The sequence below is a fragment of the Diceros bicornis genome, chromosome 25 (assembly GCF_020826845.1).
Source record: "Diceros bicornis minor isolate mBicDic1 chromosome 25, mDicBic1.mat.cur, whole genome shotgun sequence".
Lineage (NCBI taxonomy): Eukaryota > Metazoa > Chordata > Mammalia > Perissodactyla > Rhinocerotidae > Diceros > Diceros bicornis.
In genome coordinates, this window is record NC_080764.1 from 19,459,745 (window position 1) to 19,603,923 (window position 144,179).

The 144,179-nt window shown below is 40.8% G+C and overlaps 2 protein-coding genes across 8 annotated transcripts; both read right to left on the reverse strand.

Annotated features, from left to right (window-relative positions):
• Positions 1-9,912: 9,912 nt before the first annotated feature.
• TXNRD1 (thioredoxin reductase 1) lies at positions 9,913-74,021 on the reverse strand. 7 transcript variants are annotated; one of them, XM_058568529.1, is made up of 16 exons: positions 73,937-74,021; positions 72,401-72,510; positions 53,661-53,998; positions 52,072-52,194; positions 49,764-49,836; positions 47,860-47,979; positions 40,054-40,196; positions 39,267-39,382; positions 37,631-37,856; positions 34,861-34,953; positions 33,931-34,007; positions 32,522-32,678; positions 26,144-26,251; positions 23,824-23,919; positions 20,676-20,810; positions 9,913-11,875 (listed from the first exon to the last, which is right to left on the reverse strand). In XM_058568529.1, exons 3-16 carry the CDS (start codon positions 53,964-53,966, stop codon positions 11,813-11,815), a joined length of 1,836 nt encoding a protein of 611 aa, XP_058424512.1. In that variant the 5' UTR covers positions 53,967-53,998; positions 72,401-72,510; positions 73,937-74,021; the 3' UTR covers positions 9,913-11,812. The 7 variants fall into 7 exon arrangements, with proteins under 7 accessions (XP_058424512.1, XP_058424515.1, XP_058424513.1 ...); XM_058568532.1 differs by lacking the exon at positions 53,661-53,998 and adding an exon at positions 69,834-69,954; XM_058568530.1 differs by lacking the exon at positions 73,937-74,021 and adding an exon at positions 73,726-73,869.
• Positions 55,310-62,312, reverse strand: EID3 (EP300 interacting inhibitor of differentiation 3). The gene has a single exon (XM_058568536.1). It carries the CDS (start codon positions 62,216-62,218, stop codon positions 61,106-61,108), a length of 1,113 nt encoding a protein of 370 aa, XP_058424519.1. The 5' UTR covers positions 62,219-62,312; the 3' UTR covers positions 55,310-61,105.
• Positions 74,022-144,179: the final 70,158 nt, after the last annotated feature.

Genomic DNA, 144,179 nt, shown 5'->3' on the forward strand with positions numbered 1-144,179 from the left:
GAAAGCTGGCATCCACGCGGTGCCCTTTTTCTCCCACTTCCCTTTATTTCCATTGGCTTCCCGCTCTCTCTCCGTCTGCGGCCGCTCGGATGCGCCGAGTGTTCTCTTCTGTTGGTGGAGGTTCTGGTGAAAGGTGTGCCCCGGCCGGGTACTCGGGCACCTTTAATGTACACAGGCAGTTGTAGGGCTCGTTCTCTTCTTTCTTTCTTTTTCTCTCACATCTCCCACGTCACTGTACATCCCAGAATACCGCTGCGTCGCCCTGCGTCCCCCACAGCCTGCTCATCCATCCCTCAGCGAGAGACATCAGGATTCAGTCCAACTTCCCAACACCGCAAATGCCACTGCGACAGGCATCTTCATGCACGCTGCCTTGCGGACACGTGTGAGAACGTCCCCGCGGTTGATGCCAGGAGCAGGACTCCTGGGTCATGGGGAACACGGTGCTCGATCTGTCTGAACACAGGGAAGCAAACGGTCTATCCTCGCACCAGCAGAGACTGGACGTCCCCTCATTGGCATTAATCAGCTTTCTGATGTCTGCAGATCGGATGAGTATAAAGTGATCTCTCATTATTCTAGTTTGATTTCTTTAGTTACTCGTGAGTTTGTGCATCTCTCCTATCTTGTTAGACTTTGGGGGTTCCTCTTGCAGGAATAACCAGTTCAGTGTCTTTCACCCATTTTCTTTTGGGGTTCCTGTCTTCTTCTTGATTGGCGAGAATTCCTTATTGTCACTTGGATCTAAGTCTGTTGTCAGTTTTAGACACTGAAACTGTCTTCTCCCAATTTTGTTGTCTCTCTGTTAACTTTTTTCCACGGTGGTCTTCGTGAAACAGGACTTTGCATGCAGTTGGCCCATTCGATGATTTTTCCTTATGGTTTGTGCTTGGAGGCCAGGTTTTAAGAAGTCCTTGCTCACTTGTAGGTCACAGAGATATTTTCCTATATTTACCATATAAACTTTATGGTTGTACCACATACATTTAGGTCTTTAACCTGTTTTAAGTCTACATTTGATATATGGTGCTAGACGAGGATCCAGTTTTATAGTTATACATATAACGATCGAGTTTTCACAGCATGGTCTGCTAAGCTGTTTGTCCTTCCCTCTTGATTTGCAAGCCCTGTAACTTTTTAGCTCTGTGGCCTTATTCATACAAGCGCAGAGTTTGTGTTCCAAGAAAAGTCACCGATTATGGCCGGTAGGCAGAAGTGGCAGCCTGCTGTTCACAGAGATGGACACTAGGGGGCACACCTTCTCTTTGTGGACTTACAAGCAGTGTGAGCTTGGGCGAATGACTGGATGACTCCAAACCTCATTTTTCTCACCTGAAAAATGGATCCAAGAGTTCTGAGGGTTCTTGCAAAGATTAATTGAACCATTGTGTGTAAAGTGCCTTGAATATGCAGTTCTTTCTTTCTCCTTGCCCATGGCTCCCATCAATTATGCCTCTTCTCTTTACATTTCCTCTCAGGACCATTTTAAGGCCTTTATCCCTCCACACACTTGTATTTGCAGAGTTGACCCACATCATTTCAGACATAATGAAATGTACCCCCTTCCCACGTTAAACATAATGTTTACAAATATATGGGAATGGGATCCAATTGCATCCGATTGGTTGAGATAATATGATGTACGCATTTAAAGATTTGTCCATTGCAATTTTTCTCTCTTGGCTGTTTTCCTTCATATTTTGATGCATTTTTTTAAAGGTCTGAAATGTTTTTATAAACACTAGCTCTTCTGCGCATGGCATTTAATGGATAAAGGAGCCCAGCCTTCTCTACCTCAGCATCAGTGCTCCTGTGGTCCCTGTTAGCCCTTCCGTGTAGATATTGACTCAGAGCCCAGCGCCTCCCCTCCTCCTGAGCCCGATCCAGCCTTCCCATCTTCCCACTGGGGGACCCTGCTGACTCCCAGTCTGGACCTCCACTTGAGGACTCAAGGAAATCCTTTCTAGCGCAGGAGCCAAGAACGCAGGCCCTGAGCCAGGCCCCTGGGTTCAAATTCATGTTCTGCCATTTACTAGCTGTGACCTTGGGCAAGTTCGTTAACCTCTCTGTGCCCATTTCCTAATTTGTAAAATGGGACATTAATGGTACCTACCTCGGAAGGGCTGTTGTGAGGATTATATAAAAGGAGTCATATACGCAAAGTGCTGGACGAGGAAGCGCTACCTTCGAGCTTGCTAATATTCAAGTTCTGTTCAGAGAAGTAGTCTTCTCCACAGGATGTACTCTAGTGTTTCCCAAATGCACTTGCTCATAAAAACCACCTGGGGCACTTGATAAAAATACAGATCCCCAGGTCAGTCCCTTGAGGAATCTGGTTCTGTTAGTCTCGGGGAGGAGGGGGGGCCCTGGGGTCTGTGTTTTAATGAGTCCTGAAACCTAGATTCAGTCTCAACTCTGTAGTCTGGGAATCATATAGTGTTAGGTAAATTGCAGAATCTCTCTGTTGTGAGAATTCAAATAATATATATAACACCTTGCATGATGCCCGGGGCACAGCTTACTTTTCCTGTCTGTTATCTGAGTCACTCTGGTATAAAAACTTTGGACTGATTTTATTGTTCTTTTTCCAGTTTCTTGAACTGAATATTTCATTTTTTAAAATTCGTTTTTATGAATTAATTTTTCGTTTAAAAGGCTCTAAATTTTTCTTTGAATACAACTCGACACCTCATAGATATTCTCTTTTGTGTTATTTTCAGTTATTATAGTTTTAATTACCTCTTTGATCCAGGACTTTTTAAAAGACTGTTTCTCAGTTTTCAGATGGGTAAGTTTTCCGGGCTATATTTTTGTTTCTGATTTACTACAAACAGATATTGTAGTTGTGATAGTACACCTCTGTAAAATGTATTAATGTTTCTTTTGTGGTTTCCAGAAATGTTCCATGGATATAAGAGAAAAATGTGTATTTTCTATTTGTAGAGAGACAGACTTATACAAGCTTGTTGATTTTGTCATTTAAATACTCTGCATCCTCACTTGCTATTTGGGTCTTTTTCAGTGTTTTCTAAACTGGAGTCATTAAAAATCTCAGCTTTGTGATTTTTCCCCCTCATCCATGTATCAAGTACACTGCTATATTTTTTTTTATAATTTTATTTATTTATTTATTTTTCCACCAAAGCCCCAGTAGATAGTTGTAGGTCATAGCTGCACATCCTTCTAGTTGCTGTATGTGGGACGTGGCCTCAGCATGGCCAGAGAAGCGGTGCATCTGTGCACGCCCGGGATCCGAACCCTGGCCACCAGCAGCAGAGCGCACGCACTCAACCGCTAAGGCACGGGGCTGGCCCTACACTGCTATTGAGTACATTTATTCTAAAAGGAAACCAACGTCATTTGGCCTTTCAGCTCAACGTGAATATGGGTCTAGCACAGGGCATTGTAGGCCCTGAAATACGTGAGAATGAACATGTTATGGGCTGAATTGGGTCCCCCCAAAATTCATATGTTGAATCCCTAACCTCAGAATGTGACTGTATTTGGAGATGGGGCCTCTAAAGAGGGGATGAAGGTTAAATGAGGGCGTATGGGTGGGGCCCTGATCCAACAGAACTTGTGTCCTTATAAGAAGAGGGAAAGGCACAGAGGGAAGGCCATGTGAGGACAAGCAGGCAGCCATCTGCAAAGCAGGGAGAGAGGCCTCAGAAGAAACTGAACTTGCCAATTCCTCGATCTCAGACTTCCAGCCTCCAGAACTGTGAGGAAATACATTTTTGTTGCTGTTTTGTTATGGCAAACTAACACACAATGAATGAGTGAGTAGTTCCCTTCCCAGGGGAGACCCGGCCTGGAGACAAGGAGGGCTCCCTGTGACCCAACCTCCACTCAGCCTGCCCCGTGGGGATACAGGGTCCCACTCAGGACTCACATGCAAGAAGATTTGCCTGGAAGCTCCCGGAGCTCAGACCTCACTCTCTGCTGAGGGATACACGGGTCAGGCCCCCTTGGGCAGCAGTGGTAATCCTTGCCCCAGGCCCTGCTGGAAAGACAAGCCTTCCACCTGTTTCTAGATCCTGTTTCTAGACCCGCAGCCCCTAAATCACTTGCCATTCCCTCCAGGCCAACAAATGAGCGCATTTCAGGCGTGTTTTGCTGAACTGCCTGGCTGGAATTGGGGCCTGTGCTAAGGCTGCCATCTGCCCATATCCTCTTGGCCCTCAGAGTCTTTTCTGGAAGACTAGTCTTTCCCTTGTTTTCCAACAACCCACCTCTCAGAACAACTCCAAGTACATAAGAGGAACTTTACGTATAATTGCAGAATGAATGAGCACACTATCCAGCCCCACCAATTTTATCGCTGTTCTCTCCCTAATATTCATCACCTCATCTTTACCCTGGCAACTGCTCCTTTTCAGGTTTCCTTTATCTCTTGCTCTGACTTGCAACTGCCTACAAATTCATTTCTCCAACGCTCCTTTGCCAAATAGTGTAATAATACCAGTCAATTTTACCATATTCTTGCTCTAAGTGCTTTACGTGTACCAACTCAACCCTCACAGCCCCCCAGGACGGTACAATTAATATTCCCATTTTACAGATGAGGAAACTGAGGTAGAGTGAGGTTTAGCACGGGTAACTTGGCAAGAGGTGGCAGAGCTGCGATTCAAACCTGTGTTGCCTCAGTCTGGGGTGGGGTAGTATGTTCATCCACCCGAAGCCCAGCTGCCCATCAGCTGTGCGGGGCCGGGATCCGGGTGAGGGGAGTGAGGAACCAAGGGTGCGGAATTTAATTCCCAGAGTTGTGCAAGGGCCGATCCTGCTCTTACATGACCTGAGTGTGCATGCCTGACTCGGCTCACCCCGGTCCCGGCCCTGCAGTTGTATACCCTCCCCACGGCCCCAGAATGACGTGCAAAAGTGTTGGCCTGCCATTTGGGCCCTTCCACAGCTGCTTAGAGCTGACCTCTCCACCTTTCCATCTTTCTCTCATTTTCTGTTTCCATGTCTTGTCTGGTTGTCTACCTGAATGTCCTTTCTCCACCCCATGTTTACGGATCTAAAACCTGCCCTCCTTCATCACAGAAAGGATCGCCAGGAGATCCTCTCGCCCTGCTCTGTTCCCTTGGGGGCAGCTGCTGATTTCTAGAAGAGCTTTTCTCATTACCATCTGCACTCATGCCCTGGGGCCTCAGCATTATCAGGACTTTAAATATCCTTGCTAGGTTGATGCTCTGACGTTTAATTCTCTATCCTGAACTTTCTGGAACTCCAGACTCACGTGTCCAACTGCCTACTCACCATCTCTACTCAGATATCTAATAGGCATCTCACACGCAGCACCCAAGCTCGAGCTTCTGATATTCCCCTGGAAACTGCTCCTCCTCCCCTACTTTTCCCATCTCAGTGAAACGGCACCTCCAGCCTCAATCCTTCCAGCTGTTGATGCCCAAAAGGTTGGTGTCATCCTTGACTTCTCTCTCTCTCTCCCACCTGGCATCCAATCACACTATATCCTATTGGTTCTACTCTCAAATTACATCATCACATCTACTGCTACTACCTGGGACTATGACAGCCTCTTCCCGTCCATGGATTACTGCAGTAACCTCCCCTGTGGGCTCCCACCTGCCACCCTGCTCAAGCCTCAGGCTGCCTGCAGCCCAGCCAGCAGAGTGCTCCCGACAATCTGTCAGTGGGGTCACACCCTCCTCTGCTCAGAGCCCTCCAGTGGCTCCCAACGGTGCCGGATCCTATTATAACCAAGGTCCTGCATGATCTTGGCACCTATCACCATCTAACACTCTATATAATGTACTTACTCATGTTATTTTTGCCTGTTTCCCTCAGCTATAACAGAATCCCCTTGAGGACAAGGATTTTCAATGTTTTGTTCACTGCTGAACTCTCTTGCCTACGACAGGAGCTGGGACGTAGTAGTTGTTGAAGAAATGAAAGAGTAACTTTGTACACTCACCACCACCCCCGTTCATACACACCTTCAGAGTGAGGTGTGTATTTGTAGTAGTCAGTGTTCTAGAGAAACAGAACCAATCGGATATATATATGTATATATATATATAGGAAGAGATTTATTATAAGGAATTGGCTCATGCAATTATGGAGACTAAGTGCCATGCTCTGCCATCTGCAAAGTCGAGACTCAGGAAAGCTGGGAAAGGAATTCAGTCCAAGTCCAAATGCCTGAGAATCAGGAGTGCTGAGGGCAGAAGATTGATGTCCCAGCTCAATCAATCAGAGAGAAAAAGCCAAATTCTTTGTTCCTCCACCTTTTATTCTATTCAGGCCCTCAGTGGATTGGGGAGGGCAAACCACATTACTGAGTCCACTGATTCAAATGCTACTTTCATTCAGAAACACCGTCACAAACACACGCAGAAACAATGTTCAGCTAAATATCTGGGCATCTCCTGATCCAGTCAAGTTGACACATAAATTAACCATCAGAGTGTTTATTCACTTTGACTCCATTGTGCCTTGGATGTAGGGAGCATCCATAGTTTTGTTTCTTGACTCTTCACTCATTTAACAAACACTCTACCAGGGTGTTGGCTGTTGCAATTTTTAGGCAGGCTCTACCTCATTCTCCTGATATACAAGAAGGTATCCCCATCACACACTCGGGGAAGCCAATATCGAAAGCTCCCGGTGCCTCACTTCAGGTCGGTCAGCAAGCATTTCCTGCATCCCTATTGTGTGCCCACCACGGGGCCAAGGACCTATTGGCTTGTTCAGAGTCAACACATGCTTTCATGCCCTTCAATTTCACTGCAGTCAAGGGTGTGCTTACATGGCTGGGTGCTTTTAAGCATGTGGGAGGATCTACAAAGGAGATGGTGGCAGCAACAAAGCAGCATCATGTTGTGGAGAAGCACACAACTGGAAGCCAGGACTGGCTTCTGGTTCCAGCTCTTAGCTGTTTAACCTTGACCTTGATGTTGGTCAGGCGGCTTCACCTGTCCAGCCCTCAGGTTCTGCATCTGTAAATGGACTTGGAGGAGCTGACCTCCCTTTCCCATCTCAAAGACTACAACACAGTGCCTGAGAGGTGGCGCTGTAGTAAGGGTGTTCAGTGGTGGGATCGCGCTCAGAGACGGCCAGGGCATCCAGAAACACCCCAGTCCTGCTCTGCTCAGCTCCTCGTGACGCTCAGGCGTGCCCAGAGGACAACGCATGGTATCAGTGTTATAGTGCGTTAGCAGGAAAGGTTGTGCAGTAAAACTTTGCTTCCTTGCAGTGGAATTTCAAATGTAAAAACTTTTCTTTTAAAAAAAGCTTTTCTTTTTCAAGTAAAATCTTATGAAATAAAAGTCAAGTGTTCTGATTTAAAGCAGGTTTAAGGGAAGAGGACCAGGCCTGCTCATTCTGCGACCACCCTTTCCAGTTCCCACATATTCATTATCGACTGCTGTGTCACAAATTACCCACAGCTTAGTGCGTGTTTAGCCCAATCCTAGATCTCATATCAAGGACGGAACCACGGTGGGTGACGTCAGGAAAGGCCTTCTGCTGTACTCTCATCACTAGAGTCTGGTCTCCTAGCTCCGTGGATGAAACCTTGACAGACATGCTCCTGCTCCCCAGCAATCTGCTAATACTCCAAGCTGCCCCTCCCGCCCTTTTAAAGCTGTTTGACTGAACTACTGAGTAGATGCAAAGGAACATTTGTAAAAAATATATAAATATGATACTACAAATGCACAAGTCCACCACTCAGGTTAAAATAGAAACCTTTAGGTCCTGGGGGTCCCTTTCTGACTCCATCCTCCGTTCTATCCTCTCACGTGTAACAACCAGCTTCAATTCTATAGTCTTCATTTTGAATTTTCATTCTGTTTTCCCTTATGGTTCTATCCCAAGTATATCTCTAAACACATACATATATTGCTTAGTTTTGCATGTTTATGTACGTAATCACACTGTACCTATTCCTTTGAGACTTTTTCACTCAACACTGTTTCTTAGATCAACTCAGCATGTTATATATATTTTGCTGCTATAGTCTTCTGTTACATGGATACACCACAATTCATGTGCCCATTCTTGTCCTGATGGATATTTGGGTCATCTCCAGGTTTTGTCTTTTGCATTACTACCAGAGCCATGGACAGTCCTGTACGTGTCTTTTGGGGCACAGATGTACATCTGTGCTAGGTATATATCTAGGCATGGAATAGCTAGGTCATAGCACATGTTTAACTTCACTGGGTGATGTCAAACTGTTTTCCAAAGTGATCGTACCAATTTACACTCCTGGCTGCAATAAGGAAGCGCTCCATTTGCTCCACATCTTCACCAACATTTGATACAGTCAGGCTCTTCATATTTGCAATATAGTGGGTATGAAATAGTACCTCATAGCAGTTTAGTTTGCATTTCTCATTGATGAGGTTCACCATTTTTATGTTTATGCCCTTTCCACTTTCATCAACATTTGAATCAAGGGTTCCTGACATAAAAGGAAGAGATGAACAGGCTCCCTAAGTGGCCATCTCCGATAGGTCCTGATCTAAGTGGTGAGGCTCTACCTGCCAACCCTACGACATGAATCCTTAAATGCCTCTGTATGTAGTTGTCCGCCTTGTGATAGAAGCTGTGGGGCAGACCCAGGTGAAGAACTGGAGACAGACACATATACCAGTCTCCATGCAGAGTAGCTCAAAGTGCTCTAGAGAACATACAGACTACCACGGAGTACAGGTAGAGAGAATCCTGGCTAGAGGCAATCTAGAGCAGGGAGGTTAGGAATAGCGTGTATTTGGGGCTGACAGCAGGTGTGGCCAGAAAGAGTAAATGAAAGCAGAGGTCAGAGGTGCAGGTGACAGGCCCAGTGGCTAGCAGGAGACTATGGGTCTATTTATAGGCCTTTGGAAGACCCCGAGGGCTTGGGGCAAGGGAAGTTTGACCAATAAAATCCTGGCTATAGTGTGGAAATGAATTCACAGTGCTAAAACATCTCAGATAGGTATTTATTAATTGTTCCAACAACAGTGCTGGATGGCATGTGAAAAATGATGAGTCCCAGGAATGGACTCAACAGCCCTGAAAGCTCCCATTTGCCAGCGCCAAATGGGAGACAGTATGGCAAGGCAGCTAGGGACCTGGGCCTTTGAAGTCACAGACCTAAGCTCTGGGTTCAAAAACTTGCTACATCTCTAACTAGCTGTGCAGCCCTGAGCAAGGATGCCTACTGCAGCCTGTTTCTCCATCTATGGGCACAGAAGCAGTTCCTGACAGGGCTGTCGTAAGAATGAAGGCAGTCAGTGTGCGTCAAGCCAGTGGCTGGAACATGCTGTGGTAAACCCCCATGTGGCTATTACTGTTAGCACTCTGCAATTACTCAGGATGGAATGGAAAGGTACTTTGGAAAGGTTTTTGGTAAGGATTAACAAAAAATAGGAGTTTCTGCTTAACAACTGATGCCTAAGGAAATTAAGTGCACGTGAGTGAACAATATGAGCATGACAATCAACGTTAACGTAAATGCTTATTGAACACCTACTGTGTGGCCTGATACGGCCAGGGGCTGGGAATGGCGATGACCAGTCTGTCCATACCCAAAGACCACTCGGTCCAGAGAGGATGGAAGGATTGCACACCTCACAGCGCTGCATGGGGAAATAACAGATACATGCAGCCACGGATGTACAAAGTGCCAGGACACAGAGTGAGCCTGAGTGGAGTGGGGTGTTTTGTCACTTTAAAGACCAAGACTGACAAGTCAAATCAGGAGAAGCTGAAAAATGGAATTTAAAAAGCCAACACCACTAAAACGTAAACCTCAGCAGATCCTGAGCAGGCCGGAGAGCACAGCATCACTCGAGCTCACTCAGCAGCTAGTTCTCATAATTATCAACACGGAACCTGAAGTCTGTGTGGCACTCACACAAAGAATCCCAAGAACATCATTCAGTAAGAAGGCACACACGGTGGATGTTAATACCTTTTAATGTTTCACGTTGGTTTTTTTTTTCAGAGGATTATAACAAAAAACATAAAATTTAGTATAAGTTTCAATGCACTGGGCAATTACAGAATCTAAACAAGACAAGTCTATGAAGTAAAATCCTTCTTGTGGGGGCAGAACATTCCATTCCACGAAGAGAGAATCACAACATGATTAGGCACGATCATCTCATACTGCCTATTGTTCTAATTTCAGAGATTGGCAGACTTGGAGAAAAAACAAATTAAAAAAATAAATAAAACTGAACACAGTCAATTGCCTCAACTCTCCTCTCCTTTCTCCTTTTCCCCTTTTCTTCACATAACCAGAAGGGAGGAGGCCGTGAGGGAGAGCCCTGTGGCTCAGGGTTAGGAGCTCTGCTGACTAAATGCCAGGCAGACGTGTGAGTTCCCTGAGGAGACCAAGAAATGTACTCTGAATCCACCATGCGGTGTTGTAGCTGAGAGATACAGCGGAGGGCGGGGAGGGTAAAGCAGCCAGAGAGCTAACTGCTGGTGGGAGGCCCCACGTCCACAGCACGTGTTTCAAATCCAGCTTCTATAGCGAGAAGACTGCCTAACTATAATCCTTAGTCAGTATATTTATAGAGAAATACATAACTGTGGAGTTAATACCTCTTTGTAATAATACAAGCTGGAATGCTAACGGAGTGTAAACACTTCTGCCAAAATTCCACCAGGTACAGTCATTCATTCAACAGAAAAAGTCAAAACCATTTGGTTTTTAAAAGAAAATCCTTCACATCCACCTGTGTTCAAAAATAATAACTTATGATATTAACAGCTTCCTTAAAAACATTACTACAAAAGAATTATTAAATCATAAGTGTGGAAAGACCTATTTTCCTATGAATGTAGATCTTAGGAAGCGATAGATACCTAATACACACAAAAAATAAAGCCGTGCTATCTTGTGTTTTTAGCTTAAAGCTAAAGCTATCAAAAAAAAAAGTTTTAAACAAGTGTTTTCCATTACAAAAGATCTCAGCTTACTTAGACCAGCACACAGTGAACTAGATAAAGACATTTACTATTTTTTCCCATATAAGGTGTACATCTGCCTCCATGACGAATAATGGTGGAAACCGTCCTATACTGCCAGGTTCCCTGCACTGGCGTATTACTTCAAACAGGCTGGCCAAGCGGCCATTTCCTTTCCTAAACAGAACTAAAAATCATCAGTGATGTAGCACATGGGGGCAAATTTGGCTAGAGTCACTCATAAATTTACTTGTTTTGGACACAGAACTCACTAGGTGAAACAGTGCTGAACAGCAGGTCAGTCAAGTAGAACAGCACATTTGAGTCCTAGGACAGTTCTCCTTCGGGGGACAAGTGTATGTGGCCTCCAAGTGAGCCAAATCATGCCTTCCGAGCAACTAGGCACCTTATTTGCATACTCTAACCATGACTTGCTTCTGGACAAAAATTGACTGCTAACATTTTTCATCACTAGTATCATTAACACCTTAGAGAAATAAGAAAAAAATACTCAACTTTAGAAAGCTTGACAATGAGAAGAAGACGACCCACAAAGGAAGGGTCATGCTAAAACTGCTTCGACAGTTGTTCCATCACTGCCCACCGCATGGGCTTTGAGGCCAGTGACGTCATGGACGCATCCCTTCGATGCACCGCCGAGTACCAGTTTAGAGTCAGTCCTGGTGACCCCAGTGTGATGCTGCCTGCCTTGCATTCACCACCTCCTACCCATGAGATCCAAGGGGGCCTTGGGTGGGGTAAGCACAGCACACGCAGGTGCCAAAGCCCAAGAAGCTTCCTGAAAACTTCGCCTTGGATTTAGGCAAGGAAACGCATCAGTGGTTTGGAGTCCTGGCGACAGCATCCACACTGGGGCTTAACCTCAGCAGCCAGCCTGGAGGATGTCTCCTCCAGAGCGCTTGGTCACCGACAGCGTCGTGAATATCTGCGGGGAGGAGAAAGCAACAGAATTTTAGACACCTGAGCGAATGAGTTAACAGGGAGCAGTTCAGATAACACCATACGTACTAAGAATGACTTAGGTGACTACTTACAAAGAATAAAACAGAGATGTAATATGACCAAGGATATCCTCAATTTCTCCAGAGGATAAAAGGGGAAAAACATTTTAAAACCAAGGTGAAAGAGAAGAAAATTTAGGTTATATCTAGTCAAGAACTTTTTTAGCATGAGGGTGATTAAAACAATTAAGTCAGTTACCCCGCTTGTCAATTCTCTAAAAGAAATGCATCATGAAATATTTTGGATATGTACAAAGGTATAAAGTACACTATTTCAAATGCCCCTGGCCCGCCCCACTCAGGGAGCTTTACGAGGATGGTTAGAGCCCAATGTGTGCCCCTCCCTGACCACCTTCTCCCTCCCTGCCCCTAACTGGTGCTTACCATCCCTATGTATTTCTTCCTGCATTTCTTTTGTAGGTTTTCAGAAACTTTACAAGTAAATGGCAAAATGGTGTATGTACTCTTCTGCTACTTGCTTTCTTGGCTCAATATTGTATTTCTGTAATTCACTCATATGGATACAAATAGCTCTAATTCTTCCATTTTTCCACTTAAGAGTATTCAATTACTATAGCATACTATACCATATAGAGTATATATACTACATACTATAGTACTTAATTACTCAAATAGTGAATATATTACAAATTACATATCCAGGCTCCTTTTGCTGGCCATCCAAGCTATTGCCAATATGTTATTTGCAACAAGCTCTGTGACATGCCAATGTCTCCTTGCACCCAGAGCTAGAGGTACAATTGCTGGGTTGAAGAGTCGGCTGGATTTCCAAGGTGCCTGACCAACTGACACTCTCACTTGCAGTGACTGAGGAGGCCTCCTTGTTTCACATCCTTGCGAACATTTACTGCTTGTGGACTTAGAGCCCTAACATCTTTAGGGAGCTTTGACTTGCTACCACTCAAGACTGCCTATGCAAAAATCAATGGTTCTCAAACTTGTAAGCCTGTTCACTGATTAAAATAACCGGAAACCACACTGATTCTGATTTGGCAGATCTAGAGTAGGGCCGAGGAATCTCAATTTTAGCAGGAGTCCCAAGTGATTCTAATGCAGGCTGTCTAAAGACCACCACATATTAGAATTTCTTATGCAAAGCAACACCAGAGTGGGCAACGCACTGTGAACTCTTGGCAAAATCCAAAGCCTAGAAGCCCACTGCGTGGGAAACTAACTGCCAGTTACTTTAACTCTGTAGTTTCACCAAACAGAGTGCCTGCAGCTCTCCTGCAGTCCACCAGTAACTCTCTCATCCAGAGGGCACCCTGTGCTGCTCACTTTACACCGCCCCTCTGCAGCGTTCCTTGTTGTTAATCTCACCTACCTATTAACAATTCTTTCCTCTTCTTGTTTCCATGAGAGTGCTCCTTCCTGTCTCCTTCTTTTGTGGCTATTCCTCAGCCATGGCAAAGAGGGGTACTCAAACGTCCCCCAGCCCTCGGGGTGGCCAGAGCTCCAGGGCTGGCTGTAGATGCAGCCGCCTGATCCATTTACTCCAATGTGCTGCACAAGTATTGCCATTGTCCATGTGGGGACAACATGAACAAGGCCACAAAGCACTCCCCCAGGTTCCACCCTCAGCTCTCTCCCCTCTAGACACTCTCCTGTCATAGTGTCTCATTCAGCCAACTACTCCCGTTTAGGCAGATGAATTCGCAATCTCTCCAGCCATTGTGTCTCCTGAGCTACACACCAGTGAGACCTAACACACACCTCTTCCTGGATGACACTTCAAACTTAACATGTCCAGGACTGAAGCCTTATCTCCCCTTCATCCGGTTCCTCTCAGTGAATGGCATCGCCACTACTTGGTTGTCCAGGCCACACATTTGGGATTAATCCTTAATTCTTCTATCTCCATTACTGCTGATATATAATCAGCTACTAAGTCTTATATATTTTGCTTCTTTTCTGTCAAATCTGATCTCTCTTCGTGTTAACACTGACACCAGGTTCAGGTCTTTCTAATTCTGATTGAACTACTGTGAAATTTTTGTCAGCTTCCAAAACATACAGTGCCTTCACCTCCCTGTGATGACTTTTCGTGTGGACTACACATTATACATTCCCGCCCTACTGGATGCAGACGTGGGGGCCAGGGCTTGCTCTGGCCAAGGACATGTGCGTGGAAGTGGGACACATCACTGCTGAACAGAAGCCTCAGGCACCAAGGTGTGCCTTCCTACAATCTCCTTCCCTCTGCCATTTAGCCAGCAACGCCCGGGGGAGAGGCTGCCCCATCAGCCCGATCCTGGAGTGAAGATGGCATGGAAGCTGAGCTGCAGCTGACCCATGACGACCACAGAGCACCAGCAAGGAACCTTCATAGGCAAGAGACCAAAAATAGCCCCCACTGGCCATTTACATCGCTCAGGCTTGCAAACATAAAAGGGCTTTGTACTCAATCAACGAAATTTAGAAACACATTTGGTTACTGAGTACAACTAAGACTTCAATCCAAACCCCTTCTGGTCACACTAATAAGCTGGTGGGTAACTGGTAAGACTCTGCAGAGCCCATCTGCCCCATGCTACCCAGGCCAACGTTCTCAAGCATGGAGCATCGTACTGAGACCAGAGGCCACAACTTATTTGGGAGAGTCCCCGGTGGAAGCAGGACTCAGAGAGTGCCTGTAACTTTGTTGGCACACCTGGACAAACTTTTTGGTCAGCTGCCCCTTTGATTCCTGAGAAATAACTAGTTTCCTAGTTTTCAACACAAAGAGGAAAGAGCACAAGAAATCAAGTCCATTTTGACTTATGCAGGTCAAAGGAACAGGAATAGCATCAAAACTACTTTTGAATAAAAGGGGAAGATACTTTTGTGTAAAGAAGGTACATTACTGTGAAAAGCCCTGAGTCTATTTTATTTTATTTATTATTTATTTTTTTTCCCCCCCAAAGCCCCAGTAGATAGTTGTATGTCATAGCTGCACATCCTTCTAGTTGCTGTATGTGACTGTGGCCTCAGCATGGCCGGAGAAGCAGTGCGTTGGTGCGTGCCCGGGATCCGAACCTGGGCCACCAGTAGCAGAGCGTGTGCACCCAACCACTAAGCCACGGGGCCGGCCCGCCCTGAGTCTATTTCAGCCTTAAAGCAGCGACAAAGCCATTTTACTTCCCATATGCTAACATATCATAAGCACCTCAAGAAATTCAGACCCAATAATAATGGCCAGTATCCTAAGACACTAAAAATACGAGGCCAGAAGAAAATATGAACAATTCACATAAAAAATAATAATAATAATTATGAGACAAGAGGTTCATCTTTGTTAGCAAAGATATGCAAAAATCCTTGAAATAGTTATCCCTTTTATACTTTACTATAGAAAAAATATATTTACACCGAATTCGCAACATTTTCATTAGCACTCTTAAATTCCATGCTGATGACACTGTAAACTAGTACAACTCTTTTGAAAAGCAATAAAATTCCTTTGTTTAAAAAAATGTCTGACTGATGAGGACAGAAGAACAATATGCAATAATGAAAATAGCTGTGTTAGGATGATGATGATACGGGCAATTTAAAATACCATCAAACATGTTCTTTTCAATTTTTATAAAGGAAGAAAAATAAGGAGGCAGGGAATACATTAAAACAAATTTCAGGCTTGTGAATTTGCAAGCTTAAGTTTTATTTCTCAGGAATTAATTTAGAAACAGAACTTGTGGGAGATTTAGATAGAAAACTAAACCCATCAAAAAAGGAAGCAGATACAAAAAGGAGCTCTTACCTATTTTTCTTATACTGATAACATGCTTATGTTAAAGAGATGGGGAAGCCAAATTGCCATGATTAGTCTAAATGAAAAAACTGATGGGGTCAATTTTTACAAGATTTTATTTGCATATAGCTGCTTTAGAATTGTCACAAAAACATGTTTCTAAAACATGAGCATGGCAGCGACAATCTTCCTCAAGCAAAAAAAGGAAGATTGGCAAGAGATGTTAGCTCAGGGCCAATCTTCCTCACCAAAAAAAAAAAAAAAAGTGAGCATGGAGGCTGCCCCTTCATGCTTTTCTATCCTAACACAAAGAACACTCACAAAAGGTCAAATGCAGCTGTAGGCATTCAGCTCACATTCACATCTGCCCCAACTCTGCCCAGCCTCATGAGACCCCTCACTCTAGACTGATTATGTTCACTACGAAAACAAAACTTTTTTTTTTTTTTAAGAGTAACCTGAAAATAAAACTTTTGATGTTCGGCACTAAAATTCATTTTAAGACATTGCACAGGGGTCTTTCCTAACGTTCCTTCCTCTTGAGCTATTATTCTTCCCCTTCAAATAAACTTGATTAGTTGAAATTACTACTCCAAATGATGTGTAATCAGTGTCCGCTTCAATTACTGCTGCTCAGATGTCCAGCATAAATTATCATGGACTACACTGAATAATGCCAACGCATAACTGATGCTTCAGGCGTTAGGACTCCCTCTCCTCCTGACACCAAGGGGCTTTCAGTCAAAACAAGAGTAGCCTCTTAGAGTAATTCCTCAATGAAGGACTCATCAACTTTTCTAAGTAATTATTCCTCAGAGCCAAAGGTCGCTCAATTGCCCAGGTTATTTTATCAAAATGGCACAGAGGACTTCATTCAATGGTTCATTCTGCAAACCACCCACAGCTGGCTTGGGAGCTGTGGCTAGTTCTGAACACTTTAAAACAGTGCTCAGGACCAGTTTTTAAATTATCACGTCTAATCCATCCAATGGACTGACATTTGTGAAATTCAATAAAAACGTATTAGGAAAATGAAATTTTAAAAGGCATGTAAAATTAAAAGCCAATTTTTTATTATATCAGATACTGTCAAATAGCTCTTAAAGTTTCTAAACCTTTCTTCTTCATGTCCATCCCTATCTCACATGGACTAGTAACATTCTGAGGACCGAATTTTGAGCGGCACCCCTCTACAGCAAATGACTGGACACGAAAAGACAGTGGGTTCAATAGTAAATTCAAGTTGGAACCCAGCATTTAGCACAAACAGTCCCTAAAAATCCCCTACTGATCAAATGTCACTTTCTCTTGATCAAGAAGCTTTAAAAAATATTTCCATAGTCAGGGGTCAGAAGCCTTTGGTTTTTTAAAATCTAGTTTCTAAACAAATATTTCATACCCAAAGGTAAAAAAAATTACCACAGGAGCTTTTTCAAAATATACATTCCTTCCCACCACCCACCCACCTTAAAAATACTGTAATGATGACCTTTAGTCAAGCCACATCTTCTATAATGAAATACCCTGGGAAAAACCAGCCAACAGATGCAGTTAAATGAGTATCTACCAAACGCCACGAACTCTCCTAAACACTTGGCACACAGCACTGCTCACCAGCTCTCTGAGTTACATGTTACCTCTATTTCATTTAATGTGTAAACTAAGCTTCTGCAAAGCTGGGTGATGTGGCCAGGTTCAACGAGAATTTGCTCAGTGAGATTACAACCCAGAGCTGGGTCTCCACTAGGCTCATATTGCCACCAAGAATCATTTCCATTTTTTAAATTCTATGTCAAATATCATGGGAAGATGTGTGCAAGTGGAGTATCATCTGTACAACGTGGGACCTCAGGAGCCAGACTGCATGGGTTTGAATCCCAGTCCTGCCACTTCTAAGCTGAGTAACTCTGGGCAAGTTACTCAACCTTTCTGTCCTCAGTTTCCTCAGCTGTCAAATGGAGACACTACTGCCACCTACCCCGTGGAGTTCTTGTAAGGACTCAACTCGTGGACAGCAGAGTGCCTGACCCACACAGTAAGCCCTCAGAAGTATCAGCATCACGGCCAGTTGTTCCCTCAGACCTGCTCTCTGTTACTGCTTCCCACTGCAGACCACAAACATGAGCCATCCTCAGTTCTTCCCTCTTCCCATTTCCAATCATGTGGCAAGCACGATCAACTCCATCTCCTATTTCTCTCCCAAACTTATCAACGTCTCTTGACATCCGCTGCCACCACCCCAGTTCAGGCCACTGCCACCTCCTCTCTCGCCTCTAGAGCTGCTTCCTCTGGTCCATCCTCCACAGCGCAGCCAGAGCGATTTCTCTCAACAATGTATCTGATCACATTATCCCCTGCTTTAAGCCTCTTTCAGCTGAATCCCAGTGCCCCCAGGATCAAGTCAAAACACCCCGCCTTGGTTTACAAGGCCATGATCTTCCCACCTACTTCTCCAGCATAATTTTTTTCTTACCTCTCTTTAAGCTCTTCAAGCTACAACAGCACTGAGTTCCCTCTGTGAGCCCTGCTCTCTCCCACAGTAGCCTTTCATTTGGTGTTCCCTCCGACGGGCTCACACCAACACATCTTGTTTTAGGCAGGAACTCCCTCCTCCACCGTCCTACCGCAATATCACTACTCCAGACACCACTTGATATTTACCCTGATCCTAAGCCTCCTCACACGGAACTATAATTGGCGCTTCACTCATCTGTCTCCTCACTCTTAATCACATCTGAAATCCCTGCTGTATCCCCAGGTGCCCAGTGCAGTGCTATCCACATAGCTGTACGACAAACGTGTTCAGAGTGAGAGAACACCCAATTTCTCATCTTAATCAGCCATCAGCTTGGGAAAAAAAATCTCTAAACCTTATCAAAGCAGTGGAACATTCAGCTTCTGAGTTTCAAAGTCATAAGAGAACCCACAGATGGAGAAGCACAGCAGCAAACGCTTGAAAAGGGTTCCCGAATGTGCCAGGCATCCAAGGAGAGGCCGCCTTTGGCTGACCTCCCCACAGGCAGAGGCTTCATGAAGACATCCTGCCTCCTCACCACAGCTCTCTGTCCAGCTGGCAGTCATCCTGTCAGATGCTGCCATACTAGCCACTGCTGGATCATAACACAACACAACACAACACAACCAGGTGGGGTGAGAGGAGTCAAGCACCCGTCAGTCTTTTAATCAGCCCACTGAGAGCTGAATTCAGATAAAACAAATTCGACACTCGCATATACAAGTTGGGAAGTTATCTTCTCATCCACGTCGGAGATGGTTGTTGTAGTTTTTAATTTTAAATACACTTACTATTGTGGGTTGAATTAAGCCCCCCTAGAAAGATATGTTCAAGTCCTAACCTCCAGTACCTGTGAATGTGACTTTATTTGGAAACAGGGTCTTTACAGATGTAATTAAGATAAGATGAGGTCATACTGGATTACGTGGCCCTAATCCAACGATGGATGTTCTTACAATAAGGGGGAAATTTGGACACAGACACATAGGAGACAAGGCCACGTGAAGACAGAGTCAGAAATTGCATCAACAAGCCAACAAGCCAAGGAACACCAAGGACTGCCAGCAACCACCAAAAGCTAGAAGAGGCAAGGAAGGATTCCTCTCTAGAACCCTCGAAGGGAGTATGGTCCTGCTGACACCTTGATTTCAGACTTCTAGCCTCGAGAACTAAGAAAGAACAAATTTCCATTGTTTTAAGCCACCCAGTTTGTGGTACTTTTTTACAGGAACCCTAGAAACTAATACAGTCACTAAAAGTGTTTTTTAAAAAAAATGAAGTTAACTGGATCCTGGCCTAAGCAGATAGTCTTAGTCACTACACTGAATAAAAGATATATCACACATTTTTAAAGAGCTTTGCGACTCCTTTCAATATTTATGTTTTATGTTATATTTTTATGTTCAACATATATATGCTTATATATGAAGCTTAGTTTTATTTCACAAAAACAGTAGTTTTCTATGAATAATGCCCTAGTCACTAAACATGTTAATACTTTATGCTTCCACCCCAGCCAAGTGCATATTAATACAGAGAAGAAGACTATCTCTAATCATAAAAAAGGCAAAACAAAAGAAAGCTAGAACATTTTTCCAGGTCTTAAAGCTGACATTTCATATACTCAGCAAAGAATTCAGTTGTGCAAGGGTAATCAAGAACAGAGACCAACCAGTTAACAAGATGCTGAATGAAATCTGGCATGAACGTGCACACGCGCATGCATGTGTGTGTGTGTGGGCACAATGTACACCCTGGAAACCACTGACTATGGTGGCGAGGTAATAGCTGCCATTTTCAACTCCCTACTTAAGCTGATACCTCCTCCCAGCCTTCACCAAGTTCTCCAACCTAGACACATTTTTGGTTTACAATCCCTATTTAGTAGTAAGCATCACCATATTCAACTCTTGGAAGATCACTGACAAGTGTGAAGAAACACTGACACCTAGAGGCCCAGAAGTGGTCAATTTCCAGTTCCACTGTCATTTGCTTCATCTTTTAAAAGCATCACTTTCAATCTCATTCTTTGATACCAAAAGCTAAAGAGGTAGACAATATCATTTAGCCCTGAGGTGGCCCCAGGAAAACTAGGATTGATGCTCTTTCTGGGTATGAATGGCATTATTAACTGATTGCCATGAAAATAATTTAGGAGAGATAAATAAAAGATTTAAGGCACATCTCTATAAATCACTCTCATCATTTTTACCATTTAACAGCATGACAGTACTATCCAGTTCACACCAGGAACAAAAAATATTTGAAAGAGGAAAAACTGTCTCTAGAGACAAAGCCTTCTTCTGAGGTCCTCTCCATCATTAATAAGCTGCAAGGAGGTACAGACGTAGCTTGAGTACAGCAGAAAGCACACAAGCCTCAGAGCCCTGGATCTGCTACTCGTAAGCGAGGTGACGTGCACCTCTGAACAAGAGCTGTGGAAGCGCAGGTGGCCCACCTCTGCACAGACGGGGTGGATGCCGATGGTGCTGTCCAGCTGCTTTTTGGTCAGTCCACACTTGATCGCAGCTGCAAAGCCCTGTGTAACTTCTCCAGCATTTGGACCCAGTACGTGAAAGCCTACAACACGCTCCTAAAACAGAAAATAAAATAATATGATTATGCTGATTTTTTTCCTTAAGAGCCTAGAATATTTCCCCAGTCTCTTCTAAAACCCCATTAAGAAATGGCCAAAGACTTATATTAATGCTTGCCAAGCTGCGAGGCTGAAGGAACTCAGTACAGAGTGGGTGGTCAGAGCCAGCAAGGAGGAAGGGGTAAGAGCGGCCACGAGTGATGACGAGGAAGAACAGTAACAGCAAAGATGTCTGCAACTCCTGAAGCACCAAAACGTTCTAGGAAGTGTTTTCAAAGGACAAGTGTGTCCTCATCTCCTCTATTTGGTTCTCAAAGCTACAGATAAACTATCTGTGACAGCTGTAACATTTAACAGCAGTCATTCAAACTAAAAAATCATTTTAACTAAGGTTTTGGAGATAGACAGCACAATTAGATTTGAGACCATTCCAATCTAAAAACAGTTTTGTAAGCAAAAGAAAAATGTTTGAGAACTCTGAAATACCTGTGTGGGAATTATTTTGGATAAATTCTAAACCCCGAACTCAGGCTACCTCTCTGCCAAGACGCATTCTACTGCTCAGACTTTCAGAGCCAACTCCAACTGAGCTAGAATATCCAGTCCAATCTCCTCATAACAGATGAGGCAACTCAGGCTGTGGGGTGCAGAGCCTTATCTAAGGTTCAACTGCTCCCTGGAAAACAATCAGGAAGGTCATTCTGCTGCCAAAGTACTGTAATATTCCATGTGGGAATCTGTTTACTCATCCTGACAATCAGCGGTTTACTGTATGGATAAAAAAAGCACAAAATATACCAGCATTTAAAATATACTAGATCTACATGTAATAATATGGATAGGATCTCAAAAGAACGAGAGTAAAAAGATAAGCTGCAGGCTTCTATTCACTGAGGACAGCACTCTTAATTAAACCACACTGTATAATGTCTATGGACACACTATAGGTGGCAAACATACAACAACATTAACAGGTGAGACACTCCAACTTCAGGCCAGTGTCGCCTCTGGGGTCAGGAAGGAGTGAGGGGTATAGGATCAGGAAGGAATATAAAAGACTACACAGGCACAGGGTAATGGTTAATAGCACGGAATCTACATGGCCTGGGACTGAATTCCAGCTCAGCCATTAACTAGGTAAATGACCTGGGCACAATCACTTAATGACCATGTGCTTCAGTTTCCTCATCTATAAAATGGGATAGTGATAGCACACACCTCCAGGGCTGTATGAGGATTAAAGAGGTTAATACAAGTGGACCTCTAAGTGGTGCCCAGCACAGAGTAAGTGCTCATAAATACAGGCTGTTATAAACTGCCTCTGTGACGCTTTCTCACAAGAGAAAAGCTCTGAAGCAAATATAGCAAAATGTTAACATTCATTGACTCTGCATGGTGGGCACTTCCCATATCTTTCTGTAAATTTTAAATATTTCATCTAAAAAAAGAATAGCGTACAGAAGGAATAAAAGCTTAGCAGATAATAAATATTATAATTATTATTTAAAACCAAGGATATTTAGACACTTAGTGAAGTGACTGACTCAAGATGAATAAAAGCATGTCCCAAGAATGGTCAAGTTGTAGAAACATGTTTTGGTACAAGACTGCTTATGACAAGAGCAGTGACTAGTATTCATCTTTCCTAATACCATCTTTATCTATGAAAATAGTTGAAAACAATTTCACTCTACTTATGGCCTCAACTATTTTAATTAAAACAGGTTTATTAGTAGTGAAAATTATCTTTCAGATTATGTAACAAATGCCATTTGAAAAAAATGACAGCAGTAGGGAAAAAAAGGACAAAAGAACTATATACAGTTAAAACAGATTTGCTTGGTATGAAGGAAACTGTTGAGGTTTCACTGATTGCTACGTGCAACCGCAGTCTCTCTCGCTAGAGGCAGATAACAGATTGCCGATGAGAACATCTGACATTTTCTCCTTTTGTCTACAGTAGCATGACATCTAATGTACACATACAAATAAACTTATGATAAAACTTATGTCCAAAAAGAAAAATACTCTACATAAAATTGTTCTTTATGTCAACTGTGTATAGCTCGTTATGGGTTATCCTAGCATATTGATTTATTAAATGCATCTTTGATGACTTTTTGGAGAAGATCCAGGTTTTCCTAGAACTCTGGGAAAAAGATTCTGCAAAAAGCAATCTCCAACTGTGCTACTGTCTAGAGCAGTAGTTTCTAAACAGGATAAACGGCTTAATTATATTCAAATCCCAAGACATGAAAATTATGTTTTTATTAGCCTTTTAATGTATGGATTCTTCAGCATCATTTGTGTTTTTTACGGAGGACCTTTTTTTTTAAGGTAAGATCCCAGCTGAGTTAAAAACTCCAGTGCTCTTAAGAGTCAATCCGCAACACTTAAAGAGAATGTGTACAGACATACATGTGTCCTGGGTTACAATATAAAGTGGGGGGCAGCAGACAGAAAAGTTTGAAAACCAATGATTTATTCAATCATTTTACAGGCATGGAAACAAACTATGAGGTCAAGGAGTTTGCCCATAGGCCTTCAGTTACCAGTTGTTACATGTAGCAGCAGGCAATAAAATCTTAAATCAGAACCCAATTAAGAGCTCTTCCTGTTACAGCTTTCTCATTTGTGCCAGCTGCTTAGGATGCAAACTCGTGCTATTCCTGTTCTTCTTTGTTCTGTCATTATGTTTATACAGTCAATGATTTCATTGCTCCCCTTTCACAAACACAAACATAAACAATTCTCAAGTCATCCCTCTGGTTCCTTCATTCAGCAAGGTTTGACTGACTGCCTACTATCTGTAGGGCTCTGTGCCAGGGAAGCTGAGAGGAGATCAAGCAGTGGAGCCATGGTACTTGCTCTAGGATAATGTCCCTGCAACTACGGAGACCTATAGGTAGAATACTAAAGGAATGCAATGTGTATCATGTGGTCAAAACAGAGCTACATATTAAAAACAACATGAAATTAGTAGAAAAGATTAAATAAGAATTGCACTTACATTGTCTTTGATATTACAGACTATTTTTGCGTAACATTTGTTGTTATCTCTTGATGGAACTGTCCATTCCAACGGCCAAAAGTAACTATGGTAAACCTAAGAAGGCATAAGCACAATTTAGACCCATTATCTTAAGACGAATGTTTGTCAAACACTAGGTGTGGTGCAAAGACAGTGAAAGCTCTTTAATAAATAGACTTTCGTTAAACAGTGAAATTCATGGAATAAACAGGAATGTGGTCAGAAGGCAAATGACTTTAAATTTCTTGTTGTCAGGCCCTTTCACTCTAAGCTCATCCCTTATTAAACTCAACCTCAAAGGAGTAAAGCTTAAGTAACAACAACAAAGAGCAAGCAAATCAGATAAAGAAGCCATATAATTACTTGCTGCTTTACATTAAAAAACAAAAAGCCCCCAAAAAACCTCAACACTATTTTGTTACCTTATAGAAATGACAACTTGGGGCAAGAAACAAGTTAAGATGCCAGGAACAATTATAGCAATTATCTAGTTCTCTTGCTTAACGCTTCCAAAGACATTTCCTCCTTTGGCATTATTCACCAAAGCACTGAAGGAGAGGAGGAGGGAGGGAGGGAAGACGGACAGATGGAGGACACACAGACATCCTCATTGACATTTCATAAACTTAACTCCTGGATGACTAAAGGGATTTTTTTGTCCTCCAACTGCTAGCCTCAATTCAAAACATATATGGTTGGCTATCTTTTAAAAACATACTAATTATGTAGACATTATAATAAATGTTTTTATGTTGTAATATGATTTTTTTTAAATGTGGATTACAAAATTGAATGTATAGTATCACAGTATCACAACAATTACACACGGAAAAGATGATTAAAGAAAGTACCCCAAATTGCTAATAACGGCTGTTACAGACATAAGTCTGAGTAATTGTTTCCTATTTCCCCTACATTTTTCAAAATTTCTTCAATTCAGGTGAACTACTTTTATAATGAGAAATGCAAATTCTAATAAAACAAAAGCCAAAGATTATTTGTCAAGAAATATGGAATATTAGTAAGAATCTTAAAATTTAAATATCTTTTGATAGGAATCTATCCTTAGAAAATAAACAGAAAAACAGACAATGAATTGTGAAGATGTTCATCATTCTATTTATAAGTGAAAAACTGTCAACAATCTAAGAATGGCTCAATAAATTATTGCATAGCATCCCTAAAAAGAAATATTACACAAATCATGTTTTAAAACGGTGTTTTTAGGGGGAAATGCTCGTTACTTAACATTAATTGTAAAGTAGGACAGAAATCTGTACATAACTTAATCATCCTTAAAATTAAGACACATGTACCTACACAAAAGGAGACCAGAATATGCCAAAATATTAATAGTGGTTATCTCTTCATGAATTAAAATTTCCTTTTTTGTATTTTCCTAATTTTTCAAACTTTTTACAAGGACGTTATTTTTATAATCAGAAAAAAATGTTAATACTATATTATTACTAGACCAAGATATTACATGCTACTACTAATGCATTACAATAAAGAAAAAAATTGTTAAGAGATATAAAATAGACTTCTGTATCATAAAATTTACTGATTTACAAATCTGGTCTTTTAAAAGGACTCTTTTCTCAAATGATTTAAAACGGCAGCCCCTTTGTGTAGCATTATTTGTGTATATAAAAATAGCATATTTCACATGCATTTTCCTTGACTATATGATACAAGGCAAGTGGCAGTTAGTATAAATTAGAGAGTAATGGTAGGAAAAAAACCCAATACTAATAGAACCGTATAAACATAGCTAATTTTTAGTTATCTTCTTTTCCTATATTTTTCATATTTCCAACAATACTGTTTTAATAATAAAAAAAAGCCAGTAAAAGCAGTTTTAAAAAGTAGAACTAAGTATTACTGGGTCAACTGATGAAACTGAAAAACAGAAGGTAGATGAGATAAAAGTATTACATCAATATTAATTAATTTAAGAAATTAATTAATTTCTTAAAAGTGATAACTACACTGTGGCTATATAAGGAAATGTCTTTGTTCATAGGAAATACACACTGAAGTATTTAGGGGTAAAGAGACATTCTACTTACTTCTCAAATGGTTCAGGAAAAAAAACATACATACAAATACACAGAGATACAGAGAATATGAAAAGTATAAAACAAATAGGCAAAATGTTAATAACATGTTAATCTGAATAATGGGTATACGGAAGTTCTTTGTACTATTTTTCAACTTTTCTAAACGGCTGAAATTACTTTAAATTTTGAAAAAAAAGTAGCGGTAACTTAACATAGGAGTAAAGAATAGAACTTACCTCAATATTTTCTTCCCCAAATTTCTCCACAGCTTTCTCTTCAGAAAGACCACAAGCACCATATTCCAAAGGAGTAAAGACAGTTGTTGGAACATTTTCATAGTCACACTGTTTCAAAATGGAGGAAAAGAGTTATGACAGAATTTGTAAGTCAAAAAAGGGTATACTTCAAAAAGGTTCAAAATTAGGAGAGGAAAATAGACTAATAAATTTCTACCAAATGTATGGGAAGCCTCAATCCCAGATATAAACCTACACTGAGAACCATTAACTGATGTCAAGTAGAAGTTTGAAGTCTGGCAAGACTGGTCATGAATAACTGATTCACGTGGCTTCTCCATCCATCTACCAACAAAGACACACTTTTTCTCTCTTTAATAAAGCAACCAAAAACAATACTAGTGTACCCAATGCTGATAGTCTCATATTATCAGTGACAGAAATTAAGTGACTTCTTTGGAAAACCAATTAGGTAATACATATTAAGAGCCATAAAAACATTTTATACCTTTCGGCCCAATAATCTCACTTTTAGAAACCTATAATAATAATTTAATATATAGAAAAAGCTACATGAATTAATTGAGCATTGCTGCAGTACTCATCAATAGGGGCAACATCAGAGTGGCTTTAAAAGGCAAATAAGGAAGGGGTTCTATAGTACATACTCTCAATGTAATATTACGCAGCCATTAAAATAGTAATAAAGACCATAGACACAAAAAAGCTAATGATTAGGACAGTATTCCCAGAGCGTATTTTATGATGTTAATAGGTGTAGATGACAAAAAGGTTCTGAAGTCAGACAAGTTTGTAAAAGGCTGCATTAAGCAAATAAACAGGTTTCTCTAGTATCAGATTTCTCAGAACCTTTAACGTGCTGATGTGACTTGTGAAAAACGTATTAAGGGTAAAATGTGTTCGTAAATGCTATTTAGTAAAAACCTACTAGTTACATTTGTACGCAGAGGAGAGCCTAAGTAACATTCTGCATTTAAAATATGAGAAATTCAATTCTCACTCTCTAAAACGAGAGAAATCTTTAAAATGTGCCTCCCTCTAGAAACAATAAATATAGTCCTTTTTGTCTAAGAAGAACACAAACCCTTGAAATTCTGATTCAAAGGTAAAGGCAGACATTCACTGACAGCCATAACGGTGTTATCAGGGACCAGATTTACCTTCCTGCTTTGAACTACTAGAAGCTCAGACAAATAGGAAGCAGCACTTTGTAGTCACTGAATAACGGGCAGTGCAGGACTGTTACCCCCGAGAGAAGGACAACATGGGAGGGGAGCCCAGTGACTGCCCAGTGACAGCCCAGAGCAGTTTCTAGGATGCAGTGCAAGCAGAGGGAACTCAAGCAGAGTGCAGCCATCTTGCTGAGTTATGGAGACAGAGATCACAGTTCGGGGTAGCAAGGCGGGTCGAAGCTGCACGGCAGAACACCATCATGGGAGAAGCTGCACACAGAGAACTCCTGAGATCTGCAGAGAGGTCCTCCTGAGATGTGGGCCGAGTACTGATCTGTAAATGTGTCAGAGGGAAGTACTCAAAGGTGAGGAAAGAACCATTGGAAAGCAATAGGCCCCCAAATGACCAGAGCTCTTCCAGGACCAGAAATAGTTCCCGTCCCCACAGCCAGAGTAGAAAGAATTCAGAATGCAAGAGGAATGGGGTAGAGTCCTCTGAAGAGCATCGATTTAATAGTGGAACTAAATCAGTTCTAGATGAAAGGTTGCTGTTGACGGACCCTAAAAAGCTTAAAAGCAAGTTAAAAAAGGATAAAACTAATCCCATGTAACTTGACGGGCTGCCAGAACAAAGTCCAACACTGTATAAAGGAATTCAACAAAACCCAGTACCCAACAACATAATATGTATAAGGTCCACATCCATCCAAAAGTAACAAGTCATGCAAAGGAGCGAGAACATGTGAACCAAAACCAAGAGAAAACTCAATCAACAGAAACATACACTGAAAATGAGATGACAGAATTAGCAGAGGACATTAACAGAACTATTATAAACAGGTTCTGAATATTCAGAAGACAGAGGAAAACAAGAACTTGCTGAGGAGATAAGAAAAAAAATTGTAGAAATGAAAAGAACTATCTGAAGTGCAAACTACACAGACTGGGATTAACAACCCAAGACAGTGCAGATGAAAATATCAGTGAACCTGAAGATACAGCAATAGGCTAAGAAAATGAAGCACAGAAACAGGGGTGGAAAACATGAACACAGCATCAGAGACCACAAAATAATATCCAGGGATCCAACATTCGTTATTTGGAGGCTGAAGGAAAAAAAGGAGAGGAAAGACAGAAAAAATAAGTGAACAGCTGATCCAAATTTGACAAAAACCATAAACTGACACATCCAAGAATCTTTTTTCTTTTTTTGGTGAAGAGATCAGCCCTGTCCTAACATCTGCCAATCCTCCTCTTTTTTTGCTGAGGAAGACTGGCCCTGGGCTAACATCCATGCCCATCTTCCTCCACTTCATATGGGATGCCGCCACAGCATGCCTTGCCAAGCAGTGCATCGGTGCGCGCCCAGGATCCGAACCGGGGAACCCCGGGCCACGGCAGTGGAGCCCGCGCACTTAACCGCTTGCGCCACTGGGCCAGCCCCAAATCCAAGAATCTTGACAAACCACAAGCGTAATAATTATAAAGAAAAGCAAACAAAGGCATACAATAATCAAACTGCTAAAAAACAGTGATAAAAAAAAATCTTAAGAGGAACAAAGATAAAAACGATAGCCTACTTCTCAGAATCTACGCAAGCAGAAGACAACGGGCAAATCATTAAAACATTTAAAGAAACACTGTTAATCTAGAACTCTATAGTCAACAAAAATACTTTCCAAAAAATGAATTTTTTTTTAAAAAGCAAAATAAACTTTTTTTTAAAAAGAAAAACAAAAGCCAAGAAATTCACCACGAGCAGGAACGCACTAAATAACTGTTAAATGAAGTTCTTCAGGCAGAAAATGGTATATCAGATGGAAATCTGGATCCACATAAAAGATATGTTTCTCCTAGGTCCCAGAATTCAGTTTCTAATTGGCTTAAATGGACTGTCACGGCCTAGCTTGAAAATGTAATCATTGTTTTTGTTTTTTAAATTTTTTTATTGATGTCTTACTAGTGTACAACGTTGTGAAATTTTGGTTGTACATTATTGTCTGTCAATCACCATATACATGTCTCCCTTCACCCCCTGTGCCCAACCCCCACCTCCATTTGTAATCATTGTTTTTAATATTTTTATTTGGAAAAAAACACTTCGTAGTTTTCACAACAATCAACTTAATGAAGTTTTAGAATATAACCCGTTCTGAAGTTGAAGATACATGTACTGTGGTTTCTGCAGTTTCCACAGAAAATATTTTATATTTACTATAAAAAAGAGTTAACTTATAAAATACCACTTGAAGTAAAAATAAAGATGCTAATGTTTACTATATGTAAAAGATGCTAATGTTTACTATATGTAAAAATAAAAGTATTTCAGGTGTTTGAGAGCAATTCTAAAAAGATCCAAGAAATGACAACTGGTCATTCTGCTGAAGTGTCCATCATTCTGTGCTTTAAAGTTGGTATTTGTGTCTTATCATTTGGCTTTTTAAAGAGTTTAATGGAATGTCCATCATCTATAGCTGACTCAGTTTTATGGTCTATTCTCCATCAGTTGTTTGTTTTTCTTTTAATTTTTAATTTTTTTGGTGAGGAGGATTAGCCCTGAGCTAACATCTGTTGCCAACCTTCCTCTTTTTACTTGAGGAAGATTAACCCTGTGCTAACACCCGTGCCCATCTTCCTCTACTTTATAGGTGGGACGCCATCACAGCATGGCTTGATAAGTGGTGCATAGGTCCACACCGGGGACCCAAACCCGTGAACCCCAGACCGCTGAAGCAGAGCGTGCGAACCCAACCACTACGCCACCAGGCCGGCCCCGCTCTATCAGTTTTTGAAATGATAAAAACATTTTTTTTCATTCCTTCATGTTCCCTAAATAATGGAATATTTCGTTTATTTAGTGCCAAATATTTACAGCAGCTTTGAAAACGACTTTAATCATTAAGTGTTAAAAAGGTTCATTTAAAATTTTCCAATATATGTTCCACTTTATTTCATTCAGAAAAATTTAAATTATAGAGATATTTGCAAATTGGTGGAGTCCAAGTCCTGAGATGTCTTTTGTATCCTCGTTGCCTATTCTTTTATAATCTATACTTCCCAAATCTTCCTTCTCTCTTAGGCAATAACTCATCATGGTTAAGACAGCAGTACCTACAATCAGATCTGGACTTGACTGACGCTTGGCTGCCTACTAGCATTGTGACCTTAGACCGTTATCTAATTCTCCTGTAATACGTCGTCAGTCTTCACGGCTGTCGTCAGACTGAATGAGATAATGTGTATAAAGCACTTAGCACAGTGCCAGGCACGTTGGAAGCACTCAAAGGTAGCTGTTCTTTGTCTCCTTTCCTCCAAAACTCTTGTGAAGCAATAAAGAATATATGATATCAATTTTGGAGGAAGGCACAAACGTCCATGATTCACTTTGGGTTCTAAAAATCCCATAATAGATTTAATTCAGCCAGGTGTTTACATTAAGCTGAATTTTTCAATAGAGAGCTGCTCCTTTAAAAGGGAGGAAGGTGGGTGTGGATCCTCTACCTTCTCAGATATGTGGGAATGTTCTCATTAAAGCATGCTGGGCAAAATGAAAGAGATTATGCTGTTGCTTAAAAACTAACTTGAGTAACTCATTAATCTAGATATCTATTAGTATTTCAGCTTTATTTACATATTGAAGGACAGACCGAAATTTCAAACTCAGGGAACTGACCAGCTCCTGTTTACTTCCCTGTTCAGTAAAGTACTTGTCATATTAGTTAGACTAAAAATAAGGGGGAAAAAAACCAAAAAAGAGTCCTTTAATTTCAATTTACATTAAATTCAGATGCTGATAAAACCTTAAGGCACTTTAAGAATTATCTCTACCTGACAGATGCTAGAATACAGTTCTATCCCCACATATGGAAGGATATGTCCAAAGTGGGTGGCAAGAGTCATTAAATTTTTTTTTAGGAATTTTGTGCTACAATGATTTCAAATTTATTTAGGAGCAAATTTTTGCATGTTTGACCTTCGGTTATTGGTGGTATATAAATATATCTCTCTCCATTTTAGGAAACCACAAAGATCTAAGGTCAAGAACAAATTAAATGCATCTCAAGCTGTATTTCTAAATACTCTTTCTTGATTTACCAGATACTCAACAACTGCAACAGTGAATACAAGACATAACTCACTCAAAGAGGTGGTTAAGTTTATTCCAAATAGTTAAATGAACCAAGTGCTATTCCCTGGATGATCAGAAAATCTGGGATTCAAAACCCTTTTTACTCTCAATCCTGTTAATTTCCGAATATAAGATTTTATTATGCTACAATCCAAACTAACCCCAGGTACATTCAAAATGCTTGTCACAAATTTCAGAAGCAGCGTTCTTAGAGGTTACCATTACTACAAACAACCTCAATCAACCCATGATGATTTACGCACAAAGAAAATGGGTAGTGACTAAATTCTTTACAATCAATGTTTCCAGAATCCTTTTAAAAAAATAATTAAGGGCAGAATGTTGATAATGGGGAAGGGTATGCATGTGTGGGGGCAGGGGGCATATGGGAAATCTCTGTACCTTACTCTCAGTTTTGCTGTGAACCTAAAATTGCTCTAAAAAAAAAAAAAACAGTCTTAAAAAAATAATTAGAGCATATTTATTCTTTTCTCGCCATCTGGTCCCAGGAAATACCTCAGAATTTCAATGTCCTACACTGACTTTTAAAAACCACTTTAAAACATTAATGTAACACATTCAACATTCCAAGAGCAGCAAACATATTTTTAGAAAGGACAAGGGAACAAAGTCTGAATATTGGTTTAAGCAGCTCTGCACAGTGACATTATTACCTAGATTCCCCAAATCCTTTTATAGCTTAGATAGGTGCACAAAAAGATTTAGAAAATTATACTTACATTGGTAATAATGAAATTAATGTAAAATGCAACTATTATGAGTATATGGAACATAACAGTGCCGCAACTCGATTAACCAAGCTCATTTTATTCATAGTGTGATTCCAAGAGTGACACTTTTCATAATAAAGTCACAAAGGTACAGCAGTCTTAGCAATGTCTCATTTGGAATACAGTTAATACAGCACATCTAGGATGCCATCATCAAAATAACTACATTATTCAAGACCTGGAAAACTTCACAACCACCCCTAAATAGAGAACTGGGAATATGATTAAAAGCAGTATCTCAGTGGGTGAGGGACGCAACACTCACCTTGACAGTGGAGCCAGCATAAAGCCTCTGAGCCAGCAATCTTCCTGCCTGGATGGCTACGGGGGTGAGCTCCAGCTTTCCCTCCAATATGTCACCAATGGCATAGATGTAAGGCACGTTGGTCTGCTCTTCATCTGTGACAGGTATTTTTCCAGTCCTATAAATTCATTCAGTTAAAATCAGCATCAATTACCACTATTAATTAAGTAGAACAAAATCTCCTTTCTCCCAAAGAAGCCCAAAATTGTGACTCCAGCTGAGGGCAAGGTTCTAATGCATTACCAAAAAAAAAAAAAGTTCAGAGGAACCAGAAGCCTAGAGACAATTCTGGCTATTTCAAAAAATCAGAGGACTAAGAAAACTATAAGAAACCCTAGAATGGGAGAACTAGAACACAGTGGTTGAGAATGTGGATTCTAAATTGTAATAACCAGGTCTGTAGCTATCACCTCTACAATCTTGGGAGAGCTATCTAACATCTCTAAGCCTCATTTTCCCACCTATCCAGGGGAATAATGATAACAGGAATAATAGTAAAAAGAAAAAGAATACCATCATCCACCCTAAGGGGTTGTAAGGACTGAATGAGAATGTATATAAAACATCTAGCACAACAGTCCACGGCTCACAGTAAGCACAGAATAAATGTTAGCTGTTAACATTATACAAAACCTAAACCTTGGACCCAACTGGAAATAGGCTAGCAGGTTATTACTATGATGGAACATCTGATCTGCTAAATCTTATTAGTGACCTCCTCAACTCCCTTGTCTCTCCACCCCAACGGGAAAAAAAAAATAGAGCAAAAATCCTCACACTAAGATTAGGAAATCTCTTCTCCTGAATAAATGTTACTCCTGGAAGGAAACAAACAAACCCTGTATTTTCAGTTTCCAAGTAGGTAACCACACACAGCACTTGTTTTCACTTGGATGTAAGAAAGGTGATACTGGGAAGCACCCCATGCCACTCCCATAAGCAGGTACCACAGTCTCAGTTATCTGGTGCCCTGGTTCAGTCTAAAGGATTTTACCTTAAAAAAAAATCAGTTTTCATACTTGTAGCTGTCACTAAAAATGAAGTGACCACTTTGGTGATCCTAAAACTTGGTAACTTTAAACATAGTTCAAATCTACATATTTAAGGAAGCTCAAAGCACGCATTTGTACACATACACGTTAAAGAAATAAAAAACAAGTCAGTATCTCTCTCATTTAGATTTTGAAAAGGAAAAACAAACAAATAGGAAATTTCAGTGAAGGGCACTGAAAGAAGTTTTCTAAGCTAAAAAAGGGAACGTCCCAACTATGGTAAAAATTAACTTTAAAAATCTGAAACTCCAGTATTAATCACTATTATAAATAACTGAAATAGTATTCAATAGGACATAATAAAGATTTTTTTCTTACTTTTCATTTATCTTTACCCCCACGGTTTCTAAGCCAATTTTTCTTGTGCAAGCATCTCTTCCTATTGCCAGCAACACCTGAAAAATTATTAATATACAGTGATTGTTAACAAGAAGGCTTTGCATGAGTTATTTAATCATATTTTTCTCTGCTTATTAAGATAATCTGATTCATTTTCCAGATCTGGAAAGAAAGATTTTATTAAGAAAATAATGCAAGAGTTTAAACAAATTAAAATGTTTTAAATAAAATCCTTTCAACATGATATAGCAAAAATTCTTGTTTCTTGTTAAGCAAAAAGGAGTTGACAATTCCTTAAATAAATCTAGCCAAGATTAGAGACAAAGGCACCATAGCTTATGACTGAATTAAAGTATTTTTTTAAAGGGGTGGGCTGGGGAGATAAAAGGAAACAACACAGGACAGAGAAATTCTAGCTCATTTAAAAATGCTGGGACCGGCCCCGTAGCATATGGTTGGGTGCGCGCGCTCTGCTGCTGGCGGCCCAGGTTCAGATCCCGGGCGCACACCAATGCACCACTTGTCAGGCCATGCTGTGGTGGCCTCCCACACAAAGTGGAGGAAGATAAGCACAGATGTTAGCTCAGGGCCAGTCTTCCTCAGCGAAAAAAAAAGAGGAGGATTGGCACGGATATTAGCTCAAGGCTGATCTTCCTCACACACACAAAAAAAATGCTGATGCCTTTTTATAGCCATTTGGAAAAAAATATTTTAAGTTACAGTGAGAAAAATTTGAAACCATCTCTATACCCAAACCAATTATAATATCACAAGTAATAAGGATGTCTTAGAATAGGAATAGAACCATGGGTTTTGGAAATAGCAATCAGCCATTGAAGTACCCAGCAAATACCCAATAAGCACATTATTTGCTTTCTAATGAAGTACTGACCTAGGTCCAGTCCTTACCGTGTTAAACTCTCCTTCGATGGTTTCATCACCCATGGTGGACTGAGCTACCACTCTGAGTCGACCTGGTGTCCCTGCTTCAATTTGTTCAACCTATAAGAGTGATCAAGTCTTACTCCACAAGAAGACATGTATCCAAGTGAATAATTGTGTCCTCCTCTTCTATCTCTTTAACCCAAAGTTAAAACATAAAATCTAGCTTGAAAGTTCTTTTATGCCAACTCCCTCACCTTAGCATCATTAGGATGGTATGTGATTCTTTTATTTCTCCTCTTCTTTCTCACTGCTTAATGATTACTAGGGGAGCTTTCTTTTAAACTGCTCTCAAAAGAATAAAATTCAGAGGGAAAAGTAGGAAAGGAAAAAGCCAGAGACAGCACCCTACAATCCCTAAAATTAAACCAATGACCTATTGCTTTTCCCAGGCTCCTATCTTATAACTCACCCAGAACCATTAATGCCCTGGAGAGCCACTGCTGCTCAAATTCAGGATTCTCTTTTGACTAGACGTTCAGCTTTGTCAGCAAGAATGGACACGGTAGCAGGCCAATCATCATACAGATAACAGCTAGAAAGCCCTAAAAATCATAGTGGGCAAGGAGGTATGTGTGTTTATCATAACTAGGGGTTGTCTTCACTTGTTAAGGATACAGGGAGGAATGAGCAAGCCCGGGTACTTGTGCTATGGCAAATGAGGAACGTACTAACCCACTACACACAGATGTCAGTGATAACCTACAGACTCCATAACAGTGACTTAGAAACTCTGTCACCTGCAGGCTTCTACAAGTATGTAATTAACCTTTGATGTCTCTGAATAACAGCCAAATTATGGGTTTCTATAAAACATTTAATGGGAGAAACCCATAAAGTCACCGCAATTTCTACTCTATCTTTGAAATACAACCACTCTGTATGGGAAAACAGTCATTTTATTTTCAACATCAACAAACAGTAAAGATTTCCTTCTCAAATTTCATTCTTTCTTATATAGGTAAGCCCCTTTGAACACATCGGAAATGTCTTGCCTGTTTAATTTAAATTAAAATGTTCAAATCTCTGGAGAAGAGCTGAATTGGTCCATGGCTTAGATTTGCTTAAAAATGATAAGGGCCTCATCCCACCTCTAATTCCTTCCTGCCTTACTCATTTTTGTGTTCTAGTCAGACCTTTTCTGTACCTAGAACATTCTCTGCATTTAGAACAATTTTATTCCCCATAGCCTCTTTGCACATATTATGTTCTTTGTCCAAAATGTGCTCTCTCCCTCCTCTCTGCAGAAGGTTTCTTCCACTCAGTCACTTTATAATACAGCTAGCATTCTCTACCTGCCTAGGGAGATCAGAGACACCCTGGTAACCCAAGCAAAAGGTTATGTGCACAGACACAGGTTTATTTCACTAGGGATAGTCCACCAGGATCTCAAAGGGCCCACGACTCCCCAAATGTTAAGATACTATAAAGGAAGATGTAACTTTTCTATCAGTATAGCATATATATACAGCCGTTGTTTTTTAATCATAGTCCTAGTGCAAATATAGCACATATACCTCTACTCCCCAAAACACAGCTAATTTATCTATCTATTTATTTAAGGTAAATAATGTAATGATGATGGGGGGCCAGCCCAGTGACCTAATGGTTAAGTTTGGCGTGCTCTGCTTCAGCGGCCCAGGTTCAGTTCCCAGGCATGAACCTACACCACTCGTCAGCTATGCTATGGCGGCAACCCACAGGCAAAACAGAGGAAGACTGGCCACAGATGTCAGCTCAGGGCGAATCTTTCTCAAGCAAATAAATAAATAAATAAATAATGTGATGATGTAACACTCACATTTCTTTAAACACAATAACTTCCAGGAAATTTGCCACTTAATCTTCACAACAATCTTATGAGATAGATTCGTTTTAGACTTACCCTGTGCCAGGTACTGTTCTAATAATTTTCTAACTAAATATAAGCTAATTTGATCCTCATAAGAACTCTGAGATAGGTGCTATTTATCATCCTCATTTTACAGAAGAAGCTGAGGCTCAGAACACGTAAATCATTCTCCCAAAGTCACACAGCAAGAAACTGGCAGAACAGTCTTTGAATTCAGGTCATTCTGATCCCAACACTCATAACTCATGACTATCAGCACTAAGAGATTCATGGTCCCACAATAACCCATTGAGCAATCAAAAAAATGACAGCTAAAATTCCTTAACTTTAACAAAATAGTCCCACTCTGACCTGCTCTAAAAGAAACTACTAGTCTGCTAAGATGCAAAGTGATTGATCTTGTCACTCTTATGTTTCAAAATGGTTGTGGTAGCGTCAACAAGACCCAAATATGACTTGGCATATTATTCAGCCTTTTCAAAAGAAGATTAAATTAAAAAAAGGACAGTCCACATACCAAAATTAGATAATCATTTCTAGGGAAGCCAGAATAAAATAGTGCATCTGTTGACTATACTGTATACCAAGGAGAAATATTGTATGAAAAAAAAAAAAAACAGCCTAGTCTTGAACTCTCATTTAAATCACTGATCTGTATGAAGAAACAAAGTTTAACAGACCAAAGATAGTAAAATAAAGGAATGCATAAAAGGAAGCATTAAACAGAAGAGAAACAAAGGTAAGAAAGTGGAGAAGGGAAGGAAGAAATTATTAATCTACAAATAAGAACAAAGCTACTCAGGTGGTGGGCATGAAGAAGTTTATATAACACAGTTGAGGAATTACAGCACTCCTAATGGTTTACCTACAGGCAACCCCACTTACTTTTATTGGTACAAACTGTTTTATAAACTTGATACCATGTTCTTCCATATGTTCACCAATTTTGTTGGCCATGTCCTGGTCAAATCCTCTAAGGAGAATGGACCGTACCATAACAGTGACATCTAAACCAATGCCAGCAAGAAATCCAGCACATTCCAAAGCAACATAGGATGCTCCGACCACCAGGGTCTTACCCGGGCAATAAGGTAAGGAGAAAAGATCATCACTGAAAAGAAATGTAAAAAAAAAAAAAAGAAAGAAAGAAGAGAAAAATGTTTATATGTGAATAATGACCAAATCAAAGTAAATATTTTTACCTTTTTAAAAACAAGACATTTTTAAGATCAAAAACATTCAATTCGCTACACACATAACATTTGAGAAGTTTTTATAAGGTCTTAGACACTCTCCCTTTCTTGTCACTCAGTTGCTTTGGGAGTAGCTCAAGCTACCGTGGCTTAGCATAGCAAACCATATAACTTCTGACATTAGTCCAACTCATGGTCAAACAAAATGACTTTGTACTGTTCAGAGTAATTCTCCATTTATGTGTTTAAAATCACACATTTGCAAACCTAAACCCCCACCCTCATCCCACCACTCAAGCTCTCTCCAAGGTGGAAAAGCTGCATAACTTCTCATCTGGAACACCAATTATCAAGAGTGGGGAGAAAGGTGGGGAAAAACTTTCAACATATTGTCTTTGTAACATAAAAGCCAACTATAAAAAATAAAATCTGACAAAATCTTCCAGTCAAGTGAGGATATACAAGACATAAGAGAGATCATAAAAGCATTGTTGGGGAATGAGTTTTTTTAAATCTGAGAAGAGAGCCTAATCAAGACAACAATGATAACAGTTGCCACCTGAGCTGCCCCAGATGAGGCACAAAAGATAAAATCATATTACAAGGAAAAAAAAAAAAAAGGAGCCTAAAAATGAGTAATTTATAATACAATCAGAAACTCTTGGGTCAAAAGCATCCAAGAAGACATATTTATCAACAATCTGTCTTAATGACTTCATAATTTAAAACTCAACAACGTCACCAGTATTATCACTTGATGGGCAAAAATAAATCACACAGCAAAACCTTCCTGACTGACTCACTTATTTCAGAAAGTCTCTCTGTACTGACACCGTGACCATTTGAACAGCAATGAGTAGGGACTAGGTTCTGATAAACCTAAATGGCTTGCCATCCTTTAATTCTTTTAGCATCCACATTTGAAGTGTTAGAGGGTAAGAGATAACCCTAGTTTTGCAAAAAGAATACATACATATGTATCACTTATTTTACAAAATGTTTGTAAATATCCATCTGGTTTTATATAGTATATATTTATAATATATACTCACACATATATAAATTTCAAATATAAATATTATAAGCATATATCTATATGTTAGCAGTGGTATTAACTCTGGGTGATAAGATGACCAATGTTCATAGTTTTGACTTTTTTAAGTGTTCTCTTGGGTAAACTAATTTTTCCTTTCTCTTTTTTCCCAATCCCCCATCTCTTTGGGCAAAAATCTCTGAATTCCAGGAAACAGATTAAATGGTTTTGAAGAAAAAAGCAAATGCGTAAATCCACAATGGGTTTTTCTTTTCTCCTGCTACTGTTTCCTTACCTGCTGATGCAGTATTCTTTGTCACCAGGGATATCTAAATAACGTGGTCTTTCACCAGTGGCAATGAGAAATCTCTCTGCTGTATAAATGTTTTCTTTGCCTCTGTTATTTGTTGTCTACACAGGAAACAATATATCAATTTTTAATAAGTTATTATCCCTTTAGAATCATACACTTTATAATTGAAAAGGCCATTCACCACATTGTCCAATTTGATCCTCATAAAACTTGGTAATGCAGTTAAGAAAGAGATATTAAGGTTCTGTGCAGTGAAGGGGCTTGCTGAAGGTCATAATGCTAGGAAGTGGGCAGAGCCAAGACTCAAATCTGGGTCACCTGGCCCTGAATCCAATATTCTTACCCTTTACCACACACACCACAAGAGAAAGCCCCATAACAAGAGGTGACTGACGGGGCTGACCCCGTGGCATAGTGGTTAAGTGCACGCGCTCTGCTGCTGGCGGCCTGGGTTCGGATCCCAGGCGCGCACCGACGCACCACTTGTCAGGCCATGCTGTGGTGGCGTCCCATATAAAGAGGAAGATAGGCCCAGGGCCAGTGTTCCCCAGCAAAAAGAGGAGGATTGGCATGGATGTTAGCTCAGGGCTGATTTTCCTCACAAAAAAAAAAAAAGAGGTGACTGCAAAATCACCAAACTGGACAGTCTGGGTCACAGTGGCTATTAACTTTCATTAGGACAATCGCTTTCTCGTTTCCTCCCCTTACCCCAACCAAAGCTTAAAAAAACAAAATTTTAAAAAAGCCACTCAGGCTATCACACAATTACCTTAACCCTATGAGGACCAACAAACTGCCCATATGCGTTCTCATAGGTGACTTTCTTCTCCCGCAGAGCTACGCGGTAACCCCAGTTCAGAGAGCCAATGTGATTCTGCACAGCTTCTGTCATTTTTTCCCAGTCATGTTTAACTGCACAAGAAAATAAGACAAACGTTTAGCTTTTCAACAGCCTGGCAAAGATCATTTCTCAGGAACTATTCAAATAGAATACAAAGAGCAGAGCTTTTAGTCTAAAAGGGCAAGTCCTCCATTTCAAGCATACAAGCAACCTTTTCATCTTCATTCTTTCCCTTTTAGAAAACTGCCATACAATTAAATAATGCAAGGCTTCCTGGCAATTCTTAAGACTAAAATAACCATACACAAACTTTTTTCTTTATCTAGAAATGAATGGGAATTTTACTTTGGATTGTAAATATTGATGGCTGGGGTAATGGGGTGTGGTAAGGCCTAGGCTTCTGTATTTGTAACAATCTCCAAAGGAGTCTGATGCAGCCAGCCTCAGAGTTAATAAACTGGTAACAGTGTCTACACCAGGGGCTGTGGGCAAACTAAGGCCCCATGAGCCAAATCCAGACCATAACCTTTTTTGAAAATAAAGTTTTATTGAAATATAGCCATGATCATTTATTTACATATTGTCTAGGGCTGCTTTTCTGCTACAATGGCAGAGTTGAGTAGTTGTGACAGAGACCATACGGCCCACAAGGCTTAAAATATTATCTGGCCCTTTACAGAAAAAGTTCGTGGAACCCCTTGGGTCTAGTCAAAGAATATTAAGAGTCTCTTTGCCCCTCAAACCCCCATCTCACCAAAGAGAGGAAGATTTTTAAATTTTATCATAAAATTAATCCTTTGAGTCAAGGCACTAATATAATATTAAATTTCAATGGATAAAAATCAATCCTTTGTCATTCATTAATTAATACTTTACCAATGACTAGGAAAAAAATAGGATATAGGTTAAATATACTCCGGTGGTAGGAAGAAAGTAGGTTCTGGGGAAGCTGTGGTTTGGAAGGAAGGAGAAGAGAATAGATTCAACATATATCGAAAGCCTCTGTTGGGGAAATGAGGAATTTGAGTCTTAGATTCAGGGTTAAGTAGCTTGGCCACACAGGAAGTGGTGAAACCAAGTCTATAAGAACCAATGGCCTGCCTCTAGAAGCAGGAATTTTGAAGCACAAAAATTGGTTTGTGGCCTCCTAGAGAACAGATTATAGATATTCAACTCATAGAATAATAAAATGTTAGAACTGGAGCAAACCTTGAGAGATCAGTTCAATTACAAAAAAAGTAATTTTTTTGGAGACCACTGGGGTTGTGATGCCAAGAGGACTAGGGGCTGGGGCGTGGAAGACACTGCAGGGAGCCTCGACCAGCCTATCTGTCTGGCCTCCACCTACCACCACTATAAAAAGAAGAGGCAGGACTCACTTGCTCCACCAGGAATGGAATAGAACAGTGTAACTCACCTCCATGTGCCAATCATCCAGCTGCAACAATTACCAATTTACCAATCTCATTTCATATACCTCTCTTTTTTTTACCAGAATATTTTAAGCAAATTCCAGATACTATTTTATTGGTGTTGGTTTTGGTTGTCAAGTGACTTAGAGATACCCAAGGGCCAATGACGCTAAATATGTCCCTTTCAACTAGGAGCTGCCCAGCCCAACGTGCCAATAACACCCTCATGGAGAAACAATGAACTAGATCAAAGAGAGGATTCACTTCAGAAATTTTACAGTTGTAGAACTACTAAGTGGATCAGACTCTGCTAATCCCACAGGAGATACCATATTCTAAAAGAAGACATAGTTGGGATTAAATAATAGCACCAATAACTTTAATTATTTCCATGATGGAAATTCAAATCTAACGAGTAGACCTAATCCAACTTAATTCTGTTAAAGCCTTCCTTTGTGGCTGTCAGGCCCCACCTGATTTTCAAACTTCTCAACCCCTCTTTCTCTACCAAAGTCCCTTCATCCTCTGGTATAGCAAGCAGCCACCCCACTCCCAGTCTCTAATGTGATTATGCTCAGGCAGAAGGAATTTAAAAGTTCTGGCCCACCAATTTGAGATTCAGCATTCAAAGCACTCTAGCTGCTCCTAAGGTCCTGATCTTGCAATCCATTCTGAGAACTGAGTTTTTGTCTCGTAAAATCCAAATTCCTATTTTATATTCTACTGGTGATAACTGGACCCTTGTTGGACTGAGGGTGGTAACATGCCTGGAACCCCAGTTCTCTAGGGCTGCCCTGCCTTCTGATAATGCCCCAAATCCACCAGCTCCCTTTATTCCCAAACACCATCTGGATACTACATCCCCCTCAGTTCACCTGATAGCATAGCCCTAGCATTCCTTCTAGGCCTCCTGATCCCACTGGCTTGGTCAACAAGCTGTAATCCAATGCTAAGCCTCTGGAGTATGGATTACAGTTGGCCAGGCAGGATTTGTATTTCACCTGGATGTACCCTTATGCCCACCACAGCAGCTGGATCTTCAGTCAACTCTCTGTTGCTCCTGATCTGCCCCATCCCACTACTGAAAGCCAAGCCACATCTTTAAATTCAACAACAGTAACTGGACTAATAAAACTACCTAGCGTCTTTAACATGTCCAGCGCACCTTCTCATTTGAACCTTAAAGCATCTGAAAAAGGGCAGGAATTACTCCCATTACATACACAGGGAAACAAAGGCTGGACTGACCTGCCCAAGGTCACACACTAACTCAGTGGCAGTCACAGACACATTGTATGTGAAACGTCAGGTATGTGGTGGGAGAATACATCCAGAAACGCTGCAAGCCCCCAATTGTGAACCAATGATCTTGCTTTCTTTGAAATGACAATGGGATCCTAAAACTTCTCAAATATTTTTTAAAGGCAGATTTAATTCTTGAGCATAGGAGAACTCAGATAAATCTGAAAAATATAAAGCCAATTAATCTTGCAGAAAGGACCAATTCATCCAGTTTAAATGACCAAGCTCAAGTAATTTTTTTTTAAGGGCTGAGACTTCCTTTGACCATTCTCAGTCTGGAGCTTTGGGAAGAGGGCAGAGCACAGGCTGAGTCCCGGAGGTGTCACTCCCCCAGTCACCAGAGAGATTCAGCTGCTCTCCAGGGGCCCAGGGCCCTTTCCTCCTTCTCCACGCTCAGAACTATTTGCAGTATCAGAGAAGACAGTCTTCCCAGAACACTGGAGCACTGTTGTTTGGTCAAGGACATGAGATTAGATGTGTTTCTATTTGAAAAATGCAAAATAAGCCTTCTGTTGGGGATGTGGATCAGCAGCTTCTAGCGGTTTCTCATTTGAAAAATACACCTCCAAGTTTCTTTCTTTCTCTAAGAGCTAACGACATAAAATAAGGTTTGTCTAAATCCACTGTATTCTTCACCATGATCATTTTAGCACAAAAAGGAGGGAGGTAATTACTGCTCCCTCAGTGGTGGATCCCGAGGCAAGGCAGGCCACTCCCAACAAGCCCAGCTCTGGTTCTCACAGCCAGGCCACAGCTTGCTTCAGAAGGCCCAAGGCTTAATGAGAAAAGCTGAAGACAACAATATACAAACCACTAGGCTTCCATTTAGGAAGAGTGAAAGGATTTAAATAGAGAGCACAGCTCTTCATCAAAGACTTCAGGATTGCTGCTGCTGACAAATACAAGAGGTGGAAGGTATAAAAATAGAAAATTATGTATTTTTACCTTAAAATCTAGAAAAGGGGAAGAAACACAAAAGAGGTAAAATTCTTAAATTAGTTGGATAAACAACTTCTGTAAGGATAGATAAGTAAGACAATTTTGATCTGCTCCAAGTTTTAAAACCCCATGAAATTCAGAGAGTGTTTGCCGGTTTTAATGTAAAGATCCAGACTTTGCTAGCAGTGACTCTTTATTACCTCAGTGGTTGTACATTTATTAAATCTTTATTATATAACTTAGAAATAAAGTCAACATAAATAAGCATAGCCAGTGCTTATTATTGTTACAAGACAGCTACAGAGACAATCTTTTGCTGGAAAGAAGATTTGTCAATTCACCATGTTATATTTCACCACCCACCTGATGACTGCATTTATTAGAATTATACTTAGTTGACCCTAATAAAATTCACATTCGGCAGAGATCTGTACTTATCTCTTATCTTTTTAAGATTCTAAAGACCACTATATACATTTCCTACATTTCTAACCAAATCAAGCAATTCTGTTCCTAACTTCATTTTTCACAAGAGTTGATAGTTTAAAACTAAGATCAACTAGTACCACACACCAATCTGAGTACTGGACCCTATATGAATGAATAAAAATTTTATGACTCTGAGTCACAGCTCCCCAACACTGTTATTTACCTAAATTTAAGGGCCAGTGGCACTCACTACGAAGAAGACAGTATATGGAAATTATAAAGTTGAATATATCAAAATTTGTTTGAAACAACCTTAATTTTCCCAACAAATTCTAGACTTTTTCAGATTAATATTCTTGTTACACATCCTCTCTTTAAGAGGAAGGTAACTTGGCTCAAATATACAATGTTCTATAACATCCATAAATGTTGTCCTACAACCCATTAAACAAAGAACCAAGAAAGGTGAGCAGAGTCTACTCCAATTTATTGAAACTCTGAACGGAAAAATTAAAAGAAGCGAGTCCAGGGACCGGCCCCATGGTGTAGAAGTTAGGTGCGCACGCTCCGCTGCTGGCGGCACAGGTTTGGATCCCGGGCGCGCACCGACGCACCGCCTGTCAAGCCACGCTGTGGCGGCGTCCCATATAAAGTGGAGGAAGATGGGCACAGATGCTAGCCCAGGGCCAGTGTTCCTTAGCAAAAAAGAGGAGGATGTTAGCTCAAGGCTGATCTTCCTCACAAAAAAATAAAATAAAATAAAAGAAGCGAGTCCAGGAGGAAGGGACAGAAACTAACACTTGTTAAGTGGCAGGTATTTTAATCACACTATTGTATTTAATCCTCATCACACAGGTAGCAAAGTCAGAATTTGTGCCCAGGTCTATCTACTATAATAACCGACACTTTAATGGGTCAGGAAGGCTGGGGTGAAGGAAGGATCTTAACTCTAGGTACCCTAGCATAAGAAGTCCCACTGAGAACAGTGGTCAAAAACACATGTGGAATGATTGGGGGGTGGGGAATGTAACACATCTTACAGGAGTGATTAGAAAATAAGGTGGGTGGTTCTTCCCCCCAAGGGTTTTCCTCCCAAGAGTACAGAAGAAAAACTAGAGTGTGGCCTAAAGACTATATACATAACTTGCCCTTTTTTGGCAGAGTGTGGTAAGAAAAGGTGCACACATAGCCATGTCGAAAGCCCTCCACGAGCCTGGCTCTAGAACGGCTCCTGAAGCTCTGGTCCTACAAAGGAGTTGCCACTTAAGCCATGATGGCTTAAAGAAGACCGCTTGTGGTGTAAATCCCATGTGGTTTGAAGTCACAAAGACCTCAGTCTAAATCCTTGTGCCACCAATTTCTTAGCTATGACAGGAGCAAACTACTTCCCCTCCTAGAGCTTGTTTCCTTGCTGCCAAATGGGAACAACAGGATCTCCCTCCAGGGATGGGAGGCTTAAATATGTACTGGATTAGAGATGGAATAGAGAATAAAAGGTAGTATGAAATGATCCAATTTTAACCACCAATCCTGACCCGCAGAACCTCAATGAAACCATAGAAGGCTGGTGGGAGGCTGAGATGGGTAAGGGGGAGAGATGGTAGCTTCTTCAGCTTTGGTCTTTACCTTCTCTCTCCATTTGCTTCCCACTTCTATCCCAAGAACGATGACAGCAAGTATCTACAAGCATCTATTCCAACTTGCCCTCAGCCAAATTGTGCAGCTAGCTGAGCTGATCTGTTTTCCTCCCACTACCCCTCTCCCAAACCACCCAGGGTGTTCAGCCCACAGCAACACTCCTCACATCTACTCCTCATATATGTTCCCCACACACCTCAGGCTCTAGCCACACCAGGATATTTGCTATTCTTTAAATATAGTACCTTGTTCATTCTCTTCTCACTGCCTGAATGAAGCGACCTTCCCCTTCTCTGCTGATTGTCAAGGATATAACGTCTGAGAAATCATCTCCAGTCACCTCTTGAATCACATTTACCAATTCCACCTCTGGGGTCCCAGGGTACTTGGTTTGTACATCAATGATAACAGAATCTGTGTACCTACAGGATTTGTGTTATTTATCTCTATTTCCAAAGCACAGACTGAAGTGCCATCAGTGGGTACTCAATAGTAATGTTACATAACTTCCTCAGTAGGATTTCTGAAATATCTACTATGAAGTTTAATAAATTAACTGAAGGGAGACCCTGCTATTAACTAGGTGCATTAACAGTAGGCTTCCAAGAAGGGAAAGAGCACATTAATGGCAGACTTAGTTGGTAGGCATTCAGACACGGGAGTAAATAATAACTTGGAGGTGGGTAGAGGTGGGAATAGAGGTGGACTACTGGTAGATTACACGTTATATTCATGTTCCATAGGTCAAAGAGTCTGCTCAACTGCCCTTTTTATTGGGCAAGAGAAAAGGACATGGGGCACGACATCCCAGAATCAAACCATCAAGCTCGCAGTACTGGCCTCAGGCCTCCAAAGGTCACGGACAGAAAGCAGCCTTCTAAGGGTCTGAGCAAAGAGATGAGACCCCAGCATAAGAAAACTTTTAACGTAACTGATTTTCTAAGATTCTAGACTTGGGGAAAAAAAGTACTGTTGATTTTAAATGGGAAGTAAAAGCATCAACAAAGGAAGCATGACCAGTTTGAGCAGGAGCAAAAGTTTTCAAAGCATGTATTTATGCCTTTTTTTTTCTTTGTGAGGAAGATCAGCCCTGAGCTAACATCCAATGCCAACCCTCCTCTTTTCGCTGAGGAAGATTTGCCCTGAGCCAACATCTGTGCCCGTCTTCCTCCACCTTATATGGGACGCCGCCACAGCATGGCCTGACAAGTGGTGTGTCGGTGCGCGCCCGGGATCTGAACCTGCGAACCCCAGGCCGCCAAAGCAGAGTGCGCGTACCTAACCACTTGCGCCAACAGGCAGCCCCTATGCCTTCTTTAAAAATATTTAATAAACTATTAATTAAAAGTCAGAAAAGGCCACAAAATAATTTACCCTAGCTATGGCTGGAAGATTTCTCTCAAATGTCCCATAGCCTATAGATCTCAAAACTTAAATCGGAGAGGGGTTGGAGTTTCACTCTTCAAGGACATGACCTAGGTCATTCATTAGCCATGAAGCTGTGCCAGGCCTCATTTAATTCTTCCGCCTGATAATGCAATCTACTTTCTAAAGTCAACAGATTTCTCTTCAACTTATCTAGGGTTTCTAGGGTACGCTAAATATTTTTAGTCCAAAAAAACTAACCATACCCTTCTCAACAAACAAACAATTCTCCCACCCCTAAAATATCAGCTCATGAAATAGACTTCTTTGGAGAAAGAAAAATGCAACAGCGTCAAAGAAGAGCAAATATAATCTGTACTCCCTTATGAAACTATATAATTATGAGAATTTATTTGAAAGAATTCTAGTCTTCTATTATAGAAAGATATTCCAAGCACAATATCAGTTCTTACCATAACAGCTGTGTAGCTACCTGACACAGGATAACCCCAGTGATTTTATCTATAAAAAATGTAAACCATAACAACTTTCAGGTTATGTGGTAGTCTGGTGCATTGTAAGAGCACAGCTCAAATCCCTAAAAGCACGAAGGGAAGAGTGGTCCCTCCCCACCACTCCCCCGTCATACCCGTCTCCTCGACGTTCCATCCGTAGTTTCGAGAGTCTCGTAGGGCTTGTCCTAACAAAGCCGCTTGGTGCATCAGTTTTTTAGGTATGCAACCCACATTCACACATGTTCCTCCGAGACCTGCAACAACATTGAGACATGAGTTTATAGCCTGCTTCACAACCCTTCAAAGAAAAAGTTCGATTATTACTATTCTATGAAACATCATAATTTAGTTAATGTAGCCAATGTTGTTTATACAAGTTTATTCCTAAGTCTCACGACATTTCTAAGTAATGAGAGCCTTATATATCAAACACAGTACTATCACCCTAAAACAAAACAAAAATGAGCATATTTCCATATACTTCAAAGATTCAAAATTAATTGACTGCTGATAAAGATGCCAGAAATTGCCCTTTTACTTTGTGCACAACCCTAAACTTGCCACCCAATCTGTGACTACAACTGATAAGTGGTTGTGAAGCTGGGTGTGGGTGGACTGTAGCTGTAGTGGGTCTGTGACTACATATAAAATTTGAGATATATGAGCATTTTTTTAAGGAGGTGGTCTACAGCTTTCGTTGATTCTCACAAAGGAATTCAGGACCAAAACAAAAAAAAAGGTGTAGCATCCCTGAGCTTGAAGAACATGGTGATAGCTTGTCTGTTAGAACAAAATGTAGGCAGGTAAGGAAGCGGTCAACACGACATGAGTGAGAGGGCACGATGGCAGTGGACTCACAGCTCAGGCAACAGAAGCTCTCTGAGAATGCTACCAGAGTGTCACTATGGAGTGTAAGCTCCACAGGCCAGAGAGGCCATGCCCAGCACAAGGCCAGTACCTAACACAAACTGACACCTAATAAACATAGGCCGAATGGATGAACTAGAAATTGTGACACGGTCTTATCCAGACTTACTGCTTCTTGCCTCCTTTTAATTTGAGCAGCTGAGTCATCTTGATAAAACTTACATATCCCATTACTTCCCTCCTCAAAGGCTTCCTTATGCTTTAATTAGGTCCAAATGCCTCATCTTGGCCTACAAGGACCTGTATAGTCTGACACCTGCCTTTCTCTCCAATCTTACTTCCAGCTCCCACCACCCATGCCACAACCATGGAGGACTCTTACCTACCTTTGTATGTGCTATTCTGTGGGAAAGACAGAGAAAAGTTGCCTACAAATTTCTTGCTCAGCTTTTGGCACACTTGGCTTATTCTTATTCTTTTGGCCTTATCTAAATGCCACCTCTTCAGAAGCTTTCCTTGATAATCTTCTCAAAGTTAAACTCCTTCCTTCATCCAGTTCCTCTCTATTCCACCACATAATTTTTTCAGTGCCACTTATCATAATTCATAAAGTTCTTGCTTATCTTTTGCCTCCCCACTAGAATATAAACTCCACAAGAGCAAGAAGTTCATGTCTACCATGTTCACTGCTATATCCCCACGGCCCTGGTTCATAATAAGTGCTCAATAAATACTGTTGAATAAATGAATAATGAACATATAATTCACCAAGACTGAGAAGAAGCAAGGGCTATCTGTTAAGATTCCTTATAAGAATCCTATCTGATTCCAGTTATTGCTGAATGTAGGAGATGGATTTAAAACAGAAATCCACAGATCAAGAGTTTAATCGTTCAGTTATTAAGCCCCTAGGTCTATTAGGTTACTCAAATATTTAGCTTTAAATCATTGTAACAGCTGTGGATAAGGTTTTGTATTATCTTGACTCTGTGCCAAAGAACCTAAATTTTCAACATTTAACTGGAGTCCATTTTAATCTAGCACAAGTGAAAGAGGTACATGTTTTTGTTTTGTTTTGCTTTTAATTTTTAAATTAGGTTTTATGAGCCATTTAATGCCAGAGAAAAACCTGCTCCTACAAATCCACTTCTAAAGTATTTTAAAAACTTACCCCATCTAGTTCCAAGAGGGGTTGGAGTGACAAAATCCAGGACCATCACCTTCTTGTTATATTTGGCTGCCTCCTGGAAAATAAAATTATTAAAATGAGTTGGAAAGGTTAACATGATAGACTGGAAATGAGTTATTAAAAACCCCTGCTATTTTTATTAAGCTATAACGCCTAAAGCATAATCAGTTATTAAGATCTGGGAATTTCATATACCAAGATGATTAGTGCAACTCCAAGATAAAAATTAAGCGATACTCAGATAGTCATAGGGTAGTTTTAAAGAATAGGCAGATTACAGCTGTAAAATTGTCAAGAGTCAGCTGGAAACCTTAGAAATCCTCTTACATAATTCCACTCAAACAGTAACAAATTAAGCAATAATCTGAGAAACATGTGGCCACTTCTAAGCAAGTGGTAAGCAGGCAGTAAAACAGATTTACTGAATAGTCTACAACGCTTCATTCAACCTGTATCCCTTAAGATAATAAAAGATTATCTAATTTAGTTTCTAGGCAGAATACTGGAAACATTTTTCTTCTGAAGTTGTCAGATTTCCTAAAATTTTCATGTGAGGAGCCCATGAAAAAGCTGATGTATCTATAACGTTTCAAAAATCTATTTTAAGGGAGTGATGACTACAGTCAAAAGTTCATTTTGCAGGGCCGGCCCGGTGGCGTAGTGTGTGCGCTCTGCTGAGGTGGCCCAGGGTTCAGATCCCGGGCACACACCGACGCACTGCTTGTCAAGCCATGCTGTGGCAGCGTCCCAGATAAAGTGGAGGAAGATGGGCACAGATGTTAGCTCTGGGCCGGTCTTCCTCAGCAAAAAGAGGAGGATTGGCGACAGATGTTAGCTCAGGTCTAATCTTCCTCACACACACACACAAAAGTTCATTTTGCAGAGTATCCTTTATCTTTCTGAGAGAATAAGTTTTGTGTATTGGCAACTAGACCTCCAAAGGTTATTTGAAGGGACTGAATCTGTGTGTCCTTCAATACCACCATCACTAGAGCAAAATACATCCGGTATTACTCCCAAATCATTTATAGCAAAGCACTGCTTGATGCCAGACATTGGCCTTCTCCTAATTTGAGCAGCTTCATTTGAATCTACCTTTACTGATTCACCACAAGCTACACCTGAGGGGGTTATAACCACCTCATCTTTTAAAAGCACCTGTTGGGGAAGGATGACAGGCCCAAGGGCCCCTCACACATGGAAAATGTGTCTCACAATTCAGGGCCAGGAGCCTCACTCCTAACCTCCCTTATCTATACATCCTCTACCCCATCAGCCCCAGGCCACAGAGTTAGTGGTTATCCTCTTAGCTCACTTCATATACACAGGAGGCAAACTTTTTTTTTTTTTAATTTTCATTTATTTATTTTTTTCCCCCAAAGCCCCAGTAGTTAGTAGTATGTCATAGCCGCACATCCTTCTAGTTGCTGTATGTGGGACACGGCCTCAGCATGGCCGGAGAAGCAGTGTGTTGGTGCGCGCCCCGTATCCAAACCCAGGCCACTAGCAGCGGAGCGCGCGCACCTAACCGCTAAGCCACGGGGCCAGCCCAGGAGGCAAACATTTTTAATAATTAAGTTTAAGAAATCCAACTACTCAAGGCCGGCCCGGTGGCGCAAGTGGTTAAGTGCGCGCGCTCCACTGCAGCGGCCCGGGGTTCGCAGGTTCGGATCCCAGGGTTCGCAGGTTCGGATCCCAGGCGCGCACCAACGCATCGCTTGTTAAGCACATGCTGTGGCGGCGTCCCATATAAAGTAGAGGAAGATGGCCACGGTTGTTAGCTCAGGGCCCATCTTCCTCAAGGAAAAAAGGGAAGGATTGGCATCAGATGTTAGCTCAGGGCTAGTCCTTCTCACAAAAAAAAAAAAAAAGAAAAGAAATCCAACTGCTCTTCTTCGGTGGGGGAGGAGGGGTTGTGAATAGGGAAATTGTTAAAAGGAAAAAAACCTAATATCATTATTTATAAGGAATATGAAATATATTTAATTTCAAACTATTTCCATACAATTTCCATTTCCAACCCATTTTCTTATTAACTTTGAAAAATCAACCAAACTTAAAATGAAAATGAGTCCCAAAATACTGGGGCCAGTACTTTTATATAAAGAACATATAATTCAACTTGGAAAAATGATTTATAAAGCAGTCCCTTAACATGTCCTGCCCAAGGTAAGGTGCAAAATGTCACAAGAGTGGCTCAAACAAATTCCACAGTGCACCAGGAGAACTCTGTCAGGGACGTAACTATTCTACCCATAACCCAACCCAGACAACACACAACGAGCCTTGCCTTAGCAGCTGCCAGTCCTCCTGAGCCCCCTCCAATGATGATGAGGTCATAGTCATAGGACTCGGGAAGATCCTCAGAGCCATTCATTTTCAGGAGCTTTTGAAGTGTGCCCTCCTGATAAGCCTAAAGAAGAAAAACAATAGAAGGGAAAATAATTTAACTCAAAAGCAGCAATGTCTGCCAAGTTTTAAGGGAAAATCTTTCTTTAAAGAAAAGCAAAGGGAATTTTCAAAGGAAAAATATTGTTTGGTTCATATTATGGCATACAAATGGAAATGTTCAACCTTCCTTCAAGTGATGATCAGTAACTTGCTATGTTAGGACTGTCCTAATGGTCTTTTCACATCACGGATAGCTACTTTGAAGTGCTCCTGTATTAATTCTACATAAGTAAGGTCCTGACGGCCCAAGAAAATCAACTTAGGCCTAAATTAAGTTTGATCATCAGTCCTTTTTTCCTAAAATCGTTAAACTGGGTTTTAAAAGCATTTGTACTGTATGCTTTTAATAGAACCATCAATACAATTTGGCAATCATCTTTACTTTCTAGTCAAAGGTAGAATAATGAGGGGGTTAAGGTCTCAGACTAAGATAGGGGCCTGGTAAATAGCAATTGAAACAGATTAGCCAAATATTTAAGACTTTTCTACATTGTTTAGGTAAGGCATAAAATCTAGAAATTCAGAACAAAATCATTAATTGACATTTACCTGCATGAAAAGTTAAATACGAAAGTCTCTGCTTTTGCAAGGCATTGTAAATAAGCAAAAAAAAGGGGGGGGAGGGGGCCCTAAATAAATAAATAAGCACAACTCCGTAAAGCTCACTTCTTTAATCTACCCATGCGCAAGCCTCCTATATTTAGTATTTAGTTTCCATGTACTTGGCACATAACAAGCTGTTAATAGAAATGTCAGACTTTTAATTAAAACAAAATAATTTCGGCATAGTGGTTGAGTTCGTGCGCTCTACTTCAGTGGCCCAGGGTTCAGATCCCAGGCATGGACCTACGTACTGCTTATCAAGCCATGCTGTGGCATCCCACATATAAAGTAGAGGAAGATGGGCACGAATGTCAGCCCAGGGCCAATCTTCCTCAGCAAAAAGAGGAGGATTGGCAACAGATTTAGCTCAGGGCTGATCTTCCTCACCAAAAAATAACTAAATAAATAATTTCATTCCACTAGTTTTTATACACATTAGTTACATTTCATATCAGCTTGGAACACTGTTTTGGTGATATATTTAATATTACCTTTTACTAAAGCAAAAATCTGTGCTAACATGAAATAATGATTGGAAAAGTTGTTAACAAGCACAAAAAAAATGTTTTTTTAGGGCCGGCCCCATGGCCTAGTGGTTAAGTTCAGTGTGCTCTGCTTCAGTGGCCCAGTTCAGTTCCTGGGCACAGACATACACCACTTGTTGGCAGCCATGCTGTGGCAGCGTCCCACATACAAAATAGACCAAGAATGGCACAGATGTTAGCTCAGGGCAAATCTTCCTCAGGAAAAAGCAAAAAAAAAAAAAAAATGTTTTTTTAAAAATCAAGTTTTAAACTTAATAATCCAAAAAGCCCCCAAACTTACCAGCCCAGATTGCACATTTTTCTCTTGCCTATCATCAGATGTAGGGGGCGAAAGGCAGTGCTTAGGGTCAGTAGAATAGGACACTTGGGATGAGGAAGGGGGTGCAGTGGAGGAAGGTGGAGGAGGTGGCTCGGCACTGTGGCTGCCCCTTGGCAGCATGGCAGGTACACAGGATGGCTCAGGGACTACAGGGAGAACACCTGGAAACCAGCAACAATGGGGACAAGGCTGCACCACTCTGATCGTCTGCACAAAAGGTCTAACGTGAGAGGCTGGTAAACACAGCCAGTATTCATCAACTGGCATTACGGCAGAGGCTCCTCCTTCAATATAAGGCACTGTGGGGGAAAAACAATTTGGTAATAGCCGTTCAGAGCAAATGATTAATATAAGCTTCAGATAACAAGCATTACTCTCTAGTGGGTCTCACAGAGCATAAGGCTGACTTGCTGGTTTCAAAGAATTAACTAACAAATGCACTTAGATGTTCTTCTGGAAAAATAACCATTTTTAATCTCAGCCTCGTTTTATCTGCACGTACTTAACACAGGTGGAGGCAGAACACAATTGTTGACTGCCTAAATAAAAACCACCCGTTCTTATAATCCCCTCCCCCAACATATCTGAAAGGAAGAGAAAGAAAATACATTGTCATGCTGAAAAGCCACATACTCCCTCCATCCTGTTCTTTATCAGACCTGGGTTCTTATGGTTGAAGCTTCAAGTCAAATTATATCAACCAATGCACAGATTTTACAAAGAAAGCTCTGAGAAAGCCTGAACATTTTTAACCCTGTAAAGTAACATCAGTAAGACACAGGCAATTAAGGCATTCAGCTGACCCCAAAACTAAACATGATGTTTTTAAATTTTAATCCAATTTAAAACTGAAATTGCTAGGGACTGGCCCCCTGGCTTAGCGGTTAAGTGTGTGTGCTCCACTACTGGCGGCCCGGGGTTCGGATCCCGGGCACGCTCTGACGTACCGCCTGTCTGGCCATGCTGACGCAGCGTCCCACATATAGCAACTAGAAGGATGTGTAACTATGTCATACAACTATCCACTGGGCCTTTGGGAAGAAAAAGGGAAAAAAAAAGGAGGAGGATTGGCGATAGATGTTAGCTCAGGGTCCGGTCTTCCTCAGCAAAGAGAGGAGGAATGGCGTGGATGTGAGCTCAGGGCTGATCTTCCTCACACACAAAAGAACAAAAAACTGAAATTGCTGTCATTCAGCTCCAGGTAAGTGGTTTCCCACCCGAAATATAAATAAGATAGACAGTAGAAGACAGCTTCCCCAGACAGTCTAAGGAAGGAGCACACAGACGAGGCAAAAAGAGACAGGAGAAAAATGCCCCCTATTCTCCCCCAATTACAATTGTTAGAAATGGTGGCCGCTGACCATAGCAGCTGATACGGAACAGGAGTTCTCAAACTTTTTAGTCTCAGGATCCCTTCACAACCTTAAATTATTTAGGATCCCAAAGAGCTTTAGTTAATGTGGGGTTTATTTATTAATATTTAGCATACTAGAAATTAAAACTGAGAAGATATTTTAAATACTAAAATATTCTAAACTATTAAAATATTAAATATCTTAAACATTATTGTTAAACATAATTTATTAAAAGTATTTTTTTAATTAGTGAGAAGAGTGGCCTTGTTTTATATCTTTGTAATTCTCTTTAATGTCTGTCTTAATAAAAAACAACTCATTATCTTTTCTGTGTTCAGTCTGCTGCAACACTGCCTATCATGTAGCCTGTGGAAAACTCCATGGTAGGCTTGCAAAAGAATTAAGAGTAAAAAAAGGCAAACAGCATTTTAGTACTATGAAGACAATTTTGACCTCAAGGACTTCCCTGAAGGGGCCTCAGGGGCCCCCGGAGGAATCCAGACCACACTGTGGGAACCACTGCTACAGGACATAGTGTAAATATACAACACCTCACCTGCAGGTGTTTGCCGGGTTCACATACAGGATGTTCTTCCATTTCTCCCATCTGCCTCTCACAGCAATGCTTTTCCCCCACCCCTCCTCAGGTAAAACACTGCTCCAGACTCCCCCCAAAAAGGCAGAATACTGAAAACAATTCAAGTGTGCTAGGTTTCTTTAAAATTAGAATAAGTAATTTTCATTTCCCCCCCAAACATGATTCATATCCTTTAGGCACAGATTTGTACTGTTTTTGTTTGTTTTTTGGTTTTTTTTTTTTACCATCATATGTGAGCTCTGGTGTTGAAGTGACCTAGGTTAAAATACTTGCTCTACCACTCTTGAGGCTAGGTGACTTGGGCTAATCACCTAATCCTTAGGAGTCTCTGTTCTGTCATTTTGTAAAATGAAGTTAACATACCCCTATACCTCACCAAACTGCTGAGTTTAAGTGAGATAATGCATATCAGCACAGTGGCTGGTAGGAAAAATCCTTTTAAGTTACTAGTTCTCCCCTTCCTAAAGAAGAGAACTGGCCTGGGGCTGAGTCAAAAGCTCCGGAGTGTTTTACAGATGCTCCCTGCACTTCCCTGCACCGCCCCCCACATGAAATGCCCTCTTCCTGTCACACATCCTGATCCAGCACATAGACAGACTGCACAATGTTAGATTATTTGTATTCAACGTACACAAACACATTACCCTCCTAAAGCATTCCTTTAGGGGTTGGGGGATTCCTTTACCAACATTCTAAGACTCCAACATAACACCCATTCCTTCCATGAAGTCTCGCTGAAGTCTCCAAAGAGCACTGTCTTTTTTTAATTGCAACTCCATTAACACATGTTGTCAGGGCACTTAGCACAGGCTGTTCCACCCCAGTCCTTTGTGCCCTTCAATATTTAGCAGGAAGTCTTTACTTGACAGTGCCCTCAAGTTGGGTCCTCCTCTGAGATCCCACTGGCATCATCACACAATCCCACCAACTATGCAAGGACAGGCATCTTCAGGCATCTTGTCTTTCATCTTTGCATCACCAGTGCCAACTTTGTGATATATATGTGTGATTTTCAAAAATATTTCCAGAATAAAAGACTTAGGTGCTAGTTCCTACTCTGGTATGAATATCAAGAGGCTGGGTTTCAGTTTTCTCATCCATAAAAATAAAAGTTGTGGTAAAACACCGGAAAAGTACAAGGCATATAGCATAGTGGGTTAGGAGCTTAGATATAGACCAAATCTGAACCTGACTTTACCACTTACGTCTGATCTTGGGCAAGTTCCTTCAATTCTCCTGCCTGGGTACCCTGTCTACAGTGATTATCTCACCCACACCAGGAGCCAACTTCCTTTGATATCTGACTGCTATGTTGCCGACATGCTGCAGCATCCACTGGGGTTGTACCTCAAGCCTCTTTGTGCTTTGGAGGATTATGTGGCAGGAAAGAAATAACACTAAATGATGGCTTAAATGCTACAGACTGTCTAGGAGAGAATGGGCCCTGAGCCTAAGACAGAAGTTGGCAAACTACAGCCTGCAGGGCAAATCCAGTAGGCCAGTTTTTTGGTTTTTTTTTTAACAGCCCCTAAGGATGATTCTTAACATTTTTAATAAGGGGGAAAAAATCAAGAGTAATACTTCATGATACATGAAAATTATATGAAATTCAAATTTCAGTACCCATAAATAAAGTTTTATTGGAAAACAGCACACTCATTTGTTTCCATATTGTCTATAATATCTGCTGTTTTCCCAACAATAGCATAGTTGATTAATTTCAACAGAGATCATATGGCTCACAAAGCTTAAAATATTTACTATCTGGCTTTTTGCAGAAAAAAATTTGCCAATTCCTGGCCTAGGGAAATTCTGAGTCAATGTTGTTGGCAGGTGCTAGGTGGAAAGTACCAAACAATAATACTCAAGTGAGCTCAAATCAAATAATTAAAAGTTCAAGGAAGTAGAGGTTCTTGCTACACTATCCTCCTCCAAGTAGAACCAGGGAAGTTGATTCTCCATGACCAATTAATTATCTAGATCTTCAGCTATTATGCACCTAAAATATCTAGAGCCAAGGTAATACTTAACATTTACTCTTATCAACTACTCTGGCAAATTACTTATGACAAACAGATTCCATTTCAAATGCCTCCCCCCCGGGGGCCTTCCCTTATCACTTTGAGGTAGCATCTCAACCATTATCCAAGCAGTTTTTCTACAGAGCAATCATCATTAATAGGAATATTGTTGACTCCCCCTCTGATAGGCTGAACAATGGTCCTCCAACATCGAAGTCCGAATCCCTAGAACTTGTGAATACACTACCCATAAAAGGGACTTTGGAGATGTGATTTAAGGACCTGGGGATGGGGAGATCTTCCGGGATTATCTCAGTGGGCCCAACTTAATCACAAGTATCCTTATAAGAGGGAGGCTTCATTACAGTAGAAAACGTGAAAACAGAAGAGGTTGCACTGTCAGCTTTGATAATGGAGGAAGAGACCGTGAATCAATGAATGCAGGCGGCCTCCAAAAACTGAAAAAGGCAAGAAAACAGGTTCTCCCCTCAGAGCCTCAACAGGGACCAGCCCTGCTGACACCTTGACTGTAGCCCAGAAAAACCGATTTGACTTCCAACCTCCAGAACAGTAAGATAATAGATTTGTGTTGTTTTAAGCCACTAAACAGTAATTGATAACAGCAGCAATAGGAAACTAATACACCCACTAAAATAAGAATTCCACGAGAGATGGGCAATTTTCTGTCCACCACTTTTCCCATCAGTGCCTAGAGCAGTTCCTGGCACAGTGGCACTGAGTAAATTAACAAAGTGCCAATTCCAAGTGCTCGGTATGGGATTCCCCAGAACAAAGGCAAGACTATGAGGAAGTCACATCCAGACTTAAAGGAAAGTAACTGAACTATGACACAGATGTCACCATGGAAGGAGGTGGCAGCATGGGCTTTCCGACCCTGACCCAGAAAGTGAGGCACTAACATGAGTGCTCACGATGAGCCAGACACTGTGCTAGATGTTTTACATCTACTATCCCACTTAATCCTCACAATAGTCTTCCAAGCAGATGTCATTCCCGTTTCAGAAATGATGATATAGCAGGCCTTAGAGATTAAGAAACTTCAAGAATTGAACCCACTGAAACACAAATCTCTTGCTTTTCTCACTACACCATACCCAGTAATTCACATTTCAAAGTACTTGTCACATACATTTCCTAATTTTATCCTTACTGTAAACTTAAGGGATAGGTATTATTCCCACTTAGCAAATCAAAAACCCAAGGTTTACAGGTTCAGTAATTTTCCCCAAGTCTCTAACTAGAATGTTAGAGAGTAAAGATCTGATCCCAGATCCTTTGATCAGAAAGTGGTTCTGTTATACAATAAAGTTCTAATTTAAAGAACTTTCCATAATATTCTCCTAAAATTCAGTTGATTTTATTGAACCTGTAAAATTTAAGCCACTCTAACTATATTAATAGGAAACCAGTAGATTTGCAGTTTGCTTCATATTTAATCTCTATAATTGAATTATCTATTGGTCAATTTTCCTTTTTTCTTCAAGGTTAGCAGTCGCTTTAATTTCAAGGTGATGAGACAACCCAGGTGTCATGACAACCAGTAAAAATAGAAACAAGAGATACTTGATTTATATTTTAACAGCTATAACTTTAGAGAAGACCTAAAAAACTACTGTCTCCACAAACCTCCAGATTATCTATTAATGCTTTTAATCATCACTAAGTTTCAAATATCCTAGTAAAGACACTAGGCATTTAACAGAGCAAGCTGGGGGTGAGTAAGGAACTGAGGCAACACCTTTTTGCTATCATTAAGAGTACTATTTCCTCAAACAGCAAACCTCTGGAAAACCCAAGGAACTCAGCTGGTAGAGACATGCTAAGTGAGGATCAGAGAAACCAAACGATGCTTCCATGACTGCTAAATCAAAGGGTGGTGGTAGACACCGCGAAGGTTAGCACTCCTTCACACGATAAAGGGGAAGGAACGACTAGGAAATAACTGGCCAAGTTTCATGAGAAATTTCTCTCTTTGCTAAAAACCTCCACTATTACTGGTGAAGAACCTTCCCCACACATATATAAGATCTCTCCTCTCAATCTTGATGTCATTCGTTCTGTCTTTGGATTTCCCTTCCCTTTACATCCCACTTGACTTAGCAGGAAAGTTTATCATTACTGCTATGCAAAACAGATACTTATCCACTTACCAGTTTAATGGTAAAAATCCACTCCTACCAACAATTAAGTTCCTAGAGGGATCAAGAAAAGAAGCTTCTAGGCATGCTCACTGCACCTTCGGAAACTGTTTTCTTAAAGATCCAAATTTTTGGCAGTAACCTCCAAATAAGGCTGTAATTTATACTCTTAAAACAACTGCAAGCAACAAAAAGAAAAAAAAGCCTTCATGGCTTTATATGAATTGAAGAACATTTGGATAAATTAGTCATATATTTCAGTTTAAACAGGGACGGTTTCCAGGCATTTAAAGCCCTATTAAGAAATGGAAAATCGAATGGAGAACAAATAGTCAAGGCTGTCACACAATGAAACATCACTGATTCTGAACAACACTCTGTGTACTAGCAGAAGCTACCAAGGGAAACAAGAAGCCAGCAAAGAAACTACCCAAGTAGATAAAGACTATAACTGGATGTCAAAAGATTTTGTTTGAAATAATCTGACAAAAATATTTTCTACCTCTGAGAATACTAAAATACGAGTTAATTCAATTTTTGCCCAGTTTAACATTGAAATGGAATAGTTTTCTTAAAAATCTTATGGTTCTCTGGTGCCATAACTTTTCCCAATTCCATACTCCCCTGCCTAGAACACCTCTCCTGTCTTTAACCAATTCCTACTCAGCTTTCAGCACTTAATTAACACCTCACCTACTACAGTAGAGACACACTACCTTTGTTGAGTTCCATCACGAGAAATTATTTAGACTATAGATATCCACTCATTAATCTTACTGACTCCTCTTTGTAAAGAAGTATATGGCATCTAAATTTTTTTTACACTCAACATTGCAGATTCACTGCCCTATGGTTAGTCTTTCTTGACCATTTTTTTCACTCACTCTTCCCCCAACCTGGTTAGGAGCCCCATATGGGATTCCCTTGGTTCCCTATAAAAGAGGAAGCAATGTAATATCACAGAACATCCTAAGTGATTTTTTGGCAAATTACCAAATACTTTGTAATTTATGAAATTCAGAATGGATTTTTATTAAGTCTTAAAAGGCATTCAAAAAATTTTTCTCATGAACATGCCAGTGCATTTTTTTAATAACAGAAGACCAAACTACCAAGAAAAATACACTGCACAGTAAAATAATTTCTGACGTTCTTGAAAATACTTTTTCACTTTCCAAGAGATACAATATGTGCTTCTGTTCAGATTTTACTCTTCATTTTGAAATACATTAGAAAAGCCAGAAAACGCATCCTATACTAAGAACAAAAATCTTTAGTATGAGTTTGTGATCATAGCCTCTGAAATTTCAAAAGTTGCCACAATATTTTTCCAGTCCTGTAAACTCAAAGATATAACTCCTTGTTTCCTGCCATGGGAACTGGGATCATTTCCCTCACCCATTTGGTTAATATTAATTGGCTCTAATATTGGCAGCCTGTCTTGGTCAAGCCTTATTCTTGCAAAACCATCCCTTATAATGAAAGAAACATAAAATATATTCTCCACAGTACGAGAAAAAGAGTTTGGATCAACCACAAATTCAAAATAGGACACAGGAGTATCAGGATACTTTCGAAAGTACATTTGCAACAATCCCAAGATTCTTTCCACTTCTTTTTCTGTCGCTTCTTGATTACCATTCAGGTCCAACTTCCTCAGCTTTGTAGGCATATCCCCGTTTTCTTCCATTTTGTGAACTTTTTTCTGGTGGTCAAGCCGGGGCTTTGGTGCAGAAGGCTCTGACTTGAACGAACCAAAAATAAAGTGGAATGTTTCAGCTCGCACTATCCAGGATGTTGCTTCCTTTTGTACTGTCTCCCAGAAGGAAAGAGCTATATTATCATCACAGCCACCCAACTCATCATGTTCATCCTCTTCCATCCAGTTTAGACCCACAAATATAAACAGAAAGTCACAAAACGCTACTTGATTAAAAAAGCTCGTATTAGAGTTTAGCTGCTTTGCTTTTTCTTTACCCAAATCAGAAGCCAAAACAAGAAACTGGGCATCGAGGGCTGCTTCCCTTGTTCGGCTCACTCCATCAAACAGGACATTGGCTTCCTCAAGAGCCTCGGTTAATGAGTTGCTCGCTCTGTTCACTATGTCATCACGATTCTGCTGCACGTTATAGATGAGCTGCCGGTACTGCTTGCGGATATTCCGGCATTTCTCCTCGTCAGCCTCGAGCCCTAGGAGGTTTGGTTTTATGGCGGCATCCCCACAGCCGAGGTCGTCAGAGCAGCAATCAGGCCCCAGCGCTTCCACCTTCATCGGTTCTCCGTCCTCCTCCGCCTGCTTCACAGAGTACGCGCTACCAGTGATGCTCACCACCGGCTCCTCTTTTTTCTCCACGCCCTCCTTCAGAGAGTCTTTCTCATCAAACATGTCGACAACTGCTGATGCTCAGCTAACGGCTTTCGCTACGTTTCCCACAACAGCAGAAAGTGAGGAGGTCAGTTAGAGCGGAGGGCGTCCGCCCATGCGCACTGGCGGCGCGGCCCGGAGGCCCGCCCCTGCTCCCGCCCCCGCTCCCGCCCCCAGCTCGCTCCACCTCCCGCCGGCTGCCGCCCGCTGCGCCGCAGACCCCAGGCCCCGCGTTCGCGAACGAGCCCGCGGCCGCGCACAGAACGCGCGCAATAATGGGTCCCAACGCCGAGTATCCGTTCAAGCAACAGCTATTATTTTAGCGTTTACGAACAGTGTCATGTAGCTTTCAAAGAAACAGATGGACAACGTTATGACAAAATTGCGGGGAGACTAAAGGTCCTGCGCTCTAAAACATTCGCTGTCATCTTGCCACTAGGTCGACCTCCATTTTTCGTTCTTAATATGATTAAAAGGTGGGGTGTCTTTTTGTTTTTGTTTTTTTGAGAACTAAATCTGGCTAGATTACAAACTGCCCGTAAAGCCAAGGACTGTGAAACGCAGAACCTCCATTACAAATCGGCCGAACTCGCAGGGTTCATTTGCAAGGTGGTTGTTTGGAACTCATTCTTCAATATACAAATGCACACTTACCTTCGGGGGCCCTCAAAAGCCAAATCCCCTCCAAACTACCCCATAGTGGGAGGGAGGGCCCGTCTTGGGGATGCGTCTCTTCCAGCGCATGTGCGAAGGGTGGGGCGTATTATTCAAGTGATCTTTGGTTCTCCACCACTCAAGGATGGAATAAACTGGGTACGGTTTCTGCAAAAGAGCTGTCTATTTGGAAGCTTCCCAACGGCTAAAGGCCAAAGACTAAATGGATAGTAAATCCGAACCCTAAAAGGTGAGCAAAGCTATGAAGATTTTAAACACAAATCTGTTCTAAGGAATATGAAAGCGAATAAGGATGTATAAATCAGGTAACTAATCTAGGTTGGAAAATGCACCCACTACCTAGTTCATTGGAAATTCACCCACTACCTAGTTCACTGAAAATTCTTGTACAGTTGGAGAAAGGGGTCAGCTGATCAGTCACACAAGTAGCAAAGTATATGTAACAATGGAAAGGAATACATTTTGTTTTTAACGAGAGGCACACTCTGAACCCACAAGATCAAAAGCTTTTAACCACTGCAACAGGTGCCCCTGTGACAGAGACAGAGAGACAAGAGACGGCAAAACTGCACCTGTCAACTCGAGTTTCCCCTTCCCTTCCTTGCTATGCATGTAGACTGTTCATTATTCTCTGACATTAGCAGAAAGCTTTTCACAAATGCATGAACAGCAAAACAGTATTAAGTCACTCCAAAATATTTACATTACTAGTCGTCCACCATTTTTTTTTAAGTAGGGGTAATTCAGGAAGAAACATACATTTTTCAAAAACACCATGCACTATGGTTACTTGTACATAGATATTATCCTGCCTATTAGACTGTTAGCTTCTCTACAGCAAGAACTTGGTTTTAAATATTCCAAGCAAAGCTGTTTTCACATGGAGGCATTTGAGTATGCATATTTGAATGTATAAATGAATGTAGATGAAAAACTTTGTCCCAGCACCTATTGCAAGTTATTTGGCAGCAAAAGATTAATTTCATAGATTAGTGGAAGAAATAGATCCTACAATCGAAAATAAAAGTTAACTGCTTTTCAGAAAGTCAGCCTTATCCCTTCTCTGAAATAAAGAAAAAGCAGGAGGAAAACAAAGTTGGGACCCAGGATCATCAAAGGGCCATATTTTCCCTCCAAGTCTGGCCAACTACAAACTAATATTTAAACCTGTTTTAAATCTTGGATGAAAATACACAGTTAATTCTAAGTCCCAAATCCAAAAAAGTTTGCTTTTATAATTAACCATATTCTTGGGAGCTTCTAATATCCACTTCATATTCAATAAAAGCAATTTATAAAAGAACTTTAAAAGACAAGCCAACCTTCCCACCCTAAGGTACTTATTTTCTCCTGGCTCAGAGAAAGGAAAACAGGCTGATACCAATTTGCTCCATACAGACCCTTTCATCTAAGGATTTCAAAATGCTTTAGAAAAATAAATTAATTCTCCCAACCTACTTATAAAGTATTACTAATGCCATTTACAGGGATTTCTCAGGTGATAATGGCCTACACAACTTGCTCAGAGCAACAGAACACATCAAGACAAGCATCATATTTCTAAATTGCAATTTCCAGCGCTGAATTCATTCTATGCTAGATCCCTGTCCCTAAGAACCTTAGTAACATGTAACTTAGATCGTCCTCAGAAAGTCATGCATGCACTGTATTTTGCCTTTTAAAATCTGCCTTTAGAGCACAAGGTTTAGATGTCGCTGCAAAGCAAAAATCTCAAGTCTAATGATTTTCCCCAATCATTTAAAGAATGAGATTTCTACACTTATGAATCCTTTAATCACTAAACAGAGATGTTATAACCTAAGGTCCAATTACTAGTAATAATTATATAAATGCAGCTTAAAAAGAAGGAATATTTATATAATGTTAGAAACCAATGTGACCTCAATAAAAAAAGAAGGAACAGCAATACAGAATTTCGGTTATACTGGTAAACTTCTCTATGACTTGTTACAGAAAGCAAAGTGTACTACTTCTTCAAAGAAATCACTAAGATGTACCTTCATGCAGTAAGACTAGTTCAGGTAACCAAGATATACAGCTTGGCCTTCAAGATAATTTAGCTCCTCTCCTCCCCTTTTTTCCTCTTTCAGGAGTTGTTGCCAAGGGCTCAGTATGGTCCTCCATTTCTTCTCTTCTGTTCTTCAGTTTTTTCTCCTATGTTATTTTTCAGTCCCTTTGCTAAGAGTTCAGATTCATTCATTCCAAGCATTCTTAAGCTCTTTCCCATAACCCCTAGTGCTCACCACAAACATGGTGGGATGGGTGTCGTAAGTTACAAGTCTCTGTATGGTCAAATAAAAAAAGAATTCACATAGGGTCCACTATCTTTTCCAGCAGGGTTTTAACTGCAGGATCAATCTATAACAGATGTTGAAGAGACTTCTGAGCCAAAGCCAGCAACCCAGCCAAGTCTGAGTCCTGCACTCTAACAGATAGACTTATCTTGCTATTAGCTACCTCCCTAAACTTTCCTTCTTTCACAAGAGTTTTACCCCCCTCATCCTGTCAGCGTATCTATTTAATACTGAGTTGTGAAGAAACATGGTAAAAAGTCCTGGTTTGATCTGTCAGATTAGCAGGATGTTAGGTATATTTTCTTTCTCATCTTAATTTCCTTTAAAGTTATGTTTGTGTGTATATTTTTGCTTTGTTTGGTTTTTTAGTATTAAAGGTAAACTTTGCTATGATCAAGGCAGATATCTGTGTGTTTTTTAAATGAGTTTCTGAAAATGGACAGCGTAAGGAGGCAAACTTGGGTTCCAATCTTGATCTATTAGCTATCAGTTTTATCTTAGGCAGATTACTTACCCTCTCAGCTTCCAGTTTCCTCATTTGATAGATGGGACTACAACTACTCACATCACAAAGGTACTTTAAGTACTGAATAAGAATTATGTGATAGATCTGAAATATTTTCAACTATTAAGTACTTATTAAATCTTAAATTATCTCAAAGATAGTAAATGTTTAATCAACATTAGACAGTAAATAGAAAAAAAATGTATACAAACCAGTAGCATCACTTCTGGATGTTGTTTTAGGAAAAGAAAAACATTTTAAAGGTTAAATCCATAAGGAGGAATACAGAAATATATCCCGCTATAACAAATACCAGTGAAAAGAAATTTACCATATAATAAAATAAATCTACTAAGGCTTCAACTAATGGAAATGTGTACAGCACTTTGAAGGGTAGACTTCTCTTCTAGATATTCTGAAGCAAGTCAACAAAGAGTCTGAGATTGTATGTAAAATTACTTATGTATATTTTTTTCATGAATAGCTCCTTGGATTTCAACAGATTCTTTAAAAAACCCAGTAGTATCTAAAAGAGGCTTTGCCTATGTGTGCTAGTCAAATAAGATGGCTTTATTAGTGAAGAAAAATAAAATGAAAGTCAAGTCCCACAAAATAATTTGAACCCACAGACTGAAATACTTTAAAGTATATAAAACCTCCGCCCTTGCTCTGTGGTCAAGTTATACACTTAACTGACACTTCAGAAAACCCAGTGCTGGCTGACTTGCCAAGCCTCAAGAACTAACATAAACAAGGGTATGAGATGAGGAGAATAAAACCTTTCAGGTTATAGGAACAATTATCAACTCTTGGGATACCTCAGAAGTTGGCAATGACCAGGAGCATCGTCTTGATAGACTAGGAGTAGAAAAGCCCTGGGTATGTGGCTTTTTAAGGAGGCAGCCTTGACCTCAGCTCTGGAGGCCTGGGTTCAAATCAAAACTAGTACTTTATTTTTTTTTTTTTAAAGATTTTATTTATTTATTTTTTTTCCCCAAAGACCCAGTAAATAGTTGTATGTCATAGCTGCACATCCTTCTAGTTGCTGCATTGTGGGACGCGGCCTCAGCATGGCCGGAGAAGCGGTGCGTCGGTGCACACCCGGATCCGAACCCGGGCCGCCAGCAGCGGAGCGCACGCACTTAACCACTAAACCACAGGGCCGGCCCAAAACTAGTACTTTATTAGTTTCCTGAGTTTCCTCATTTGTAAAATGAGTCTATTAGGTGTCTTCTCTGCCATACAGAATGGTTGTGACTCTTTGTAAAAAATCACATGCAAACATTTGTTGACAAATGTATTATAAAATATATACACTGCCCTACAGACTTGTGTTAGAGGTAACAAAGATAGTATCTAGCTGAACTCAAAAACAGAGGTGCTCAATAAACAGCAGCTAAATAGACATAATGTGACTTCTCAGCTGACCTGGACATACCTGCTGTGTCACAAGCTGCTGAAGGTGGACAACACTATCATACAGCTCTTTAAAATTCTGAACTGCTTTATATGCTGCCTAGAATCTCTTCTGAACAACTTAGGGCTTAGTCTCTGATAGACAGTGCAACTTCACAAAATCAGACACCTTGTAGCTAAATCCCTCACTTAAGTGAGTCTCCTCTGGCCCTACTATCATCCACTCACTCAACAAGTACTTACTGAATGCATACTAGGTGTTAAAAAAACACATGGAAGATATAAAAATAAATCATTTTCGTCCTAAAGGAACGAATTTAGTAGGCACAGAAGAATGCAGTTCCACTCAGCAAGCATCTAATGAATGAATGTTAATTTGCCAGAGCTATGCTAGGAATACCAAGATTTGCATGGGCTCAGCCCTGAATCATGAGCACACAATGACACTGGGGAGATCAGGCAAGTATCCCCACAGCAGTAACAGAAAGCCAAGTGCCAGAAGTATGAGGACACCAGAGTGAACTTGACAGACAGGCCTATGTTCCATTCCTGGCTGTGCCACTTAACTAGCTGTGTAAATTCTCAGGGCCTCCATTTTCTCATCTGCAACACTGGATAATACCACCTCCTTCACAGGAATATCGTGAGGATTTAACAACCAGGTATTATAGCATTTAGAGTCTAGTGTATAGTAAACATACAATAAAATAGCAGCTCCCATCATTAATAGGCATGTTTACTTAAATATTTGCTGAGCTCTAATATAGACCTGGGATCATAGGCACAAAGAATAAGATTAACTCTCCACTTTTGATAAGTAAGCCGAAAAATTATCATCGGCAGGATTCCTCCTTTTCCAGTGATAAGGATTTGTGGGAGTGCTGTGGGAGGCACAGAGGAGGGAAAGAAAGGGCAAATCTGGCCTTGTACTCTAAAACAGGTAGGCAGTTGGAAAAGTGGGTTTGAGGAAGAGAAGTCAGGAAATGAAATAAACAACAGAATGAAGGAGGGAAATTTTAGGGACTACAGCTGCAGTAGCATCCCCACGAGCTTTTGGTAGATGAGGGAGCAGAGCAGGAGACAACCAGAAAAGCAGGCTGGATCCAGACCCTGGAGGACACAGAATACCAAGCTAAGGAATGTACACTTTATCTTGGATGCAGATTTGGGGGCAGGGAAGAAGCAATCAGGAAGATGACTCTGGCAGCAGATAGACTGGAAAGGGAGGGAGATCAGAAGTGGGAGGCCAGTTAGAGACTGCTGAAATGGTTTAAGCAAGAGGAAATAAGTACCTGAAATAGCCAGGGCAAAGTTGATAGAGGCGGGAGGCACATATGTGGGAAACAGACAGGCCCTGGTAAGTGAGTAGGTAGGAAAGGTGAGAGGAAATCTGAAGCCTGCACAGTGATACTACTGTCAAAGAACAGATACACAGAAAAAACGAGGTTTGTGTTGTCACTTGGTTCAAGTCGGAGGAGGAGGCATTAGGTCTCGACATGGATTCACAGCTAGTAAAAACTTTACTATATAATCAGCACCAGATAAATTTATTTGTAGGCCTAACAGTCTATGCCTCTTTTAAATCTCATTAGTTCTTACCCTTTACCTTCTTCTTAGGTAAACAAGAGCCTGTTCACTGCCCTCATCTTTGAAGCGGTCCTTCAATTCTCCACAGGCCTCAACCTTAACTAAGCCCAAAGCAGATACACTACTCCCCCAGAAGGGATTATCTCAGAGGAAAGAATCAGAAGAAATCAAGTTTTCTGCCAGTTTTAGTAGAGTATTAAGAAAGAAAGAGAATGGCTGGAGAGTTATTAAATTACCACTCATTTCCTGATGTCTATTCACAGTTAAGCGTCTGCGTTCTGGTAACTTTAGAAGAAAGGCATGAAAGAAGACCTGGCTTTGCTTCAGTGTCAACCCCCCGAATGGAACATGGGGCCACTGAGCCTACGACATGATCACATCTGAGCTCCTCCTCTGTCTCCATAATTCACCTGGATGTTAATCATGCACTGCTTTGTCTGCCCTCTCTCCTATCATTGCCTTGAAGAAAGTCAGTCCCGTGTTGCCAGTTTTAGTCTTACCTCCCAAGACTATGATCTCAAACGACTAAAGTCTTAACTCTGTCCAGCACTTAGTATTCCAATAAGCACTTTTTCATTCACTTTGCTTTTCCTCTCAAAACCACCAACAGGCATTTATGCAGTGGTTTCAAAACCCTGGAATCCTGGAGACCCTGATTACATACAAGCAAGGTTCCCTATAAGAATACTTGCAATCTTGCCTTAAGAACTAAAATATCTATGAAAGCCAGATATCTTCAAGCAATAGGAACTCTATTCCTAGTTCTTAGAATTTAGTAGCTCCCTAGTTCCAATTTCACACATGGACATACAAGCTCTGGCCACAGATGGCGTATTTTCCTCTTTTTCTATTCAGATATAAAGTGTTTTATTTGCTTGTTGAGTCACCGTTTGCTATCTTCTAACTAATATCTTTCGGGTAGTAAAGAGTAGTCGTTTGGTTTTCCCCAATTCTAATTATTTAGCAACTGATCTTAACCAAACTACCTTATACCTTAAAGTCAGTCTCAAATGTGGTAGTTCTCATAAGAATTACCTGAGGGGGCTTGTTTAAAATAAAGGGCAGATCCTAGCCCCTTCCAGAGGGTTTAATTAACGAGACCTCAGGTAAGGCCCACGCATGCAGGTGTAACAAGCACCTTGGCTCGCAGACCACAGTTGTTTAAAACACACTTCTTGAAAGGCTTCATCCTGTAGGTAGTCATCCCAACTTATCAGCTTCTTCCAGGAGGATTCTCACTCCCTTGTCTTGTACATACACTGTGAAAGCAAGGCAGGTTTTGCTGCTGCTGCTGCTGCTGTTGTTTATTAAGGGGAAAGGGAGCCATAGGAAGAAACAATACTAAGAGAAGAAAGGAAAAGCAGACATTTTAAAGCACTCCCTCTCCATTATTTATGTTGCAATTAAAGTAGGAAACCTTAAACTTGTTTTTTAAGGTGTGGACTTCAGGATTATAACACTAATCCTATAAGCAGTCAATTCTCCACTAAATAAACACCTTTCTCCACTCAAACCCAGTGTTCCCTAAAGGTTTTCAGAAACCACCATTTAGCCCCAGATGTGGGCAACAATTGGCGGGAAATTTCAAACCAGCAGCCCTTACACTTTGTTGTGTCTCTTCTTCCGTTTCTTAGTACTCATTAAAAACTAAAAATAAATCAAATGATACAAAGCAGAGGGGTAAGTTTACTTAAAAGAGATGTGCTAAACAATTTTTTTAATTTTACTTATGACTTGGTGGTACGCTTTGCATTCATGGCACTGCACCTCGCTAATTATCTGAAATTAACTATGATCATATGGAATTGAAAACTTCAGATCACATCAATAAAGTGGGTCCAAAGCATATAAAAACAGTGATTCTTTTTACTCCCATTGATGTTAAAACCGTGACCCTGTGTAGAATTCATGTGTAGAATTCATATAAAAACCAAATACCTGTATAACTCTTTAAGTACAAATTTATGACACAGGTGGAGAAAACAGAATAATCAGACAGGAAGGAGTGTTAATAGATCTTTGTCTCATTCTACTTGCAAACTAAAGGTCTGAGTAACACAATGCATTTTAAATCAAGCTAAAAGCCTTTTTATCTCTTTTAATTATTTTCCATTAATTTGCTATTTGTCTTTGAAGTCTATCTCCACTTCCAATACCCATTCTTCAAAAAAATAAGATTCTTTTAGAAGACAGTAAATAAAAATGCAAATTAATTGTTAATATCCTTTCTAAAGGTGCACACATCTAAATAGATTTTTACGTTTAACTGAGGCCTCAAGTTTACTTCTCGGAAGGCAATGTTCAAGTATGAGTTCCATTTCTTAAAAATTACAGATACAAGGGGGCCAGCCTGGTGGTGTAGCAGTTAAGTTCACACGCTCCACTTCAGTAGCCCAGGGTTCACAGGTTTGGATCCCGGGCATGGACCAGCGCACCGCTTGTCAAGCCATCCTGCGGCCGCGTCCCATATAAAGCAGAGGAAGATGGGCATGGATGTTAGGCCAGGGCCAATCTTCCTCAACAAAAAGAGGAGGACTGGCAACGGATGTTAGCTCAGGGCTGATCTTCCTCACACACACACACACAAAAAATTACAGATACAAATAGACAAGGACAAAAAAATAATCAGCAAAAATTAAAACAAATGGATCAAGGGATGGGATTATGAGGCTTTCTAACCTGATAACAACCACACCTGATGTAGAACATCATCCATGTTGTGTATTGCCTTGAGGATGCAGGCAGCCTCCCAGCACTTTGCCAATACCATAGGCCAGGACCCATCCACCCCTCAGTGGATGGTCCTAAGGGAGGATTTCCACCAGCCTGCCACCAGCGAAAGGGAAGAGTTCTTTCTCTCCTTTCCCTCTGCCCAGCTGTTAACTCTGGGCTAGAAAAGAGACACCTGAGGGGCTGGCCTGGTGGCGCAAGCAGTTAAGTGCACATGCTCTGCTGCGGTGGCCCAGGGTTCGCCTGTTTGGATCCCTGGCGCACACTGATGCACTGCTTGTCAAGCCATGCTGTGGTGGCTTCCCATATAGTGGAGGAAGATGGGCACGGATGTTAGCCCAGGGCCAGTCTTCCTCAGCAAAAAGAGGAGGATTGGCAGATGTTAGCTCAGGGCCGAACTCCTCACAAGAAAATAAATAAATAAATAAAAGGTAATTAAAAAAAACAAAGAAAAGAGACACCTGAGAGGAGGGAACTCCCTCCAGGAGCTGCCTGGTTGCTGTCCTCAGAGGCTGGGGTTTCGGGGTTCCCCCCTGGTGAATTAGAGAGGAAGATAACAGGGACTGACCAAGATAGGCATTTCCTGGTTCCCTTTTCTCAGTACTTCTCCAAACAACTCATTTTCAGCAGTTTACACTGTTGCTAAAAATTTTTAAGTTGTTTAGATTTACTGGAGGGAAAGAGAAAAGGAAAACAGGATAAAAAGGACACTTTTAAAAACGTATTTTAAAAGATGAAAATGGTTACATATTCTCTTCCAAGCTTCCCCAGTTCTGAAATTTACCCATCAGTCCCATCCACCTCGGTGAACACGTGAGCTGGCACCCGTGTGTCTGTCGTTTTCTGAGGATGTGCTCGGTTTGGAGCTTCGTTCCCATCCACCGCGGCCTGGAAAGGGGGGCTGCCACCACGACGGCCCCGTGAGCTCACTGCCGGCCCAGGCGGGTAAAAGCCACGTTCAGGTCTCCCACCTACCTTCAGGGTGGGACCATGGCCGCCTATCTTCCTCCGTTTCACAAACACAGCCGGTACTTCGGTTTCCGAGGTCAGTTGGGAGAGCGCTCCCTCGTGGCCCCGCCCGTCCTCTGTGGCACAAAGCAGAGGGGAGCGGATCAGTCCCCCCGCCGAGCGCCGCGGAGGGAAGTGCGCGGCGGGCGGGGCTTCCGCCGCCCCACTGCGCCCCCCCCGGCGCCGCACGGCGACTGCGGCTCGGGTCCTGGACCCCGCCACCGGCGCACTAGCCGCACACGGGGCCTCGGGGCCAGCTACACACGCCACAGCTCCCGTCACACTCCCATCATTGCAAGTCTAGCTAAAATTACACGTCCTACTGTCCCAGTAAATCCGGAATTCAGAAAAGCCTCAAAAGGAAATTTAAGGCACAATTACCTCAGCTAAACACCTCCCAATTTAATCTTGCTTTGAACTCTGCAACTATACAGAATGCCAAAATCCTCCTTTCAACGTTTCTTTGAAATAAGGACACTGCCTACTTAGTGCGCTTTTATTTAAGAACCTTGAAGCAGTGCGGCAACACCCTATGTGACAGACCGGGAGCTAATGGTCCAATTTTACAAACGGGTGAACTCAGGTGGAGGATGAGTCAGTGACAGAATTAACAACACACTCCAGTTACACTGACATCAGCCCCATTCATGAGACAAAAACCACACTAACACTCAAAAGTATAGTAGTTGGACAATAACAATAACAACAGCAGTTGACACTTCGGTAGTACTTTGCACGTATTAACACTTAATCTTCACAACTACCCTTTTGAAGTAGGTCCATTTCACAGAGAGGAAAACTGAGGCACAGAAAAGCTAACTTGCCCAAGTTCAAGCAGCTGGTTAGTCAACAGCAGAGCCAGGATTCAAACCCAGGCAGTGTGGTGTCCGCTTTCAACCGCGACCCTGTACTGCCCCATAGAGGGAGATAAGCACTGGGTTCCACTCGCAACTGTCCTGTTTAATAGCCTGGGGCAAGTCACATGATTCTCAGCCTCGGTTTCCCCACTTGTAAACATGGAGATACATATGATTCGTCAAGCTCTCAGAATTTCTGAGGATCCAATGGTGTGAAAATTCCTTGAAAAGCATCCTTAAATCGTTATACTCTCTTAACGCTGTTGAGGATGTCAACCTATTCATCACATTATTATCTACATTCAAGAATGTACTTGAAATGCAAGTACACTAAGAAATGATACAAACATTTTCTCAGATCTTCTGCAAACTGTCTCTACAAAGAAGAGCTAGAGGAAGGAAACCAACAGCCGGCAGGGGCCCAGTCTCACCTACCACATGGCTAGGCTTCCACTGGCCCGGGGGGAACAACGCACGCGGCCCAGCTCACCCGCCGTAGAACAGCCGCGATCGCCGGCTCAGCTTCGCGGTAACACACCTCCCCTTCCCCAGCGCACAGCGCGACGACCGGCGGACGCGCACGGCCCCGGTGCTCACCGCCCAAAGGCTCGGAGCTCTGTCCGTCTGCAGGCAACCCAACGCTTACGTGATCGCGCGCTCTAGGACATCAGTCTCCTTCAGACGTCCCACAGCCTTCCGGGGGGATGCAATGCGGGACTGAAGCAAACTGAAGGGAAAGGGTTGCTGGTTCCTAGTGGCTACGAGAAGCCACGCCCTTCTCTGAACGGGCGGGCTGGACAGCCCGAGTCAGAATGACAAAGCAAAAATCCACTCCGCGTGCAGCCTTGGCAACCTACGCGACGGGCTTAGCAAAGCGGGATCTCCTAATTGGATGACACCACATCCTCTTCCTGCTTGTAGCGCCCCCCAGCCCAAGAAACGAGCAAAACAATTTAAGGAACGTTTGGAACCGGAACCAAAATAAGAGTGTGTTTTAACTGAACAAAACTGTACTGTGCCCTAAGGCAGTGACTCCAGACCTTTGCTGCCCATTGTAATCATGGGAGGATCTTGAAAAAGACTGCGCCTGGCTCCCACCCCCAGACATTCTGATGTAATCGGTATTGGGTGCGACCTGGGCATCTGAGTTTTTTTAAACTCCCTGGGTGATTCCTGTGAGCAGCAAAGTTTGGGACCCATTGCCCTAAGGTAATGGATTAGTCAGTCTGGCAGTTCCCTAAAGGAAGTTATCACGCTCTTAAAAGAAACATCTAGTTCATCCTGACTAATCCTGAAGTGACAAATTCTCACCAACTTCCCCTTACAGTACTTCCTCCTAAGCTACTCAGGTTTTGGTTTGTCATGTTTAAGGAAAACTGAGAGTATATTTAACTCCAGCCATGCCAAGCCACCTGCGGCTGCCCCAGTGAGCCATGCTCTCTCGTACTGCCCTGCTCTTACTGGGCACCTTGCACTGGTAGGTAACTGTGCACATTTGCTGAATAAATACATGAATGTCTTTCCCACTTGTCTGTCTGGATACTGCCAGACTGAAGCACACTGGGGTGAAAGGGTTGCTGGTTTCTTAAGGCAGCAAGAAGCCACACCTCTCTGAACTGGCAGACAACGACAATTTGCTCCTTTGAGCTCATTCCAAAGCACAAGTTGGAGGCTTGGTGTAGCCTCTCAGCTACACACACACTAAACCAACACTCTCCCTGCACAATGGTTATTTACCTCAGCGTGTGCCTCGCCTGATTCTGGGGTCCTTAGAAGAGAGGATAGGCCTAGCACATAGGTGTTCAGGAAACAATGTGATATAAGGAGTAAAGAATGAAAAATGTGAGGAAAAGAAAGCTGGGACTAAGGAAGAAAACAACATTTACTCCTGGCTGCCGTGCCAAGCTCTATATTAACTATTTTATATTATATGCCTTATACCATTTAATCTACACACTAACAACCCATGAACCAGGGTCATAAACTCCTCATTCTTAAAAATATATAGAAACTACAGCTTATTTCAAAAGTATGTGTTATGATAGAGAGGGATTTTAAAATCATTTAACTTGAAATAATGTACTAAAAGCAAGTGATATGGATTGATTTCTAAGAACCTTGTATGACAGGTCAGAGTTACCATAGTTACCATTTTTTAACAGTATACCAAAAAAGGCTAGATAAGGCATTTTACCCTCACACTGTTCTTAAGTGAGCAAATTATAGCACAGATCCCTAAAAACCTTCACTTTTCTTTAAAATCCTTCTTGCTACAGTTAAGGGCCCAGATGCCTGACCCTTGTGACGAAATACCAACTCCTTAGTTCTTTTTAGTTGCTGGATCATGGAAGAAGTGCCTCATCTCTCACCATTTCTCATCATACAGCATTTGTTCTAGTCATACATTTTATATCCCTTCACTGAGCTCATGTTATTCCCTCTGCCTAAAATTATCTTCCCTCCCTAAGGGCCTACTCCTTCAAAGCTCATCTGAAATGTCACCTCCTGTGGGAGGTCTTCCCTGATTCCCACTGATTGTTAATCACTCCTTCCCTTTTCTGTGTCCTCAAATACCTAAAAATAATTACAAACCATTTAAATCCAAGAGAGCTTTGGGAAGGCAAACCCTTGTTTGATTTATCTTGTCTTCCCAGAAAATGCTGGGAAAGACTCTATGTTCCTGAGCTGTCATCTAAGCACGCTATAAACAGATCTACACAGGTATTTGATCAAGGGTCCTATTGCGTTAAACTACTGCTCCTCCTACAATAAGCCTCTCTCACATGCATATACACCACACTGAGCTATAACAACCTTTTTGACACCCTAATCTTCTCTGCTCAAACCTTCAGTAGCTCCCTAGGACCCTGAAGTTAAAGTCCAAACTCTTCAATTGTACTGACTTGGTAAGCCCCACCCTTGTTAAACCTAGCTGTCCACACATTCTGTACCCTACTTAAGCAGCAAAACATCGCTGGAGAAAACACAGAAATTAAAAGTGATTTCACTTTAAAGTCAAGACCGCAAACCTCAATGTGTCCCCAGAGCTGCCCAGCAATCCTTTGCATCTCTGGTATATTTGTTTTCTCACTTTCCAAAGTGACTATTTCATACTTACTCCTCTTTTCTCAAAACTCTAATACACCTACACCTTGCCATTAGCTCATGACCTGCTTTCTACTTTAAAAAAATAGAATCAAGGGCCTGGCTCCGTGGCCGAGTGCTTCAAGTTCTATGTACTCTGCTTTGGCGGCCTGGGTTTGCAGGTTTGGATCCCAGGTGTAGACCTACTCCATTCACCAGCCATGCTGTGGTGGTGTCCCACATACAAAAAAATAGAGGAGGAATGGTACAGATGTTACCTCAGGGCTAATCTTCCTCAAGCAAAAAAAGAGGAGGATTGGCAATGGATGTTAGCTCAGGGCAAATCTTCCTCAGCAAAAAAAAAAAAAAAAAAGAATAGATCAGACAGGACTCCTTCCTGTTTCCCTCACAACCACCAAGCTGCCATATTCCCTGCCTTCGCTCTTTTTTAATGAAGGCAAACCTCTACTTGTGTGCACATTCTCATCTTTTCTTGCCTTCTCAGTCTACAATAACTTCACTCCTGAAATTAGCCTTCCTCTTCAGCATCATCAATTTCTTGTTCTCTACCTGATCATTCCTATCATCATACAAACACACTGTAGTTTTCCTATTTAAAAAAAGCCTCCCATGATCCCATGTGTCCAACCCCGTAGTTACCACTCCATTTCATTGCTCCCCTTCACAGGAAAAAGAAAAAGTTTTTTGAAAGAATCCTTTGTAGGATTCTAAAGTAAAATAAAGTAGCGCAAGGGGGTTCAGGAAAGATCTAAGACTATGGCACTTGAGTAGAGACCAGAGTGAAATAAGGGAGCAAGCCATAAGAGTATCTGGGGAGGGGAATCTTTCTAAGCAGAGGAAACAGAAAGTACTAAAGCCCTAAGTGGGGAGCCTGCTTGTCTTGTCCAAGGATGTGCAAGGGAGCCAGTGGGTCTAAAGCTCAGTGAGCAAGGAAGGTAGGTAGTAAGGTCTGGGCAGTGAGGTCGGAGTAGCAGCCAGGGGTCAGATTCCAAGAGCCATAGTCAGGACTTTGAATTTCATTCTAAATGAGATGAGAAGCCAGAGTGTTGAGAGAGGAAAGGGAAACGATCTAGTTTGCGTCTTAAATGGATTGCTCTGCTGTGTGGTGAATAGGCTAAGGGGGGTAGGGACTTAGAGGAGAGGAACACAGACCAGTTGGGAAGTTACTGTGGTGGTCCATGCTAAAGACGATGAAGGCTTGGATTAGTGAGGTAAGATGTATTTGAAGGTAAAGCTAATAAGTTTTGCAGATGGAGGGAATGAGGGATGTAAAAGAAAGAGAAGAATCAACGATGACTCCAGAGTTTTGGCCTTGGCAACTGTGTAAATGGAGGCACTCTTTAATAAAAAGGGGGAACACTCAGGGAGGAGGAGGAAGGATGGGAATGGGAGAGATGGATAGTAATAGTTGGGGACAAACCCATAGTCTAGTTTGAGAGACCTATTAGTTATCTACATGAAGATGATGAGGAGGCAGTTGGATATTCAAATCTGGAGTTCAAGGGAGAAGTCAGAGCTAGAAATAAAAATCTGGAAGTCAAATATAAAAGATATTCAATGCCATGTATATTAGGATTCTGCAGAAAAATAGAACCAATAGGATGTATATATAGAGAGAGAGATTTATTTTAAGGAATTCGCTCATATGGTTGTGGGGGCTGGCAAATCTGAAACCTCCAGAGCAGGCCAGCAGGCTGGAATTCCAGCAGGACTTGATGTTGCTGTCTTGAGTCTGAAGGCAGTCTGCAGGCAGGATTCCTTCCTCTTCAGGAGACCTAGATCTTTTCTCTATGGCCTTCAACTGACTAGATGAAGCGGACTCACATTATGGAGGGTAGTCTGCTTTAGTCAAAGTCTACAGAGTTCAATGTTAATCACATCTAGAAGATACCCTCACAGCAACATCTAGACTGGTATTTGACCAAACAACTGGGCACCAACTTGACACATAAAATTAACCATCACACCATGGGACTAGATGAAATTACCCAGGGAGTCAATATATTTAGAGAAATGAAGACAGTCCAGGACTGAGCCTTGGCAAACTGCAAAGGAGGAGAAAAGTCCAGCACAGGAGCTTGAGAAAGAGCTGGAGGGAGGTAGGAGGAAAACCAGGAGAATGTGGTCTCTCAGAAGCCAATGAAAAAGTGCTCTAAAAAGGAGGAAGATCAACTATATCAAGTGCTGCTGAGAAATCCTGCAAGATAAGGACAGAGTCATGGAAGTCATTGCTGATTTTTATGAAAATGATAGGGGGGACAGAAAGCCTAATTAGAGAAAATTCAAGAAGAAACAGAAAATAAGGAAGTGGAGGTAGTAAGTAAGTATACCCAACTCTTTCAAGGAGTTTTGCTATAAAAACAGAAAAATGGGAAAGTAGCTAAAGGGGGATTTGGGATCAAGGAAGGTTTTTTGTTTTGTCTAAGAAGGAAATTATTATAGCGTGTTTTTACGCTGAAGGAATGATCCAGTAGAGGGAAATCTGGCAATTTCCAAAGAGGAAAGGAGCGAAAGGAGATCTTTACAGAAGCAAAGTCCTTTGATTATACGTCTAGACTTTGAAGTCAAATCTAGGTTCTATCACTGACTAAAGAATCAAGTTACTCAGCCTCTCGGCTTCCTCATCCTCTTTCTACAAGGCCCTTGTGGACCTTCTACCTCTATCTTACCCAAACCTCCCCTTCATCTCTATGCTCCAGCCATTAGCCCTTTTTAAATCTCTTCAATTACCCAACCACAGGGCTTTGCTGACTCCCAATTACTCATCAAATCTTAGTTCAAACATGTGTTCCTTAAGGAAGCCGTCACCATGTATTCTTTCCTCTTACTACTTAACACAATTGCAATTATATGTTCATTTATGATTATCTGATCAATGTCAGCCTCCTTCTCTAGAACAGCACAGTTTAATAGAACTTTCTGTGATGATAGAAATGTTTTCTATCAGCACTGTCCAACCCAATAGCCACTAATCACATGAACACTTAAAATATGGCTAGTGCAAGTGAAGTTCTGAAGTTGTTTTATTTTATATTTATTTTATTTGTTTAATTAATTTAAATGGAAATAGCCACATGTGGTCAGGGACCAGGATTATTTATGCTCACTATGTTCCCAGAATTTAATATAGTGCCCACACATAGTAATTGCTCAATAAATATTTGTTAAGGGGGTATTACTAGTTAATTTGTGGATTCCATCTTTTTCCACAGAGGAAAGAAAAAAAAGTCTTTATATGGTAACTGTTGGGGGTTCTCAGTCTTCCTATAAAGGTGAATTTGACTTTTAAGAATTTGATCTGTCCCAGAGTGTAGCTGAGACAAGAAATGAGAAAATATTGGGTGGTCTGAGTAAAATAACATCTGTAATATGCCTAGGAGCATGCCTGCAACAGAGCATGTGCTCAAGATGTGGCAGTCCCTCAGCTTTACAGAGGGGAAGCAAACAATGGTGAGGGAAGACTGGGGAAGGCTTCACAAAGCAAGGATATTTGAACCATATCTTGAACCATACTATATGAAGGTAGTAGTAATGGGAGTGGGAGTAATGACTAAGAATTTTTCAGTGCTTATTATGTGCCAGGCATAAATATAGGTCTTCCTATGAGTAACGTAATCCTCACAACAATCCCATGAGTGAGATACTATTATTTCCTCACTTTACAGCTGGAAAAAACTGAGGGATAGAAAGGATAATTATCTTGCCTATGGTCACCCAGCTAATAATTGGCAGAGCTGAGACTGAAACCAAGCACTGGGCTCTCACCACAATGCTGTTCTACCTCTTGAACAGAATTTTTCTAGGCAGAGGGAACAATATGTACAAAGACACAGCAGCAGGAAAAATATGGTGTGTTTCTGCACAAGATGTAGAAGCGTAAGGGGCGATGAAACTATAAATATATGTTGGATTCAGTTTGAGGTTCACAAGGCAGCTAGGCGTCTGGCTCTTTTCTCTACATTCTTGGTTAATCCTCAAAATCATCCAAGTATTACACCCATATTACAAAATTAGAAACTGAAATTCCAGGAAGTTAAGAATCTTGTCAAAGGTCACAAAGCAGGTGTGTTGGAGGTGGGATATAAATCCAGGTGTGCCTATCTCCAAATCTATTGTTTGTCTTACAATTCAATAATGTATAGTGAGGTACAAGCTAAAAAGAAGTAAAAGCAACATGCTGTAGGGACAAAAAAAAAAAGCATTAACTTTCTGACAAGGACCAGGGCAAACTTCATCGGTGAAACATCCACCCTGAAAACTATGAAATCCTACTTGGGGGACCATGATCTCTGTGAAGGTTTCTCTGATCAAACATAGACCCAGTCACCCCTTCTTTGTTTCTTGCATCAACCTAGGCTAAAGCCTCTGTTTACATGTCTGCCACCCTCAGAACTGTCACTTAGTGAGCACCTGTGTGCCAGGAACTTTACTTGTTCTCTTTAGTCGTCTCAACAAGCTATTTGCAGATGAGTAAACCAAGGTTAAGTAAGTGGCCCAAGGTCTGACAGCTAGAGTCCAGGATTTACACTCTCATACTCTTCACTCTCCACCACAGTAGTTTCACTGGAGGGGCTGGTCTTTGTATCCCCAGTACCTGGCACACTGCCTTTCTCACAGTAGGCACTCACTCAAGTTTTGAATTCAACTGGTACTTCAGCAGGCTTTCGACGTTAGTCAAGCGGAGAAGAGTCTAAGGTGTTCTGGTAAACCAGCTTTGGGTGGTCAGGGGGAGATGCCCTAATTTGTAGCATTTGCCGGTTTCTGGGGTATATACTCCCCCTTTGGCTGATTTCAAGCTACCAACCTGCTTGCAGAATTCCTGAATGTTAGCAGTGGCCCCTTGGGCTGGCAGCCAGTCTCAGCACACCACCCAGAAGCTCCAGGTCACCAGGTACAGCTACTTTCCCTCCTGCGTCTCCTCTTCACAGCAGCTCTCTCCACTTTGACTTCACTGCAACCTCAGAAGGCAAGGATAAGGACTGTTCTGTCTCTGCTAAAGCTCACCCTTACCAAAGCCCCACAACCTTCTCCAATCCCAAGTGATCCCAGGGATCCCCACATCCCTTAAACATCCTCTCCCTGTTTTGTATCCAGGACTATTCAAGCCCTTCTGCCTTCGAATGTGCCCAGGTCTCCTCTTTTGTAAATATTTGAGCTGATCCCACAGTCTCATCTGGCTTTCTACTAACACGCAGTATAGCCTAATAGGGCAGCCTCCTTTGAAGACACATAACCTGGCTTTTCTGCTGACAAGCTGCCTGCCCTTAGGCAAGTTCTGTTACTTCCCTGTGCCTCGGTTTACTTACCTATAAAATGGTGATAAATATAGTACCTACACCTCATGTGGTGGTTGTAGAAATTAAATGAGTAAGTAGATGTAAAGGGCTCAGAAGGTTGTAGGTATTCAATATTTGAGTTATTATCATCATGTCCTTATGCATGGTGTAAATCTAGGAAGACCTCAGTGGGGTTAAGAGTCTTCCCCATTTACAAGTTAGTTATTTATAGTAACTGTCAATAATGCGTTACAGTAGATGCTGTTCAAAACTTAATTCAAAGGGGTAACCCATTCATCTTTCTTTCTTTTTTTTTTTAATAATTTTATTTATTTATTTTTTTTCCCCCCAAAGCCCCAGTAGATAGTTGTATGTCATAGCTGCACATCCTTCTAGTTGCTGTATGTGGGACACGGCCTCAGCATGGCCGGAGAAGCGGTGCATCAATGTGCACCCGGGATCTGAACCCGGGCCGCCAGCAGCGGAGCGCGCGCACTTAACTGCTAAGCCATGGGGCCGGCCCTCATCTTTCTTTTAATTAGCAGTCCATGGCTAAGCAGGCCATTTGCCATAGTGCATCCATTCTCATTACTCAGAGCTTGTTCTTTCCCTGGCAGAAGAAAAACATAATTTTCTTAAACAACTTGCTAAAAGAGGTAGAAAGGACATGAGGAACTTCTGTAAAAATTGGTACGTGCATTTTGTACTACATGTACATACATACATAATGTACATATACTAGAACACGCAGAAATAGTCCCCTTCTGCACTCCATTTGTTTTAAGTCTCTCAGTGTCCTATTTCAATTGCAGACTAAAGAAAACATTGTTAATGTAGAAAACAACTGGTCAGCAGAGCTTCAGGAGGTACAGGCTGTATTGCAGTAAACTCTCAGATGTCTTGTCTTATAAAATAAGGTCAACCACCCTCACCACCAGCCAAGGAGCTGTGTGAGTATTAATTAATAGTGGTAAACAGCTTTTAGATCCTACAGACGAAAGAAGTGCCATATAGCTTCTTCCTTATTATTAACCTCTAAATTCTTAAGCCCTATTAGGTAGCCGCTATTAAGAGGAAGATCCCCCTCTAATTTCTCCAAGAGCTGAAATTCCAAAATCCAAAGACAGCTGATGATTACAGTTACTAGTAGAGGGCTATGGTCACTCATGGAGCTGAGCCTGAAGTAGCCTTAGATCTTCCTGGTTGGCAACTAATGTTCCAGACCCTGATTTGAACTGAGAGTGATCTATGTCTCATTTATAACACTAGATGTATTAAGACCACATTTTCCACTCTGAAGACAGATGAAAACAATGTAGTTCTCTACCAAAATATTTCTGAACTTCTTTATCTACAGATTTACAATGTTTATTTAATCTTTCAATAATCAGGTACTCTTTTGAGACTGTGTTGCAATGAAGGAGGCTGGACTACCTCCTACTCTTCTTGATAGGGTTCAATGTTAACCAGTAAGTGAGTTTACTAGGCCTCTAGTTCAGTGTTCAGTCACTGGCCTTTCTAAGAAAGCAAAGTATTTTCCAGCTCACTACCATCATATAATGACCATATTATGGTGCCTCTATACTTATGATTTAAATACAAGACAAATGTATGGTTTATACGGAAATTATTATACTAATCCCTTCAGATGAACCAACCTCAGCTGTTTTACAGGCAAAACCAAGATGTTATTAGCATCAGTAACTGGACTTCTTATTTTTAGTTCTGCACATGACTTTCCAAAATAAAGACTTCATTTCACGGTGTCCTTTCAGCATATATATGGCTAAGTGACTAAATTCTGGGCAATAGGATATAAGCAAATTGTCATATGCAACTTCCAGGAAATGTTCTTCAATGGAAAGGACACGCCCTCCTTCAACCCTTCTTCCAACTGATGGCTGGAGTTTGGGCACCCATCTTGGAATATAACATGGAAGACAAATGCTGAGGACTGTGGGACATGAAAATAGGAGGACTCAACATTGATCCAACACTGTTTATGCATGATATAAGCCCTCGACAGACTACCTGTATCTAGACTTCTTTTAGGTGAGAGAGAGATAAGCTTATATCTAGTTTAAGCCACTGTTATTTTGAGTTTGCTGTCACATGTGGCCAAACCTAATCCTAACTAAAACACTTACATTACACTATAGAAAACACATTTACGTTAGAGGATATTTAAAATAAATCAATCGAGCAAGCAAAGGAAGAAAGAGTCATTCAGGATCTCACCATCTGGATGCATCGAGATCTCAGGCTCCTGTTTCACTACACAGACTTTCCCTGAGAGCCCTTATTCATTCTCACAGCTTCACACCTCGCCTAGAGATTAAACCTTCCCGCTCATCCAGACCTGTATACTCACTAGCCCATATACCCACACTGGACAATCACAATGTGTCCAAAACCAAATTCATCATCTTCCATAGTCTAAATCCTGTCTCCTCTCTCAATGAATGATACCACCATCCTCCCTTCTTCCTGGCAGAAATTGAAGCAGAATCCTTGATTTCTCCCTCTACTTCATCCCACACTGGATTGTGATTGCCTGCTTCTCCTATTAAAACTTTCCCCTAAGGAAGAACCAGATCTTATTCACCTATGTTTCCTCAGTGCCTATGGCACGGACCAGACAGATACACAAATATTTGAGTGATTATTATATTTCGTGTATTTCTTTCCAGTCCTTTTCCTATGCTTTTTACCGCAAGATGTGACTATTCTACAAAAACTATTTTAAACCCTTTGCTTTTTTCACTAAACATTATAGTATAGAAATTATCCCCATGCTATTAAAAACTCTATGTGAATCTTTTTTTTTCTTTTTTTTTGCTGAGGAAGCTTTGCCCTGAGCTAACATCTGTTGCCAATCTTCCTCTTTTTTTGCTTGAGGAAGATTAGCCCTGAGCTAACATCTGTGCCAGTCTTTCTCTATTTTGTATGTGGGTTGCCACCACAGCATGGCTGACGAGTGGTGTCGGTCCTCACCCAGGATCTGAACGCCAGAACCCTGGCTGCCAAAGCAGAGCAAGCGGAACCCAACCACCACGCCATGGGCCTGGCCCCTATGTGAATCATTTTTAGTGACTGCATAGTACATGAGTTAGCAGCTACTAGTAAGCACTGACTATGTATAAGGAACAGGACTAGGCATTTTACATACGTCCTCATTAGATCCCCACTTTATACATGAGAAAACAAAGGCTCAGAGGAGCAAAGAGCCCTCTCCTTGTGGTGACTATGACTAATGACCCACAATAGATAATGAGCCCATGAAAGGCAGAACTCATATGATTTATGTGTAAAGCAGGTCCTCCAATATTTGTTGAAAGAATGAAAAGAATCAACAATTTACTATAATGTATATCTGGCAATTAAAAAGAGATTTATCTTGCCTTATAAAAAGCTTAATCTAAATTAATTTGTTTCATGGCTAAGTACATTGGGAAGAGGACATCAATTAAACACTATGTTAGATGCATTACAACCATTATTCTATGTAATCCTAACAACTCAAACAGAGGAGTAACACTATTCCACCTGGCATGGATTTGAACCCAGTTCTGCATGATACGAAAATATATTTTCGACTTCCTATTTAAGAGAAATCTTTTTATAAAATGTGTGAGTTGTTTTCCTAAATGGATAATCAGCTTCCCTATCCTCCTTGCATTCATTCCAAAACAGAAATTTACTTGAATAGAGGTATATATGAACGGATTCTTATGCAAATGCTACATAACCATTGGTTTCCATCCTCTTGATCCATTTATATAAGAGCAAAGCACACACTAGGGGTCCAATTTCCATAAACAGCACTAATGCAGATGTAAACAGTAGCCTGGGGTGTGTGTGTGTGTGCACGCGTGCGCGCCCACGTGTGTATGTACAGAAGTTAGTGGGGAGCACCATGCCCAACAAGATCATAAGCGCAGGTTAGATCAGAGAATAGTTGAGCACTGATTAAGAGCCTGGCCTTTGGAGCCAAGTTCCAGCTCTGTGACTTACTGGTTGTGTGACCTTGAGGAAGTTATGTAACCTCTTTGTGCCTTCATTTCCTCATCTGTGAAATGGAGATAACAGTAATATCTATCTCACAGAACTATACGATTAAATTAATTAACACTTGAAGTGCTTAGAGCAGTGGCTCATAGAAATTGCCATATAAGGGTTTCCTGCTATTAGTATTATTCCATGAGGAACATGAACAGACAATTCAGATAATGAAATACAATAAATGAAATACAATTCAGATGATGTAATACAACATATGGAAAAAAATTTTGCCTCATTAATAATCAAAGAAATACAAATTAAAATAAAGGCTTTTTTACCTCTCAAATTGACAAACAGTAATTTTTAAAAACCTAGTATTATTTCTTAATCCTCACTGAGTACAGAGAAAACTCATTGAGTTTGTGGAGTTATCAATTAGGACACATCACTTAAAAGGCTCTAGGAAAAAAAAAAAAGGGCTCTAGAACTTTAGAAATGTTCATACTCTGGCCCAGAAACCTATTCCAGTATTCTATCCTAAGAAAATAATTATAAATACAGCAAAAACTTTATGTACAAAGAAAAATATTTCTAACCTGTTATTCTATAATAGCAAAAAATTGGCTATAGACTATTTGTCCAACCATAGAGGAATGGCTAAGTAAATATATTATGTGGAATACTTTTTAGCAACTGAGAAAATTATTAAGAACTTGTAATAACATGCAAAATATTTATTAAATAACAAAACAGAATACAGGATACATAAAAGATACACAAAAATATTAATAGTGGTTCTCTCTGGATGTAACTATATATGATTTTTGTACTTTATCATACTGCAGTCTCCAAATTTTTAAAAATGGATGTTTTTATACAGAAAACCAAAATGTTTAAAGAATATTTTAAGCCTCATACATAAAATAAACAGAATAACCTCTCGTGGGTCCCCACTTCCTATAGGATAAAGCCTCTTTACTTTTCCACTTTTATCTCTCATCATTCTCCCTGCCCTGGCACTCCTTACTAGACTTACTCTAAATGAATAAGCCATGATATTTTCTAACTTGTTTTTGTTTACAGCCATGAGTTCCTCACTCACTATTTTTTTCCATGGGGAAAACACCTATCCAATATCCTATCACAGCTACTCTGTGATCCTACAGCCTTTCCAGATACCTGATTACACTGAAATTAGAAGGGAGGCAGACGCAAACAAGTAGAATGACCTTAAAGAATGAGATTGAGCCTTATTCATCTTTTTTTCCCTGCCAGTGCTTGGCATACAAATAGGTGCCCAAAATACATCTGTCAAATGAATAAGCATCAATACCAAAGTGGTGAGATCTGAGCTGGCCTAGGGTATCTCTGCTTGTAAGGGGTTTTTATTTGTTTAAGGAAAGTAATCCCTGAAGAGGCAATAGGGGAACCAGACAGGCCTGGGCTTGACACAGCAACACCGAGCAACTTACTAAAATGCTGAGCATCTGCTTCCTCACTTGTAAAACAAAATTAAATCCAACAACCTCACAAGGTTGTTGTGAGGATTACGTGAGAGAGATGTAAAACACTGGCACACAAAAGGAACTCAAATGTTAATTTCTCTCCCTCTCGCTGAAGGCATTAAAGCCATGCTGTCTATAAGCAGCCAGGGACAAGGATGATACACATCAGAACCCCCAAGCTACTGACATATGGCATCCAGATATATTCTTCTGGCAAAGTGTCACACAAGTCCTCTCAAACCTTCTGTTTTCTACATCTCAAGCAGAAGAATGGCAGCAGCTGCCAGACCAAATTAAGATGATTACATTGATGTCTGTTCCTCAGATCAAAGCCACTGGGCAGACACCCAAGGCCAAGATACAAGGCTTCACATATCAACAAGGCTTGTGAGTGGCAGCTCATCCACAGGGATAGCTAAGGTGTAGTTGGCATGGTGGCAGGTTGCACAACCTCCGGTTGCAACAGCCATTGTCACATCCAGGAACACCTATCATTCACATCCAGGAACACCTATCACAGTATCAATACCATGAACATCATATCATAGTATCAATACCATGAACATCATACATAAGGCAGGTAGGGTGAGTCATGAAAGGTTCTGACGGGGTAATTGGAGGAAGTAGAGGGGAGGGATTAGGAATTACCAAGGGGATCACCAGCAAGCCAACTCTCCTGTATATTAATCCTCTTTTACGCTTTGTTTCCTCATCATAAGAAGGTGATATCACTACCTACCCCATTGATGGTATTTTGAAGATTAAACAGAAGGACATGCACAAGCCTCTGGCACAGGGAGGGTAGGGTAGCATTTATGACTACCATCACTGCACACACACAGTTGCTAATGCCTTGTCTTCCGGGTGCTGAGCTCCTCTCTCCAATACCAATCTCGGCAGATCCAAGTTGATCTCGACAGTTCTTCTCAAATAACAACCTTAATTTATGTAGACTGGCCCAAAAGAAGGAAGAAGAAAACGTTGGGGTGGTGGGGGAGCTTCCCTTCTTGATTTTCTTGGAGAGACGGTACTACTGCAAACACAGGAACACGTTGTGCAGTCACTCCATTACCAGTCCAGTTAGACACACTGCCTTCAACTCAAAAGGAGGATAAAGTGGATTTTCTGAGGAAAAAAAGTAAGTCTAACTCCATAAGAGCTGGAAGCACACCTGCCTAGTTCCCTAGCATATTTCCAGTGCTTAGCACAGAGCCGAACACACAGCAAGCCCTCAATAAACATGCTGAATGAATAAATGCACCCACCTGATGCAATACCAAACACCCCTGCCTACCAACTGACCCTCTGGCTCTTTGAGAATCTACTATGATCCAGGCACTGAGGTGATTAGGTAGTCAAGACAGGTATGAAAATCATGGTATGGAGGGTTCTTTGTGAAGGCAAGTAGAAACAGATAAGAAGCTGTTCACTCAGGAAACCAGCACTTTGAGACCACATCAGCAATTCTAGCTCTGTAATTACAAGCTTCTTGAAGACATAGACCAGATCATATATCTCTCCCGTGAGGCTGGCCTATGAGGCCCTGCACATGTCGGACAGTACTCCTCCTATGCCTGGGGACAAGTAATCTCACAGAATCAAAAGTGCTTGGATTAACACTCGCACTTCCTACTTGCCTTAGAACAGGGAAGTCAAACTTTTGGTGTCAGCCCCCCTTTACACTCTTTAATATTATTGAGGACCCCAAAGAACTTTAGTTTATATGGGTTATAGCTATCAATATGTACCACTTTAGAAATTAAAACAGACATTTAAAAAATATTTATTGGGCCGGCCCGGTGGCTTAGCGGTTGAGTGCGCGCGCTCGGCTACTGTCGGCCCGGGTTCGGATCCCAGGCGCGCACCGACGCACCGCTTCTCTGGCCATGCTCAAGCCGCATCCCACATACAGCAACTAGAAGGATGTGCAACTATGACACACAACTATCTACTGGGGCTTTGGAGGGGGGCGGAAAAGGAGGAGGACTGGCAATAGATGTTAGCTCAGGGCCGGTCTTCCTCAGCAGAAAGAGGAGGATTAGCATGGATGTTAGCTCAGGGCTGATCTTCCTCACACACACACACACACACACAAATTTATTAATTCACTCAAAATTAACAATTATAAATCCATTACATGTTAACATAAATAACATACTTAACTAAAAATAACCATATTTTCCAAAACAAAAAAAAACATAGTGAGAATATCGGCATTATTTTATATTTTTGCAATTTTTTTAGTGTCTGGCTTAATAGAAGACAGCTAGATTCTCGTATCTGCTTCTGCATTCAATTTATTGTGATATGTGTTGTTTTGGTAGAAGTATATGAAGAAACCCAGTCTCACAAAGACAAGTAGTTGGAAAAAGGAGAAATATTTAATAGATTTTTCAGATAATTGTGGATATTCTTCTTTGACACGACACCAAAACTCAGCCAGTAGTAGCTGATTAAAGGTTAGCTGCAATGTGGAATCTGAAACTATATGGATGAGCTTTTAATACTCTGTCACATTAAAATCCACTGGTCTATTGTACACTTTGAGTGACTTTTTTACCCATAAATGACTTTGTAAGATCATACATTGATCATTTAGAAAATACTCATTCACCAAGTTACGCAGATCTTCCAAATGTTGACATATTTCAATATACAACATCAAAAAAAAATCACATTCATAAATATTACCACAAATCTCATCAGAAAAGTCTCTAAGTATTGAAAAGCTATCAAGCTCACTTGGCAGATACAAAATTCAAATTTTCACCTGAAAGCTCAAATTTTGTCATTGGCAACAAATATTATCGGTTGTTTTCCTTGAAGTAACGGACGTGCTTTGTTCATTTTGGGGAAACGTCTGCCAAATACCCAAGACTGAATAACTATAGTTGGACGGTCAGTCATTTTTCCAAGTATATAAGATGTTCCATGAAAACAGCAGCTGGTTCAGTTTGCAACTCAAACTATTAAATGTACAAGTGCTTTTTCTTGAGGCAACCATCATACTTCACGCAACAAAAACACTACACATACTTTCCTCATCACACGGAATATTAAAAAGATGTATACTCAAAGGGTTGAGATTGTATAAAGTTAATAATTTTTACTACTTCATCGAGAAGAGTCAAGTAAAATGGATATTTTCTCCTACTGTGAATGTGTGGTGGTAAAGACTGTAACATAGACTGTTTGGTGCCCCTACTTTGATTCATGCTAAGCCACCAGCAGTTTTACCCACCATTGCTTTTGCACCATCAGTGAAAATGTCAAAAACAGTAAAATGGTAAATAATGTCTTAACATTATTATGAAAACAGTTTTGACCCTGAGGACCCCCGAAAGGTCACGGGCACCCCCAGGAGACTGCAGATCACATTTTGAGATCTGCTGTCTTCCCCTATGAATCCTGATCTCTCCCTGCAAGCTGCCCAAGTTCCAGACTGTAAGAGAGCGTGAGAAGGAAGAGAGTTTCTTATGTGCGATGAAGCAACAAGCAAGGACATGGAGGATCATCAGCTCGTTCATCTAGCAAGAGGCTCCCATCCTTCAACTACAGAAGCTGGTTCTAGCAAACCTATTTCAACTCACATGCTTCACGTTTTCTTAGGCAGGACTTTAAGGAAGGGGTGAGTGGGAGCTCCCAGCCATGATCTATAGATCTACAGTCAATTCCACAGTAAAGGGAAGGAGCTTCTCGTCTGATTAGTTGTTGCCAGAATTAAAATTTCAAAGTAGCTGACATTTGCCTTTACTGACCTCCCATCCACACTTTGGCACCCTTGTCAACCTCCTTGCCTTGTGACTCATGCCCCCCAAGCACCTGGTACCTCCATCCTGCCCACCCTCTTCCAATGTTACCTCCCTCACTTTTCCCATCCTTAAGAGACATGCTCGTTTGCTTTATCTTGTTAGCTTAAATAGCTTGTTGTGCTTTTTTTCCCTAATTCACACCAAGTTGCAAGTGACAACTCTTCCAGGAAAACTTATATTTTTAAAAGGCTACTTTTTGGCCCAGATGAAATTTTAATTATTGGGATTTCCTTCCATATACTACGGAGTATTTAGAGACAAGAGTCTTCCTTGATGGAGGAATAGATAGGTCATGCTAGGGGAGACAGACAACATGGTATTATGGAAAGAACATAGACTTTGGAATTAGACAGGCCTGTGTCCAAATTATAGATCCACTACTTATATGGCTTAAGGGAAGTTATTTGGCTTCTCTGGGACTCAATTTCCTCATCTGTAAAGTGTGGATAAAATTTTCCTTGCAGAGTTCTTGTGGGATTAGTGACTTTGTATATAAACCAAACATAGTCCCTATGAAACAGTGGGTACTCAATAAGTGGCAGCTATTATCTAATTCTCTCTGTTAGAGAATCTGTCTTGAGAAGAATCAAATAATAGTTTCCTGCCCCACAACTACCTCCTTTCTCTTGACCCTAGAAAAGATTTTTCTATCCCAGTTATCATTTCTCTCTCTAGCTGAGTCTCTTCTGTGTTGTTTTGCTCCTTTGAAGGCTGGGCTGAGACTATAAATGCCCAGGACTCTGCTTCCCCAAGCTACCAGGCATGAAGGTTACCTATGCTTCCTGATCTGGAGGGGCCCACTTTTCCTAACAGAAATGATGATGCTGGGCACTTGATCAGCTACTTAACAATGTTTGACTGACGAGTCTTTGGGATTTTCTGATCCATAAACACAAACATGAGCCCCATGGTCCTAGGCAGAGGCTTTCCACTTTACTCTACCAACCTCTCTTTCCCTGGGATTTCTAGTCACATGCAACTATTTCCCAATGGCTCCTTCTCTGCATCTTTATCATTACTGGTCTTTAGATGTTCTTGCCAGAATTTCTGAAGGCATCTGAATTTATATTTAATTCAAATATTATTTGGTATGACTTGCCAGAAAGGAGGCAAATTTGCAAAAATAATAAAGTTACTATAAAACCAGAAAATACTGTACCTGTAACTAGACTCAAGGTCAATAGAAAGAATGATTTCAACAACAGGAAACTCAAAGTAACACCAAGGCTATAAACCAGGTAAAGACTAAAGGTAAACATGACTCATCCCAGGGGTGTGCCGTATCTAATAGTCAAAAAGAGGAATCAACTGGTAAGAGCTCACTAAACAATGAAAACCTCAAGGAAGAAAAATGAAAGCCAGACAGAATAGATTAAATAAAATGTACAGTCAGCAGATATAATTTACATATTAAACAGAATCTTACCTGCTTGATCAAGTTCGAGTGAAAAATAAGGAACATGCATAGATTTAAATAACTTCTTTACCTGGAAGAAATTGAAAAACAAGGGGGAGAATGTCCAAAAAAAAAAAAAGGTTATAACCAACAGAAGAGTCTCTTATCCAGCTTTGTTACTTTTCTCCTCAATCAGCCTTCTCCTTTGAAAACTTTCCAGTTCATTTTTATGTAACTCACAAGACTCTCCCTGTTGACAGCAATATCTAAAAGGGTATTTCAAGTCTTTTGATTCTATTCTATTTCCAATGATTCACCTGTATGGCTTCATAAAATATATTTTACATGTTTAGTGACTCAGTCTATCCCACTGTAAAATGGGTTTAATACTAACCATGTTTAAAAAGGCATTGGAATACTTAGTGTTTCCAAAACATTATGTGGCAACTCAGAGGAAAAAACACATCCTACAATAGTCCAAGTACTATTTATTTTTTGGCTGAGTAACCTTCAACCAACAAATCAGTTACAAAAGTCATATGCTCAAGATTATACAAATTATACTGGTAAAAAACACAACTTTTTTGAAGGATAAGAGTTACTTTTGCTAAATTTATACCACTAAATAACATTTAAATTACTGATAAAAGAGACTTTAAAATGACATTTACATACAAGACACAAACAGCCAGTCATTAATACTTTAAGGAAGTTTAGAACCACATTTTTCCAGCTTATACAACAAAATGAAAAAGACCAGAGTATCTTGGAGTTCACAAAAATCAACAATCAAGAGAATGTATTCTTGTCCCATTCTAATTGTACAGAAGTTCTCTGAAAGACTTCTATCATTTCTATAGGACCAAATACAACATTTTGATTAAAATGAGAGAACAAGTTCATTCACACAACCTCGAGGGCCTTCCTCTTACACCCCTTTGGACAGCACCTCTGCCCCAGTCTGAATTCAGCTCCCCCGGCAACATACATTTAAAAAGATAACAATCCTTCTGAAGAATGATGGGGTGAATAAGAGGGACTTTAAAGAAAGGGCAGGAAAGCTATAGCGAGAAACTACCTGGACAAAAGTCAATTCATAGTCCAATGTTCATTTTCTAAGACTAAAACTAAAAAGTTCATACACATATAAAACCATGGACTCTTAGGACTTCCTTAGCCATTTAGTTTTAGAAATAAACCATTTGCAGTTTGTTACCAAAAAACCCAAGTTTTCCAGATTTAGAGAGTAAATCCTAAAAAGAGCTCCTAAAGGTAATTATCAAAATTTGATAAGTGAAATATAGAAAATATACTCTCCAGATTCCAGAGTAGACATGACCCCACTTTAAGAAACTATTTTGTAGGTCATTTTAACTCTGATTAAACTTTAGCATTGTTGTACAGTACATGATTAGAGATTTGTATTAAATATCAGAAGTACCAGTTTCTAGAGTATTTTTACTGATAAAGTTAGAGGATGGTAAACTTTGCCTATAAAATAGACACACTACTGAAAAATGGCAGTGGATCTGGACATCAAGCAATAGATAAACTTTTGCTAATTCCCACATCATTTGCTAATTCCACCTGCATACTTCTGACTTCCCACTGAACTATCTATAAGAAACAAATACCACATTTTCTGAAAACATAGGGAGTGTTTATCTTTACACTTTATTTTTTTTTTTAAAGGTTTTATTTATTTATTTTCCCCCCCAAAGCCCCAGTGAATAGTTGTATGTCATAGCTGCACATCCTTCTAGTTGCTATATGTGGGACACAGCCTTAGTATGGCCGGAGAGGCAGTGTGTTGGTGCACGCCCGGGATCCGAACCCGGGCCGCCAGCAGCAGAGCGCGAGCACTTAACCGCTAAGCCACGGGGCCGGCCCTATCTTTACACTTTAAAACTCAATCTTCACAGCAGGATGCATCCAAAGCACATGTGGTAATATGTCAGGCAACAAACAGGAAACTAACTTTACGTAGAAGTTAATTTCTTTGTGAGCATTTCCCAACTTGAACTAATGCAAATCACATTACTCATTCTAGAGAGAAATATAAATTAATTAGACCAAGTACAAATACAAAAACAAAGTTTCTTCATTTTGACTTAAATCTCATTGTTAAATGAGACAATAAAATCAAAACTGAAGAAAATAACCTGGGGAAATGCTACTTCAAGGTAATTTTTTAAAAAAATGAATGTGAACGGCCAAGTACGTAAGTTGTACTCCCGCAGAAGAAAATCCCTATTTTTACCAGGAGAGGCACCTAACTATCCTTCATGGCCAAAGACATTGAAAATTAATTTCCATATCACTTGGCACAAATCTGAAAACAGCTTATATGTTATCTATTTGGGAAAAAAACGGACTGGTATTTGTCAAGGTAAAACCAGAGGATGTTTATCCAGAAGACTTGGCATACCCAGGAATTATTCGGATAATGACATTAAATAAAGCTGCCAGAATAACTATATATTTTTTTATAATTTTATTTGTTTATTTTTCCCCCAAAGCCCCAGTAGATAGTTGTATGTCATAGCTGCACATCCCTCTAGTTGCTGTATGTGGGACGCAGCCTCAGCATGGCCGGAGAAGCAGTGCGTCGCTGCGCTCCCAGGATCCGACGGAACCGGGCCGCCAGCAGCGGAGCACGCACTTAACCGCTAAGCCACAGGGCCGGCCCAAACTATATATTTTAATAAAATAAGTATGCAAATACCCACCACAAGTTTTATAGGAAAAGTTCACCATACCCAGAGCACATTTAATTAAGTAAAATTGCAAAATAAATAAATAAATACAAGGCCAGGCTTTGCCTTTCCAGAGGCAGGGAGGAGAACTGGGAAATGAGGACGTTAGTAAATTCAGAGATGAGATAGTAGGGATAAGACTAATTACAGGTCAAAGAGATCTGAGATTGCAGGGAACACACGACCTAACCTCCTATCACTAGTACCAGTCCTGACACACTAGCCCAACCAACCCTTCACCGCAGAACTAGAGCAGAGTCAAAACTAGAATTTTCTAATTCTTTAATAGTGTTTTAAAACATAAGTAGAGTGACCAAATAGTGCCTGGCACATAGTAGGCACTCCATAGTGGCTATTACTAATATAAGCATACACTGTAGGCTTCCAAGAGCTTTCACATAGATTTGAAATCATCTGGTCCTCATAATAGAGCTGTGTAGTTAACAAGTATAGTAGATAAAGTGGCATTGTATTCCTTATTTTACTGTTGAGAAAACTGAGATTTACAGAATGAGAACAGAGGTCTATTAACTCCAATTATTCCTTCTCCTATACCACTTGAGCATGGAGCTTTGAAGGGAGCGGCTAGACTAGAAAAAGTAACCACTTTTTAATAGGATTGATTGTACTTGGAAGAATCAGATATTTGTTGACTGTCACTTAATCAAGCCTCAGTAGTGATGGAAGGAAGATCACCATTCAAGGTTTTAAGTTCTGATAGAAAAACAGGAAGAACAAGTAGTTCTTTTATTTAACAAACACTTATATAGCATTTATTATGTGCCAGACATGGTCTATGGCTTTTATAAATGCTAACTAATTTAACGCTCACAAGAAACTAATGAGATAAGTACTATTATTATCCACATTTTACAGATGAGGAAACTGAGTGACAACAGGTTAATAACTTAACTAAGGTCACATTGGCTAATAAGTCACAGAGCCAAGATCCAAACTCTGACTTCAGAGTCCAAGCTCTTAACCATTACTTGGTAACAGAAAAGATTAGACAACCACATAATTTCAGAGCTAAAAGGAATCTCAATAATCAACCAATCTAAGCCCTTCATTTTAAAGATTAAACAAACAAGGGAGAGAAGCCTCAAAATGGACAAGATCACCAGAGATAGATAATTAAGCCCTCAGAGGCCAGGAATCATGCTGCAGATTTCTAATACCCAGCCCTCTTCTGAATTGTCTAATATTTACTGCCCATACTAATCATTTAGAATTTAGCATGGGCTATCTTAGATCATTTTTCTTCTCAAGCCAATGTTCTGCCTTCTCAGGATGACTAAAATAAACCCCTAGGGATGGAACTTGTCTCCAACCTCTTTGCAACACTACTCCCAATATGATGTCCTACACAAAGGCATCGCGATGGCCTTCACAGGGATGGAGCCTCGGGTGGCAGTGAAGCAGACTACGTTCAGGTGAGAAACAGAGGAAAGGTTCTGCCTATTTTAAGTGTTTCCACTGCTTGCCCACCTTCTCTTTTTCCTTATTTGGAAAAAGACAACACACACACAAACACAGAGTCAGAAAAGCCTGTTTCTATGTAAGGCTTCCAAAATAAAAAAAGTTTTCTGAATTCAACCTCCCTGAGAGCTGGAAAATAAGTCAAGAGAGAGACAAGCTGAGAGAAACTGAATTTAATAAATTACCCTACAGATGAACCTGGACAGATGGCCAGTTCTGTTTACTTGAGAGTCCACTGTGTCGAGTCCTCGAGTTACCCTGAGGATAATTTAAAGCTAACCTGTAACATTTAAATGCCCTCAGCGTTCTATAACGCACCTGATCAGGTTTGTCTTTCAATTCTCAACTTCATTCTGTGGTTAAATCAGGGTGGATTAAACCAATCCTCCCATGGCTGTGATCACTGACCTTTTCTCTCTGCTAATCTAAGATTAAGAACCAAGTACGAAGCACAGTTTATTCTTTGCAAAGTCATTTTCCCCATAATAAGCCAGAGCATAAAGAGATACTTGAGTACCTTAAGTAACAGCTCCTTAGGAAACATTCCCTAGAGACATGCCTAAAAGAGCAGCACATGACCTGGTCTGATAACTCCCCCACCCTAACTTCCCTGACCTTGACTACCTGAAAACATCTAGTATTTTGCAAAAGCTCAGAAAAAGATTACTCAAGCAATATTTTGTTCTCAAATCAACACTCTCCAAGTACTCTGAAGCAAGTTACACCTAAGGAGAAATCCTTCCTAAGGAGAAATCCAATTGTTTACATCTGAGCTCAAAAGTCTGTCAAATTTTTATAATCCAACAATTTGTTACCACCCCTTGAAGTTAAAGCCTTACCTCAGCACAGCGTTTGCACGTGGACTTACTGAAGATGACCACAGGGTGGCTGTCTATACAGGCCTGTAGCTGGGCTCTGGGGTCTGCAATGGCAGTGCTGGAGGATCCTGAGGGGCTACTCACACCAGTGGCTGGATTTTCCGGCAAAGTTTGACTAGGGAGATGATCCTTAGCTAGAAGTAATGGAAGCAAAGACAGTAATTATCAGAAAGCAAAACATGATGCATTTTCTAATATTAGGTTCACTCTAAAAGCCTTACAATTTTAGCCCTAAGGCCAAAAGAAGGAATCTGAGGAAGGACTTTAACGTAGATTATACATTTAGTTCTGTCATCTGACTGGAGACTTCTGGCAACTCATTCAATATTTCCAACTCATTTTGTCACACTCAAGATGAGTTCTCAAGGGATCCTGAGAAATGATAGCACGAGTTGAACCACCCCTGGAAGCAGGAGAATAAGTAACAAGTCCTGGACCCTGAGGGCCACGTAATTTTACCCCAGCCACACTCCCAACCACGGTTTAAATGCAGAGAGGCCTAAGATTAGACATTCTGTCCTCTCTTACACAACCCTGCTCAGAGACAGGAGTAACAACTAAAACTAAGGCTTACTCTTTTTTCTCCAACTAACTCCCGGGTAAGCAGACACAGGATCCGCTGGTCAGAGACGCAGCAAGAGTTCAAAAAAATACTTCCTTCAGATTCTCCGTTTCCTCCCCAGGATTTTGCTGTGGCCCGATCTGGCACCATAACAAACATGATCCAGCTTAGTGGCATGTTATCCCCACATGACAGCACTGTCATCCTGGGCGTCATCACCAGCCCAAACTACTGAGAGATTGCTACCTCTGGCTTGTAAATGTTTTAAACTAGCTATCTTCTACAGGGCCCACAAACAAACCAAGCTCAAATCTATCCTTATTCCTTGCTCTGTAAGTGATTTCCTCTCATTTTTGCTTATCTAAGACCTATCCATTCTTCTTCAATCTCCTCATCATCCTCATAGTTGATATTCATGTTTACCCAGAACTAGACAGGGAGTTAATGTTTGCATGCATCATCTCATTTAATCTTTACAATGATACCATTAGGTAGGTACTGCTACCATCATCCCTATTTTACAAATAAGGAAACAGACTCAGAGAGGATAAGCAACTTCCTCAAGGTTGCATAGCTTATAGTAAGTGATGGAGTTGGATTCAAATCTAGGTTAGAATTCTCTAGAACCCACACTTGTTTTGTTTTGTTTTTTGTTTTTTGTGAGGAAGATCGGCCCTGAGCTAACATCTGTCAATCCTCCTCTTTTTTGCTGAGGAAGACTGGCCCTGGGCTAACACCCGTGCCCATCTTCCTCTACCTTATATGGAACGCCGCCACAGCATGGCTTGACCAGCGGTGCGTCCATGCGCGCCCGGGATCTGAACCGGCGAACCCCAGGCCGCCGCAGCGGAGTGCACGCACTTAACTGCCTGCGCCACCAGGCTAGCTCCCACGCTTTTGTTTTTTAACAGCCTTATTGACATATAATTCACATACCATAGAATTCACCAATTGAAAGTATACAATTCCATGGTTTTTAGTATATTTACAGAGTTGTGAAACCATCATCACAACCAATTTTAGAACATTTTCATCACCCCAAAAAGAAACCCTGTACCCAATAGAAAAGTCACTCCCCATTCTCCCCCAGCTAGTGCGCCCTCTCCCCCTCCCCCCTCCTATGCAACCACTGATCTACTTTTTGGAATCATACAATATGTTGTCTTTTGTGACTGGCTTCTTTCACTTAGCATACTATTTTCAAGATTCATCCATGCTGTGGCATGTATCAGTGCCTCATTTCTTTTTACTGACAAATAATATTCCATTATATCGATATACCACATCTTATTTATCTATTCATCAATTGATGGACATTTGGGTTGTTTCCACTTTTTGGTGTTAACAGAGCTGCTATGAACATTCATGTATGGTTTTGGTTTGAACTCCTGTTTTTAATTCTTTTGAGTAAATACCTGGGAGTAGAATTGTTGGGCCAAGTTAAATCTTTTGAAGAACCACCAAATTGTTTTCCAAAGCAGCCACACCATTTTACATTTCCACCAGCGATGTATGAGGGCCCTGGTTTCTCCACATCATAGCCAACACTCATTATCTGTCCTTTTTAACTCGAGCCATCCTTTTGGGTGTGAAGTGGTATCTCATTATGGTTTTGATTTGCATTTCCCTGATGGCTAATAATGTTGAGTAACTTTTCATGTGCTTATTGGCTATTTGTATATATATCTTCTTTGGAGAAATGTTTGTTCAAATTCTTTTCCCATTTTACAATTGGGCTATTGGTCTTTTTATTATTGACTTGTAAGAATTCTTTAAATATTATGAATACAAATCCCTTATCAGATATATGATTTGCAAATATTTTCTCCCATTCCATAGGTTTTTCTTTTTTTTTTTTTACTTTACTCATGGTGTCCTTTGAAGCACAGAAGTTTTTAATTTCAATAAAGTCCAATTTACCTGTTTTTTCATTTTTTCTTGAGTGCTTTTGATGTCATATCTAAGAAACCACTGTCTAATCCAAAGTCACAAAGATTTACTCCTATAATTTTCTTCTAAGAGTTTTATAGTTTTAGCTCTTACAGTTAGTTCTATGATTCATTTTGAGTTAATCTTTGTGTAGAGTGTGAGGAAGGGATCCCACTTCACTCTTGTGCATTGTAGACATCCAGTTGTCTCAGCACCATTTGTTGAAAAGTTTCTTCTTTCCTCATTCAAATGTCTTGGCACCTCTGTCAAAAATCTATTGGCCATAAAGGTAAGGGTAGAGCCCCTGCTTTTAACTAGTATGCTATACTGTCACTGCACCCAGACTGATATTTAAACAAGTGTTAACAAAATCATCTAATCCCAGAAAGTTAACAATGGTTATCTCTCCTAACTGGACTTTTCACCTTTCATCATATACTCTTTTGTACTATGTGTTTTTAAACCATGAATATCTATTATTTTTACTAAAAGTTTTTTAAAAGCTAATTATAAATTTTTAAAAATAACCCCTATTATACACTGTCAAGACAAGGTCAACAACTAAGAGACTGTTTTTTTATATACCAGACATTCAAATATTACTAACACTTGAAATAGGGATAGAAAAGTGAAAAGGGATATAGAAATCCTCTTATCTCTGAAATATGAGGAATGAGTGTGTCTTAAAGAAAAATTATAATCCATGCCAATTAACCATAGGAAACCAAAAGAGCAATGGGGCTTTGTATTTGTTGCAGAATATTCCAGACCAGACTATACCTATGGTATCTGCCATCTGAGAGGTAGGCCTCTCAACCCTTATTTGCATTAGAATTGCCTAGGTTTCCTAGGTCTCACTCTTGACCTACTGAATCAGAATCACAAGGCCTGGGGCTCAAGCATGTATATTTATGTGTGTGTAGGCCCACACACATCTATATGCATATATATTCAGTGTTCACTGGTAATTGTAATGCACACTCCTAACAAAGAACTATTGGACTAAGGCAACATGACACATGACCACAGCTCCACCAATGACACTTCAAAAATTTTAAATTAATCTCTGGTTTTCATTTCTCTTTTCCATTTTGCTTATTTTAGAAGGCAATATGGAAATAAAGATTCTTAGTAGTAACATCTCATAGAAAGAGAATCACAGAATGTCAGCATGAGAGAGACATTTGGGGTCACTAGGCCAACCTATTCATTCTACTGATGAGGAAACTGAGGTCCAGAGAGGTAATCAACTGGTGTCGGAGTCAGGGCTGCCACACAAGCCTCCTGATTCCATTATGTCTTACTGACTCCTTTGACTTCACGGGATGACTATCTCTAAAACAAGGTAACAATTCCTTACATAATATCTACGCTAAGGGCACCACCCACCTATTAAGCTCGGATATCTGCCAATGCACAGAACACAGTCTACAGGGCCATTACAAGGAAAGGAATACCTTCTGGGATCAAAAGGAGCTGCAGTCTTACTGGGGAGAGACTATTCACAAAAAATAAAAAAATAAACAGATGAATAGACAGACAGATAAATAAAAAGAGATTGCCCAACTAATCAAAATCATCAGAATTTTCCCTTAAATTCTGCCTCTAACAAAAAAAGCAAATAAAATTTTGTTTATAAGTTTATCATTTACTTTAAAATTTTCCCCCCTCAATTATGAAATAAAATTTGAAGCAGCAATCAAAAAAATATATTAAGTAAATGTTGTAACAACAGCACAGAACCAGGTGGTCAGAAAAACTCAGATAAGATTATAATTATGAGTTTCTTCTATTTTGCCTCAACTCTTCTGCCTAAGATCAATTCCTAACATTTGGATCCATGAAGTATCTACTATCCACTTGTAAAAACACGAACTAAAGGGTAATAATAAAATATGCTCCATACTCACATTTATAAAACTAAACATAGACATCAATAAAAGAGATTGGATAGCCCAGAAATAGACAAATATAGAATAATTTATGATAAAAAGATATCACAAAGCAACAAAGAGAGAATATATTTTTTTAAATAGTATGGTAATGATGGCTTGATAGTTTGGAAAAAATTTTTTTAGTTATCTCTTACTATATAACAAAGCACGTTAATGGAACCTTCTCCAGATCTCTAATCAGGTAATAACTTCCTAACCTTAGAAGGAAAACAGCAACAGGTGGTACTGCAAAATAATAATAATAATAGTTTTTTTAAAGCAAAAGAGAAGCCCAGGGAAAATATTTACATAAAAAAAGAACAAAGCAACAAAAAGAACTCAAGCAAATTGGTGAGAAAACAGCAGGACCACAAATGATAAAGTGAATAAAGAACAGGAACAGCCAATACATTAGACAGGAAATAGCAAACCTAGAAAAAAAAGGTCTAAATAGACTTTTATTTCATAATCAGAAATGCAGATGAAAGCAATGAAGTGTCATTTCTTACATATTAAAAATAGAAACTCCCAGTGCTGGTAAATGTACATTGGGGTGAGTCCATGGACATAAGGGAGTGTGTAATATAAGCTAATACTATTCTTTCAGAAAACAATTTGACAGTGTGGATCAAGAACCATTGAAATGGCCATACCTTTTAACCTGGTATTCTTATTCGTGGGAATTTACCTTTAAAAAAAATCTAAAATGATGAAAACATTATATTCTTAAAAATGATTCCCACCTCCTAGTCTTCTCACAGAAAAAACTTTCAGCAGTTTTTATTAATATAACTAGCATCACCTAGTAAGGAGAAACACCTATCAACACCCTCCACTCCTTACCTCTTGAATATGTCCATCACCTTTCTAGAGACAGAGACAGCTGTATCTTTTCTCAGCTGCCTTCCTCCCTCCAAAGACTAAGCTGCAAACATTCTATCCCTGCTCTCCAGCCTACTTCACCCGTCTATTCCTAATCCTCAATCCCTTCTTTTTATCTAATTATTACCAACAGTTTCATTACAACATCATTGGTTATAGTAAAAAATTGGAAGCAACAGATGTCCAACATTAAGAGAATGGCTAAATTATAGTCGCTCTCTTGTTCTTCAATAATTTTAATGGCTGCATACTAGTCAAGATTCAAAACAATATGGAAATGACTTGACATAATGTTAATTGAAAAGAAACAGAATACAAAATCCTATATACCACAGTTTTACAATTATGTGAAACTTTGCATATGGGAATTCTGAAAAGGGATATGCGAAATGGTCATAAAAATTATATTGGCATGATAGGATTATGCTTGACTTTACTTTTCTTGTATTTCTCAAACTTACAAAAAACAGTTTGGGGCCCGGCCCTGAGTGGCTGAGTGGTTCAAGTTCTGCATGCGCTGCTTCAGTGGCCCAGGTTCACAGGTTTGGATCCCAGGCATGGACTTACTCCACCCACCAGCCACAGTGTGGAGGTATCCCACATACAACAAAACAGAGGAAGACTGGCACAGATGTTAGCTCAGGGGAAATCTTCCTCAGCAAAAAAAAACACACAAAAAACATTTTTTTGCAAAACATAATAACTGACCACAAATTGCAACATATGACTCTTAATTAGCTCTTGGATCCAAAAAAACTGGGGAGACAATTGAGTAAATTTTAATATGGACTCATATTGAATGACATTATTGTATCAACATTAAATCCACTGGGCTTACATAGAAGAGTCCCTGTTCTTAGGAGACACACACTGAAATATTTAGGGGTGAAAGTCATGATGTTTGCAACTTATTTCAAATGATTCAGGAAAAAAGTGTGCGTGTGGGTGTGTAGGTGAAGAGAGAGATTGGGAGTGAGAGAGAAAGACAGAAAAGAGGGTGTAAGGAAGGAAAATAAAACAAACGTAGCAAAATGTGAATCTTGTGATGGGAATATGGGTATTCATCGTATTATTCCTTCAATTTTTCTGTTGCCTGGGTAAGTTGTTAGAATTGCTGGGTTAGTAGCTTTCAAAACTTTTCTATAGAGGCCATAATTGTATATTTCTGTTCAGCGTTGTGGGAAAAGTCTAGCTCATTCATCTTAATTCCATCATCTTCAGTCATGTACCTGCAGCGAGGCTGGTTTAAGTTTGAAAAACTCCGGAAGTTGTAAGTCAGCCAACACTGGGTACATCCATCTGTAGCTAACAAGGAATCCCTGGGACTGACTTCTTGATTTCCTTTGGTCAGGCAGAATCCCAACGACTTCTCCGATGCAACATAAACATTTCTAAAAATAATTTCCTAGACCAGTGGGCCTCAAAGTGTAGTAGGCACACCTTTGGAGGTCCCTGAGGTCAAAACTATTTTCATAATAATAATATGTATTTGCCTTTTTCACTGGTGGGGTCCTCAATACTGTTTAAGAGTAAAGGGGTCCTGGGGCCGGCCCCGTGGCTTAGCGGTTAAGTGCATGCACTCCGCTACTGGCCGCCTGGATTGGGATCCCGGGCGCGCACCCACGCACTGCTTCTCCAGCCATGCTGAGACCGCGTCCCACATACAGCAACTAGCAGGGTGTGCAACTATGACATACAACTATCTACTGGGGCTTTGGGGAATAAAAGGAGGAGGACTGGCAATAGATGTTAGCTCAGAGCCGGTATTCCTCAGCAAAAAGAGGAGGATTAGCACAGATGTTAGCTCAGGGCTGATCTTCCTCACCAAAAAAAAAAAAAAAAAAGAGTAAAGGAGTCCTGACACCAAAAGTTTGAAAACCACCAACCTTGATATTTTGAAAAATTTGAAAGAAAGAATAGGTGAAAAGTGGGGTTTCCATAGGAGGTACAAGTTTTATCTAGGATTGCAAAAAATAATAATTATAATTCTCTTAAAACTAAGTGAAGTGAACATAAGTGGGCTTCTCTTCCAAAACCCCAAAAACTAGTTGGAATGGGGTAGTCCTTTAGTCTAGGCCTCTCTTAAAAAGGGGAAAAAAAAAAGTTTTTTGTTGTGAATTATAATTCCATGCCACTTAAAAGAAAATTTTGCAAACAGGAAAAAAGAAGAATACGATGATGTAGCCTGACTTCAACTAAGGAATAGATTCAGCAACATTCCCTCCTTTCTTTATCCTTACATATTGCATGAAGCTACAAAGGCCTGTGTTTCTATCCTGTGGTCATGCGAACTAACAAAAAACCAGCAGAAGACCATTATTAGAGTTGACTGATTAGACTCTTCAGAAGACCAGGTCAAGGTCAAGAGGTTTACACCACTCAAAGGATGAGAGAAGTCACTTGTGAACTTCAAAGCAAGGCAACAAGGGGGAGAGCAAAGGGGAGCCCAGCAGAAGAAAGCAAAACGGCAAGGCTCAACACAGACAGAACCTGCCACTTGTTAGAACCTGAATTTTTGCCATTAATAAGCAACATGATCACTTCAAACGTGCTGATAAAAATTTTATAGCACTCCACTCTGCCTGCTGTCATCACTTTCTGGTCTGTAGGTTTGTCACGTGCAAGTTTTTATTCTGTTGCCTGTGGTTAAAAGCATCTGGACTCCTAGAGGTCAGAAGAAATCAAGGATTTCTGCAGATCCTATAGTTCTTAACAAAACTTTTTACTCAATCCAAGTGCAAAGAGTTTTGCAAATACCAGCACTCTCAGATTTTTTAAATAAATTAATAATTTTTAATAATATTTTATTCAAACCACAAGACACATGAAATATTATTACACTGAGATCTAACAAGACTGCATCAAATAAGAAGTTATTCCATAAAAAACCTAAGAGTGGGGAAGTTTAAATGGGGAAGCACGACATGATCTATAAAGCGAAGAAGACAAGATAATTATATGTGTTTTATAAAGTCTGCAGGGTATGAGACATGCTGGAAAAATAAAACACAAGTATTTGTGGAAACACAACGAAGGCTGGAGACAATAGGGCATGCTGATGAATCTCTGACGCTGAATATAATAAATACATCTTAGTTTTCAGTACTATTTATTTACCAAACTGAAATAAAATACTGAGGTGGTTTTTTTAGCCTTAAAAGGGGGTTTTAGCTCTTACAAAGAACTTGTCATATGAAGTACTAATTATGTTGGAAGCAAGCTCCTACAAAAAGACCTACAACATACTGGTTATAGCTCTTCTTCGTGGGTCTCCTTCATAGGAGTCTTATTAGAAAGTTAAAACTAAACCAGAGCTGTGTTGAGGGTCCTAGCCTTGAAAGAATTTCCCACTTGCCTCACTACACAATTGTATTCTAATATGACTATATGCCATGTCCAGGATTCAATGGTTATATGAGCCTGAGAATACACATTTGAAAGAAAATATCTCTTCCCCAAAGGACTGGTATAAGGAATGATTTATGATGGCAGAAACTATGCCAGAAGTTCAAGTGTGTTGTCACTGGAAGCTCTGTGTGGGGGTCGGGTGGGGGTGGGTAGTCTTGGTTTACTACATCACTCAGCCCAAAGATTATCCTGTCAGGGTTAGTTAGGATCTACCTACCACAGGGAACTTAAAAGGGTTACTTAAGGACCAAATGGAAGAAGGAAAAAATCCAACTTCCTTTTGCCTAGCTATTAAATTTCATATTCATGCTGTTAATAAGATAAAAAAATCATTTTAAGGCAATGCTGCAGAATTTTGTAAAAATCCTAAGTATAAACACATAAAAAAATGTTACATGAAAGTATAAAATTTAAAAGTTTTCCTTAGTGTATTACCTTTTAAAAATGACTTAAGAGGGCCGGCCCCGTGGCTTAGCGGTTAAGTGCGCGCTCTGCTACTGGCGGCCCGGGTTCAGACCCCGGGCGCGCACCGACACACTGCTTGTCCGGCCATGCTGAGGCCGCGTCCCACATACAGCAACTAGAAGGATGTGCAACTATGACATACAACTATCTACTGGGGCTTTGGGGGGGGTGGGGGGAGGAGGATTGGCAATAGATGTTAGCTCTGGGCAGGCCTTCCTCAGCAAAAAAGAGGAGGATTCAGCAGGATGTTAGCTCAGGGCTGATCTTCCTCACAAAAAAAAAAAAAAAATGACTTAAGAAATCAGATTTTTCTCATCTATGGTAGATATAACGTTGGCTTAATAATGCCCTCTGGACTTAAATTTCTTTATCTATAAGAGTTGGTCTACATACATACAAAATTTATGCAAATACGTCTTTTCTGGACATAAAGCATATACATGGAAGAAAGTGCAGGGGCTACCTTTGATTGTATAATATACTCACTATAAAACCTGAATTATAGTCATTAAAATATAAAAGGAATCTGTGGAAATGACTAAACTGATCCCTCACACACACACCTACTAAATACCACTTAAAAGCCAACTTAAAAGAAGTTCTCTCACCTACACTAGAACATTAATTCTCACAATTTCACTAAGCATGCTTCATACATACAGAAAATATTTTGCATTTCTCATATTCATGTTACCTAATGAGTGTTAAGAATAGCCAATAAATGGAGTAATCATAGTACTCTAAAGTGTCCAGCCAATATGACCAACATTAGAGTTTTAAAGAAACTGTCTCAGTCTTTCCAGTTCTTTCATAAAAGGTTTATAAATAAGAAATAAGGTTGCCAGTTCTCTCATAAAAGGTTTAGAAATAAGAAATAAGGTTGCATTATATTTGAACAGATTTCTTTTAATCCTAGGGCTTAAGAAAAAACTATAGGGGCCAGCCCGGTGGCGTAGTAGTTAAGTTCACACACTCCGCTTTGGCGGCCCAGGGTTTGCAGGTTCAAATCCCAGGTGCGGACCTATGTACCACTCACCAAGCCAAGTGTGGTGACGTCCTACATACAAAATAGAGGAAGATGGCATGGATGTTAGCTCAGGGCTAATCTTCCTCAGCAAAAAAGAGGAGGATTGGTAACAGATGTTAGCTCAGAGCCAATCTTCCTCACCAAAAAAAAAAAAATTCCAAAAAAAAAGAAAAAACTATAGAAAGCAGGGGTATTTAGAACTCCTTCTGATTCAGCAACATTTTCACACACACACAGAACACTAGGAGAAAAAAACTAATAAAAGATACCCTACCAATCTATACAATCTTGTCCAGAAAATACAAGGCAAGGGACCATTTTTCAACTCATTTTATGAGGCCAGTATTACCCTGATACCCAATCTAGACAAAGACAATACAAGAAAACTATAGACCAATATCCCTCATAAACAAAGATGCAAAATTCCTCAACAAAACAATGGCAAATTAAATCCAGTAATATATAAAAAGAATAATAATATGCCATGACCTAGTGGGGCTTATCCTAGTGGATTTTGGGGTTTAAAACCCAAAAATCAATCAATGTAATCTACTATATTAGCAGTCTAAAAAGAAAAACCACATGATCAATCATACACCAACGAATTAGATACCCTACATAAAATGGACAAATTCCTAGAAAGATGCCACTACTCAAACTGATTCAAGAAAAAATGAAAATCCTAATAGACCTATAACAAGTAAAAAGATTGAATTAGTAATCAAAAACTTCCCACAAAGAAAAGCCCAGGCTCAGATGCCTTCACTTAGAGAATCCTACCAAACATCTACAGCAGAATCAACACCCATTATTCACAAACTCTTTCAAAAAATAGAAGAGGGAGTGACGTCAGCATCATGGCGGAGTGAGCTTTCCCGTGAATTCTTCCCCCACAAGATACAACAAAAGCAACAGCCACAGACCAACAACGGAATCCCAGACAGTGAAAAGCTAGAGCGGAGGGATCCACACTGCCGCACATCTGAGAGCGGAACGTGCTGGGCCCCCTGAGGAAGTGGGGAGAGGTAAGGAGAACTCCGCTCCCTCCCCATCAGATCAGCGATCTAGTCGGCGCGGCTCCCAGAGAGGGGGGAGGGGCGGCCCTCGGCGGGAAACTGTAGCTCTTCGGGCTCTCTCAGCCAGTGGGAAACTCCCGCACAGAGGGCTCAGAGGAGCCACAGGGCTACCATCAACATCTGAGCAACCCAGAGAGCGGATAAAGAGGGGCAAACGAGAAGCCTCCCACGTCAGGGACCCAGAGGGCAAAAGAGAGAGCTCCCCCCTCCCCGCAACCCGGAGTCTGCAGCTCGACCAGATCTAGCGGTCCGAGGCAGACCTGAACAAACTGGACTGGACCCGTGGATCGCAGTGGGAAAAAAAACAAAACAAAACAAAACAAAACTGCGGATCGCAGCAGAAAAACTGGGGCAGAGCGCAGGGGGCTTAGACTACACAGCCCTTTACCACCAGACAGTGGCGGCAGGTGGAAATTGCAACCAGAGACTTCCAGGATGAGGAAAATCAAAACCAACACAGGAACCACAATGCAAAAATATATGAAATCACCAGACCAGAAACAAAATGACAAGCACCCAGAAATCAACCCCGAAGACACAGAAATCCATAAACTAAATGACAGAGATTTCAAAATAGCTATCATAAAAACACTCAACGAAATACGAGACAACACAGACAAACAATTAAATGAGATTAGGAGTTTCTTCACAAAAGAGATTGAAATCATAAAGAAAAACCTATCAGTGCTGATGGAGATGAAGAACACAATGGAGGAGATAAAGGAAAATCTGGAATCTTTAAAGAACAGAGCTGACAATATGGAGGAAAGAATTAGTACTTTAGAGGATAGGAATACAGATATACTCCAGATGGAAGAAGAGAGAGAACTAAGACTAAAAAGAAATGAAGAAAGACTCCGAGAAATATCGGACTCTATTAGAAAATGTAACATAAGAATTATAGGTATTCCTGAGGGAGAGGAGAGGGAAAGAGGAACAGAGAGCCTATTCAAGGAAATAATAGCTGAAAATTTCCCAAATCTGGGGAAGGAGCAGGAAATACCAGTAAGCGAAGCCAACAGGACGCCTATATATATTAACAGACAAAGGCCTTCACCACGACACCTAGTGGTAAGGCTAGCCAGGGTCAACGACAAAGAAACAATATTAAGGGCAGCTAGACAAAAACAAAAAATAACGTACAAAGGAACTCCCATCAGGCTCTCAGCGGATTTCTCAACAGAAACTTTTCAGGCTAGAAGAGACTGGAATGATATATTCAAAATACTAAAAGACAAAAACTTTCAGCCAAGAATACTCTATCCAGCAAAAATATCCTTCAAATATGATGGAGAAATAGTAACTCTCCCAGATAAACAAAAGCTAAGGGAGTTCATGGCCACGAGAACGCCACTACAAGAAATACTCAAGAAGGCCCTCAGGCCTGAAAACAAGAAGAGAAAGGGAACACAAAGCTTGGAGTAAGGAGAAAAGTAGGTAGACAAAATCAGAGAAATAGTAGATCTTTACCGGAATAGGTTAGCAACCACTTAAATACTAAACTCAAAGATCAAAGGAAGAAATTCACCAAAAATAAATTTAACCTCATCACTGTAAACACACAGCCACAACACAAGATAGAATAAGGTATAACAAGAGCAACTTAGAAGGGGAAGAGGAAAGTGACTGAATTGACTTAGTATAAGGAAATAGGAGGCTATCAGATAATGGACTATCTCATACAGAAGATTTTTTGCCCAAACCTCAAGGTAACCACTAAACAAATAATCAAATTAAAACCACATATGATAAACAAAGAGAAAACTAGAAGAATCATAAGACAGAACAACCAAACTGAATTGGCAGTCCAAAACAAATGGGACAAGAAACAAAGGAAATGCAAAAGAACCAGAAAATAAGTGACAAAACAGCAACATTCAACCCTCATATTTCAATAATTACCCTAAATGTAAATGGATTGAACTCTCCAATCAAAAGATACAGAGTGGCAGGATGGATTAAAAAGCAAGACCCAACAATATGCTGCCTTCAGGAAACACATCTTAGCACTAAAGACAAGCACAGGCTCAGAGTGAAAGGATGGAAGACAATACTCCAAGCTAATGGCAAACAAAAGAAAGCAGGTGTTGCCATACTCATATCAGACAAAGTAGACTTCAAGATAAAACAGGTTAAGAAAGACAAAGAAGGGAAATATATAATGATAAAAGGGACACTCCATCAAGAAGACATATCACTTATAAATATATATGCACCCAACATAGGAGCACCAATGTACATAAAACAACTATTAACAAACCTAAAAGGAGAAATCAACAACAACACAATAATAGTAGGGGATCTTAACACCCCACTTACAGCAATGGATAGATCATCCAGACAAAAAGTTAATAAAGAAATATTAGACTTAAATGAGAAACTGGACGAGATGGACCTAGTAGACATACACAGAGCACTCCACCCAAAAACAGCTGACTACACATTCTTCTCAAGCGCGCATGGAACATTCTCTAGGATAGACCATATGTTGGGAAACAAAGCAAGCCTCAATAAATTTAAGAAGATTGAAATCATAACAAGCATCTTTTCAGACCATAAGGCTATGAAACTGGAAATGAACCAGGAAAAAAAAACTGGGAAAGTGACAAAAATGTGGAGATTAAACAACATGCTACTGAACAACCAATGGATCATTGATGAAATTAAAGGAGAAATCAAAAACTATCTGGAAACAAACGAAAATGATAACATGCCATATCAAACCATATGGGACGCAGCAAAAGCGGTCCTGAGAGGGAAACTCATAGCGATACAAGCCCACCTTAACAAACAAGAAAAAGCCCTAATAGGCAACCTTAAATTACACCTAACAGAACTAGAAAAAGAAGAACAAACAAAGCCCAAAGCCAGCAGAAGGAGAGAAATAATAAAAATCAGAGCAGAAATAAATGATATTGAGACCAAAAAAACAGTAGAAAGGATTAATGAAACAAAGAGTTGGTTCTTCGAGAAGATAAACAAAATAGACAAACCCTTAGCCAGGCTAACTAAGAAAAAAACAGAAAAGGCTCAAGTAAATAAAATTAGAAATGAAAGAGGAGAAATTACAACGGATACCATGGAAATACAGAGGATTATAAGAGAATACTATGAGAAATTATATGCCAACAAATTGGACAATCTAGAAGAAATGGATAAATTCTTAGACTTATACAACCTCCCAAAATTGAACCAAGAAGAAATGGAGAATCTGAATAGACCAATCACAAGTAAAGAGATTGAAATAGTAATCAAAAACCTCCCAAAAAATAAAAGTCCAGGACCAGATGGCTTCTCCAGTGAATTTTACCAAACATTCAAAGAAGATTTAATACCCATCCTCCTCAAACTATTCCAAAAAATAGAGGAAGATGGAACACTTCCTGAATCATTCTATGAGGCCAACATCACCCTGATACCAAAACCAGACAAAGACAATACAAAGAAAGAAAATTACAGGCCAATATCGCTGATGAACATTGATGCAAAAATCCTCAACAAAATATTGGCAAACCGAATACAACAATATATTAAAAAGATCATACACCATGATCAAGTGGGATTTATACCAGAGACGCAGGGATGGTTCAACATCCGCAAATCAATCAACGTGATACATCACATCAACAAAACAAAGAATAAAAACCACATGATCATCTCAATAGACGCAGAGAAGGCATTTGACAAGATACAACATCCATTTATGATAAAAACTCTCAATAAAATGGGAATAGAAGGAAATACCTCAACATAATAAAGGCCATATATGACAAACCCACAGCTAACATCATACTCAACGGGGAAAGACTGAAAGCCATTCCTCTGAGAAAAGGAACGAGGCAGGGCTGCCCACTCTCACCACTCCTGTTCAACATAGTACTGGAGGTTTTGGCCAGAGCAATTAGGCAAGAAAAAGGAATAAAAGGAATCCAAATAGGTAACGAAGAAGTGAAACTCTCACTATTTGCAGATGACATGATTGTATATATAGAAAACCCTAAAGAATCTGTTGGAAAACTGTTAGAAACAATCAACAACTACAGCAAAGTTGCAGGGTACAAAATCAATCTACAAAAATCAGTTGCATTTCTATATGCTAATAATGAACTAACAGAAAGAGAGCTCAAAAAGATAATACCATTTACAATTGCATCAAAAAGAATAAAATACCTAGGAATAAATCTTACCAAGGAGGTGAAGGACCTATACAATGAGAACTACAAGACATTATTGAGGGAAATCTACGATGACATAAAGAAATGGAAAGATATCCCATGCACGTGGATTGGAAGAATAAACATAGTTAAAATGTCTATATTACCTAAAGCAATCTACAGATTCAATGCAATCCCAATCAGAATCCCAATGACATTCTTCACAGAAATAGAAAAAAGAATACTAAAATTTATATGGGGCAACAAAAGACCCCGAATAGCTAAAGAAATCCTAAAGAAAAAGAACAAAGCTGGAGGCATCACAATCCCTGACTTCAAAACATACTACAAAGCAACAGTAATCAAAACAGCATGGTACTGGTACAAAAACAGACACACAGATCAATGGAACAGAATTGAAAGCCCAGAAATAAAACCACACATATACGGACAGCTAATTTTCGACAAAGGTGCTAAGGACATGCAATGGAGAAAGGAAAGTCTCTTCAATAAATGGTGTTGGGAAAACTGGACAGCCACATGCAAAAGAATGAAAGTGGACCATGTGCTATCGCCATTCACAAAAATTAACTCAAAATGGATCAAAGACCTGAAGCTGAGACCTGAAACTATAAAACTCATAGAAGAAAATATAGGCAACACACTATTTGACATTGGGTTTAAAGGAATCTTTTCGGATGACATGCCTACCCAGACTAGGGAAACTAAAGAAAAAATAAACAAGTGGGACTTTATCAGACTAAAGAGCTTTTATAAGACAAATGAAACCAGAATCAAGATGAACAAACAACCAACCAGCTGGGAGAGAATATTTGCAAAACATACATCTGACAAGGGGTTGATCTCCATAATATATAAAGAACTCACACAATTGAACAACAAAAAAACAAACAACCCGATCAAAAAATGGGCAGAGGAAATGAACAGACACTTCTCCAAGGAAGATATACAGATGGCCAATAGGCACATGAAAAGATGCTCAACATCACTAATCATCAGGGAAATGCAAATCAAAACAACACTAAGATACCACCTCACGCCCGTTAGAATGGCTATAATCACCAAGACAAAAAACAAGAAATGTTGGAGAGGATGTGGAGAAACAGGAACCCTCATACACAGCTGGTGGGAATGCAAATTGGTGCAGCCTCTATGGAAAACGGTATGGAGATTCCTCAAAGAATTAAAAATAGAGATGCCCTATGATCCAGCCATCCCACTACTGGGAATCTATCCAACGCACCTGAAATCAACAATCCAAAGAGGCTTATGCACCCCTATGTTCATTGCAGCATTATTCACCATAGCCAAGAAGTGGAAGCAACCTAAGTGTCCCTCGACTGACGATTGGATTAAGAAAATGTGGTGTATATATACAATGGAATACTACTCAGCCATAAAAAAAGACAAAATCGTCCCATTTGCAACAACATGGATGGGCCTGGAGCGTATTATGTTAAGTGAAATAAGCCAGAAAGAGAAAGACAAACACTGTATGATCTCACTCATATGTGGAATATAAACCAACACATGGACAGAGAAAACTGGACTGTGGTTACCAGGGGCAGTGGGGGTGGGGGGTGGGCACAAGGGGTGAAGGGAGTCATATATGGGGTGATGGACAAACAAAAATGTACAACCCAAAATTTCACAATGTTAGAAACCATTAAAACATCAATAATAAAAAAAAAAAAATAGAAGAGGAGGGAACACTTCCCACCTCATTTTATGAGACCACTATTAACCTGATACCAACACCAGACAGGGACATCACATGAAAAGAAAATCAAAGACCAATATCCCTTGTAAACAGAGACATAAAAATCCTCCACAAAATATTAGCAAACCAAATCCAGCAAAATATACAAAAGATTATATACCATGACCAAGTGGAATTTATCCCGGGACAAACTTTGCGCGGGTTGATTTAACATATTAAAAATCAATTGATACAATATCCTATAGTAATAGAATAAAGGATGAAAACTACATGATCATCTCAACACATGCAGGAAAAACATTTGACAAAATCCAACACCCTTTCATGACAAAAACACTCAACAAATTAGGAATAGAAGGGAACTTTCTCAACCTGATAAAGGCCATCTATGAAAAACCCACAGCTAACATGACACTTACTGGTGAAAGACTGAAAGCTTTCCCCTAAGATCAGGAACAAGATAAAGATGTCTGCTCTCGCCACTGCTATTCAACATTGTACTGCAGGTTCTAGTGAGGGCAATCAGGCAGGAAACAAAATAAAAGGTATCCAACTTTGAAAGGAAGAAGTAAGACTATCTGTACTCACAGATAACACAATCTTGTAATTAGAAAATCCTCAGGAATACACACACACAAATCTCTTAGAATGAATAAGCAAAGTTATAAGATACAAGATTAATATACAAAAATCAATTCTAGTTCTCTCACTAGCAATGAACAATCTGAAAATGAAATTAGGCAAGCATTTCCATTTACAATAGCATCAAAAGAATAAAACACTTAGGAAAAAGTTTAACAAAAGGAGTGCACAACCTGTGTATTGAAAAGTACAAAACATCGTTGAAAGAAACTTAAGAAGAAGTAAATAAATGGAAAGACATCTCAAGTTCACTGACTGGAAGACTTAATATTGTTAAGATGACAATATTCCCCAAATTAATCTACAGATTCAACGCAATCCCTATCAAAATCCCAGTTGTCTTTTTTGCAGAAATTGACAAGCTGATCCTAAAATTTGCATGGAAATGCAGGGGACCCAGAACTGCCAAAATCTTGAAAAAGAGGAACAAAGTAGGAGGACTTACACTTCCTAATTTCAAAACTCACTACAAATCAATAGTAATCAAGACAGTGTGTTACCAGCATACAGATAGACATACAGATGAATGCAACAGAATTGAGACTCCAGAAATAAACCATTATATTGATTTTTGACAAGGGTGTCCAGACAATTCCATGGGAAAATAATAGTCTTTTCAACAAATCATGCTGAGACAACTGGATATCCACATGCAAGAGAATGAAGCTGGACTCCTTCCTCACACCATACACAAAAATTAACTCAACATAGATCATAGAATTAAATGTAAGAAATAAAACTTAGGAAAAAACACTGGAGTAAATCTTCGTGACCTTGGATGGTTTCTTAGATATGACACCAAAAGCACAAGCAACAAAACAACAGATTAATTGAACTTCATCAGAATTTAAAAGTTTTGTGCTTCAAAGGACACCATCAAGTGAAGCTAAAAAACAACCTACAGAATGGGAGAAAATATTTGCAAATCATACATCTAAGGGACTTGTATCCAGAATATATAAAAACGCTTACAACTCAACAATAAAAAGATAAATAGCCTAATTATTAAATGGGGAATGAGCTTGAAAAGACATTTTTCCAAAGATATACAAACGGTCAATAAGCACATGAAAAAATGCTCAACATCACTAGTCATTAGGGAAATGCAAATGAAATACCACTTCACATCCACTACGATGGCTAAAATAAAAAAGCTAGACAATATAACAAGCATTGACAAGGATAGGGAGAAATCGGTACTCTTAGACATTGCTGGTGGTAATGTAGAAAGAGGTAGCCCCTTTGGAAAACAGCTTGGCAGTTCCTCAAAAAGTTAAACATACAGTTATCATATGATCTAGCAATTCTATTCCTAAGTATATAGCCAAGAGAAAAGAAAATGTGCCCACACAAACTTGTACACTAATGTTCCTAGCAGCATTACACATAACAGCCAAAAAGTGGAAACAACTCAAATGTCCATCAACTGATGAATAAATAAAATGTGGTATATCCATACAATGGAATATTATTCAGCACGACAAAGAAATGAAGTACTGATACATGCTACAGCATGGATAAACCTTGAAAACACGCTTAGTGAAAGAAGCCAGGCACAAAAGTCCACATATTGTATGATTCCACTTCCATGAAATGCCCAGAACAGGCAAATCTGTAGAGAAAGAATGTCAATTAGTGTTTGCCAGGGTCTAGGGGGAAGGAGGAGTGGGTTTTTACTGTTCATGGGTATGGGGTTTCTTTTGGGGGTAGTGAAAAGATTCTAAAATGACATAGTGGTGATGGCTACACACTGAACTGTGCATTTGTATGTGGTGAATTTTATGGTATGTTAGTTATACCTCAATTTTTAGACACACAAATGTTTATAGCAGCTCTATTTATAATCACCAAAAAAATGGAAACAATCCAAATATCCTCCAATGAGTGAAAGGTTAAATAAATTATGATACATTCATACAATGTATTGAATGCAATAAAATGAAATAAACTATAGATACAACAAACTGGATGAATCTCAGAGGCATTACGCTGTGTGAAAGAAACTAATCTCAAAAAAGTTACATATTGTGTGATTCCATTTATATGACATTCCTGAAGAGACAAAACCATATTGTTGGAGAATAGATCAGTGGTTGCCAGAAATTATGAGTAGGGGTAGGTTGTGACCCCAAAGGGATAGTATGAGGGATTTTTTGGGGAATGATGGAACTGTAATATATCCTATGTATGCATTAAAATTCATAAAACTGACACCAAAAAAGTCAATTTTACTTGTATATTAAATTTAAAAATAAAATTTAAAAAGATATCTCAAAAGATATACTCATTTACTGAGCAGTTGTTACAAAATTTAAAAAAGACTGAAATGGAGATCTTATATACAGAAGAGGGACATGAATTTAAGGACCATTCCTCTCAGAGAACTGGTTCCAGAAATGTACTTGAATTTATGCAAATTTATCTTCTCAAATCTTTTTCAAATGCAATTAAGACATTATTTTGGATCTTAATATATTTATTAGTTTAAAGCAAGTTCTTTCCTGCTATCTCAGGAGTTGCTGACTTGCCCACATAAAAGGAAAGGAATGGGTTAAAATCTTAGTAGTTATTCAGGAATGCATTCTAGGACCCAAGACCGGAAAAAAGACATGTCTTAGATAATACATGGAAAATTACCTTGTATATTGTGGAATCCTATAAAATGCTAGGTATTTTTATTTGGAATTATTACATGTCCTATGCATTTGGAGCCTTGATGTTAATTTTTGGGAGACAGATCTACCAAATTTTAGAGCTGGAAAACTTAATGTTTATCCATTCATTTTATTTTGCAAATGAGGAGACCAAGGCCCAGAAGTGCTATGGAACTTGTCTAAGATCACACAGTCAGTTGATGGTACAACAGGAACTAGAAATCTGTTCTTTTGACTCTAATTCTCTTTCTACTCTCAAGTGACTTGTGGAGCCATAATCTAAACAAGCAGCCCTCAAACATAACAGGAGGTCTCTGTAATGACGGTCCTATATTGGAGACCACCCTAAAAGGCTAAGTTGTTTTATATCAGGTTCTTCCAGTTCAAAGTTATGTTCCAGGGACACAACTGATTTGTAGGACATGAAGTGATAAAGGGATTCTACTCTGCTTTGTAGGCAAGGTCAGTGAGCCCACAGCATTCAGCATTCACCACCCAAGCTGGATATTTTTAGCTATATTCAAGATTTCTATGACTCACTTTTAGTCTACTTGTCCCTAAATATAAGGTTAAACTGTCCTGAATATGCTCTGTTTTCCACTGTTTCCAAGTACTGGCAATCCTTTAAAAAGTTTTATTTTAATTCAATACTGCTTGTTTTCATGGGAACACAATGCTTTACTTTCAAGTCTTATGAGGGGATGAAGGGATGCAGGTTCCCATTAGGTTAGAGATGGCTAATCGATCTATTAAGTGAGGCAGTAGAGCACAGTGGTTAAGAGCACCCGCTTCCTGGGTGAGAATCCTGGCTCCACTACTCACTAGTTATATGCCCTTTACCTCTCTGTGCCTCATTTTCCTCTCTTGGGTGTTGGAATGATTAAATAAGGTAATATATGTAAAGCACTCAGCACAGCGCCTGGCTCAAAATGAGCATTCCACTACTTTCCATAAAAAGTCTCAGAAGTTATAAATTACTCTAGAACACAACTCCAGAAGGGCATGTGCACTCATACCCCCAGCACCTACAATAATGCCTAACATCTAGAAGATAGTAAGTGTTGAATGAGTAAATGTAATCTAATTTACAAGACTATCTAAAGAGTTATCCCCTCCTCTTTCAAAAAAATACATATTACTGGGAACTACAACATTCCATATGGGATGTTGGAAATACCTAATTCCTTCTTCCTATGACACGGGCAATTTTACCTGCCTGAGCTGTCCCATTTGTAGGATTCCAAAGAGTCAGAGGCAAGAGAATTAGATAAAAGAAGTTTCCAAGGTGAAACAGAGGTTACTGGATTGATCAACAGTGAGAGAGAAAATCAGGCAGGAGGGAATAACTTGACTCACTTATTCAAACATTTACTGAGCATCTACTACATGCCATGCACTATCCCAAACAGGAACTCCAACTCTGAACAAGACACCCTTGCCCAGGAACTCAGTCTAGTGGAATGCACTACACAACACACTGTATGTCCTGTCACAGAAATGGGAGGGCCACGGTGTCCACAGAGACAACACTAACTCTACGTGGGGAATCACGCGGCTCATCTGGACTGGTCTTGATGGGTAAGGAGAGTGTGCCTAGAAAAGAGGAGAAGGAAGGGTGGGTATTCCAGGCAGAAGAGACGAATGCTCAAGAACAGACAGATGAGTGAGAGAGCCTGGCAAGGTCAGGGGCAGGGAAAACATCATGCCAAATGCAAGAGAGGAGGCTTAAAAAGAGGCCCAAGGTCCTTGTTCTTAAAAGAAAGTTCACTAGCAGTTAGCTTTGATCTAGTGTAGTGTGAATGATTATTAATCACTGCCTCTGCAAAAAGAAAAGGTGTTGCATACCATTTTACCACCCCCCCCAACTACTATGTGATTCTACTAACGTAAAATCTACCCCTGCTCACACTACTCTGCCCACGCCCAGAGCCAGAGAAGCTGATCTGGCTTTGTTTTGTTGTTGCTGTGTTAATAAAGACAATCAACACCCCTTGGCAAGCCTGCTCCAGCCACTGTATCCTAAAACCAGCTGCCAGACACACAATGGCTCATGCTTCCCCCCTCCCCGCTCACCAGCCCCTACCCTCGGCTGCCTCTTACTGGTACCAGAGAGCTTTTACCGCTTATTTCCTGTCCTTGACTGAGGGCCAAATCCCAGTTCAGCTTTCCTTTCATTCTGTTTTGGCCTGGACACTCCCTTTTGCCCAGCTAAATGGGCCTGGCCAAATCCTGAGGATTGTATTACAGTCCAGCAGATCAAATCACATCCAGAAAGATACCATGGAACCCTGCTGTAAATGGGTACAAGGAAACCATGCTTCCTGCTCTCCCAACACAAGGATTGTTTAGCCCAGTACTGTATTTCTGACAAACTTGACTTCAGGGTGGGGAGCTGCTTACTGGGTTCTGGTTCCTTCTACTCCACCTTCTTTCTTGATCTCACTGCATACATAAAAGAAAAAAAAATCTAGCTCTTGTTCCAATAGGTAAGATTACTCCCTAAAACAAATGGGATGACCAGGAGCACTGTGCCCACTTCAAAATAAGTCTTTGTGATAAAGCACTCAAGGAAACAATCATTAACTGGATACAGAGGGGAGCAAGCCTTCAGCATGCTCACAGTGGCTTTAAACCTCTTGAAGGCTGCGCGCATACTTGAAAAAGTAGTCGGAAAATGGCAGCACATTTGAGGGGAATACCCAGCTTAAAATACCACTAAATAAGTGAGCAATAATTCCAAGGTAAGCATAACTACAGTATAATATCCACGATCTTAAGAAAAAACTTGGAAACAAAGGAAGGGGATGACAATGTCCTTTCAATGTTATACTGGGGCATTGTTTAACAAGCCACTCAAGGATCATTTAATTCGCTAAGAGAATGTACCTGCACTTGACTTTGCTATTTATTATTTTATTAGAGTCCAGACACCAAAGTTGCATGTTAACTTGTACATTTCTGTCCATTAATACCAAAGGTTATGGTTTTATTGCCCTGTAGGACATTAATCAGTTTTGTAATTACTAGCAAATTCAATTCAGCAATTCTTTGACTGATTATGTTAAGTCTCTACTCCTTGAATTCTCCTTTAAATCAGCTTTACCACCTTAGTGATACCTTTATTAATTGATGAGTTTAATAAGTTTTTATAAGTTTCTTTTATTTTTGTACAAGAATCATGTTTTTTGTGTGTGCATGTGTGAGGAAGATCAGCCCTGAGCTAACATCCATGCCAATCCTCCTCTTTTTGCTGAGGAAGATTGGCCCTGGGCTAACATCTGTGCCCATCTTCCTCTACTTTATATGTGAGGCGCTGCCTCAGCATGGCCGGACAAGCGGTGTGTCCGTGCCCGCCCGGGATCCAAACCCGGGCCGCCAGCAGCAGAGCACGCGCACTTAACCGCTACGTCACAGGGCCGGCCACAAGAATCATGGTTTTTAACTTTATGTAAACCATCCTTTGACAGCAGTCATGACAACATTCACTCAGTCATCTCTCTTCATTGTGTTGGCTATTGACGACAAACTGTTTGCTGCGCTGGCCACTTCTCCTACTCATTCAAAAGGCACCATCTTTTTTTTTTTTTAATGTGTGCCAGCTTGACACTACACATTCACAGGCCATAATCACCTGCAATCATATCTTGTTTGGCCCACAGTGTTTTGTTTTATTTAATTGAATTACTGCTGACATTTACAAACTGGAAGAAGTCACAAAAATAATAAATAAATATGGATTTCTAGTTTCTTTTGAAAAATCAGAAGGTGTGGCAACGCTACATTCATCTTCCCATTCAATGGAAGGGGGAGCTGAGTAGAGACTGCCCTTTTAGAGCATTCTCTCCTCAGTTGGTCCCAGTCTCCACCACTCCCTGTTGTTTACCTGTTGTTTACCACCTGCCTGCTTCACTCATTTGCATTACCTGCTGTCCCTGTAGACATCTGGATGTTCAACTCCTCAACCATGGCCTCCTAATTCTTCTCATAACGAGTTATTTCACATGCTATACCACTTCCCACCACCTGCTCAGTTCAGTTTTTCATCTAATAGACACTGACATGTGACATATGTGTGTCTGTATGTGTGTATACACACCTTACTCACACACAGGCATATACACACTCAATTGTGGCAAAAAATAACTTTCACATATTGATCAAGTTGGTAGCATGCCTAGAAGGCTTTCTCAACACACCTGGAAGTTGAAAGCTGAAAACCATTGCACTATGACTTAATCCAATAGGTAACAAATTGTTTGTTTTTAACATCAAATAGTGATTTATGATAGTGATTTACAGCTGTACACATGTAGACTAGTTTCTACCAGCAAAGCTTAGAGCTAAAAACTAGGATAAAAGGAACACTCATGAAATAATGATGTTATATAAAGGCAAAAAAAAAAAAAGGCACACAGATTAATCCCTTCTTTCAAGGACTTAATCCAACTCTAAACCCAAAATACACTTTTAAAAAAAGACTAAATAATTTAAAAGCTTTAAATACTCAATACATGTTGAGTATTCAAGTGTGAAGATCCAAATAATGGGCAAAGATTTTTATTTACATAATCTGGCTGATATGGGCCAAAGGTAAGTCTTCTCTTGAATTATCTAGTAAATCATGCAATACTAACTTCTGATTGCAGATTCCTAGCACGTTAGTCAGGATGATCTTTGGTTCTACACCACAGCTTTCAATTTCCTCGTCGTACATCTGACTCACCCTATCAGCCCCAACGATGGACAGTGGCCACCTCCACCCAAACCTCAGCCCCGTGACTGAGGACAGGAGCCTCTGCCCAGGAAAAGGGTCTGACTCTGGCTCAAACACCTCAGCCCCACGTTCTCAGACCTCAGCTCAAACAGAATCACCTGAGGCACCGAAAGTGGCGATTCCTGGCCCAACACCCTGAGAGTGATTTAATAGATCTGGGGTGCACACAGGGAAAGTGAGCTTTTAACCTACACATCCCCATGCCTTATGTAATTACTTCTCTTGCAGGTGGTCTTAGGACCACAACGTAAGAAATGACGTCTCCTCGCCTCACTGAAGAAGCTGGTCAGCGTTAGTAACAGCAGCTTTTGGAAAATTCCTCACTTATAAAAAATTGCCCTTTGCCCCATAGACCACACGGACACCTTTACTGAGTCCCAACTATCTGTAAGGCAGTGGACCAAGGACTGTGGGAGATACAAGAACGAACAAGACACATTCCTGAGCCTCAAAAATCCAGTGGGAAAAATGTTTATAAGTCAATTAACATAGAATGGACTATGTGTCATGGCAGAAATCTAAATTAAACTCTAAGCACCCAGAAGTTAACTCCCTCTTTCATTCTTCCCGAGTACCTTGACCCTATCCACTTTTATGATTACACACGATGACGGTGCATTTTCTATGTGATTCCTCTCCTCTAGACTGTGCGTTCAAGGGCCGAGATCATGCCTTGTTCACTCCTGAATCCCTAGTGCCTGATAAACAATAAATACGTGGTTGAAGAGACATTCCATCAAGACATTCTTCATTATAACTTGCGCCAGATTGTGAGAAGCCTCACATTAGAAGCTAGCTGCTCATTTAAGAAATCAGTTTCTTGAAACCTAGCCACATAATTTTGCATTGGGAGGGAACTGAGAGATCATGTGGTCCAGCACCTCACTAAATTTGGTGTGCAGATCATTGGTGGTACTCAAGGAAGAGAGCGTCTAGAATGTTTATAGTTGCTACGTGAAAGAACATTTTAAAGTTTAATAGGATGCATATGTGTATAGAAAAATATCTAGGACAAAGCAGTGCTTTCACAGATTAATGCTTAAAACAACGCTAAACTTATTTCAAAAAGTAAACGTAGAACAGGTGAAACTTTTATGTTATTAGAAATCAGAGTAGTGGTTGCCCTTGCTATGGGAGTAAGAGGACTGAGAGGGGCTTCTGGGGTCCTGGAAATGTTATTGCCTTAGCTGGGTGCTGAGTGCATAGGGATGTTCAGTTTGTGAAAATTTAGTAAGCTGTGTTATGATAACTACACTTTTCTGTATGTACAGTATATTTCAATTAAAAAGTATTTTAAAAGGTGAATGTAGTTAAAGAAAAATAGTAAATAAATGGTAGTACATGGATATTGGAAAAATCCTGAGGACGGCACACACAAAAGGCAAATTTGGGACACGGACTCAAACTCCTTCATTGTGTAGATGGGAAGAAACTCAAGTGATGGCCACAAATTAGCCGTTCCTGCCCCCACCCAACCTTCTCTTCCATTCTCCCCTTCCCCCAACTCAAGTCCTCAACTCCAGTGGCATAGGTATCTTCACTATTTCCAGGATGGTCTTATCAGCTGCTCCCCCAGCAAGAATGATCTTCCCCTTCAGACACTCCTGCCAAATCCTAACTCTTCCAAGGGACCTGCCTTCCCCACTTACTTGGTTGTTTTTGTTTTTCAGTGAGGAAGATTAGCCCTGAGCTAACATCTGTTGCCAATCCTCCTCTTTTTGCTGAGGAAGATTGGCCCTGGGCTAACATCTGTGCCCATCGTCCTCCATTTTATATGTGGGACGTGGCCACACCACGACTTCACGAGCAGTGCATAGGTCCGCACCCAGGATCAGAACCCGCAAACCCCAGGCCGCCAAAGCCGAGTGTTGGAACGTAACCACTATGCCATCCTGCCGGCCCCTCCACTTGCTTTTCACCATTCCTGTTAGTCTTTCGCCATACGCTGCTTTGTAACTAAATCCTAAGACTCTGAAAGAGACAGATCCTACAGCATTTAACAATTTCACCAACCGGGCAAGTTATTTTTCTGGGTCTCCCTTTTCACACCTGTGAAAACTGCGGGTGAGGCGGGCAGTCTAATGGTTATGACCTGGACTTTGGAGTCAGATAGCCTCAGCTTGTATCCCGGCTCTAACACTCACTAGGTGTGGGGCTTTGGGCACGTTCCATAACCTCTTTGCGCCTGAGTTTCTTCATCTGTAAAATGAGGGTTATGATAAACCTATCTCATAGTGTTGTTGGTAAAACGAAACAAGATTACCCATGTAAAGTGCGTAAAACAGTGCTTAGTGTTAGCCATTATTATCATCATCTGCAAAGTGGAGAAAATGCAAGCACTTTTCTCATTTCAAAGAGTAGTGGAAAGGATCAAGTAGGATGGAGTGTCGGACACGTGCCTAAGATTAGAGGGAAGAAGGGAAGATCTGTTTAAGATTCTTGACGGCGGAAGAGGGTGTCTGTGGACAAGGGGGTACATGAGCCCCATCCAAGGCTTACCCAAGTCAGAACCTCCAGTTAAACAGGCCTGAAATTCCCTTCGGCGCTTAAGCCCCCTTGATTTGGGATTCTGTCACCCTCCGCCGGGCCCTGGCTTCTTGGGAGGGAAAGGTGAATTCCCCGGGCGCGTACAACGTGTGGTCCCTCCCCTCCAGTACTGCCTTGGAACCACGGTGCCTGGAACAAGGGCACCCCCCAACTGCCGGTGAACAGAATCAGGCTAGTCACTCCCTCGGGCTGCGTTTCCCAAACGTCGTGGGCAGCTCCTCGCGCCCGGCACGTTCCTCCTTCCACCTGCTACCTCCCTGAAAGCTACGGCCCGGGGGGGGGGGGCCCTCGGCCGGCCTCCAGCCTCTGTTTCTCGGGGTGACCTGGGGGAGGTGGTCTTTCCCCGCCAGCGGGGCATCCCCAGGGCCCAGGGCGGGCGGGCCTCGCCGCTTCTGGACGCCTCAGCGGGGCGCACGCCGGGCCGCGACGACGGCCAAGCGCGGCGAGGCCGAGGGCTCCGGGCGCCGCAGCCCGACCCTCGCGGGGCGGCGCGGGCCGCCTGCACGGCGCCCTCTCGCGTCCGGGGCCGCGCCTTGGCCCTCGGTCGTACCTGAAGCACGGCGGCCCAGGCCGCTCTGGCCCGTGGCCTCCCGCTCGGGCTGTGCTGCCACCCTCACCTCTTTGCTCTTCGCGCAGCCCATGGCGCGCAAGGGCCTCTGGGAACTCGCGGGGCAAAGGGACGCCAAGCGGAGGCCGCGCGCCCCCTGCCGGCCACGGCGGTGGGCGGGGCGGGCGGTGGGCGGGGCGGGCGGTGGGGCTCCGGTGTCCATGCCCCTTCTCTTTCAGGCTTGTGGATTTTTTTAACGTTAAAATACGCTCACTAAAGATAAATAGGAAATTGCAAGGTGGAAAGGAGGAAAAAAAACCGTCGTCCAAAATCTTACTCTTCAAACTACTGTTGCACGTCTACTATTTCTTTCCAGTTTTTTTCCCCTCAATACAGTTTTGCACCCAGCTTTCTGCTTAAGGCTAGCATTTTCCATACCATCACATAGTCTTGTAAGCCGTCCGGATAACTGCCTGGCTTCCACCTTCACCTCAGCCTTTGCCAATGGATAAGGCTTACACTGACCATCCAATTTGAAAGCCTGCTCACTCCACCCTCACCTGACCCCCACCTCTTACCTTACTCTTGTTTTAAACAACGCTGACAGCTTCTAACTTGCTCTATATACTCTGTCTTCTGCTCCTGCTTCTGCCCTCCCAGAATGTAAACCCCACCAGAATAGCACCTTTGCATTTTTTTTTCCTTTGATATATCCCAAAAGTCTAGAACAGTGCCTGGGACATTGTAGAAATTCAATATCAAAGGAAAGAAAGGAAGAAGAGAGGAAACATTATCTTTAATAACTATACATATAATAGTCCTTCCAATAGGTCTATTGTATTACACTTTCCTGGTCCTCTATTGTTAGACGTTCAGTTTGTTTCTTATTTTAAAATATTATGAATAAGATTGCAGTGAACATCTTTGTGTTTAGACCTTTAAGACTCTCCTTACACATTGCCAAATTGCTTTTCCAGAACGGTGTTCCCCATCTGAACTCTCAGTCAGTAATGAATGAAAGTTCTGTACTACCCGAGAGTGATTACAGAACACCGAAACCACACGGTGCCCCATCAGATGGGGTCACTGTTCTCAATCAGTGCACTGCTTTATTTTTCCTTCTTTCAATTAATTAGCACATGTTAAGCATCCAGCTCATATCCGGCTTGGTTCTGGGGTTACAGGGTGTCAAACACAAGTTTCCTGCTCTTGAGGAACTTGCATCCCAGCTGCAATTTAGTGAACTTGTCTGGTCACCAGATGTGTGGAATGGTGCAGCCCCTTTATTTTCATCTGGACTTGTGGACAAGCTTATTTCCTGCTTCTCTTGGGGGCAACCCAGAGTCAAAATGCTCTTGGAAAACACTGGGTGTTTATTTGCTTAAACACAAAAAACAAATTACAGACATGCACAAACCCAAGTGAATCTGAATAACCACCTCAACCAGATGTTTGCAATCTATTATAATAGAACTAAGCCAGGACCTTTTAAAGGCAAAGAAAAGTTGCCTCCCTCTGTGAGCCAGGCCTGCATTTCCTTTGTTCAGTTGGAATGATTGTTTCCGAGATTTTTTTTTTAAACATGCTGTTCAACTTATGCTAAAATTACTGTTTTGTCAGCGAAATTCCAGTTGTGGTTGTCTTTTTTTCTCTATGTAAAGTACACATTTAACTAAAATGATGGCTTTTCCATTGTTTTTAATACCTAGGCAAAAGTAGCTGAGAGTCAGGTGCTGACCTGAGTCATCCTACCATTTACCAACAATTCCTTGGGCACTTAAGATGAGCCAGGCATCCTGCTTAAGTACTTTACTCACACCATCTCTCGTTATCTGACAAGAGCCCTAGGTGGTAGGGACTCTTCTTGTTCCTGTTTTACAGGTGAGAATCCTGACACTTTGCATGCTCATTGCCGGGGTTCCCATACCCTGATACTTAAATCCAGGTCTCCTTCCTTCGGGGCCTCTGCTCTTAACCACTCACTAACCTCTCTACTCAAGGTGATATTGCAGTCCACTAATCCCAACATATGAAAGGACTCTTCCTCAGGGAATGTTTTGAGTTGTAATTTAATTATACGTGATCAAAAGAGAGGACCTCTCTATTCTACCAAATAATAATCAATTCTCAGTCCTCATGTTACTTGACCTGTCCACAGCATTTGATCCATTCTTCATTCTCTCCTCCTTGGAAGAACTGGCTTCCAGGGTAGCACACTCTCCTAGATTTCTGCCTATCTTGCTGACTGCCCCTTCTCAGTCTCCTTTGCTGGTTCTTCCCCAATCTCCTTGGCACTTACAATTGAAGCTCCCCAAAGCTCAGTCCTTAAAGTTTCTCTCTCTCTCATTCTTTTTTTTTTTCTGGTGAGGAAGACTAGCTCTGAGCTAACATCTGTTGCCAATCTTTCTCTTTTTGCTGGGGAAGGTTGGCCCTGGACTAACGTCCGTGCCCATCTTCTTCTACTTTATATGTGGGATGCCTGCCACAGCATGGCTTGATAAGCAGTGCATGGGTCCGCGCTCGGGATCCAAACCTGCAAACCCCAGGCCTCCGAAGCACCACTGGGCCGGCCCCTCTCTCTCATTCTTAATCTGCATTTGGTCTCTTGGTGATCTCATCCAGTCTCAGAGCTTTAAGTGCCATCTATCTGCTGACAACTGCCAAATTCATATCTCCTGTCCCAACCACTTGAACTCTGGGCTCACATATCCAGTTGGCTACCCAACATCTCCATCTGAGGGTCTAATACACATCTCAAACCCAAAGTGCCCAAACATTGTCCCCTCCCTGGCCCTGCGCCTCCCTCGGTCTTCCCCATCTCAGAAAATGGCAACTCCACTCTTCCAGTTGCTCAGGCCAAAAACCTTGGAGTCATTCTTGACTCTTCTCTCTCATATCCCACATCAATTTGACAGCAAATCCTGTCCACTCTACCTTCAAACGATATTGAAAAACAAACAAACAAAATTCCCTCTAACTACCAGTTTAAAGGAAACAGAGGATAAAGGAACAAGTCAAACAATAAGTACCATAGGGATGTCATCAGGAAAATCCAGAATGTGCCAATTTCATCAACAAATAATAGCAAGGAAGGGAAGAAAAAGAGGAAGTAGGAGCTTATCAATCAAGGAGAAAGGATATACAAGGTACCTAGAGTCATCAAATTCATAGAGACAGAAGGTAGAATGGTGGTTGCTGGGGGCTGGGGGGAGGGGGAGGAAATGGGGAGTTATTGTTTAACGAGTGCAGAGTTTCACTTTGGAAAGATGCAAAAATTCTGGAGATGGATGGCAGTGATGGTTGCACAACAATGTGAATGTACTCAATGCCACTGAATGGTATACTTAAAAATGTTCAAAATGGTAAATTTCTCATATTATGTATATTTTAGTACCAGGCAATATGTGGACATTGGATCCTGATTTGAACAAATCAATTGTAACTATATACATAGTAATTGTAATTGTAAATATAAATTTGTAAATTTATTTTTGTAAATATAAATAGCTATATATATAATTATATATAAATATATGGACTGGTTATTTATAGATTGTTAATGTCTTGATTGTGATTCTTTTATTATAGTAATGTTTTTTTAATTTCTTATTTTTTTAGAGATATATCCTGAAATATTTACAACTGAAATTATATATCTGGGATTTTCTTTAAAATAATCCAGCGTATTGGGTGGAGATATAGATAAAATAACATTGGCCAGGTATGGATTATTGAAGCTGGCTGATAGGTACATGGGGATTCATTCTACATCCTCTTTAATTGGTATTTTTGAAATTTTTCATAATAAAAAGTTTTTTAAAATATATTAAAAAAAAAAAAAAGAGAGAGAGAGAGAGAGACTTACCGGTGGCCTACTGGTTAATTTTAGTACACTCCACTTCGGTGGCCCAGGGTTCGACTCCCAGGGGCAGACCTACACCACTCGTCAGCAGCCATGCTGTGGCGGCAACCCACATACAAAATTGAGGAAGGTTGGCACAGATGTTAGCTCTTTTTGCTTGAGGAAGACTGGCAACAGATGTTAGCTCAGGGCGAATCTTCTTCAGCAAAAAAAAAAGATATCCAAAAAAATGACCACTTCTCACCATCTCTACTGCTGTCATCATCTCTCACTTGGATTATTGCAACAGCCTCCTGATGGTCTCCTTGCTTCTGCCCAACACCCCCCACCCCCCGCCCCACTATTGCAACAGGTCAACCAGAAGCATCTTGTTAAAATCATGTCCTGCCTCTGCTTGGAAACTTCCAAGGCTCCTAATCTCCTCAGAGCGAAACCAGTGGCCTAAAAGGTCCTGTATGAGGCATCCCCAGCCTGTACCTCTCTGACCTTCTTTCCTGCTTTTCTCCTCCTTGTTCACTCTCTTCCAGCCACACTGGTCTCTTTCTGCCTTGAAACCCACCACGCACACTCCCATCTCAAGCCTTTTTTCTTGCACTGGCTGTTCCTTCTGCCAGAACCATGCTCCCCTGGTATATCCACCTGGCTCACTCCCTTGCCTCCCTCAGACCTTATGTCAAAATGCACCTTCTCAATGAAGATTTCCCTGACCACTCTTTCTAAAATTATAAGCCCCCTTGCTCTGCAGCTGACCCCCACACCTTCTTTCTCCCTTCCAGGCTACAGTTTTCTCCTTAGAAATGATCACCATCTAAATATATAACAGGAAGTGATAATAATATGACAATATAACAATAGGTAATCTATAATATATAATGATAATATGTTATGCTCTATGCATTTTACTTAATCATCTTGATTATTGTCTGCCTCCCCCAAAAGAATGTAAACTCAAGGGCAAGAATTTCTGTCTGTTTTGTTTGCTGCTGTATTCTTGGCACCCAGAACTGCATCTGGCACTAACAGGGAATCACCAAATATTTGCTCAATGAAAGGAGGAAGGAACATCATTGTGATTTACAAGTTGATGATCTTGGAGCAGTATTCATTCATTCACTCAGAAAATACTTATGGAGCCTTTGCTGTGTGTAGGGCATTGTTCTAGGTAGCACAGGATAATAATTTATGGACTCATCACCACTACCCTATTTGTAATTTTAAGAATGAGATAATTGATGTAAAAGCTGCTGTCAGATCAAATTTAGAACATCTCATTTAAAGTAAACCATCAGTCCACCTCAGAGGGCCACTCCATAATTGGAGTCCTAGATCAGGGTGCCAGCAGGGTTAGGTTCTGGTGACAGCCCTTTTCCTGGCTTGCAGATGGCCAGTGTCTCTCCATGTGCTCACGTGGCCTTTCCTCGTGCATGCACGTGGAGAGAGAAAGAAATCTCTCTCATGTCCTCTTCTTATGAGGCCACCAATCCAATCAGATTAGGACCCCCACTCTTTTGATCTCATTTAATCTTAATTACATCCTAAAAGCCCATCTCCAAATATAGTCACATTGAAGATTAGGGCTTCAACATATGAATTTGCCAAGGGGGGACACAATTCAGTCCATAGCAGTAAATGTTAGCTTACAGTTAGTGTTATTACTATTGAAAATTTTATTCTTATTGAATTTCTTTAAGGCAACTGATATCATATCCTTTTCTGAGAGCAGATTTTGATAGAGAGAAAGTGGCAAGTCAGTGGAGGAAAATATAGTCATTCATTGCCTAAGGATGAGGAATATGAGGAAGAAGAAAAAAGCAAAGGAATGAGAGCCGGCTTTCCAAAAACGCCGCTTATTCACAATGTTACTGGCCAGTTCTAAATTTCGCTTTTCCCTAGAAGCAGTGCACTTAAAAGTTTTCACACAGATGTTTTAAAAATAAATAAATAGGGGGGCCGACCCTGTGGCCGAGTGGTTGAAATTCTGTGCACTGTGGCCAGTGTTTGTGGGTTCAGATCCTGGGCACAGACCTACTCCACTCATTAGCCATGCTGTGGAGGTGTCCCACATATAAAGTGGAGGAAGATTGACATAGACGTTAGCTCAGGGCTAATCTTCCTCAAGCAAAAAAAAAAGGAGGAAGATTGGCAATGGATGTTAGCCCAGGGTGAATCTTCCTCAGCAAAAATAAATAGATAGATAAATAAATAAATAAATAAATTTGGTGTATTAGAAAAAAGTAGAAAATATGGAAAAGTAGAAAGAAGAACAAAACACCCATAATCCACCTCCCAAAGAGAAGTACGAACAGCAATTGGGTGTCTTTCCTTGCAGTCTTTTTTTAGTGGGTGCATTTTCCACATAGTTGTACCAAATATTGAATTGTGTTGCCTACATTTTCAATTTAACAGCGTGATACAAATGTTTCTCCACTGTAGAGATCACATGTCAACTCTTGACCACCCCACATCAATGTATCATCCAAACAATGCCCTGATTTATGTTTTTGCAAATTCTCTCCCCCTCCAGAGGGAATCATGTGAGAGTAAATCCAGGTGATGCCCCTCCACCAGAAGCTGAGGGCCAGATCCTCCCTCTTCTCGGCGGGAGGCACCCCGTGGATGCATGATGTGAGGAGGGAAGGAGCAGTTCCATGATGTGAGGAGGGAAGGAGCAGTTCCCGGGTATTTATTGCCACTTCAGTGCTCTCCTGGGAACTTCCTGTTATGAGACCACTGGGGAGATTCATGCTGCCCACGACTCTGGAACTACCTTTATTCCTGCCCGATTGCCACCTGGGCCTCTAGCCTCATATTGATTTGGCCTCAGCCTCCAATATCTTTTCATAAGTTCTCTTTCGCTTAAATAGGCCAAAGTCAGCTCCTATTGCTCACAGCCAAAGAATGCTAGTTGATAAACGTAAGTTATCAATTTTTATGAAAACTGAGTTTTTGATGGCTATGTGATATTCCATCTCAGAGCTGTACCCCAGTGCACTTAACCATGCCCATTTTGCTAGATATGTAGGTTAGATAAACAACTTTGTGCATATTATGAACTGAATGTTTTTGTCCTCCCAAATTTATACGTTGAAGCCTAACTCCCAGTGTGATGGTATTTGGAGATGGGGCCTTTGGGAGGTAATTAGGGTTAGATAAGGTCATGGGGCTTTCATGAGATTCGTGCCATTGTAAGACGAGACACCAAAGAGCACTCTTTCTCTCTCTGACTCTTTCTCTCTCCCCCCACCTCCCTGCCATGTGAGGACACAGTGAGAAGGTGGCCATCTGCAACCCGGGAAGAGGGTTCCCACCAGAACCTGACCATGCTGGCACCCTGATCTGGGACTTCCGGCCTCCAGAACAGTGAGAAATAAATTTCTGTGTAAGCCGCTCCGTCTACAGTATTTTGTCGTGGGATCCTGAGTAAACCAAGACAGTGCATAAAGCTTTTTCTATGTTTCAAATTATTTCCTTGGGACAGGGTAGCAGAGGCCACGCTGTTTTTAGGGCTCTCTATGCAGTAAGATTTCATCATTTCCTCTGGTGTGTTGTTTAGTTGTTTCACCACGCTCACAGCTCGCTAGCTTCCCATCTTAGTCATCGAGTTCTTTTGCAGCTTAGAAACTCCTCGCCCGGAGTGCCATCTGAGCAGGTGTTTCACTGCTTTTTGGCCAGTGTGCCCCTAACACTTTCTATTTCTATGCAAAAGGAACCTCACTAGCCCTTCTCACTGCAAGCATCACTAGGAGTGAATCTGACGATGTGACCGTGTTGCTGAGGGCGTGGTGGAAATAGCCACTCTCATACATTGCTGGTGGAACAGCAAATTGATGCAAAATGGAAACTGTTGCAAAGCAACCAGGTACTTTACCTTTGACCCTTCAGTTCCACTTGTACAAATTTATCCTGTAGATATATTCATACATGTACAAAGTGATGGTGGATTTTCTCAGAAGATTGGAAACAATCTAAATGTCCAGTGTCTTAGTCCACTGGGGCTGCTATAACAAAATACCATAGTCTGGGTGGCTTATAGACAATGTGAATTTATTTCTCACATTTCTGGAGGCTGGAAGTCCAAGAACAAGGTGCCGGCAAATTTGGTGTCTGGTGTAGGTCTGCTTCCTGATTCGTAGAGGACCATCTTCTCGCTGTGTCCTCACGTGGTGAAAAAGGTGAGGGAGCTCTGGGGGGTCTCGTATGAAGGGCACTAATTCCATTCATGAGGGCTCCACCCCCATGATCTAATCACCTCCCAAAGGCCCACCTCCTAATATCATCACATTAGGCATTAGGATTTAACATATGAATTTAGGGGGATGCAAACATTCAGTGTATAGCATCCAGCAAGGGGGGACTGGTTAAAAAAATTATGACACATCCATAAAATGGAATGCTAAATGTCCATAAAAAGTACGAGCAAGCTCTTATGTACTGATATATACAATCTCCAAAATCATTTTTAAGTGTAGTAAGCAGAGCACGGTGCATAGCCATGTGCATAGTATACTACCATTTTGTTTAAAAGAAAAAAGGAAAGAGAAGAAGGATCTGTATATGTAATTGCTCAACAAATTAGTAACAGTAGTTGCCTCTGGTGAGGAATTAGGGAACTGGAGACAGAGGTGGGAATAACTTTTGCTGCAAATATTCTTTGGTTCCTTTTGAATTTTGAACCATATGAATACAAACCAACTTAAAAAGAGGAAGAAACTTAAAAAACAGTTGTAGTCAGGGTAAAGTCATCGTGAGGGGAGATAGAGATAGGAGAAAGAGAAAAGCAGCTGTGGAATGAATTTGGTATTATGGTTGATATCTAGAGGGGAAAGTTGGGCCAAAAAATAATATACATGATCGTCTAGGTGTGTGGGGCTGAAGAAGTGTGCAAATTCAACAGACACACCATCCATTTCCCATTGCGTGCCTTCTGATATTTGTGATGTGTTTGGAACAGCAGATGGGCGTGGCCTAAAGTCAGGGAGAGATAGAGACCCCTCACTACTCAAGGCACCTTGGGGACATGGAATTCCTAGAGGGCTTTAAGTTATGGGAGAGATTGTGGTAACTCATATTTATGGACCAGGGAGAGGAAGGCTTATTTCTAAGAGGATGTGTGGAAAAAGGTTGGAGTCAGGAGTAGAGAGGGAAAACAAGTCAGGGAAAGAACAAAAAGAAGAAAAAGAAAAACTCTAGAAAAACCTAGTTTGGGCCAGGCACTGTACTTCCAGTGGAATCTACGGGGTTTGCCAACACCTAGGCCCTCCTTCTTCTGGTAACAGCACTCTGATTATCCTTAAGCATCCCCTTTGTTAGTCCATCTCAAGGTTTTTCACCTTGGCTCTATTGGCATTTGGGGCAGAGAAATTCTTTGTTGTGGGGGAATGATATTCCACTTTATGTATATATCACATTTTGTTTATCCATACATCCATTGATGGATACTTGGGCTGCTTCCACCTCTTGGCTATTGTGAACAATGCTGTTATGAACACGGGGTGCAAATATCTCTTCAAGACCTTGCTTTCAATTCTTTTGGATATATACGAGAAGTGGGATTGCTGGATCTACTTTTAATTTTTTGAGGAACTCCACGCTGGTTTCCATAGTGGTTACACCATGTTACATTCCCACTCACAGGGCAGCAGGGTTGCAGTTTCTCCACATCCTCCCTGACGCTTGTTATTTTCTGTTTTCTCAGACTAGGTTTTATTTTATTTTTTAAAAGCTCACTGGATGCAGTGTGGAGAATGGATTGGAGGGGTTCCAGGGTTAACTCCTGTGGGCCTGGAATTGGCCTGAGACGAGTTGCTGAAATAAAAGATGTACCTGCACAGCACCGGCCTCTGGTCAAGATATAAAAAGTTCTGACTAATAGTGTTACTTTGTAACCATGGGTCCAAGGCGCGTTTCACCGGGGTCTGTGCCAGCTTGTCAGCATTGTTTATTAATAACTGTGAGGTTGATGATTTGCACCTGGTTTCAAAGAGACCCCCTGGGGGGCTCTGCCTTTGGGGTCGTTACATAGCAAGAATTTCCTAGACAGCCAGCAGGGTATAAAAGTCCCGCCTATGCTCCATTTTTGATACTCTGATTCTAAGATGTTCAGTGCACATGATAGTGGTTCCTGATCTAAAAGAGAAAGTGCATCCGTTCAGCCCTGCAAAGAAAGGACAATTGGTGCCCACATCTGGCCTCTCCAGACCCTGTGTTGTGATGCAGACTTTGGCTGCTTCCTATTGTGGAAATTAATAAAAGAAACCTTAACTAAATTGGAGTCAAGAAGGCCTGTAGGGGGACCTCTCATGCCCTATCACACAACATCAATTATACCAAACAGGAAGAGACATAGCTTGCATCTTGGACAAGAAGTAAAACAACTTTACTACTGAAGGAAGGCTTCTCTCCCCACCTGGCAACAGCCCAGCCCACGAGAAACACTGCAGCTCAGCCAATGAGAAGATGTCGCCGCCGTGAACTGTTACTTTCTCCCCATGGAATTCTGTTTAGAACAGCCTTTCCCTACTCCCCCTTTTTCTCTATAAAAGCAGCACGGCTCCTTTCTTTTCCAGATTTGCATATGGTTTGCCATAGCATGCACTTCCTGAATTGTAATTCTTCCCAAATAAACTCATTTTGAGATAAAATAACAGTTTAAGTTCACACCATGCATAACCTTACTTGAATGCCGTTGCTATATTTTAGCCTTTTTCCGCAACACTGTCGTTTTGGATCTTATTAGGCTTCTTTAGGAATCAAACCCTGTCTAACTGCCACCATTACTGCAAGGCGGAATGACTGGGTCTCTGGTATCCCAATGCCTAATACAGAGCCTGGCACAAAATATGCCTTTATTGTAAATATGTGTTGAATGGTCCAGGCTAGAGCTCGTGAGGAGTGGGGAGTGGGGATGGGAGTCCTACAATCCAGCTCCTTCTGCTCCCTCCTGAGTCATACAGACTGCTTATTGGTGCCTAGCGCATAATAGCTGCTCAGTAAACATTTCTCAAATGAATAAGTAAATGCAAGAAGAAATAAATGTTCCATTTACTTGGACTTGGCAATGATCTCAAGGGGCTTCAGAGCAAAGGAAAGGAAGGTCAATGAACAAGCCACATGCAGCTCCTCCTTCTCCAGGTCTCCTGGACACACCTTTCTAACGACAGCTTCAGATGAGCTGTCCTGAAGCGAGAGGGTCCAGCTGATTTTATTCTTGTGGACATTTCCCCATGCTCCTTCCTCAACATCACCCCAGGGGTTCACTGGCCTTTTTCGAACGGCCAATAATGGTTTTAAAAGCAGATTTTTTTTTCGTACTAGTTTATTCTTGTCAATCCTGCCTTTTTTACAGTTTCCCTTTCCAAAAATGGCCCATAATTTTGCTTTGCCCTAAAAACCTCTAAATAGAAGAATTCCCCACTTAAAAAAAAATAAGTCTTTGAAGCCCTGTATAGAGAGATATCTTAAAGTGCCATCATTTCTTCGGCTTCTCTCTTTTTATCTTCCTTAAGTACCAACTGGCTCCCCAAAATGTGTGAGGCTTTCTCAAGACCCGTAGTATTTCTATTCAGTAGCCATGAAACACTTTTTCTGCTTTATATGGGCTTTGGCAGATAGGTCTAGGATTAAGTGTTCATTTTACGTTTTTCTAAATATTAATAAGAATGAACTTGATGGTTCATTCTTGGGGGAAGAAAGTAGAATGGTTCATGGCTTTAGTACTTGGAAAATGTGCGTCAGGTTTCTTAATCCAGCCCTGTTAAAGTGGCCATACAGATAGCATCTGTAACAATGATAATAATTAAGGTGTTAATAATCCAAAAGAGAACTAAGTCAAAAAGCTTATCTTGAGCAAAGAAATGCACTTTGGTATTTACATTTGGAAATGAGTTTGCCTGATTTCTGGTAACTTTCTTGCCACATATCTAGACAAGAATGAAACTGCTCTGTGAGAAACTGACTCAGAAAGGGCTAGAAAGACTCATAGTTTCCTCACCCAAAGATTCTGCCTCAGTCATGTTTCTTCCCCCATGCTGTGAAAGCAGGGCCTTACTTTTCACATCTAATCCACACCTTCTCTGAGTAAAGCTGAAATAATAAGGAAACATTTTTATTTTAAAGATATAGTAGTTGGGGACTCTTTCAGGTACAACTGGCAGAAACCACAAACTAACTAGATTAAATCAAAAGACAATTTATTGGCTCATGGAAAGGAAAGTCAGTTGGCTTCAGGCACAGCTTGATCTAGGAGCTCATATGAGGTCATCAGGACTCCCTTTCTCTTAAACAGACCTTCTCTACTAGAGATCATAATGATCACTGGCAGCCCTGACTTACATCCTACCAGCTTAGCATCTTCAGAGGAAAGAGAGCATCTTCCCAAATCCTTTTGGCAGAAAAATCTAAAGGAGGATTTTAAATGATCTTGTTTGGGTCCTGTGCCCAATCCTGAACCATTCATTATGTCCAACGGCATGGAGACCCTTGGGAGGTGGATATGATCAAACCCACTCCAACTGTACGGGACAGGTTTTCCCATGGGGAAGAAGAATGCTGTTTCCAGAAGAGAGAGGGGATGTCAGGCAGACAAACACAACAGATATTCCCCGCAAAAGGCCTGTCAGAGTAACTTACTCAGCAGAACAGCGAGGCAGAGGAGGAAAGAAGTCAGGGATGGGGTGCCAACTGTAGGACACACAATTTTTTTTTTTTGGTTCTAAATTCTTCCTTTCCTCCATCTTTAATTCATCCCATCCAACAAGTCTCCTCGCTTGCTGGGAACAGCAGCAGCAGGAGCTGTGACTGTAGACTTACAACACAACGTGGGAGGGTTTTAATAGAGATATGAACAACGGAGGCTGGACAGGCTTCCTGAGAACACAATTTTGAGTCAGGTCTAAGTGATGAGAGGGAAGGAGATGACCAGGTGATGGAGGAGAGGTGAAGACAGGCCAGGTAAAGAAGATAGCTGGCATCAGATTATGGCATTCTGGCAGGCTAGGCACATTTATTCAACACTGGAACATTCCCTGGGGCAGAGGCTGCATGGGAGGAAGGGGGGCGGGTGATGAGAGAGGAGCTGGGAGACGGACCTCTGGGCAGATTGTGAAACTCCTTGAACCTCATGCCAAAAAGTTTGGATTTGATCTTATCTCTAGGTTTGGGGAGCAGGGGAGGTCTTTAACCCTAGGATTAACTTTTCAATATTTTTATGATGATACTTCTGGCAGCTGAGGGGAAGGTGAGGTGGGATTGGGCAATACTGCTAAGGTGGGAATCCTGGCAAGAAGTGACAAAGACCCCTAAGGAGTGGTAGAAGGAAGGGTGGGATTTCAGAGGCAGAGCTCAGGTAGAATCTACGGGATTTGGTTTTGACATAGTTCGGGAAGAATTGATTAGCCCAAGAAGTCTACAGAGACAAGAGTTAGAAGCGAGGAGCTACTGCCCTCCCCTGGCAAATTACTGACAGAATGAATCATCCATTAAGAGACAGGCAAGTTCACTGTATTCTCAGAACAGAGGATGCCTGTTCCCGGAGACAACATGAGGAGGTACTTGTTGCATAAGTGTCGCTTTTCATTTCATTCACTTCTCAATGAATATTTAGGTTCCTGTTATGTGCTGTCCTGTGCTAGATGCTGGGTACAGACTGGGCAGTGAAACAGACATGGTTCCTGTCGTCATGGAGCTTTCTATAAACTGTACTGGGGGAGAAGGACAACAACAAATGTACGTAAAATTAAAATTTACAAACTGTGTTAAGTGTATGCAGGCAATGGATTCTGGGTGCCGTGAAAAGCAGTGAAGGGCTAGGGAGCATAGAACATCCTAAGATGCCTGGTCAAGATGAGGCTGGGTTCTGAGTGGGACTGTTCATATCGCCTATCACCTGGGGAGGGCATTTTCTAGCCAAGCAGTTATCAAAATAATGAAACTTTTGACATGTTGATAAACTTCATTTTGAGTTCACAAATCATTCTTTTCCCCAAGTATCTTGCAGTTTGAAAGGCACTCTGAATAAAAACACTTGCTTTACTTACCCTCTAGGGTTTATGACTGGAACTCATTTAGTATTTTAAAATTTACAATATGATTCTCCATATCTGCTGATTGATTTACCTGCTGTCCCTTTGGTAGATTGTTACAATGGCTCCCACTCAATCAGCTTTCCTGTATCCAACCTCTTGTGTAGACCCCTCCCACACTGATGTTTGGTGTGGCCATGTGACTTGCTTTGACCAATGGGACATGAGGAAACATGTTACAAGCAGTGAATTAAAAAAAGCTTGAGGGACTGGCCTGGTGGCACAGTGGTTAAGTTCAAGCGCTCTGCCTCAGTAGCCCAGGGTTCGCAGGTTCAGATCCCGGGCATGGACCTACAAACCGCTCATCAAGCCATGCTGTGGCAGTGTTCCACATAAAAAATAGAGGAAGATTGGCAACAGATGTTAGCTCAGGGCCACTCTTCTTCACCAACAAAATAAATAAATAAATAAAATAATGCTTGAACATTGATAAATAAATAAAATAATGCTTGAACATTGGGCTTGCCCTCTCTTGCTGAGAATGCTCTCTGGGGACGCCTGAGCTAGCCTTCTGGAGGTTAAGGAGCAGCCATGAGCATTCCAGCTGAGGCCTCCTAGATCAATCAGCTCTCAGCCATCCTACAAACTGACTGTCTCCACATGAGTGACCCTAGACAAAACCAGCAGAAAATCCAGCTAAGCTGAGCTCAGCCCAAATTACTAACCCAAAGAAATTTTGAGCAAATTAAAGGATTGTTGTTTTACGCCACTACATTTTAGGGTGTTTTTTTTAATGCAGCAATAGATAACTGATAGGATGTAATCTTCAAACAGCTGAGTTATTTTTGTTTTGTAAACAAGAAACCTTAAAAGCAGCAAAGATGAATGACTCTCCTAAGATCTCACCATAGTGTGGGGGTAGGTCCGAATTCTTACTTTACATCCTAGACTCTAAAGACCACTTCATCTCTGCAGCTGCCAGTATCTCTTAGAAAATACCCAACCCTGAACCACTACTTAATCATGGTTCTCCAACTTTCCAGTTTTCTTAACAGGCATCTCAAAATGATATTAAGATAGTGGGCTTTGATTCAATTTAAAGTGATTAAGAACCAAGATTATATATAATTGTATGAATAAATAGAACTAAACTGATCATTTTCAAAACAGCCACACAACCTCGTGATCAAAACTCATAACTTTTGGGGAAATATATTATTCTATTGTTTCAAACAACAAACTGGTTGAGAGGAAGTAAAAGAACATTTTACGCAACTTGTTAAAAAGAAATCATTGTGACTTTCTTTAATGTGCTTATAGAAGAACCATATTTTTCCAGTTCTTTGAAATATTAAAACAATAACAAACCTAAAGTAGTGTAATCTAACACATATGTTTCTGAATCTTTACAGATAGGAAATAATTTGTTTCCCAGGACATAAGGGAAACTCACATCTCTTTAATGTTATCCGTACTTTTTTTTCCAACTTGAGAATCACTTTCAGCTTTTTAATAATAAAGACTTAAAGATGTTAAGTTACTTGCCCAAGACTACAGATTATAAATCACAGAGATGGAATCGAATATTTTTCTTTTTGATGCCAAGTTCTGTTCTCTTAACTGTCCTAACTAAAATTATTATTATATGAGTAATACATGCTCATAAAAATCCAAACTAGGGCCAGCCCAGTGGTGTAGTAGTTGAGTTCATGCACTTTGCTTCGGCGGCCCAGGGTTTGCAGGTTTGGACCCCGGGCACAGACCTATGCACTACTCATCAAGCCATGCTGTGGTGGCGTCCCATACAGAAAATAGAGGAAGATGGGCACAGATGTTAGCTCAGGGCTAATCTTCCTCAGCAAAAAGAGGAGGCCTGGCAACAGACATTAGCTCAGGGCCAAGCTTCCTCAGGAAAAAAAAAAAAATCCAAACTATACAGAAATATACAGATTAAAAAGGTCCCCCTTCCTCATTGTAGCAGGCCATTGGTTACTTACCTGACATTCATTCCCCACTTCTTTCTCTCTAACAGAACCTGGATTTTTTGCAATTTCCCATCCTTCCCCTCAATAGCCATATGATTCCGGGCAGGTGGGCTCTAGCCGAGCCTGAGAGTGTGGTCCTGATTGGTCTATCTTTAAGTCAAGCATAGTGGTTTCCTTGGTTTAAACAAGGGCATGTGACGCATATGACACATAGGGAAAGTTGGCTGGTGCATTTATTTTTAACAGAGAGAACGCTTGTGAATGTCATGAGCATGTCCTCTCCAATCTCCAGCTGCAGGGAGCATAACTGACTGACGGCTGCTGCAGTGTCTGAGCATCTGAGGCCGTGCTTCCCAGGGGCTGCTTCCAGCCAGTGATGAAGTGTGGCAGGGATATAAGACAGGCTGGTTTCTGGGAGACATGAGATTCCTCTGACAGGTGACTTTGGCTAGAGGTGACTTTGGCCTTCTCTGCTAGGAATGTTAAGTTTGGATGTTTCTCCTGAAACTACTGCCCCTATCCCCATGAGGGGAGCTGCCTAAGAAGAGAGCCTACTCACTGAGAACCACAGAGCAGAAAGATGGAAAGAACCTGGGTCCCCAGTGATGTCCTGAGCTGCTGAGTTAATCAACCCCACCGTCCCTTTCCCCATGGACTTCCTGTTTAGCAAGATAATAAATCTCCTTATTGTGTGAACCACTGAGTTGGGGTTTTCTTTACTTGCAGCAGAGAGGTTGTCACTGATACAATTACACTCCAGTTCCCCTTCCTGGTAGAAACCTCTGGTAACATGTTACTATAAACTTTTCCAATCCTGCGTTTACCAATATACACATCATTTTGTGACTTGATTTATTTTACAGTCATCAATATATTATCTATATCCTTCCACACCAGTACATATACTTCTACCTCAGTCTTTTGCATGACCACATAGAATTCTGTACTGGGATGTGCCCTAATCAATGTGCTTCCGTCCATGATCATTTGTGTTGTGCCTGTTTTCTGCGTCAAAAGACATGGGAGAGAGCCCCCAGCAGAGCTTTTCCTATAGGTCAAATTACTATGTTCCTCCTCTTTCCACCACAGTAATGGGGCCACTTTTAATGCAGGGGAAATACACTTTTAAATGAACACCAAAAGTAGTCTGAGCAAATAAATCAGATTTAGGAACAAGAGAGGGCAGAAGTTTTGTAGCTCTCCCAGCGAGGCCTGGTCGCAGAGATGCTGCCAGGAAAACATACTGGCAATGCTGATTGGAAAAACAGACTGTGTGTGGAACAGGGGAAGGTTATTCCAGACTGTTCCAGCCACTTGAGCCTCCTCTTGCCCTTCCCTCGCCCCTTCCTCGCTCCTCGACCCCGCTGGCCCCGGCTCCTTCTCGGCCTTCTAGTGTGCGGGGCTCTGGGGACCGCGAGGGAGTGACTTACCCAGATGAATCATCCAGCACACAGAGGTTCTGCTGCGCTGGCTGGGCTCAGTGGGCACGGTGAGACCTGGTTGGCCGCCCACTCCACCTGACCCCACCTCCTTCTCACGCCAGGCGTCCGGCCCCGCCCCAGCCCCACCCACTGCCTGGCTCCACCCTCCGCCCGCCCCCGGCCCCGCCTCCTGCTCTCTACCTGGACCACCCATCTTTGGCCCTGGCCCGCCATTTCCTTCCTTACTCTGCGTGGAGGTCTTTGGAGTCTATAAACAAAAAACACAAAACAACCACGAAGTGTTGATTCTAAGATGCTGTTATTGTTAGAGCCAAACAACCAACGTGGTTCACCTAATGAGATCCTCCACCTTACCTTCTGAGAGATGGAGGGGTCCTCAGATCCTAAACCCATCGTAAAGGTCTGATGTCGAAGACTCAACTCTGCACCCTGATCCTCACAGGAACTGCCGGCAAGAACTGCATTTCCTCGCCATTCCAGGGTGCTTCCCACGTTCAGCTAGCTGATTTCAATTGCTCTATCGACCTCAGACTGGCCCGGCTTAGAGGTGGATTTTGTCTGGATGAGAAGATAAAAGCAGCCGGCTAGGCTTTTCCTGAGCTGTTGTAGGCCTGCCTACTGTTATAGCAAACGTTAAAATAGCACCCAACCACATCACATATTAAATACACTTTTTGGTTTTTGCTGTAAATATTATTTGATCAAGATGGAAAAAAAGTGAGTATAATATGCCAATGTTTATATAAAAAGAGGGCGATAGGAATATATATGTATATTTACTTAGTTGGCAGAGTAAAGGACAATGGAAGACTATCATTAAAAAGAACGGTTATCTATAGGGGTAGGGAAGAAACTGATCAGGAAAAACAGAAATAAAAGCTAGACTTATTTGAATTTATCTTCTTTTTTAGATTCAAGTAACCAGGTAATATTTTATATAATTATAAAAATAAAATTAAATGATAAAAAAGCAATATCTAATACTGAAAGCAACATTTAAGAAAAGAAAAATAAGGTAATTGTGTATCCA

What these genes read in the sequence shown, in the direction of transcription:
- TXNRD1 (XM_058568529.1), bottom strand. Translation starts at nt 53,966, where the DNA reads ATGCCAGTTGATGAATACTGGCTGTGTTTACCAGCCTCTCACGTTAGA. An exon ending in TTGGTCCTCATAGGGTTAAG is followed by an intron (nt 39,383 to 40,053) that starts GTAATTGTGTGA and finishes TTTCCTGTGTAG; the next exon opens with ACAACAAATAACAGAGGCAA. An exon ending in TCGAAGGAGAGTTTAACACG is followed by an intron (nt 34,008 to 34,860) that starts GTAAGGACTGGA and finishes ATAATTTTTCAG; the next exon opens with GTGTTGCTGGCAATAGGAAG.
- EID3 (XM_058568536.1), bottom strand. Translation starts at nt 62,218, where the DNA reads ATGTTTGATGAGAAAGACTCTCTGAAGGAGGGCGTGGAGAAAAAAGAG.